The sequence below is a fragment of the Scylla paramamosain genome, chromosome 4, assembly GCF_035594125.1.
Source record: "Scylla paramamosain isolate STU-SP2022 chromosome 4, ASM3559412v1, whole genome shotgun sequence".
NCBI classification, from domain to species: Eukaryota; Metazoa; Arthropoda; class Malacostraca; order Decapoda; family Portunidae; genus Scylla; species Scylla paramamosain.
The window spans coordinates 11727978-11872156 of record NC_087154.1 but is presented as its reverse complement, the minus strand read 5'-3'; the positions used below and the strand labels follow the sequence as shown (position 1 = coordinate 11872156).

Genomic DNA, 144179 nt, shown 5'->3' with positions numbered 1-144179 from the left:
ATAAAAATCGATTCTGGGCTTGTTCCTCACTCTCCTCCACCCTCTGACTACTTCATGCTACCTATTAAAATTCTTCACAATGATGTTTTCCATGCCCTTGCTGGCCTAAACCCTCGGAAGGCCTATGGACCTGATAGGGTCCCTATTGTTCTCCGAAATTGTGCCTCCGTGCTTGCACCTTGCCTAGTCAAACTCTTTCAGCTCTGTCTGTCAACATCTACCTTTCTTTCTTGCAGGAAGTTTGCCTACATTCAGCCTGGTCCTAAAAAGGGTGACCGTTCTAATCCCTCAAACTACTATTCTATTGTTTTAATTTCTTGCCTATCTAAAGTTTTTGAATCTATCCTCAACAGGAAGATTCTTAAACATCTATCACTCCACAGCCTTCTATCTGATCGCCAGTATGGGTTCCGTCAAGGCCGCTCTACTGGTGATCTGGCTTTCCTTACTGAGTCTTGGTCATCCTCTTTTAGAGATTTTGGTGAAACTTTAGCTGTTGCCTTGGACATATCAAAAGCTTTTGATAGAGTCTGGCACAAAGCTTTGATTTCCAAACTACCTTCCTACGGCTTCTATCCTTCTCTCTGTAACTTCATCTCAAGTTTCCTTTCTGACCATTCTATTGCTGCTGTGGTAGACGGTCACTGTTCTTCTCCTAACTCTATTAACAGCGGTGTTCCTCAGGGTTGTCCTGTCACCCACTTTCTTCTTATTATTCATTAATGATCTTCTAAACCAAACTTCTTGTCCTATCCACTCATACGCTGATGATACCACCCTGCACTTTTCCACGTCTTTTCATAGACGTCCAACCCTTTAGGAGGTAAACATATCACGCAGGGAAGCCACAGAATGCTTGACTTCTGATCTTTCTAAAATTTCTGATTGGGGCAGAGCAAACTTGGTATTGTTCAATGCCTCAAAAACTCAATTCCTCCATCTATCAACTCGACACAACCTTCCAGACAACTATCCCCTCTTCTTCAATGACACTCAACTGTCCCCCTCTTCTACACTGAACATCCTCGGTCTGTCCTTTACTTATAATCTGAACTGGAAACTTCACATCTCATCTCTAGCTAAAACAGCTTCTATGAAGTTAGGTGTTCTTAGACGTCTCCGCCAGTTTTTCTCAACCCCCCCAGCTGCTAACTCTGTACAAGGGCCTTATCCGTCCATGTATGAAGTATGCTTCACATATCTGGGAGGGTTCCACTCATACTGCTCTTCTAGACAGGGTGGTATCAAAAGCTTTTCATCTCATCAACTCCTCTCCTCTAACTGACTGTCTTCAGCCTCTCTCTCACCGCCGCAATGTTGCATCTCTAGCTGTCTTCTACCACTATTTTCATGCTAACTGCTCTTCTGATCTTGCTAATTGGATGCCTCCCCTCCTCCCACGGCCTTGCTGCACAAGACTTTCTTCTTTCTCTCACCCCTATTCTGTCCACCTCTCTAATGCAAGAGTTAACCAGTATTATCAATCATGCATCCCTTCCTCTGGTAAACTCTGGAACTCCCTGCCTGCTTCTATTTTTCCAGCTTCCTATGACTTGAATTCCTTCAAGAGGAAGGTTTCAAGACACTTATCCATCAGTTTTTTGACTACTGCTTTGGCCCTCTTATGGGACTGGCATTTCAGTGTTTTTGCCCTTGGCCAGTGTCCTTCCTACATAAAAAAAAAAAAAAAAAAAAATCCAACAAAAAAAAATAGTCCCAGACAAACCAACTATTATAACAATATAGTTTATCCAGTATTACACAAAAAGACCATCTGTTTCATTTAAGATATTTCACCAAAACTTTTTGAACCTTTTGTCACGATGGATGCATAAATCATTACCTCTTCCCTCTTGACTAGCCATCTTAGAATGGTTGGTACGCTTGATTGTGATAACACACAACACAGGCACCTCATCCATTTACCCAGAACAAGGATAAACAGTGCTACAAACCTCTCCTGACAAGAAAAGTGGTTTAAAAATTCTTTGGTCATATAGTATCTCAGCATGCATTGTGTTTAAAAAGTGCAAAGAATTTTAAGAAATGCACATCTGACCATCAACTGATACCTTGGCAACACATAGAAAGGTGGTGTTTATAAGATTCTTTTAGATTCAAGTCCATTTTTTTCTTTCTTCTTAATAGACTTTTATTCTATCAATTTCTGCCAATTCATCAGAATGAGTCCTATTATCTTAATAATGAAGATAATGTGATTTTCATTCATTCTATTTACATCTCAGCCTTATGCAACTTTTTCAGCTAGCAATATTTTCAATCTTACAGTATACATATCCTACAGGAAAAAAATTACACATGGAATTATTTTCCCAAAATTAATTTACCACTTGATGAATATGGGTAAGAAATGTTAAGTTAGAAGGATTATTTTCAGCAAAACTTTTATGCAAGAATCTTTGTAGGTGGAATCTACATGGAAGCTGGAGAAATAAAGGAATGTAGAAATGAAATTTAGATTGAATGAAGCAGCAACTGTGTAGAGCAGAATGAAACACGTGCTTAGATGTAACATGATAGGAATGACCACTAAGAGAAGCTCATACGAAGGACCAGTTACAATTGCATTGCATGAGATCAAATAATGGAAGTGAAATATGGAAGCATGGGAGGAGAGGATATTGATTGTAATGGAGATGAGGCATCTGAACAACAGTGTGGAATATCACAGAGTGATCAAATAAGGAAGAAAAGTGTTATAAAGGACTGGTGTTGAAAGTAAGCTTGCTGACCAAACAGAGCAGGAAATGTTATGATGGTCTGGATGAACAGAAGAGAAGAGTGGCTTAAGAGGACGACTGGATCTGATGCAAGATTACAGGCAGACCACAAGTAGAAAAGATGGACAGTGTGAAAAAAAATGTATTAAGTGCAAGAGGGAAGAATAGTTATGTGTGATAGAAATGACAGAGATAACAGAGAGCACTTTTTGATGCATGACTGGAGGTACATGCTTCTCATTGGCAGGTTCTTCTACACCCAATCTGATAAGCTGATGAAGTAAGATGCATGAAATAACATTCATTGCCAGATACAGAGCAACTAACCCTTGCAAAGTGTGGGCAATGAGGATTGGTCCTCTTTCACATAGCTAAGATGAGAGAGAATGCTTGTAAATGTTAAGATAATTCATCCCAAATCAAAGATAGAAATAAATATCTAAAAAAGTAATTATCTAAACAGATGTACAGTATTTTAAAGCATAATTTTCACTATAAACAAAAACCTATGGAGGACTGGCTAACATTTATTTCATGTTTATTTATTGTGTCACCTTGCAATAATAAATTTTTACAATATTTTTATCTTTATGCCATCTTATACATATACAAAATTACACCAACTGATACTTTTTAATGAGCCACACACTTCCATTTCGTGGTCTCATCATTTATACACAAAATATAAATAGAAAATAAAAAAAAAAGCTTTCACCACAAAACATTTAGGTCTGAAAAATATGTTAGTTGGTGGTAGACTAATACAAAAAACTGTAAACTGCCCTGCTGCTAAGTATTTCTTAAGCCTAAATATTGCACTCACTTGTAAATAAATAGCAAAACACAATTAGGTAAATTTGCATTTTCAACCAATACTCCCCCCTCGACCCCCCTAACCTATTGGACCCCCATAAGGCAAACTAAACTAACCTAACATTTTGTACCCTAACCAGAGGAGCTACGCTCCTCCTGGACCCTCCATAAGGTAAACTATACTAACCTAACATTTTGTAACCTCCTAATTGGGGAGGCTTTGCAACTCCTGGACCCCTCATAAGGTAAACTGGTAAATCTGCAGTTTCACCCAATATCCCCAATCTCCACCCACACCCCGCAAACCATCCATCATGCTTGGGGGCCTGTGGGGAACCAGGGGTTTTGGTGGGGGCACATACGAGTGATATATAGACTTTGAAAATGTAGGGAAATTTCCCTAGAAGTCAAGGAAATTTCCTAAATGTAGCAAACCAAAAACCTATTATAACCAGGGGGCTGTGCCCCCCCTTGAACCACCACCATTAGTATATTCGAACACAACCAGAAAGTAACCTAACCTAACCGACCTTATTATTTGTTTCCAACAAGGTAATATAGGGTTAGAAATGCTCCTAGCAGTGTGATCTAGACCATGAGACACTTCGTACTTACGTGCAGTTTATTGGGGAAAACTGCAATTATACCGGTAAACTATACTAACCAAACATTTTGTAACCTAACCGGGGAGGATTCGCTCTTTCTGGACACCCCCCCCCATAAGGTAAACTATACTATATACTAACCTAACATTTTATAACAATCAGGGTGCTTCGAACCCCCCTCCCCCACCCCGAACTCTTATAAGGTAAACATTATTAATTTCTGACAGGGTAACATGGAGCTAGAAATGCTCCAAACAGTAAGACGTAGACCCTATTAAGGGCTATAGTTACGCACTGTGTATTAGCTGAAACAGAAATTAAACCCACTATTAGTTGCACCACCTCGATACACTTTAAAGCGCCACTTATGCTTGAATATGTATAGACATTGACTTTGCATCACAAGAACATCTGTTGGCATGCAAACTGTCATATAAGCGCGATTATATCATTTAAAGTGTTTATTGGTGTATTAGACCTTACCTGTTGCTTCAGCAACAGGTGAGCGAAGGTGTGAGTCACCGCTTGCAACTCACCTGAGCGTTGGGCCCCAATATTCATCAATTGCCTCGATTTCACGTAGTAGTAATTCATGTCTTAAAGCTACAGGGTCTTCTTCCACATTCTCCTGACTCTTAGAAGACAGTTCGGAGGGTTCTTCCCTTGTCACCTCCATAACAAATTTCTTACGCTCATTCCAGGTGGTATCACTGTTGCCAACTCAGGTGATCCTCCATAAGGGACATTTACCATAAACTATAGGTATTTAAATTGAAATTAAATCAATAACATTTTCTTTATATTTCATATAAGTCAAATTATTTGTGCAACACTATTCAAAGAACACTAAGAATGATATATATATATATATATATATATATATATATATATATATATATATATATATATATATATATATATATATATATATATATATATATATATATATATATATATATATATGTATGTATGTATGTATGTATGTATGTATATGTATATATATATATATATATATATATATATATATATATATATATATATATATATATATATATATATATATATATATATATATATATATATATATATTTATTTATTTATTTATTTATTTATTTATTTATTTATTTATATCGTAGATTAATATTTGTTATGACAATGTAAATTTAATAAAATTCAGAAAGAAACATTGACACCTATGTACCTACTTCGAGAAATGTCGGAGCTCCAAAAAATATATTTGCCTCTCTCTCTCTCTCTCTCTCTCTCTCTCTCTCTCTCTCTCTCTCTCTCTCTTGCTGCCAAAATAAGTAAGAACTAAAATCCCGGGAGCAGTGTCAGCAGGTAAGTTTGTGCTACTTTGGCTTGTTTACATGTCATGAATTTTCTTTGGTATGCGATCTGCACTATATTCTGCTCTACGTGTTATGAATCTTTTGTATGCAATCTACAATTTATATCATGATCTACAATAAGAAAACAAAGAAAATATTTGTCTTAGTTTCGAGAGAAAATGTCTAGATAGAGAGTCTGAAGTATGAGTAGAATGTCTGTTCTATTGTCGAAGTTCAAAAAAGAGACGTGAGACACTTCAACCAGTTATTCAGGGAGAAGTTGCTGAAGGCTCAATAATCCATCCCGACGACTGTCCAGCTTACTCTTATTTAAACCAACTCAAATTTCATAATTTTGCCGAAAATCATCATCAATATTACGTCGATTCTAACATCGGAGCTCATACTCAAGGAACTGAAAGATTCTAGCTTGATGCGAAAATTCGTATATTGAAAATAATGTGAGGCATCAATAAAAGAGCATTTCATTCTCACCTAGACTACTTCAGTTGGCGGATGATGACAAAAGAATCTCCTGACCTCTATTCAGCATTTTTAGCCGATGTATTTGTACGTGTTGTTCATTGCTAGAATATGAATAAAAAGAAATTTGATATTTTGATTACATTTTCTCTTTGCTATATATCATTCCAAAATTAAAATTTGTACGGTGTAGATACTTTTCTTTGTAGATAACAAGCCAAAGTATGGTGTAGATATTTTTTTCCTTGTAGATAACAAGCAAAATTAGCACCGGTAAGTTTATGTACTGTTTGAATATTGTATCACACCACACAAAAAAATTCATTTAAAAAATAGCAACGAGGTCTGCCCACAATCCTTAATCTACTACTTTACTTCAATTTCCTTTCTTTTACTTCTGTCCAAACTCTTCAATATTCTCAATCTTTCTACAGGTAAAGAAGAAGAAGTATCGTGATGTGTCCTGTGCCGAACTTTATATTATTTGATTTTGCGTGTGATTGGAATTTGTATGAAGAAATGTTAACATGATAAAACATTATTGTCGCATTGTTACTGAAATGATTAAGTAACCTATTAGGTTGAATATTGAAAGAAAAATGTCCTATCGACATTCTAAGCAGATGTACAAGTAGCTTAATTACTATAAATGTGCTGTATGTTTCTCCTAACATTTTTGTTGCTGTCTACAAAATTTACTCGTGTAAAAAGAAATTAGGGCAGATTTTAATCAAGCATACATAATGAAGTTGTTAGTATTTGATTTCTTCGGCATTTTTATTGCGTGAAAAAAAAAATAAGAAGAAGAATAAGGATAAATTCATGGATATGTTGCTGCTTCAAATATGTAAATCAAACCATTTTTTATTACTTATTTGTTTATTTATTTTATTATTACTATTAATATTATTTATTTATTTATTTTTTATTATTCATTTATTTATTTTATATTATTTATTTATTTATTATTTTATTTATTTATTTATTTATTTATTTATATTATTTATTTATTTATTTTTTTTTACTTCTTATTGCTACATTTTACAGGTACCTCAAGGAACAAGGATAAATTTTAAAAGCAAAATATCGCCTACATTGATGTACCACATGTCGCACACGTGACATTAGCTAGCATACACTAGCATATATATATATATATATATATATATATATATATATATATATATATATATATATATATATATATATATATATATATATATATATATATATATATATATATATATATATATATATATATATATATATATATATACCTATCTAAAGTTTTTGAATCTATCCTCAACAGAAAGATTCTTAAACATCTATTACTTCACAACCTTCTATCTGATCGCCAGTATGGGTTCTGTCAAGGCCGCTTCAAGACAATTATCCTTCAATTTTTGAGTACTGCTTTGGACCCTTTTCTGGGACTGGCATTTTAGTGTTTTTTTTTTTATTGGATTTTTGTTTATATATATATATATATATATATATATATATATATATATATATATATATATATATATATATATATATATATATATATATATATATATATATATATATATATATATATATATATATATATATATATAAACAAAAATCCAATAAAAAAAAAACACTAAAATGCCAGTCCCAGAAAAGGGTCCAAAGCAGTACTCAAAAATTGAAGGATAAGTGTCTTGAAGCGGCCTTGACAGAACCCATACTGGCGATCAGATAGAAGGTTGTGAAGTAATAGATGTTTAAGAATCTTTCTGTTGAGGATAGATTCAAAAACTTTAGATAGGTAGGGAATTAAAGCAATAGGACGGTAGTTCGAGGGATTAGAAAGGTCACCCTTTTTAAGGAACAGGCTGAATGTAGGCAAACTTTCAGCAAGAAGGAAAGGCAGATGTTGACAGACAGTGTTGAAAGAGTTTTACTAGGCAAGGTGCAAGCACGAAGGCACAGTTTTGGAAAACAATAGGAGGGACCACATCAGGACCATAAGCTTTCCGAGGGTTTAGGCCAGCGAGGGCATGGAAAACATCATTACAAAGAATTTTAATAGGTACCATGAGGTAGTCAGAGGTTGGACAAGAGGGAGGAACAAGCCCAGAATCGTCTAAGGTAGAGTTTTTAGCAAAGGTTTGAGCAAAGGGTTCAGTTCTATAGATAGATGTGATATCAGTAGTGCTGTCTGGATGAAATAAAGGAGGGAGAACAAGCTGTGTTAAACCGAGATTTGGAAGGATGAGGTTGAGAAAGAGAGTGAGGAATGTACGCCTCCATGGCAGACACTATCACCTCTGTTATGCGCTCAGCACACAAAGATGGGTCTCTGACACGGAGGCAGTAGTCATTCCATGGAAAATCAGCAAAATACCTCCCAAGGTACCCCCAACTAGCAAAGGCAAAACGCCAGAATCACCTTTGCTTAGGGGGATCCTGAGGAGGGATTGGAGCGATAGGACAAAATACAGATATGAGATTGTGATTGGAGGAGCCCAATGGAGAAGAGAGAATGACAGCATAAGCAGGATTAGAGGTCAGGAAAAGGTCAAGAATGTTGGGCATATCTCCAAGACGGTCAGGAATACGAGTAGGGTGTTGCACCAATTGCTCTAGGTCGTGGAGGATAGCAAAGTTGAAGGCTAGTTCACCAGGATGGTCAGTGAAGGGAGAGGAAAGCCAAAGCTGGTGGTGAACATTGAAGTCTCCAAGAATGGAGATCTCTGCAAAAGAGAAGAGTCAGAATGTGCTCCACTTTAGAAGTTAAATAGTCAAAAAGTTTCTTACAGTCAGAGGAGTTAGGTGAGAGGTATACAGCACAGATAAGTTTAGTTTGAGAGTGACTCTGTAGTCGTAGCCAGATGGTGGAAAACTCATAAGATTCAAGAGCGTGGGCATGAGAGCAGGTAAAGTTGTTGTGCACATAAATACAACATCCAGCTTTGGATTGAAAATGAGGATAGAGAAAGTAGGAGGGAACAGGAAAGGGGCTACTGTCAGTTGCCTCAGACACCTGTGTTTCAGTGAGGAAAAGAAGATGAGGTTTAGAAGAGGAGAGGTGGTGTTCTACAGATTGACAATTAGATCTTAGACAGCGAATGTTGCAGAAGTTAATGAAGAAAAAGTTGAGGGAGTGTCAAGACAGTTGTGGTCGTTATCAGAAGAGCATTCTGATCTGTGGACATTTGTGGTCCCCTCCCGAGATGAGGACTCCGAGGCTGGTGTAGGAGTCGCCATGATAATTTTGAATTTTTGAGTGAAGGGTGTGTGTTATTAAGTGCTTGTACTTTTGTGGGGAGGAAGAAAGTTGTCTTTAGAAGGCAGGTTGTGTCTGCCCCCTTGTGTTTTGAGACACAAAAGGAAACGTTCAGTGAGGTCACAACTGGGTTTAATGATAAGTTCATAGCACCCCCTGATCCAGTGCTTCAGACTTCGCTGGGAATAATTATTGTTTTGGCAGGTGCCTACTCCCTTCTCCTCTACATATATATATATATATATATATATATATATATATATATATATATATATATATATATATATATATATATATATATATATATATATATATATATATATATATATATATATATATATATATATATATATATATATATATATATATATATATATATATATATATATATATATATATATGTGTGTGTGTGTGTGTGTGTGTGTGTGTGTGTGTGTGTGTGTGTGTGTGTTTACCTAGTTGTATTTACCTAGTTGTGACATACAAGAAAAGAGCTATATATGCTCGTGTTGTCCCCTCATCATATATATTTTTATAAATTCGTTTATCGTATTTGCATTAATGACTTTTCTGTCCAAATCATTTTAGACCTTCACGGTTCTATGTGGGAAACCATTTTTCTTAACATCTCTTTACATCTCTCTACAAGCATCCTTTTCAATTTTCTCCCATGTCCCCCCGAAACTCTTGCATCCCACGTCACCAAGTCCTGCCTATCCACTTTTCCATTCTAGTCATCACTCTGCACACTGTTATTAAATCACGTTTTTCTCTTTTCTGCTCTAATGTTTTAAAACCCAATTTTGCCCATCTTTCTTCGTACAGTAGTTCCCTCAAACTTGGAGGTAATTTTCTTGTTGCTCTTTGCATCCCTTCCAATTTTTTTATAAATTTCTTAGCACTAGGTGACCATACCACAGTTGCATATTCCAACTTTGGACGTATCATGGTCACAATCAGTTTTTCTTTTTTTAATAATTTCTTCATCCAGATATATAAATGCTGTTTTTATGTTTCTTAGTAGGTTATATTTTCACCTGTAATCTTCATTTGTTTCTCTGGTGACAGCTTATCAGTAATTATTACTCCAAGATCTTTTTCTTTTGTTCTTTTGTTTATTCTCTCATTCCCAATGAATAATTTCCTGTCTGTCTCTTGCTACTATTGCCAAATTCTATCGCACTGCACTTCTTTGCATTGAATTTGTAAGCGCTATCTTACGCTTATTAATGTATTGTACTGGAGGTGACTGAAACGAGCTGTGCAGTACGCGCTCTTTGTATTCAGAAGCGGTCAAATCTGCGAATTAACATATTATCACTAATACTGAGAGTAACACAAAGGAGTATATCATAGGAAACACAGGTATTGCAGTACATCATTGTCGTGACACTTCACGTCGTCAATTCCGTACAATATATAAATCAATACAGAGTTACCTACACTTTAGCGGGTTCAGTCGGTTCTACAGATGAACACCACCAGCACAAACCCAGCAAGTCGCCCTCTCGTCTGCGTGATCTGATGTACGTCATTATGTTACGTTAAGTGTACTTGTATTAACACATATATCTCTAAATCCTCACAATTTAAGTATCTAATCACTATAAGTCACATTAATTATATTAACAAACATCATCAAATCCTCATGGTTACATAAATATCATCCTCATGGTTACATAAATATCCCAATACTATGATGAATACATACACAGTGCGGAACAGGCGTCCTCTTGGTTGTATGCAAGGATTACACTTGGAGATTTACGTCCTCTTGGTTGCATGCAAGGATTACACTTTGAGATTTACCGGGATGAGGAACACTTGGGGATTTACCGGGATGAGGAACATGGTCGTATGCAAGGGGATTTACCGGGATGAGGAACACTTGGGGATTTACCGGGATTCTCCGCGCCTCCCGAGACACGTCTAGATTTACCGGGATGAGGAACACTTGGGGATTTACCGGGATTCTCCGCGCCTTACCGAGATTCTCCGCGCCTCCCGAGACATGTCTAGATTTACCGAGATGAGGAACACATGGGGATTTACCGGGATTCTCCGCGCCTCCCGAGACACGTCTAACGTGTAGGCGTGACTGTCGTGAAGTGGCTTTGGAGACGCTGCTAGGCCCCTACGGCATATGATGTTCATTATGCTGCAGGTTTGTTATCAGCGCTCACGTCTTAACAACCGACCCATCGATGAGAGAAATAGCTGAGAGGGCAAGTTCAACGCGTACAAATAATATAACGCCAACAAAGAAAACATAAAATGTCACATTACAATGTATCTCTAGCCGTCGTGTAAGTTGTGCGTATACGGCGGCTACAGAATTCCATCTACTTTTGGCTCCACTCCCAGATCTTGTTCAGGTCCCGTTGGAGTGCCGTGCAACCTTCCTCTATTTCTATTTTCTCAATAACTTGGTATTATCTGCAAATAAGCTTATGTAACTGTTTATTTCTTTTGGCATATCATTAATGTACACAACAAACATTACCCATGCCAACATCAACCCCTGTAGAACCCCACTTAAAACTTTCTTCCAGTCTGACTTGTTTTTTTTATTACTGTTCTCATCTCTATCTTCCAAGAAATTCTCCATCCACTTTAGCAGCCGCTCTCGCAATCCTCCAAAAATCTTCAGCTGCTATAACAGCCTTCTATGCGGTACTTTGTCGAATGCTTTTTTGAGGTCCCAATAGTCTGCCCTACCGTCTCCTGCACAATGTCTATAACTCGCGAATAGAAATTCAATAGATTAGTAGTACACGATCTTCCTCCTCGAAAACTAAATTGTCTGTTTGTTAACACGTTCTCTTCCAAATATTGATCCATTTGTCTTTCATAAATATTTCGCATATCTGTCTGGTGTTAATGACACCGGTCTGTTTATTGAAGGAAACTCCTTATTTCTTCCCTTGAAAATCATGCGTGTGTGTGTGTGTGTGTGTGTGTTTCTTACTGGGTATCAGGATATAGCGGAAGTTGATTTTAATTTTCAGATGTTTATTATTATTATTATTATTATTATTACTATTACTATTATTATTATTATTATTATTATTATTATTATGGTAGCATAATAATTTGCGTAACATCTGAAGTATAGTCCAAGACCGACCTTAGGAATGAACACCGAAATCATCCAGATACCCTGCCAGAAAGACTGATTTATTGATACATTTATTGTTGCATTAATAATGAAATACAACAAAGGAAGAGGATGGACCTTGCCACCCACCCCCTGGGCAAAGACTTAAGGGTAGAGTATCAAAAATAAAAAAAAATAGGTAGTATACATTACAAGAATGTAAGTAAATAAATAAATACAGATATTGCACACCTTATTGCATAAATATCCTACAGTCTGGGAGCAAACATAGCATATTCCTTGAGTATATCCCTGAGAGTGGCTGAGTCTAAGAAATGGTCAATGAGGGTATACAGGTCATGTTGACCTTGCAGCCTAAATTTAGCAATGAGAGGACATTCTGTGACATAATGGCGCAGAGTGTGTCTCCTTGGTGCTGCACATAGCATATAGCATACACCAGGAGAAGTACTGACTTCCCAAAAGTATTTATAGCCTAATGTGAGCTTCATTGCCACCCCGTTGCGTGATGCAGTGTGTCTCCCATGGGTGTAAGCATAGTTCTGGGAGACTGCGGTGTTATGCCTCCCACACCTTCAGTTGTGGTGACGGCAGTAGTCGGGGGATGGCTACTTACATTAGACATGGGATTCCGGTTACTTTCAGGGAACTGGGGGTCACCGAGGGTATTGAATTTATTACTGTTTGCTTGCACACCCTGGGTGAAGTTATTTACTTTGTAAACATGTGCATTCATGCTGGTGACTTAAATGTTGCAAATTTTCCTGATTATGTCCTTGAGGAGCAGACCTTAATGCCAAGCATAAGGAATTAAGAAGCCATCTCACCACCAATGCTAATGGTGTGTGCTGGAAGGTTTTCCTTGACACCACAGATACAGCAGTGTTCTCTGGGGAACATGCACCCACACATGTACAAGGAGGCAGACTTGACTATGTAGCCCTTATCAATATGCCAACATATACTGCTGAAATCCTTCGTGTCAGGTCTTTGCTGAGTGACCACTTCGCCCTGGAGACGACCTTCCCCGTGCAGTCCGCCCCAGCAGTGCCCAGGAAGCGCTTGACAGTGCCACCATCCAGGATGGTGAGCCTCGTTGTCCATGTGGTAACATGGTATTCTGCCGTGAAGGGCTCCTTCGCCGACGCAGAGGCACTGTACGACAGACTGCTACACACCATTGAGGGATTCATCATGACTCCAAGGGTTCTTGTAAGGACCCATGCTCCACGCCGCTGGACTTACGCTACCGACCCTGTGATCCTGAACTCTCAACAGTCGCTCGCCGCCTACCAGAGACGTTGGCAGCTTAACCCAGCAGACATAAAGTCACGGGATGCTATGGTTACTGTGGATCGACACCTCACAGATCTGAGGCAGCAGGAAAGAAAGAAGTACTGGGTCTCCTTCCTTGACCAGTTGCGCAGGACCCGGTCCCTCCGGGAGGTGTGGCACCACGTCAACAGTGTCCGGGGCAAGTCCAGGAGGCAGGTGTCCTGCCGGCAGGGCACAAGAGCTCATCCTGCAATGGAAGGAAGCCTCATCCTTCCTGTGGAACACCTTCCTGTGGAACACCAGGAGGCGCTTGACCGGCAAAGACCACAAAGAATGGAGTTGATTCGCCACAGTGTTTCTCTGCCAGATGACACCTGTGTGTCTATCATGCATGATGAACTTCTCTCAGCAGTTAAATTAGGCAAGTCAACAGCTCCTTGCAAGGATGGCATCACCTATGACATCCTCAACGCCCTCCTGGAGGTAAAGGTAGACAACCCTGTCTTAGACCTATTTAACATGTCTCTCACTGCAGGCAAGCTTCCCCACTCCTGGAAAACAGCCATTATCATCCCAATCCCCAAAGGTGATGGCACCTTTCGCCCCATTTCTCTCACCAGCTGTCTGTGTAAGATGATGGAACGGGTAATATTGAACAGGCTTATATATATAAGGTGGGCCATGTACTCTCTGGCAATGTACATGGCTTCCTAAAAGGTCATTCCACAAGTCATTGTTTTGTTGAGTGCCTTATAAATAAGTACCTTATAGTAAATAAGTGCCTTATAGTAAATAAGCATAAATAATAACCTGCAGAGCTTTCGTTGATCTCAAGGGTGCCTTCGACAGGGCCAACAAAGATGTTATTATGGAGGAACTCATTCTCAAAGGTGTCAAAGGTAGATTATTAGGATGGATCAGGGACTATTTGTGTAATAGAACAACACAGGTTTGGTTTCAAAGTGCAGTCTCCTCTGAGGAAGTCTTTGAGCTTGGAACACCACAGGGTGGAGTCCTTAGTCCAATGCTTTTCAACATTTTAATGGACAAAATTGCGCATTGTTCCTTCCTGCAGGGCACCCAGATCCTCATTTATGCTGACGACCTACTCCTCTAATGCCCCACACCCAGGATTCTCCAGTTAGCTCTGTCACAACTAGCAGCATTGTGTGTTCAAATGGGACTTGTAATTAATTGAATGTAAAAACCAAATTTCAAGCCAAAGGGAAGGTCTCTCGACCACCCACTGTAAATAATGTTCCCATCTGTTACTGTATGTAAAGCATATGTACCTCACATCATTTTTCCTCGGCATTCATAAGTGAAATGTTCAATAGTTTTCTATTTGCATGAAAACGTGTAATATGTGCAAGTATCAGTATTCAATGCTATATTAAGCACCAAAGCCGATGTTCACTTGTTAGTAGAGTGTGGTTAACCCACTGGTCGCCTGCGGGTGTCACTCACGGCCAAGTAGCGCTCAGACAAAGACGGGCAGGATGGTGACCGAGGTAAATACTTTAATTTTGTAGTAAAAATTGATTGTCATACTGCCAAGTTGATTGCATGTATTGTTAATGAATATTGTAATATGTTGAAAGTGTTTAATATCAGTGTATAGTGTTATTTTGTAAGAAATTGAGACTGAGAACTTGTTCGCAGTTCTTACGGTAATGCCTACCTCATCAATAAACGTCAGAGAGAGAACTGCCTTTCCTCGACCCTACGATGGTGGGTGTGATCAGTAAAACAGATCACCTGAGAGCCAATTGATGCCCAGCCGGTGCGGTTACACCATCCCTAGAGTTGATACACACAAGCACCTGGGTGTTCAGTTGAGTTTCAGGAAGTCACTCCACGCTGTACACTATGTTTGAGACCTCTGTCTGCCACGGCTAGCGCCACTTTGGCTGCTAGCAAACAGGGGCCTGGGGGCTGGCATTCCAGTCCTAAGGATGTTCTATATATCTGTCGTACGGTTCCTCATTTTAATACACAGCACCTATTTTAATACAGTTTAGTGCCACCCAGCTCCATCCCCTGGAGCTTGTTCAGAATGAAGCCATAATAATAATTTTCGGATGCCCAAGGACTGCTCGGATTGAGGTCCTCAGAGCTGAACTGCACCTGCCAAGTATTATGTGTAGGATACAGGGAATTACTTGTCATACTGTTGGTGGGATGCTATGCATGGGGTCCGACTCTCTGAAGGGATCACTGACCACCCCCCTTGTCTTGTGATCCTCGGACTCCTACAACTCCATACCTCAGGAAGATCTTGGGAGTTCTTACAAGTGTAGGTATAGCTGAGGCCTGTATTAACGTTGTTATGTCACTGCTCCAACTCGTTTGGAACCCTCACCATGTCAGTCTTGATATTCACTCACTGCATCAGCCCAAGAGGGACTGGCACCCTCATGTGCTGCAAAACATGTTCATGACTAAATTGTCCAAGTACCCCCACGTTCAGGCTATTCATGTTTATTGTAATGGATCAGTGAATGGCAGCAGGTCCGGATGTGGGCTGTTCATCCGCTACTACATTTCTGCCAATCACCACACTGACACTGAGGTTTCCAGGCGGCTCCCTGCACGCATGTCCTCCACTAAGGCAGAACTGTATGCTGTTCTGGAGGCGCTCCATATTGTGGCGCCTCTCTGTAAGGATGTATTCTTCTTTGTTGACAGTCAGGCTGCACTGTATGCTCTCCAATCTACCTCCCCCATGGACTGTGATCTAGTTAATAAATGTCTTGATCTCATCCACGCCCTAGAAGGTGCTGGTGCCACGGTTCACTTCACCTGGATACCCTCTCATGTGGGTATCCCGCTTAATGAAGAAGCAGACCCCCTTGCTCAATGTGCCCTTCAGGACAACACAGTGGATCCTGGCGCTGTATACTCTGGGCTATGTTAAGAGTAGCATTAAGGACTTTGTACATAGAAGCATTAGTGATCAGTTGGAGCTTTGTTGCCATAGGGGCAGTGGCAGTAGTCTTCTCTATGTACGTGTCTCCCAGAGCTGTGCTTACACCTATGGGAGACACACTGCATCACGCAACAGGGTGGCAATGAGGCTCAGATTAGCCTATAAATACTTTTGTGAAGTCAGTGCTTCTCCTGGTGTATGCTGTGTGCTGCGTGCTGCACTAAGAGGACACACTCTGCGTCATTACGTCACGGAATGTCCTCTCATTGCTAAATTTAGGCTGCAAGGTCAACATGACTTATATACCCTCATTGACCATTTCTTAGACTCAGCCACTCTCAAGGCTATACTCAAGGAATATCCTACGTTTGCTCCCAGACTGTAGGACATTTATGCAATAAGATGTGCAATATCTGTGTTTATTTATTTACTTATATTCTTGTAATGTATACTATTTTTATATTTTTGATACCCTTAAGTCTTTGCCCTGGGGGGGGTGGCAAGGTCCGTCCTCCTCCTTTGTTGTATTTAATTATTAATGCAACAATCAATCAATCAATCAGTCAATCATAATGGTTAGTAGTGGTACGCATGTCTTATGTTTATTATGTATGCGGAGACACTCAGAAGTTTTCTTCAACTTTATTCTTTTGTCATTTCCTATGTTTCGACTCTTTCTGCAGGCATCTTCTGGCTAAAAACAACAAAACATTAAATAAAGATTGTATGAAATTTACATGCAATAGCAATACAAGTAAGCTAAAACAATAAACACACTAAGATTTAACACCGAATCCACCGGAAACGAAAATTATGTACACACCTTGCCTGTATGGCAATGGGAGAAGGACTCAAAAAGTTGAGTTCCAAAGCAATGATAATGGTACCGGAACAGAGCTCCAAAACATTATCTTACAATATGTAACTGACTCGATGTTAAGTTATTATTTGATTCTGGATTTATGTGCCTCTAATCATTTTGTTTCCATATTGGACTATGTCTTCTGTAGTATTCTGAAATCTTTGTTACAAAAGGAATGATTATGTTCATGTGAATGGGCATGTATTGCTGAAACAATGGAACAGCTAGTTGATTATTTGTTCTGGGAAAAATACATTTATGCTCAGCAATTCTTTGCGCAAGATTACGTCTAGTCTCACCAATATATATATATATATATATATATATATATATATATATATATATATATATATATATATATATATATATATATATATATATATATATATATATATATATATATATATATATATATATATATATATATATATATATATTGTGTGTGTGTGTGTGTGTGTGTGTAAGAGTTAATTTATTGTTTCCTTTCAATAGAAATTATAGGGAATCCGAAGCATGATTATCCGTGCCGAAAGATGTGAGCGCAATTGATATGGCAACACTGATATTGTGCGGCGTTACGTAGTGGGTGGGCGTCAATACATCATAATATTACACACACACACACACACACACACACACACACACACACACACACACACACATATATATATATATATATATATATATATATATATATATATATATATATATATATATATATATATATATATATATATATATATATATATATATATATATATATATATATATATATATATATATATATATATATATATATATATATATATATATATATATATATATATATATATATATATATATATATATATATATATATATATATATATATATATATATATATATATATATATATATATATATATATATATATATATATATATATATATATATATATATATATATATATATATATATATATATGCCAACTGTTCTTCTGATCTTGCTAGCTACATGCCTCCCTTTCTCCCGTGGCCTCACTGCACAAGACATTTTTCTTTCTCTCACCTCTATTCTGTCCACCTCTGTGATGCAAGAGTTAACCAGTATTCTCAATCATTCATCCCTTTCTCTATTAAACTCTGGAACTCCCTGCCTGCTTCTGTATTTCCATTGTCTTATGACTTGAACTCTTTCAAGAGGGAGGTTTCGAGACACTTATCTTGAAATTTTTGACTATTGCTTTCGACTCAGGGAACCGGCACTTCAGTGGGTCTTTTCTTATTGAGGTTTTATTACCTTTGGCCAGTGACCCTCCTACATAAGCCAAAACACACACACACACACACACAAACACACACATATATATATATATATATATATATATATATATATATATATATATATATATATATATATATATATATATATATATATATATATATATATATATATATATTTTTTTTTTTTTTTTTTTTTTTTTTGTAGGAAGGACACTGGCCAAGGGCAACAAAAATCTAATAAAAAAAAATGCCCACCGAAATGCCAGTCCCATAAAAGGGTCAAAGCAGTGGTCAAAAATTGATGGATAAGTGTCTTGAAACCTCCCTCTTGAAGGAATTTAAGTCATAGGAAGGTGGAAATACAGAAGCAGGCAGGGAGTTCCAGAGTTTACCAGAGAAAGGGATGAATGATTGAGAATACTGGTTAACTCTTGCGTTAGAGAGGTGGACAGAATAGGGATGAGAGAAAGAAGAAAAAGTCTTGTGCAGCGAGGCCGCGGAAGGAGGGGAGGCATGCAGTTAGCAAGATCAGAGGAGCAGTTAGCATGAAAATAGCGGTAGAAGACAGCTAGATATGCAACATTGCGGCGGTGAGAGAGAGGCTGAAGACAGTCAGTTAGAGGAGAGGAGTTGATGAGACGAAAAGCTTTTGATTCCACCCTGTCTAGAAGGGCAGTATGAGTGGAACCCCCCCAGACATGTGAAGCATACTCCATACATGGACGGATAAGGCCCTTGTACAGAGTTAGCAGCTGGGGGGGGGTGTGAGAAAAACTGGCGGAGACGTCTCAGAACACCTAACTTCATAGAAGTTGTTTTAGCTAGAGATGAGATGTGAAGTTTCCAGTTCAGATTATAAGTAATGGACAGACCGAGGATGTTCAGTGTAGAAGAGGGGGACAGTTGAGTGTCATTGAAGAAGAGGGGATAGTTGTCTGGAAGGTTGTGTCGAGTTGATAGATGGAGGAATTGAGTTTTTGAGGCATTGAACAATACCAAGTTTGCTCTGCCCCAATCAGAAATTTTTGAAAGATCAGAAGTCAGGCGTTCTGTGGCTTCCCTGCGTGATATGTTTACCTCCTGAAGGGTTGGACGTCTATGAAAAGATTTGGAAAAGTGCAGGGTGGTATCATCAGCGTAGGAGTGGATAGGACAAGAAGTTTGGTTTAGAAGATCATTAATGAATAATAAGAAGAGAGTGGGTGACAGGACAGAACCCTGAGGAACACCACTGTTAATAGATTTAGGAGAAGAACAGTGACCGTCTACCACAGCAGCAATAGAACGGTCAGAAAGGAAACTTGAGATGAAGTTACAGAGAGAAGGATAGAAACCGTAGGAGGGTAGTTTGGAAATCAAAGCTTTGCACCAGACTCTATCAAAAGCTTTTGATATATCCAAGGCAACAGCAAAAGTTTCACCAAAATTTCTAAAAGAGGATGACCAAGACTCAATAAGGAAAGCCAGAAGATCACCAGTAGAGCGACCTTGACGGAACCCATACTGGCGATCAGATAGAAGGTTGTGAAGTGATAGATGTTTAAGAATCTTCCTGTTGAGGATAGATTCAAAGACTTTAGATAGGCAGGAAATTAAAGTAATAGGGCGGTAGTTTGAGGGATTAGAACGGTCACCCTTTTTAGGAACAGGTTGGATGTAGGCAAACTTCCAGCAAGAAGGAAAGGTAGATGTTGACAGACAGAGCTGAAAGAGTTTGACTAGGCAAGGTGCAAGCACGGAGGCACAGTTTCGGAGAACAATAGGAGGGACCCCATCAGGTCCATAAGCCTTCCAAGGGTTTAGGCCAGAGAGGGCATGGAAAACATCATTACGAAGAATTTTAATAGGTAGCATGAAGTAGTCAGAGGGTGGAGGAGAGAAAGGAACAAGCCCAGAATCGTCCAAAGTATAGTTTTTAGCAAAGGTTTGAGCGAAGAGTTCAGCTTTAGAAATAGATGTGATAGCAGTGGTGTCATCTGGTTGAAATAGAGGAGGGAAAGAAGAAGAAGCAAAGTTATTGTTGATATTTTTGGCTAGATGCCAGAATTCGCGAGGGGAGTTAGATCTTGAAAGGGGTTTTGACATTTTCTGTTAATGAAGGAGTTTTTGGCTAGTTGGAGAACAAACAGACTTGGCATGGTTCCGGGCAGAAATATAAAGTGCATGAGATTCTGGTGATGGAAGGCTTAAGTACCTTTTGTGGGCCACCTCTCTATCATGTATAGCACGAGTACAAGCTGTGTTAAACCAAGATTTAGAAGGTTTAGGACAAGAAAAAGAGTGAGGAATGTATGCCTCCATGCCAGACACTATCACCTCTGTTATGCGCTCAGCACACAAAGACGGGTCTCTGACACGGAAGCAGTAGTCATTCCAAGGAAAATCAGCAAAATACCTCCTCAGGTCCCTCCAACTAGCAGAGGCAAAACGCCAGAAAAACCTTCGCTTAGGGGGGTCCTGAGGAGGGATTGGAGTGATAGGACAAGAAAAAGATATGAGATTGTGATCGGAGGAACCCAACGGAGAAGAAAGGGTGACAGCATAAGCAGAAGGATTAGAGGTCAGGAAAAGGTCAAGAATGTTGGGCGTATCTCCAAGACGGTCAGGAATACGAGTAGGGTGTTGCACCAATTGCTCTAGGTCATGGAGGATAGCAAAGTTCTAGGCTAGTTCACCAGGATGGTCAGTGAAGGGAGAGGAAAGCCAAAGCTGGTGGTGAACATTGAAGTCTCCAAGAATGGAGATCTCTGCAAAAGGGAAGAGGATCAGAATGTGCTCCACTTTGGAAGTTAAGTAGTCAAAGAATTTCTTATAGTCAGAGAAGTTAGGTGAGAGGTATACAGCACAGATAAATTTAGTATGAGAGTGACTTTGTAGTCGTAGCCAGATGGTGGAAAACTCGTAAGATTCAAGAGCGTGGGCACTAGAGCAAGTTAAGTCATTGCGCACATAAACGCAGCATCCAGCTTTGGATCGAAAATGAGGATAGAGAAAGTAGGAGGGAACAGAAAAGGGGCTACTGTCAGTTGCCTCAGACACCTGAGTTTCAGTGAGGAAAAGAAGATGAGGTTTAGAAGAGGAGAGGTGGTGTTCTACAGATTGAAAATTAGACTGCAAATGTTGCAGAAGTTAATGAAGAAAAAGTTGAGGGGGGTGTCAAGACACTTAGGGTCGTCGACAGAAAGGCAGTCCGACCTGGGGACATTTATGGTCCCCTCCCCAGATGGGGACTCCGAGGCTGGTGTAGGAGTCGCCATAATGATTTTAAAATTTTTGAGTGAAGGATGTGTGTTATTAGGTGCTTGTAGTTTTGTGTGGAGGAAGAGAGTTGTCTTTAGAGGGCAGGCTGTGAGTGCCCCCTTATCTTGTGAGACACAAAGGGAAACGTTCAGTAAGGTCACAGCTGGGTTTAATGATAAGTTCACAGCACCCCCTGAACAGTGCTTTAGACCTCACTATATATATATATATATATATATATATATATATATATATATATATATATATATATATATATATATATATATATATATATATATATATATATATATATATATAGACACAAGATGGACTAGAAGTCATGATACATGTTCGTTTCATTTTTTTTTTTTTTTATTAAATTATGTTGTATCCATGTGACTGCTTTTTCCTGACCTGGTGTAGGTTCACTCGAAGTCTATCAAGAACTTGGGATCAGCGCACGCTTGAACAGCATGCCAGATGTATGGCTCGAAGCCTGTAAACATTCCCTCCTCGCTTTCGCCATGTTTAGTGTTTACAAGTGATTTCGTCCCTTATCGAGTGTGGTCTACTGGAGACCAAAATTAGATTTTATTGAGGGAACGAAGATATTACAAATTGTAAGAATAATATCATTAGACACGAAAATAATGTATCTAAGTATTCATACCGTCCCAAGAAGCCATGACCTGAATATATCATCTACCGAATTCATCTTCAGAGTAGCGAGGAGATGCTCACTCCATGACAGCATCAAACCATACATCTGGTATGCTGTTCACGCATGCACTGATCCCAAGTTCTGGAAAGACCTCGAGTGAACTTACACAGGTCATCATTATGAAGCATCTTCTTCAGAGTCTGTATTAATAAAAGACTCCCAGGAGTACTAGGAACACTCCTAGAAGTGCTTTTATCCTCGACTTAGCTCCTAGATTCCTAGAAGTTGCTCCTAAAAGCAACTTTTACTTTCAAAGTAAAAGTTATTCCTAAGAGTAGAAGTGCCGCTGAAGTAGTATCTTTTCTAAGTGTAGCAGCATTATTAAAGGCATCTTCTACTGTTCTTCACAAGCGCCTCAGAAACAGGCATTTTCCGACACAACTACCCAGGGCCACAAGCTTTCTAAGGGTTTGCAAGAATTGTGGGTGGGCAGTGGGGTGGAGTGAAAGACAAAGCCACTTGCGAGCAGCGATGCAAACATGTTAGGTGAAAATAAACCGATGTGAGTGTATTCCGATGTGAGTGTATTGTTTTAAATAAAATCTCGAACATACAAAATTATCAGCATACAAGTGAGTCATAAGTTAAAATAATTATTAAAACTGTGTAGCGTCAATTATTTAAAATTAAGTGATTTGCCTTGTCTTGGGCCACGACTTCCAACACATCATTGTGTTCTGGTGTGAGGTCATGACTGATACAACCAATTCACGGTAAAATACTCTGCAGAGTGGCTCATATTTGCACAGGTGATGAAGTAGAACAGGTCTGAAGAAGCGATACACAGAATGGAATGTTCCCTTAACATGGCGGAATCTGAGGACCAGGGAAGGGACCTCGCTCTCACTTCTGTGAATGACCTGTGACCTGAACCGCTGCTAGACGTGCTACCTATATCACAGTTTCCCCTTGTTCCATAATCGCTAATAATAAAATATATTTTGTTATATTATAATACTTCCAGTCTGTCTAGAAAGAATAGGATAATAAATAGGGATACCTATTACCCAAAAAAGCAGAAATAGTGCGAAAAAACCAGCTAAGAGATGCTTTGACATTTCATTTCATAACTGCCATATGTACAGTACCATGCAGCAAGTTTTACTAATCATATTTGGCCAACATCAATCATCATTTTGACTCGGAATGGCTTAACCAGACTACGGCATATTGCTCTATGCCTCATCTTTAAATGTGACAAGCAACTATGGTCACTTTCAAACTAAATTTATCTGTTTTATCGCCTAACCTGTTTTTATCTATTTATCACCTAACTCTTCTGACTACAAGAAATTCTTTGACTATTTAACTTCTAAAGTGGAGCACATTCTGACTCTCTTCTCTTTTGTGGAGATCTCCATTCTTGGAGACTTCAGTGTTCAGCTTTGGCTTTCCTCTCCTCTTCACTGGCCATCTTGATGAACTAGCCTTCAACTTTGCTATGCTCCACAACCTAGAGCAATTAGTGCAACACCCTACTCGTATTCCTGACCATCTTGGACGCCCAACATTCTTGACCTTTTTCTGACCTCTAATCCTTCTGCTTATATTGTTACCATCTCTTCTCTATTGGGCTCCTCCAATCACAATCTCATATCTGTATCTTGCCCTATTGCTCCAATCCCTCCTCAGGATCCCCTTAAGCAGAGGTACCTCTGACATTTTGCCTCTGCTAGTTGGGGGGACCTGAGGAGGTATTTTGTTGATTTTCTTTGGAATGACTACTGGTTCTGTGACAAAGACCCATCTCTGTGTGCCAAGCACATAACAGAGGTGATAGTGTCCGGCATGGAGGCATACATTCCTCACTCTTTTTCTCGACCTAAACTTTCCAAACCTTGGTTTAACACAGCCTGTTTTCATGCTATACATGATTGAGAGGTGGCCCACATGAGGTACTTAAGCCTTCCATCACCAGAATCTCATGCACTTTATATTTCTGCCCGAAACCATGCCAAGTCTGTTCTCCAACTAGCCAAAAACTCCTTCATTAATAGATGTCAAAATCTTTCAAGATCTAACTCTCCTTGTGACTTCTGGCATCTAGCCAAAAACATTTCCAATAGCTTTGCTTCTTCTTTCCCTTTTATTTTAACCAGATAACATCTTTGCTATCTTTAAAGCTGAACTCTTCACTTAAACCTTTGCTAAAAAGACTTATGAAGCTGATGGGGTCCCTCCTATTTTTCTCTGAAACTGCACCTCCATGCTTGTACCTTGCCTAGTCAAAGTCTTTCAGCTCTGTCTGTCAACATCTACCTTTCCTCACTGGAAGTTTACCTACATTCAACTTCTTCCTAAAAAGGATGACTGTTCTAATCCCTCAAACTACTGTCCTATTGCTTTAATTTTCTCCCTATCTAAAGTTTTTGAATCTGTCCTCAACAGGAAGATTCTGAAACATCTATCACTTCACAATCTTCTATCTGATCGTCAGTATGGGTTCTATCAAGGCTGCTCTACTAGTAATCTTCTGGCTTTCTTTACTGAGTCTTGGTCATCCTCTTTTAGGGATTTTGGTGAAACTTTTGCTGTTGCCTTAGACATATCAAAAGTTTTTTATAGAGCCTGGCACAAAGCTTTGATTTCCAAACTACCCTCCTACGGCTTCTATCCTTCTCTTTCTGTAACTTCATCTCAAGTTTTCTTTCTGACTGTTCTATTGCTGCTGTGGTAGAAGGTCACTGTTCTAAATCTATTAACAGTGGTGTTCCTCAGGGTTCTGTCCTGTCACCCACTCTTCCTATTATTCATTAATGATCTTCTAAACCAAACTTCTATCCACTCCTACATTGATGCTGCCACCCTGCACTTTTCCATGTCTTTTCATAGACGTCCAACCCTTCATGAAGTAAACAGTTCATGCAAGGAAGCAACAGAATGCCTGACTTCTGATCTCTCTAGAATTTTTGATAGGGGCAGAGCAAACTTGGTATTGTTCAATTCCTCAAAAACTCAATTCCTCCATCTATCAACTTGACAGTTTTCCAGACAACTATCCCCTCTTCTTCAATGACACTCACTTGTTCCCCCTCTTCTACACTGAACATTCTTGGTGTGTCCTTTTCTTATAATCTAAACAGGAAATTTCACATCTCATCTCTATCTAAAACAGCTTCTATGAAGTTAGGCATTCTGAGATGTCTCTGCCAATTTTTCTCATCCCCTCCCAGCTGCTAATTGTGTACAAGGGCCTTATCCATCCATGTATGGAGTATGCCTCACATGTATGGGGGGGTTCCACTCATACCGCTCTCTAGACAGGGTGGAATGAAAAGCTTTTTTGTCTCATCAACTCTTCCCCTTTAACTGACTGTCTTCAGCCTCTTTCTCATCACTGCATTTTTGCATCTCTAGCTATCTTCTACTGCCATTTTCATGCCAACTGCTTTTCTGATCTTGCCAACTGCATGCCTCCCCTCCTTCTGTGGCCTCGCTGCACAAGACTTTCTTCTTTCTCTCACCCCTATTCTGTCCACCTCTCTAATGTAAGTGTTAACCAGTATTCTCAGTCATTCATCCCTTTCTCTGGTAAACTCTGGAACTCCCTGCCTGCTTCTGTATTTCCACTTCCTTCAAGACAGAGATCTCAAGACACTTATCCTTCAATTTTTGACTACTGCTTTGGACCCTGTTCAGGGATTGGCATCTCAGTGGGCTTTTTTTTATTGGATTTTTTGTTACCCTTGGCTGGTGTTCCTCCTATATTGAAAAAAAAAAAGTGCCGGACATAATTTTGTGGTGGTGGTGATGGAGGTGGCATGCGATTGTGACAGCAGAATTTTGCAGTGGTGTGTGGTAGGAGCAGGAAAGGCCAGACAGGTGATATGTATGAAGCCAGTGGTTGAAAAGGTACAAGTTAACTTTTATGAAGCCAGAGATGGAAAAGGAATAATTATAAGTTGGATACATTGATGGTTCTGGATTAATTGAAGTTAAAAATTTCTTTAATATAATGACCAATATTACTTAAGTGCATTACTGTTGACAAAAGTTATTGTTTCTTTACAAGTTAATAAAGCTTTTGTAACTAACATTGCCTTTTAAGCTGCTTGTATGAAGCCAGAAATGGAAAAGGAAATAATTACAAGTTGGATACATTGATGATTCTGGATTAATTAAAGTTAAAATTTCTTCAATATAATGACCAATATTACTTAAGTTACATTACTCCTGACAAAATTTACTGTTTCTTTACAAGTTACTAAAGCTTTTGTAACTAATGTTGTCTTTTAAGCTGCCTTTAAGTATCATATAATTATAATCTTTGTCCTTATTCCTTATAAATATTGCTATCAGCTGAAAGTAAAAATAAAATAAGAACATTCCTGTTGATAAAAGTAACTTTTTCAGCCTTCATGGAATACCTGTGGGCCAGAGAACACGACAGGGTGTGCAGGGAAAGGGTCTTCAGAGATTGGCTTGATCCACTGGATCAAGCCAACCTCACCATGAAATCCTGCACCTTTTGACTCCTTGGTGAGTAACCTTTCATCTGTGTCTGTGTATTCTTTTTCAGCTGATGTGTATGAAACTTCAAAAAGAACCTGTCTATGTTCTTCAATTATCAAATTATATTAAAAGTTTACTTTTAGTGATAATGCATTTCAAAATTGGTGCTAAAATTTTTTTGCGAAAATTTTGCAAGTAATTGTCAGCATATAGCATACTGGTGTCACCTGTGAAGTAGTTTTTTTTTTTTTTTTCCACACTATATTTTCAAGTTTGTCTCCAGTAAATGTAGAAGGTACTAAACAAGTGTACTTGAAAAGCTAGATTGTTTCTGTATAATATGAAGATTTTTCTTATGAGGGGGAAGACTAATCTGTATAAAAATTATATAGACTGGAGAGTAAAGTAAAGGTTAATTTCATGAACAAGAAATGGGTATTAAAATAATGTGATGGTTAATTGTTTATGAACAAGATTTTTAAAGTTATTTTTTGTGTGGATTAATCCTTTACACATGCTTCTATCATTGCAGGTGATTCTTTTATCCTCTAGAGCCCTTTTCTAATGACTTTTGAGCCAAGAACTGCAGGCAAACACACCTTCAACAGCCACACAAAGACACGTATGGTGATACAGCAGACATATGGGACACTGGAATCCAGATTCTGCTGTCTGTACAAGTCAGGTGGCACCCTGCAGTGCCACCCAGTTAAAAGTTCTCATAAAGCAGTTGCACATATGCAGTTGCACAATATGTGCATCCAAAGAAGAATTCCCCTGAATGAGCCACTACTTGATGATGACCTCGAAGCTTGAGAATACAGAAGAGGCATCCAAGCTGGACTGGCTTGCTGCAGTGTTGTCAACAAAAATGTATTTTCATAGGTTTTCTCTGTCTCTGTCTCTGTCTCTCTCTCTTTTGATGTTTCGTGCCTATTGAAGACAGCATCTAAGGAGGTGGCCTTGGCAGAATGTCTTCCAGTTGAAGTCTTCCTTCCTTGCTCGTTCAAAGCCCTACACCAGCACCTTTTGTCTCACATGTACCACCTCAACCTATTTTAACATCCAAGTGCCCTTCCAGTCTTTCACTATGCTCATGTACACTTAAGTATTGTCAAAATAAAAGAGAAGTTTAATATACAGATTTACTTTCACCCCAAAAAATTATCTTAATGTACTGCATATAAAAAAAAATTACTTATAAAACAAAGAAAAATGGTGAAAATCTTAAAAGAAACATGTTACTAACCTATTATCATATCTAAAAGTAAGAGAATGATCACACATTATACACAAATAAAAAGGTCCTGCTATTAATCTTTCTTGACAGCAATTTCTGCCAGGGAATTGGCTATGATTTCCAGCACTGTAGTCATGGCCTCCATGTAGGTGTTGAAAGTAAGAGTTTCTTACTTCCAGTTGATCACTCAACATATCCATTGAACCCCTCATGTTCCTTGTCTTGGTGAGGATGCCTTGTTAGAACTCCAACATCTGAGGAACTGCTAGATCTTCTGCCCTGCTTGTGTCTCAAATGTTGGGACCAGCAGTCAGCAAGGAGATGCAATGATGTTGAGGGCTGGACAGGGAGCATGCAGAGTGATGTGGGCTGCTCTTCTGACAGAATATTAACAGTGGCTTTGTTGGCTTGGCTCTAGCTGAGGTGAGGACAGGAGGGATGACTGCCACAGCAGCAAATGTGGCTGAATGATAGAGCAAAACATACTGTTCCATGCTGCCCTCTTCACCCGCATGACTGAAAGTAATGAAGAACCATCAATATAATAATTATACATATTCATGGAAATCATGGAAATAAGGAAGAATCCAGCTAACACATCCAATAAAAATCAAAACATTATTCACTAAAAAAACATAAACCAAAGGTGACTATAGAGATGGTGACTATGAAGACTACTTATCATTTATACTTTGTGAGTTATTGAAATTAGCTGCAGGGAAACTGTTAAATTATTTAGTGAGTGATTAAAATTGCTGATACAAGATCCTACACAAATGATTCACAGTTGTGCCTTCATAAAGTATATTATTTGGAAGACATGGAATGCAGAACTTAAATAAGAAGTGGTATAAAAAGCACATATTGCCAAGAACCAGTTAATTTTGCTGGCTGATATATTAATTCACAATAAGGGCACACAACATTTGCAGGAGGGAGAGCATACTGATTTCTTTAAAAATCAGAAAAAAATTAAACTAGCTAAATGAGCATATACCTAATTCAGTGCAGAGCATGTTATTACACAGGATATGTATAGATGATATGCTGGCATAATTAAGGCAAGATGCATCAATTATTTTCCTGTTACCACCTCCTGCTCTGCCTCCTGATTGCTTGACATACCCACACCTGCTGGACCTAATTGTGCTTTGGAGTATGAGACTGAGACTGAGATGAGACTAAACTAGACCACAAAAATTAGCAGTGTTGTAAAGCCCACACACTTTCTTCTCCTACTGTCCTTCACCCCATCTTTCCCTCTTTCTATCTCCTTTCCTCTACTTCACCTACCCCTTTCTCTTAAAAAAAAAAAAAAAAAAGAATTGTGCTTTGCCCTCCACCTGTGAGAAATTCAGAGTATTATGAGTAGGAAACATACAACTTAAATTAATTAGCTAACAATACCTAAACAAAAGAGTGTAACCTAACTAAACATCTTCATATATTTGGTGGTGGCATATATATATATATATATATATATATATATATATATATATATATATATATATATATATATATATATATATATATATATATATATATATATATATATATATATATATATATATATATATATATATATATATATATATATATATATATATATACCCAGCATTAGTTATATATTGAAATGAGTTATTCTTTCCCAATTATCACTTAATTTTAGTACAGTAAAATCCCTCTCATCCGGCATGCGAGTATCCGGCAGCTTCAAGTATCCGGCACATTTTTCCCTGAGCTTTAAAATCAATAAAAAATCAATGCGTACTCATAAAATCGATTAAAATTTCCGCGCGAGGCATATTTTGTCCCCTCACCACCAGAGCGCACTGCTTCGCGCCACCCGCGGCCCACTGCACTGTGTTTACTCAGTGACTCAGTCCCGCGTGTACACTGTTTATCGCCTGACACCTTCATCACCTTCAGAGGTGTCGGGAGCGAAAAAGTGTCACAAACACTCGTACATTTTCATATCTTTATTGTATGCTATACATGTTGGCTAATAATGAATAAAGCAAATAAGTTTATACGTACTTTATTTTTGTAACCCATCAACTTATTTATAAGAGGAAAGTATTAAAGAGAATGTTAGTACAGTAGTATTGTGTGTTGGTGAGTGTGAGGTGGCAGCACGGGTGGCGACGCGCGGCACGGCGATCAGCTGATCTTTGTTATGGTAAGATGCGTGAGTGTAGGGTGGTGATTGTGGACATAATTTCACTTCTATTCAAGTATGCAGCAACTTCTGGTATCCGGCATGTCGGCGGTCCCATTGATGCTGGATAAGAGGGATTTTATTGTAGTGTGGAGGCACTTCCTTCACATTATTGTTGATATGTCAAAATATGTAACAACTCTCTCTCACCTGTAGCTGTGTTCCCTGTTAAGTTACCCCTTTTTTCTCCTTGATGTCAGTGAACTTTTTTTTTACTTCAGTGATGGTTCTGACAATGCTATTCACATCGTTGACTAGCTGTCACTGCATCCCACGCCTGCTCCTTTATTGTGCTGGTGAGGCAAGGAGTGAGTGAGCCAACAACAATGTCCCACCTCGCCCTCACTGCTGAAACAAGCATCAAGAGCTCCTTGCTGGAATGGCCGTGGAATGGGTTTTATTGTTCTTGCTATTCGGTTCAAAATGATATAATGATCATGGGCCCTGGTGAAATCCTGCGAGGCTATCACATGAAGATACAAGGGAGGCGGATGACAGCTGATCGTCCTGATGTGTGGAGTGTTGTGACTGCAGGCCAATAGTTGGGTGTGTAGTGCAGTGTAGTGAGGGTGGAATAGCGGGCAGTGGAACTCGATGGAGTGTCAGTTTTGTACAAGGGCTTCGCCACGTTTGAGATTTGAGACTCGCTTTCCAGTAACGGGTGATGAAGGGGCATATGTGTAAAATTCCATGTGTATACTAATGTGAGGCCATTTCTTTTTCTCTCATTTTTCAGTTGTAGTGATGATCACTTGAAATAAATAAATAACACACACACACACACACACACACACACACATTAGGTGCTGGCCATGTAGAATGAACCTATAATTAAACATTCATATGGTAAAACATCTCTTGAATCATCAATAACTAAAATATTATACATCCATGTACTGAAATACTCTGAATGTCAAGCCATATGTATTTGTAAACACATGCAAATATAAGCCTATGACATCTTATGTAAGCTTGGATGTGACTGGCTGTTTCCTTGCCACCAGAAGCCTGTAGCAGCTACCAGTTGCAACAGCACTCATAGCTTACCAGGCCGCTACTAAGTCATTCCTGAACAGCGATTTACCAGCTCTGGTAGTGGTATGATAACTTGGCCCTTGTAGATAGGCCTAGCTGGTAAGTTTGATGAATCCAGGCCTTAGTATATAATCCTTGCTCAATAGTAGGAGGGCAGTCCACTCTAATGGGTGAGCTGGTCGCCATGCGAATGCAGTGCTGCCAAATGGCCAGAAGGTAAAAACATTCAGCCAGCACAATGAATAATGTGTGGAGAGAAGTGACTTCTTGACTTGGGCAGCTTTTTATTCTTATATATGTTGCCAAGATGGGTATTTGTTCATACTCAACAATGTACAAATGTACTTTTCAGATAATTACAACTGGAATAAGGATTTGTCCTTTTTTTTGGCTTTCCCAAGAACAAGAGAGGAGCTGTAACTTTATTTTTAGACTCAGAAGTTCCTACTTATTTTGTGTGATGAACTCATTATTTACCTGAGGTCTGTGTCATTGCTACTGTACTGGGCTTTCCAGGTAATAGGATATGTATCAGCCTAATGGTTACATGACATTGTAACTGAGCTGTTCCTTGAATCCAGCTCGTAAGTTTTTATGTACTGAAGTGTGATGTGAAGGTGGCTACAATGTGGAATTACTTGCCACAGTCTATTAGCTTGCCTATCATGGTAACATTCAAGTCCACTCTGCACTAACACCTTAGCAGTATGTTTCAGTATAAGTAGATTTAGGCCAAGGTACGATTTCCAGACATGACCATCAAAATCACTTGGAGTAGTCAATCAGGTAAGCTTGTGAATGATGACTCTCATCACTTTTGTTCAAAGCCCTAATGCCATTATTTATGACTTATGATCCAACCATGTGATTAAGTCTGCATGGTAATGATTAAGCAAGCAAGCAATGATTGGGTTTTCTCTGTGATTTATATAACATCGAGTACTGTGTCGAGAATTAATTAGATTACACGAGGCAAACACAATATTAATAGGGCTGCTTTTGATTTAGGGATGATATCATGACTTCTGTTGTTAAGCAAATCCACAGATGAGCATCAGGAGATTATTTTATAGTTGTACAGAAATACAATAGGGTTGAGGATGAATATGAAGACAATAAGTGTTCAACAGCATTATGAAAAGAAAAATAGTTTGAGCCCTGAACATGAAAAATAAATTGATAGAAGAATAGGAATAGGATGGAGTGCCTTTGAGAAAATGAGCAGTGTGATGAAGAGTAATCTCCCACTCTCAATAGGAAGAAAAGTATACAGGTAATCATTGCATTGAACTAGCCCTAACATACAGCTTGGAGAGCTTGGAGGCTCATTAAAGTCTACTACTGTACAAAGAATAGATTATTTGTTAAACAGTTATGAAACTGGCATGCCATAAAAAGAAATATGAGGTAGGTGTCTTGAAAATTACCTACATGGGTAAGCAAAGGGAGTGGTTAGTATCCATGAAGGAATAAAGAATTGTACTAGTTTACTAATATCAAGGGTACTTGAGCAGTGTGATGATATCCAAGTATAGAGTCCTTGTTAACATTATCATCAGTGGCTTTGGCACAAAATGTGGCACAACAGACTAGAGTGGGTGTTGTGGAATTTTTCATATGAGAAGGGCATGTAGATATATTAGATGGGGTGATATGGAACCTACAGCTTTGGTTACTAAAGGGATTACTGGTAAGTATTACACTCAGTTGTATTAAACTCTGGGCCATATGGTACCTACAGCTTTGGTTACTAAAGGGATTACTGTTAAGTATTGCACTTAGTTGTATTAAACTTTAACATAATGCATAACTCTATTATTTCTGCAGCCAAATCTTGAACATTGTAGCTAGTGGGGATGATAACTCAAGAAAAATTAGCTCTCAAATGGTGCAGGTAATGGTAAACTTATGTGAGCAAGAGTAAAGTTACCCTCTGGCTGCTGGAGGCACCACCATTGTGGGGAGAGCAAAAATTTAACATTGAGTGGACTGCCCTTCTAATATACAGAGTTCTTGGTGTAGCCCAAGGATATAGCTGTGGGCATGCAGCAAGCACAAAGTCTTCTTTGTAGCCCCAGATACAAAGGAAGTGTTTAATAAACCACTGTGATTTTCCCTGCCAACACCTGCCTTTGTCTGTCTGTCAGTTGAGTAAGAGCTTGGTAAACCCATGAGGTTCCTGGACACCAGACTCATGTGACTTGGTAAGTCAGATGCTTTGATAATAGCTGATAATCCTGACAAGAAGTGAGGTGTCTTGGCTGAGTGAATCTGGACAAGTAAGGAACCTCTGGATTCATAACAATGCTTTGATTTGGTAATGTTTTCTTATCTGTCCTATGCAAATATCTCTTTTTAAGGTAATGCTTATCAGAAAAGTATTGCTTAAATTGCAACAAATTTAGAGGCTATCTCAGGATTAGACAGCTCCAAAAAGACTCCATTATGACAGAGCTTGTAGTAGATTAAAAATATTACATATTAACACACAGAATGCACTCATAAAGATATATGTATGTATAATACTCAGATCTGAGACTTAGATCATCCTTACATATAATAGCTAAAAGTCCTCACTTGGCACCAAATTGATGTTGGTCAGTTATGTCTAAACCTATAGGACACTGGATAATTTAAAAAAATCACCCAGAATTTTTTATTCCTGAACTTAAGATATATTCATAAATACTGCAATAAGCTTTTTTTGGCCAGACAACAACACACCCCTGCTGTATTCTCCTGAAGGTCCCCTAGGTGGGTGTCCCCCCCAGTTTGGGAACCTCTGCTCTTGGTTGAGTTAAGGGCTACAAGGGTAGTTGTGTGTGAATATATGCATACTCAATTAAGGGGGGAAGTATAATATAAACTTATTGTTTTCAGGATCCCAGTGTGGACTCTGGGTTTGTTAATGTTTTCTCAAGAGGGTAATGTTTTGAGTAGTGCTTTCTTAGACAATTGGGATAGGCTTTGAGTTTAGTATGTTAAATGAGGAATCTTTGTCTCTTCTGTTCATTTATAATCCAGGTTTAAACATTGAATTAAGGAATACATGGGATAACTTTGATCTTTTGGTGTTTCTCTCCATCCCAAAACATTGTGATAATCAAATAAACCAATGTGCCTTAGAATGTGGGTTGTTACAGAGCCAGTGCTTCTTTATAATTTTTCTTCTTATTTGAGGCAAAGGAAAGTACTGGGAACATCAAAGAATACATACCAAAATAATAACAATTTTTTTCCTTTCAAGAAGTAAATTAATCTTACAAATGGGGACAAAATCTTACCTGTTGAGTAGCTCTTGGATCAATAACACGTGAATATAATTTAACAAATTTACTATGCCACTAACAACAGTAATTTCTGAATTACCTTTTGCTTATTTAAGTAGTGATGACTTAATTTCTTTACTAGCATCCGACATTCCTAACCAGATAAATAACTCATTTGAACCTTTTGGTGTAATGTTAAACATTCCAATGATGTCAATATTACAGTCTTTTCTATGCTCAAGATACTCAAATGTTCCCAGATTAGACTATGTATTTCTCAATGCCTTCTCCTCTATTACTATAGGTAACGTTACTACTATTACACAATTCACCATGAACATTCATTCTGTTCCCACTAACATTCAATTCTTTATTGGTTTGATTTTAACTAATATATGTATAAACCACAATGTTGTAGGATTTACAGAAACTTGCTTAGATAAGGATCTTATTTCATTATACAGTTGTACCTCGGTACTCAACCGCCTCTATACTCGACCAAATCGGTGCTCGACCAAAAAATTTGAGTAAAAAATGCATCGGACCTCGAACAGATTTTCGGTACTCGACTAGCCGAGTCGACCCGAATGCGCTCCTCGGCCCTTCTCGGCCCTTCTCGGCCCTTCTCGGCCAGCGGGTAAGCGTCAGTTCGACTCAGACCACCAGCGGAGTAAGACGTACGCAGTTTGTTCGAGTATTTCTTCCCAGATTTAAACTTTTTTGTGTTGCTCTAGCCCTTAATAATGGGTCCAAAGAAAGACAGTGATAAGGGGAAGGCAAAGAGGAAAACAGTGAGGACCACTATTGAACTGAAGAAGGAAATTATAGCAAAATATGAAAGTGGTGTACGAGTGGTGTACATGAATGAAAATGGTGTACAAAATGGTTTATAATGCTTTATTTATCTTTATCATGTACTGCTTGTGCACATTTACGTTTTATTGTTGTTTAGATACACGTTCTTATAATATTTTAGGTATTTTTCTTAATGGTAAGAACGGATTAAAATACTTTCCATTATTTCTTATGGGAAAATTGGTTTCGGTGTTCGAACAAATCGGTGCTTGACCACCACCTCAGAATGGATTATGGTCGAGTACCGAGATACGTCTGTATTAATTACCAGAATACAACATGATTACCAGTTGCAGGAACAGGAATGGTGGTGGTATTGCAATGTATATTTCTAGTGACTATAATTCCAGCATATCTGATGAATTTTCCTTTATTGAACAATATATGGAGTGTTTAGGTGTTGTAAGTGCTCAAGCAAACAAAAAGCATTTATTCATTTGCACCTAGTGGTAATGTTTACAGCTTTATGAACAGATTAAATAACATGTTTTTCTGATGCTAATGACAAAATTTCTGAAGGTATATTTGTTTTTGATGATTTTCATATTGATTTTCTAAAACATTATGATGTTCCAATCTTCAAGTTTATAAATTTAATGTACCACTCTTTTTTTTCCTTTGATTACTAAACCAGCTAGAATAACTGATACCTCTGCAACACTAATTGACCATATTTGGGTTTCTAAACAAGATAACATAAACAATTACATCATACAAACTGATATTACTGATCATTTTCCAGTTATTTCACAGTTCACAATATATCACCAAATGAATAACTAAACCTACTTAGCTAGATCTGTTTAGTAATGACCTTTCTAAAGTCAGCTAGAGTAATGTTTTAAAATCTAATTTCCCTAATGAGTCATATAATTTCTTTTTCAATAAATTTGTCTATTCATTTTAGAAAAACTGTCCTGAAAAAAGAATGAGTAAATACTAAAAATGATCAGAATCCATATGTCACATCGGCACGTAAATGGCCTTTAACATATGGAAATATGTACAGACAATATAGAAATAACTTAACATCATTATTATGAGCTGCTAAAAATAGATTTTACAAAGATCTTTTAAAATATAATAAGGGTAATCCTAAAGCTCATTTTTAATCAATAAACTCGATTCTTGGCCGTAATTCTCATTCAGCAAACCAAAATATTGAACTGAAATCTTATTGCTAAGACATTGCAAATTAATTCAATAACCATTTCTCAAGAACTAACAACACTCCTGAAGACATACCAAACAGAGATTAACTTCAGTATTTGAACAATCCTCTCTTATTTGCAATGTATTTACCTCCCACAAGTAATCTGGAAATATTTAAACACCTATGCTCTCTTACCACAAATGCTCCTGGTTATGATGACATACCACCAATAATATTAAGTCACACATCCACTCTGATAACTACACCTCTAACACACATTATAAACCTCACACTAAAAACAGGAATTTTCCCCCAATAAATTAAAAACTGCTAAAATAATTCCAGTACATAAGTCTGGAAGCAGGAGTGACATCAATAACTATCAACCAATATCTATACTTCCAACATTCAGTAAAATACTTGAGAAAGTTATATCAACTCGATTAAAGAATTATTTGGAAAAAAAAAAATATTTTGTCAGTATATCAAAATGGTTTTCGTGCCAACTGTTCTACTGATTCTGCAATAGTCCAATAATATTTATAATATAATATTTATAATAACATAATAATAATAAAATAATAATATATGATAATAATAATAATATAATAATAATAATAATAATAATAATAATAATAATAATAATAATATAATAATATAATAACAATATAATATAATAATAATAATATAATAATAATAATGTAATAATAATGATAATAATAATAATAATAATAATAATAATAATAATAATAATAATAGTAATAGTAATAATAATAATAATAATAATAATAACAATAATAATAATAATAATAATAATAATATAATAATAATAATAATGATAATATATAATAATAACATTAACATAATATTTATGAATACCTAGAAGATAAAATTTATGCTGTAGGTGTTTTCATAGATCTATCTAAGGCATTTGACACTTTGAATCATTACATATTACTTAACAAATTAGATCATATTGGCATCAGAGGTGTATCACTAAAATGATTTGAAAGTTATTTAACCAACAGGACACAGGTTGTTTACTGCAATACTAAATATTAATTTTACAGAAGTATTATAGCAGGGATCAAAAATATGACCTACACTTTTTCTGATTTACATAAATTATATCAAATCCAGCAAAAAATTTAAATTTACTATATACGCAGATAACATAAACTTGCTAATGAAAGATAGTGATATTTGTAATCTACATACAAACTTGACAATAGAACTACATTCCATAAATAACTGGATAAAACTAAATAAACCAAGATTTAATATAAGTATGACTTTTTTTCAGAATCGATCCATAACAAATCATATCTCCCCAGTAATCCTTGATGGTGAAATATTGCAATGCATTATTCATATAAAATTTTTAGGTGTTGTTATTGATAATAATTTTAATTAGAACTTCCATATAAATAATGTATTTTCAAAACTGTGTAGGATGTGTGCAATTTTATATAAAATAAAAAAGCATCTCACTTGCTAAGTGTTTACTACACACACTGCTTCACTCATTTAATTTAATGTGTCTCAGTATGGTTCTGCACATGGCCTTCTTTCCTAAAGAAATTAAAAGTTATTCAAAATAAAATCCTGTGATGCATTTTTAATATGGAAAAATTTTATTCTACAGGTGTAATATATTCTAAATACAAATTATTGGATTTTTTTTATATTCATAAGTGTGTTGTTTTTTTTATTTTTAAATTCATTAGAAATTTCCCAGGCACTAATTTATTTAAATTCCTAGAATCCTCTTACACAACAAGAGGTAGAAACCTGAATTTAGACTGCCCTCTATTTCACACAGTATTATTTAAAAACTGCATTTTCTACTTTGGTCCCCAACTATGGAATTCTCTTCCCGTCGCCATCAAGGAACTTGTAAAAATTGGTAATTTTTCTCACTTTAAGAGAAAAACTAAAGTGCATTTTATTGTTCTGAGAAATATATAAATATCATACTTGCAATGTAATAAGTTTAGTATATTGTATGCTTTATTAACTACATATATGTATGTGTATGTGTAAGTATATATGTGAGGTTGTATGTATGTATGAAAGTATGCATATGTATGTTTTTATATGTCCATTGAACTATATAGGTGTAGGTACATGTGTACGTGTAAGTATGTGTGTGAGGATTTATGTATGTTTGAGAGTATGTATGTGTATGTCTATTGTACTATCAACAGCTAGGTGCAGGTACATATGTATGTGTAAGTACATGTGTATATATATATATATATATATATATATATATATATATATATATATATATATATATATATATATATATATATATATATATATATATATATATATATATATATATATATATCATTGAATGTGATAGCTAGTTGAGCATTTATTATTTTTCTTGAGATATTTTCCTTATATCTTATGATTGTCTTATATTCTTTTTTAATTGGCTGTATGACTTCGCCAAAGCTAGCTAGCTTCGGCGAAGTCATACAGCCAATTAAAAAAGAATATAAGACAATCATAAGATAATTATAAGGAAAATATCTTAAGAAAAATAATAAATGCTCAACTAGCTATCACATTCAATGAGATATGTATTAGAGAAAGATTCCTGCCCATATACACCCTTAATATATATATATATATATATATATATATATATATATATATATATATATATATATATATATATATATATATATATATATATATATATATTGTATTATCAATAGCTGGATGTAGGTACATGTGTATATGTAAGTATGTGTATGTACAAGAATTTGTATATGTCCACTGAACTATTAATAGCTAGGTTTTCCTTTTAATTTTTATTTTCATTGCCAAATAATATTTTGCAGCAAAACCAGCTTAATGTGATATGTATGATATTTATATATAAATATAAATATATATATAAATGTCATGCAGCTATATGTCTGTCAGGAAGCCTTGGCTTGACAGATCATGCCAAGGTAAAGTATAATTTGTATTTGAATCTGTAATACTTGTATTGGCAACAAACCTTACTTACTACAGTAACTTAACTGCCCTCTCCACCCATCTTCAAGTTCTTTAGCGGATGTATAATAACATTAAGATTAAGTACAATCTTTTCCTCTGATTGACCAGTGCCACCTGTTAATCCTTTGTCTTACCATCATTACTAACTCATTATTTTAATGACTTCCTTTAACATAGCATTCATTCATCTTTCAATTTGTTGCTTTCTTTTAAGTAACTAATGTACTGTTGTACCAATACCAGTATTTTCTCCTATTTTTTTCAATACTCTGAGCTTATGATACTTTTCCTTCATGTAGTTTATTGTATTATTATTATTATTATTATTATTATTATTATTATTATTATTATTATTATTATAGTTATACTATGTTCCTTTTGCTGTTGTAATAACAAGAAGGTGTTAAAAACTTCATTATTTACTTCAGGTAAAACATTTTATTAAGGTTTAAATCCCAGATGCAAAAAAAAAAAAAAAATAAAATAAAAATATCTACACAAACTTAAAGTGGGGTTACATTTTACAAGCTAGTGCCCATACGCACCCTACATTTTTTTTTGTAAAAAAATTCTGAAGAGAAGGGCTTTTGTCTGAAACTTAGTTGAAATTGAGATCTTTCTTAGAAGTGGTGTTATTGTTGATAAACTTTAGATGTAGTTTTCTTAATTTTAAAAAAATGGCACTTGACCACCTATGGGCCTGATGCCCTCATATAACATGTATTTTCTTTGTACATACTATTTTAAGATACTTATTAACAAATAACATAATTTACAGTAACCATAAAAATAGTTTTCACAATGAATAATATAGTACTTTTAACCAAAAAATTTTGGTCAGCAAAAAAGAATTATATATATTTATAAATCACATCCTGTTTGTCTGTCACTGTCTGTAATTCCAACTTTACAGGACATTTAAGCCAATATGATAAAAGCTCTTCACAATAACCTGTAAGAAAATACATTTTTTGAGCATTTATCTTTTGATGGACTATTCCAGCAATCCTGACCATATTGTGTTGTCTCTTGATTATCACCTGAAAAGAAAAAAATAAATAAAATAAATAAATAAATAAATAAATGAAAAAAATAAATAAATAAAATAAAAAGTATAATGCGCTCTGTTTACAGGAACAATTAAAATGGTTTGGCTTTACTGTTGCACTGATCATACCTATTTAAGCATTATGTGACAGATGGGTTTACATCTCTTCTTAGAGAGAGAGAGAGAGAGAGAGAGAGAGAGAGAGAGAGAGAGAGAGAGAGAGAGAGAGAGAGAGAGAGAGAGAGAGAGAGAGAGAGAGAGAGAGAGAGAGAGAGAGAGGAGAGAGAGAGAGAGAGAGAGAGAGAGAGAGAGAGAGAGAGAGAGATAGAGAGAGAGAGTTCTACAAATAGAAAGCATCATAGGTTGGTATTGTCTTTGTTCTGCATTTTTGCCTGTCTATAAAAATATACTTTTAGTTACAAGTATTATTATGCTAAAAGACAAATTTAGGTTTTTGCCATATCAAGTACTGTTGAAATATGGTAGTTCTAGATAAACTACTGAAATGAAATTAATGTTCTAGAAAACTTTAAACAAAACTGTTAACTACACCAGCCTAGTGATTGGAATTCCCCAACAGATGTTTTACAGCATCCATATTTCCATCTTGCTGGAAGTTTGCCTACATTTATCCTGTTCCTAATACAGGTGAACAGTCCAATTCTTCTAATTACCAATCTCCAGCTTTGATATGTCTTTCTAAAGCAAATATTGTGTATATCCTCAACAAGAAGATTCTGAAGAACCTATCTGTTCACAACATTATTTCTGATTGTCAGTAAGAATAAACTTACCTCTGAGAGAAATAAGTTGTGCCATGTCCCTGTCATGAACCTGCGTATAAAGATGTCCTCTACAACAGTTTCTGGTTCTCGCATTCCCTCCAATAAACTTGCTGTTGATGTTAAACAGAAGCACAATACTTTAATTAAGTAAGTCATTGTTATGTAACATGGGTGATCTACAGAAAATAAAAGCAAACCTGTGGTGTGGAGAGGCCAGTTTATAAGCAGCAGATAGACTGGCTGAAACAATATCTAATCTGTGACAAACTTAATATCAAACTGCAAGCAAGGAATTAATAGAGTATAGCAAAAAATTCATACCTTAAAGCCACATCCAATAATCAGAAACTTACTTTTCAAAGAGAACTTCAACAGCTATTTTTGGCTTGCTCTTGTCCATATCACTATCAATTATAATAATATGCCTCTCATTTATAATAATATGGGATTACTAATAGACAATAAGAATTAAATAATCCTAATAATTTAAATTTTATTCATTAAGTATATGACAGATGAAACCTTACTTGTGTTCCAGCTATTCCAAGATTTTCGATGAGCAATCTTAAAAGGCTGGTTTGCCATTTCATAAGTAAGAGGCCTGGATCTGTCTCTAGTGACTCTATAGCGACCAGCTTGAGCTTTATTTGCAATAGCTGTTGTGTGGAGGCCTCGAAGCTCTGCTCCTGGTAACATCCATTGTACTGTATTATGCCACAAACTCAACTGTGACCTCTGCAAAGAACCTTAATGTCATTAGAAGTTCTCCCAGTCATAACATTCTCCCTCTCTCTCTCTCTTATCAAAGACCATAGCTGACAAGAGTCCAGCACATGTTCTTTAAGACCAGTAAATTCTACACACACACACACACACACACACATGAGAGAGAGAGAGAGAGAGAAATATCACAGTACTCTATTGCTTTTATTTCTCTCTCTCTCTCTCTCTCTCTCTCTCTCTCTCTCTCTCTCTCTCTCTCTCTCTCTCTATCTATCTTTCTTTCTTTCTTTCTAAGGTCAAAGCTGATGATCGTAAGTCCAGTACATAACTGTTACTAATGTAGTGAATCACACACAAATACACACTTGAAAAGAGAGAGAGAGAGAGAGAGAGAGAGAGAGAGAGAGAGAGAGAGAGAGAGAGAGAGAGAGAGAGAGAGAGAGAGAGAGAGAGAGAGAGAGAGAGAGAGAGAGAGAGAGAGAGAGAGAGAGAGAGAGAGAGAGAGAGAGAGAGAGAGAGAGAGAGAGAGAGAGAGAGAGAGAGAGAGAGAGAGAGAGAGAGAGAGAGAGAGAGAGAGAGAGAGAGAGAGAGAGAGAGAGAGAGAGAGAGAGAGAGAGAGAGAGAGAGAGTAATTCACAACAGTCTTGAGGGTTTCATGAGTATTAGTTTTATTCTACCACAGAGAGAGAGAGAGAGAGAGAGAGAGAGAGAGAGAGAGAGAGAGAGAGAGAGAGAGAGAGAGAGAGAGAGAGAGAGAGAGAGAGAGAGAGAGAGAGAGAGAGAGAGAGAGAGAGAGAGAGAGAGAGAGAGAGAGAGAGAATTGTATTAAATGAATTATAGAAGCATTTTGTTTTTTGTATAGTATTTTTTATGAAACCATCTATAATTTGTTGCTGTTGTTGTATCATGTTGCAGAGAGACTGCAGTAAATGTCTAGGGTGGCTGATGAATGCTGGGACAGGTGGCATAGCCAAACTGAATTCTTGTACAGGGAGATATGAACATTCATTGTCCGAGAAACCAATGATACAAGATGTGTAAATTAGGGACTATTTTCTTGATAAGAGCACAAAAATCAAATCATATGAACCAATGATACAAGATGTGTAAATTAGGGACTATTTTCTTGATAAGAGCACAAAAATCCAATCATATGAACTTCAGTCCAATGCGAGTAAAATTACAAAGTTTAAAACGTGCACCCTCCCACTAACACATCTAGGCTGTATGGTGATATATGATAATTCAGATGTGCAGGGATGAGTTTGTGAGTACTGGAAGAAAACTGCACATCTGTCCCCAGTACATTACCTACCATTCATTCTCCTACAAGTTCTCTTTTAAACTGAACTCAGTGTCTTTCAGACTCTCACCCTTACAGTTTTACTGCTTATTATTTTACTCATGCTCTGTCATCATTTTGCTTGGAAGCATATTTACAATACAGTACAAGTACAGTGTACAATGCTTTATGATTTGTGCTTGAATGTGTTACACTGTTAATGCTGGCATGTTCTTTCATTCACTGTCTTTGGTGTTGTGTTGTGTTGGCAACTGTCTTATTTTGCCTCTCAAGTGCTAAATATTCCTCCCAAGCAGCCAATGAATTCTTGTGTGAGTCTTAGCAATAAAACTAAGCAAACTAGAGTGCCAGTAACATTCACAAAGAAAGTAAAAACTGTTGAGAGACACAAGAGTGGTGAACAAGACGTTACCCTCTTTGACACATTAACTATGCATTGGTAAGTGCTATGCACATTTTATATGTTTAATTCATATGAAATTGTGATATTTGTATGCTATTTTCTCTTGTAAGTTTCTTTATCTACAGTTCTGTATCATATTGTACATTTTAGCTTGAAAACTTACCTTTGACAGGGGTCACAAAAAACCTAATCCCTTTTTTGCCATTAGTTACATGTTTCATTATATGATAATTCACATTTTTCTGGTGATACACGATGCAAATTTTTCTACCAAGAAAAATGAAAATGGTCACTTTTGGTACTTAAATAGAGATGATAGCTTAAAAGAAGGCAATCCTAACCCGACCAAGGTTAGAAAAAAACTTTTTTTTTTAACCCAACCCACTGTTTTTTTAAGGATTTTATTGATTTTTTTTGTTTCATTATTTTTTTGTTTTTTTGTTTTATTTATTTTTTATTCCTCATATTTATATGTAAATAAGTTTAATCAAGCAATTAAAAAGTAATGTAGAGTGAAACAAGCATTTCTCATTTTCATGTAAGAGGGGGAACCAATCAAGAGCACCAAAAAATATAATAATAATAATAAAAAAAAAAAGAGAAAAAAAAGGGCACACTGAGGTGCTAGTCTCCAAATAGTCAAAAGCAGTAGTCAGATTTTTTTTTATGTACAAAAAAAAAAAAAAAAAAAAGCCCACTGAGATGCTGGTCCTCTAATGGGGTCTGAAGCATGAGTCAAAAATTGAAGGATATGTGTCCTGACACCTCCTTCTTGAAGTAATTGAAGTCATAGAAAAATGGAAATACAGAAGCAGGCAGGAAGTTCCAGAGAAAGAGATGAATGATACTGGTTAACTCTTGCATTAGAGAGGTGGTCAGAATAGGGGTGAGAGAAAGAAGAAAGCCTTGTGCAACAAGGCTGCAGGAGGAGGGGAGGCACACAGTTAGCAAGATCAGAAAAGCAGTTAGCATGAAAATACCAGTAGCAGACAGTTAGAGATGCAACATTGCAGTGATGAGAAAGAGGCTGCAGACAGTCAGTTAGAGGAGAGGAGTTGATGAGACAAAAAGCCTTTGATTCCATCCTGTCTAAAAGAGCGGCATGAGTGGAACCCCCCAGACATGTGAAGCACATTCCATACATGGACAGATAAGGCCCTTGTATAGAATTAGGAGCTGGGCTGGGGGGAAGAAAAACTGGCGGAGGCATCTCAGAATGCCTAACTTCATGAAGGCTGTTTTAGATAGAGATGCGATGTGAAGTTTCTGGTTTAGATTATAAGAAAAAGATAGACCAAGGATGTTCAATGTAGAAGAGGGGGATAGTTGAGTGCCATTAAAGAAGAGGGGATAGTTGTCTGGAAGGCTGTGTTGAGTTGATAGATGAAGGAATTGAGTTTTTGAGGCAATGAACAATAACAAGTTGGCTCTGCCCCAATCAGAAATTTTAAAGATATCAGAAATCAGGTGTTCTGTGGCTCCCCTGCAAGAACTGTTTACTTCCTGAAGGGTTGGACATCTACGAAAAAACGTTGAAAAGAACGGGTGGTATCATCAGCATATGAGTGAATAGGACAAGAAGTTTGGTGTAGAAGATCATTGATAAGTAATAGGAAGAGAGTGGCTGACAGGATAGAACCCTGAGGAACACCTGTGCTAATAGATTTAGGAGAAGAACAATGATGGTCTACCACAACAGCAACAGAATGGTCAGAAAGGAATCTTGAGATGAAGTTACAGAGAGAAGGATAGAAGCCATAGGAGGGTACAGTAAAATCCCTCTTATCCGGCATCAACGGGACCGCCGACATGCCGGATACTTGAATATTGCTGGATACTTGAATAGAAGTGAAATTATGTCCACAATCACCACCCTATACTCACGCATCTTACCATAACAAAGATCAGCTGATCTGATCAGCTGCTTAAGTGTAAGCACAACATGCTTCCTCTTTTCTACAACTTTAGGCATGATGAAGGCGTCAGGTGATAAACAGTGCACACGCGGAACTGAGTCACTGAGTAAACACAGTGCAGTGGGCTGCGGGTGGTGCAAAGCAGTGCGCTCTGGTGGCGAGGGGACAAAGTATGCCTCGTGTGGGAATTTTAATTGATTTTATGGGTACACATTTATTTTTTATTGATTTTAAGGCCCGGGGAAAAATGTGCCGGATACTTGAAGCTGCCAGATACTCGAATGCCAGATGAGAGGGATTTTACTGTAGTTTGAAAATCAAAGCTTTGTGCCAGACTCTATCAAAAGCTTTTGATATGTCTAAGGCAACAGTAAAAGTTTCACCAAAATCTCTAAAAGAGGATGACCAAGACTCAGTAAGAAAAAGCCAGATCATCAGTAGAGTGGCCTTGATGGAACCAATACTGGCAATCAGATAGAAGGTTGTGAAGTGATAGATGTTTAAGAATCTTCCTGTTGAAGATGGATTAAAAAACTTTAGAAAAGCAAAAAAAATTAAGGCAATAGGACGGAAGTTTGAGGGATTAGAACGGTCACCCGTTTTAGGAACAGGCTGAAAATAGGCAAACTTCCAGCAAGAAAGAAACATATATGTTGACAGAGTTGAAAGAGTTTGACTAGGCAAGGTGCAAGCATGGAGGCACAGTTTTGGAGAACAATAGAAGGGATCCCGTCAGGTTCATAAGCCTTCTGAGGGTTTAGGTCAGTAAGGGCATGGAAAACATCACTGCAAATGATTTTAGAAGGTAGCATGAAGTAGTCAGAGGGTGGAGGAGAGAGAGGAACAAGCCCAGAATCATCCAAAGTAAAGTTTTTAGCAAAGATTTGAGTAAAGAGTTCAGCTTTAGAAACGGATGAGATGGCAGTGGTGCCATCAGCTTGAAATAAAGAAGGGAAAACTAAAGAAGCAAAGTTATTGGAGTTGTTTTTTGGCAATGTGCCAGAAGTCATGAGGGGAGTTAGGTCTTGAAAGATTTTGAGACTATTTATGAACAGACACTTGTTTAGGTCATGCTGATACAGGTTGATCTGGTTGGACAAAGCCTGTGTTAACTTATACTATACAGGAAATGAACTCAGACTTGACTACTACATTTTATATGTATATGTACATATAGAGGCCTTATTTATCAGTATGATATAGAACTAAATTTTGATATGTTAAATAAAAAAAAATAAATAAATAAATAAATAAATAAATAAATAAAAAAACTTAGCTTTTTTTTTTTTTTTTTTGAGGTGGATTTTTTGAGGTGGATTTTTTTTCAATGCAATCTTGAACCTGACCTAACCTAACCTGATCTAATCTAACCTGGATAAATTTGCAGTCTCAACCAATACTCCCATCCTCTTTATCCCTTACTATAACCAATAAGCATAGAAGCCTGGTGGGAATGCAGAGTGTTTGGATGGGGAAAGCCAAAATGAGGCATTTTTGACATTTCTGAAGTCTACAGATGACAAATACCATATTTCAAAAACAGAATATTTCTAGGCTATCTTAACTTAATGCCACTGCCAGGACCCCTTTTAAGGTCATTAACTTAACTCAACATAACCTAACCTAACATTACCTAACCTAACCAAATCTCACATTACCTGACCTAACCTCCTAACCCCCCCATGAGATAAACTAACGTAATGTAACATTTTGTAACCTACATTCTATCAGTCATCACTACATATCAACAGTAATTACTTAATGAAAAATACCTTCATAAGTTAAGAGACTAGTGGTAAACTGCCATTTCATATATTCATAGCCAGCACATGTCTCTTACATAGCTATGGTCTAACTGATACAGTACAGACAGTTATGGGTTCTCCTTCCTCCTCTAAACATATGTGCCTATATTTAATTGATTGAAAAATTTCTGTGTAACCTGATTTGAAGCAAGTAACCCCAAGTCATCATAGGTCTTAACATGTGATTCAACATCACACTGCCATCGAGCATGCGCACCACTGATAACAAACATATGAACACACTCAGTATCCTATGAGAGACAACTGGAGGTGGATCTAAGCTAGAATTGACTTTAACCTTTGAAATTCTCATCTGAAATTATTAATTTCCAACAGGGTAAAATGGGGTTAAAAATTATCCAAACAGTGAGATGTAGAGCCTGCGAAGGGCTATAGTTATGTACAGTGTATTGGTTGAAACTGCACTAATACCCTAAGCTGACCTAACCTAATGTGACGTAAGTAAACTGAACCTAACTTGATCTAACCTAACCTAATTTAACTTAACCTGACCTAACCTACATGTATCACCTAAAAAACATTCCTTATATCACGAAAACTATTAATTTGCGACAGACTTCAATATAGTAAGTGTCTCTGTATCCATTAAGGTAATCAAAAATAATATTCCTAAATGTGTAGAGCATTATGGTCCTCTTCTAAAATAATACATGATATCAATCTAAACTTAATCTAAGCTAACATATGCCCTCACATGAAAACGCTACTCCTTATTTCACTATTTGTGTTTCTATCCAAGGTGAGGTTAGGGTAGGTCTAGATTAATTCAGTTCATTGACTTCAGTTAATCCTTTCATTATGTTGATTTGCCCAGAAATAAAGTCAGTGAGTTCTTTCCAAAATCCCCCATCGTTACTACTCACTAACAAAACAATATGATTTGCTTCCACCGCAAACATTTTGAAGATGAAACTCGCTAATTCTCGACCCTGCTATCACTGGCAATCTTCCCTTTTTAATTCGTCATACCCCAGTTTCAGATTTCCACCACGATAATAGCGGTCATACATTTCTTACCGAAATAAACCTCTGGAGTATTGCCGACATCACGACGTGTTTATCTGATTTTGATCTTGATCTTGAGGGTACAGGTGGCCCGGGATCACTCCTAAGCCAGGCCTCTGGATCGGCAACTCCAGTAGAGGAAAAAATAGAAAAACGAACAGCATCCTCTACACTAATTGTTCCTACATCTGGCACGCCACATTCTCTCCAGAATCTTTCACCTCCTCAATCATACTTCCTGTCTTCTCCACTTTCATTCCTATTATGCCCTAACTCAGTCAGAATAACTTGCATCATCTCATCCCTGTCTCTTGCATACTTAACACATCCCAGCATCACATGCTTCACTGTCTCATCCTCTCCCATGTCACACATCTGACACACTTTGCTGCGGGATTCAGACCATCTGTAATTCCTTACATTCACATCCACATACTGTGCCCTCGCTCGGAAGAGATCACCGCCCAGGCTTCAATCATACCACCTTTCATGCATCAGGGTCTCCTTTTCCTTGTATCATTCCAGGCCCTCTTTCTATCCATCTCATTCTTCCATTCATTCAGTTACACACATTTCACTTCTCTATCTATCTCATTCTTCAATTTTCTCAAAACCCATTCAGTTCCCACTCTGCCTCCTCTTGTTACCAGCCATTCACACTCATATTGATTCCTCCCAGCCATTATCATCGCCCACATAACTTGTAATCCACTCCCGTCTGTCATTCTCATGTACCTCTTCCTCTATTTACTTTCATTTTCATTCCACAGATACATCTTTCTTGCTATTCTTGTATTATCCATTCTCTCAAGGCTGATCTTGTACCCAAGTGTCACTTTTGTGAGGCTTTCCCTAAATTATCTTGATCTTGATGGTACAGATGGCTCAGGATCACTCATGAGCCAGGCCTTTGGATCGGCAACTCCAGTAGAGAGGAAAAAAAAAAGAAAAAAAAAAAAAAAACGAACAGCATCCTCTACACTAATTGTTCCTACATCTGGCACGCCACATTCTCTCCAGAAACTCTTTCACCGCCTCAATCATCCTTTCATTCGCCTCTCTACACAGTCCCAGCAACAACAACATCCATTCCTTTCCTGTCTTCTCCACTCTTTCATTCCTATCATGCCCTAACTCAGTCAGTATCACTTGCATCATCTCATTCCTGTCTCTGGCATACTTCACACACTCCAGCACCACATATTCCACCGTCTCATCCTCTCCATCTGGCACACTTTGCTTTGGGACTCAAACCACCTGTAACTCCTTGCATTCACATCCATATACTGTGCCCTCGCTCGGAAGAGAAGATCACCGCCCAGGCTTCCATCATACCACCTTTCATACCTCGGGGCCCCTTTCTCCTTGTACCATTCCAGGGTCTTTTTTCTTTCCATCTCATTCTTCCATTCATTCAGTTCCACACATTTCACTTCTTTGTCTATCTCATTCTTCCATTTTCTCACATCCCATTCGGCTCCCACTCTGCCTCCTCTTGTTACCACCCATTCACGCTCATTTTGATTCCTCCCTGCCATTCTTATCGCCCACACAACTTGCAATCCATTCCTGTCTGTCATTCTCATGCATCTCTTCCTCCATTTGCTTCCACAGGTACACCTTCCTTGCTATTCTTGCATCATCCATTCTCTCAAGCCCAATCTTGTACCCAAGTGTGGCTTTTATGAGTCTTTCTCTAAAGGTGCTCCATCCCATGTCACCTCTCAAGGCTTCAACTGCTGTGCACCTAGGTGCACTCAGTGCCATCCTTGCTACTCTATTCTGGCTTCTACTGCTGTGCTTTGTCTTGATCTTGATCTTATAGGTGGCTCAGGATTCCTCCTAAGACTGCCTTCTCACCGGCACTCCTGAAAGGATAAAAAAAAAAGAACGAGAAGAGAAAACGGCATACAGAGTCATACAGCATCTATCATACAACTAGTTCCTACATCTAGCATGCCACATTTTCTCCAGGAACTCTTTCACAGCCTCAATCATCCTTTCATTCGTCTCCCCACACAGTCCCAGCAGCAATACCATCAATTCCCTTCCTGTCTTCTCCACTCTAGCATGCCCCAATTCCTTCAGCACCACTTGCATCATCTCATTCTTGTCTCTGGCATACTTCACACACTCCAGCACCACATGCTCCACCGTCTCATCCTCTCCCATGTCACACTTCTAGCACACTTTGCTGTGGGACTCGGACCATCTGTAATTCCTTGCATTCACATCCATGAACTGTGCCCTTGCTCAGAAGAGATCACCGCCCAGGCTTGCGTCATACCACTTTTTATACATAGGGGCCTTTTTTCTCAATACTACTCCAAAGTACTCTTATGTTCCATGTAGCCGCACCGGCTGGGCATCAATTGGCTCTCAGGTGATCTGTTTTACTGATCACACCCATCATCGTAGGATCGAGGAAAGGCAGTTCTCCCTGACACGTTTATTGATGAGGTAGGCATGACCGCAAGAACTGCGAACAAGTTCTCGGTCTCAATTTCTTACAAAATAACATTATACACGGATATTAAACACTTTCAACATATTACAATATTCATTAACAATACATGCAATTGACTTGGCACTATGACAATCAGTTTTTACTACAAAATTAAACTATTTACCTCGGTCACCATCCTGGCCGTCTTTGTCTGAGCGCGACTTGGCCGTGAGTGATGCCCGCAGGCGACTAGCAGGTTAACCCCACACTACCAACAAGTGAGCATCGGCTTCGGTGCTTAATATAGCATTGAATACTGATACTTACACATATTACACGTTTTCATGCAAATAGAAAACTATTGAACATTTCACTTATAAATGCCGAGGAATAATGACATGAGGTACATACGCTTTACATACAGTAACATTCCATCTTATACTGCCATTCACTCAATCCCACATGCTTCACCATTCTATCTCATTTTTCCACTTTCTTACATCCCATTCTAAACCCTCTCCATTTCTGACAATCATACTCCAGTCACTCTCAACATGCCTTCCCTCAAATCAATGAAAAGCCCAATTACTTTCCAAACCACTCTTTACTACCACCTTAACACACTTCTTCTCCCACCTACTACTCCTAACATTCCACAGAAACACCTTTCTCACTAGTCTCGCATCATCCATTTGCCTTAATCTTGCTTTGTACCTCAACGTTGCTTTTGCATGTCTCTCTCTCTTAAAGTACTCCAACCCATGTCCCCTCTCAAGGACTCTATTGCTGCATTAAGTGCCATCCTTGGTGCATTAAGTGCCATCCTTGCTACTCTATTCTGTCTTCTAATTTTTCTGATTAATTTTCATTCCACGCAATTACATCCATACCATACATAATCCTCCGAATAGCTACGCTCTTAGAAACTTCTTGCAGCAAGTCATATATACCTGATCTCATCCTTGATGCACTTCCTAGACGACCCAACCACTGGTTCACCATGCTTATCTTTTCATTCTTTGCCTTCACACAGCCATTCGGACTCATCCACATTCCCAGGTACTTGCATTCATCTGTCTGTTACAACACATTTTCTCCCAGTCCCCACACTCAATTTCTCTTATCCCCCGACCTATTCACAGTCATGATCTTGCTTTTCTTGCTGCTAAATATCAAACCAAAGTCCCTTCCATACCCATCTACAACATCAAACAAACTTTGAGGCTCATCTGCCGATTCACTCATAATCACTACATCATCTACATAAAAAAAAGCACACATATCTTATCATTTCCCACACTCACTCCCATATTCATTCTTCTCATTCTGACTGCTAACTCCACTCTATACAAGCTAAAAAAGGGTTGGTGCCTAACTCCTCTCTCACTCTTTACTCAGTTTATTTCTATATTTCCTAGTCTGTATCTAGCTCTTGTGTCCACATACATACTTTGCACTATGTTAACTATCTTTGCACTCAAATCAATCTTTTCCAAGACTCTACCTGGCATTTCTCTACTCACACTATCATAAGCTTTCTCTATGTCTAGTACAGTTTAATACCATCCTTCTTCTTTCTTTCAATAATTTCATTCACCTCAAAGTAGACAGAAGAGCAGAAGATAACATATCTTCTGCTCTTCTGTCTACACAAAACCCATTCTGTTCCTCACTTAACACTCCAGCTCTCTCAGTCCACTTACACAATCTCTCATTCAACACTGCACTGAAAACTTTAACCACTGACGCACTTGGCCTGTAATTTTTTCAACTAATTTTTACTCTTGTACCCTCCCTTATGCAGCAGAGTCACCCTGCATTCATTCCACATTCTCAGCACTCTCTCCTCCTCCCACACCTGGTTAAATAACTCAGTCATTCTATCAGTCACAACTTCCCCTCCATTTTTGTACATCTCATAAGGTATTTCATAAGGCCCTTGTACAGAGTTAGCAGCTGGAGGGATGAGAAAAACTGATGGAGACATCTCAGAATGCCTAACTTCATAGGAGCTGTTTTAGCTAGAGATGAGATGTGAAGTTTCCAGTTCAGATTATAAGTAAAGGACAGACCGAGGATGTTCAGTGTAGAAGAGGGGGACAGTTAAGTGTCATTGAAGAAGAGGGGATAGTTGTCTGGAAGGTTGTGTCAAGCTGATAGACGGTGGAATTGAGTTTTTGAGGCATTGAACAATACCAAGTTTGCTCTGCCCCAATTCGAGATTTTAGAAAGATCAGAAGTCAGGCGTTCTGTGGCTTCCCGGCATGAACTGTTTACTTCCTGAAGGGTTGGACATCTATAAAAAGATACAGGAAAGTGCAGGGTGGTATCATCAGCGTAGGAATGGATAAGACAAGAAGTTTGGTTTAGAAGTTTATTGATAAGTAATAGGATGAGAGTGGGTGACAGGACAGAACCCTGAGGAACACCACTGTTAATAGATATAGGAGAAGAACAGTGACCGTCTACCACAGCAGCAACAGAACGGTCAGAAAGGAAACTTGAGATGAAGTTACAGGGAGAAGGATAGAAGCCATAGGAAGGTAGTTTGGAAATCAAAGCTTTGTGCCAGACTTTATCAAAAGCTTTTGATATATCCAAGGCAACAACAAAAGTTTCATCAAAATCTCTAAAAGAGGATGATCAAGACTCAGTAAGGAAAGCCAGAGGATCACCAGTAGAGCGATCTTGACTGAAACCATATTGGCGATCAGATAGAAGGTTGTGAAGTGATAGATGTTTAAGAATCTTCCTGTTGAGGATAGATTCAAAAACTTTAAATAGGCAGGAAATTAAAGCAATAGGACGGTAGTTTGAGGGATTAGAACGGTCACCCTTTTTAGGATCAGGATGAATGTAGCAAACTTCCAGCAAGAAGGAAAGGTAGATGTTGACAGACAGAGCTGAAAGACTTTGACTAGGCAAGGTGCAAGCATGGAGGCACAGTTTCGGAGAACAATAGGAGGGACCTCATCAGGTCCATAAGCCTTCCGAAGGTTTAGGCCAACGAATGCATGGAAAACGTCATTGCAAGGAATTTTAATAGGTAGCATGAAGTAGTCAGAAGGTGGAGGAGAGGGAGGAAAAGCCCAGAATCGTCCAAGATAGAGTTTTTAGCAAAGGTTTGAGCGAAGAGTTCAGCTTTAGAAATAGATGTGATAGCAGTGGTGCCATCTGGTTGAAATAAAGGTGGGAAAGAAGAAGAAGCAAAGTTATTGGAGATATTTTTGGCTGGATGTCATAAGTCATGAGGGGAGTTAGATCTTGAAAGATTTTGACACTTTCTATTAATGAAGGAGTTTTTAGCCAGTTGGAGAACAGACTTGGCATGGTTCCGGGCAGAAATATAAAGTGCATGAGATTCTGGTGATGGAAGGCTTAAGTACCTTTTGTGGGCCACGTCCCTATCACGTATAGCACGAGAACAAGCTGTGTTAAACCAAGGTTTAGAAGGTTTAGGTCGAGAAAAAGAATGAGGAATGTAAGCCTCCATGCCAGACACTATCACCTCTGTTATGCGCTCAGCACACAAAGATGGGTCTCTGACACAGAAGCAGTAGTCATTCCAAGGAAAATCAGAAAAATACCTCCTCAGGTCCCCCCAACTAGCAGAGGCAAAACGCCAGAGGCACCTTCGCTTAGGGGGATCCTGAGGAGGGATTGGAGCGATAGGACAAGATACATATATGAGATTGTGATCAGAGGAGCCCAACGGAGAAGAAAGGGTGACAGCATAAGCAGAAGGATTAGAAGTCAGGAAAAGGTCAAGAATGTTGGGCGTATCTCCAAGACAGTCAGGAATACCAGTAGGGTGTTGCACCAATTGCTCTAGGTCATGGAGGATAGCAAAGTTGAAGGCTACTTCACCAGGATGCTCAGTGAAGGGAGAGGAAAGCCAAAGCTGGTGGTGAACATTGAAGTCTCCAAGAATGGAGAAGAGAGTCAGAATGTTCTCCACTTTGGAAGTTAAGTAGTCAAAGAATTTCTTATAGTCAGAGGAGTTAGGTGAGAGGTATACAGCACAAATAATATTTAGTTTGAAAGTGACTCTTTAGTCGTAGCCAGATGGTGGAAAACTCGGAAGATTCAAGAGTGTGGGCACGATATCAGGTTAAGTCGTTGCGCACATAAACGCAACATAAAGCTTTGGATCGAAAATGAGGATAGAGAAAGTAGGAGGGAACAGAAAAGGGGGTACTGTCAGTTACCTCAGACACCCGAGTTTCAGTGAGAAAAAGAAAATGAGGTTTTACAAGAGAGGTGGTGTTCTACAGATTGAAAATTGGACCTTAGACCGCGAATGTTGCAGAAGTTAATGAAGAAAAAGTTGAGGGGGATGTCAAGACACTTAGGGTCGTCATCAAAAGGGCAGACCGACCTGGGGACATTTATGGTCCCCTCCCCAGATGAGGACTCCGAGGCTGGTGTAGGAGTCGCCATGATAATTTTGAAATTTTGAGTGAAGAGTGTGTGTGTGTGTTATTAGGTGCTTGTAGTTTTGTGTGGAGGAAGAGAGTTGTCTTTAGAGGGCAGGCTGTGACTGACCCCTTGTGTTGTGAGACACAAAGGGAAACATTCAGTGAGGTCACAGCTGGGTTTAATGATAAGTTCACAGCATCCCCTGATCCAGTGCTTTAGACCTCATTGGTTGTAATTTTCGTTTCAGCAGGTGCCTTCTGCCTCTTCCTCCTGCTGAGGATAGATTAAAAACTTTAGAAAGGCAGGAAATTAAAACAATAGGACGGTAGTTTGAGGAGCTGGAATGGTCACCCTTTTTAGGAACAGGCTGGATTTAGGCAGACTTCCAGCAAGAGGGAAATTTTGTTTGTTGATAGACAGAGTTGGAGGAGTTTGACTAGGCAAGGTGTAAACACGGAGACACAGTTTTGGAAAACAATAGGAGGGATCCTATCAGGTTCATAAACCTTCTGAGGGTTTAGGCCAGTGAGGGCATGGAAAACATCACTAAGAAGGACTTTAATGGATTGCATGAAGTAGTCAGAGGGTGAAGGATAGGGAAGAACAAACCCTGAATTATCCAAGGTAGAGTTTTTAGCAAAGGTTTGAGCGAAGAGTTCAGCTTTAGAAATGAAAGAGTTCGCAGTAGTGCCATAAATTTTGAAATAAAGGAGGGAAAAATGAAGAAGGAAAATTATTGGAGATGTTTTTGGCTAGGTGCCAGAAGGCACGAGGGGAGTTAGGTCTTGAAAGATTTTGACACTTTCTGTTAATAAAGAACAGACACTTGTTTAGGTCATGCTGATATAGGTTGGTCCGGTTGGAAAAGCCTGTGTTAACTTTTACTATACAGGAAATGAACGGGTTAGGCTTGACTACTTTTACATATTTTATGCATATGTATTTATAGACCTTATTTATCAATATGATATAGAAATAACTTTTGATATGTTAAATAATATATATATATATATATATATATATATATATATATATATATATATATATATATATATATATATATATATATATATATATGGGACTAGTTGCATCAAATTTTACATTTCCTTCTACAGAATTGTGTATAATTCATTCAAGTAAAATTCAGTTGTCGTATATAAATATGCTAGACCTCATCATCAAGTTCACATGCGTAGATATTAATGAAAATCATTTCTTATATACTTAATTTTGATATATATCTAAAAAAATATTTGATGCAACTTACCCCATCTGCGGGGCAAGTTGCATCAGTATGAGGGGCAAGTTGCATCATAAACAAACTATAACTTTTGAGTTTATTTAAATGATAAGAAAATAGAAATCCACAATAAACTGAACCGATGAACCTTAAATTTATTCATCATCAGATTCACAGTTATGACAAATATAATATAAAATTATACCTCCATCTGTTCCCAAACATTCCTCATGAGACCATCCTCTGCATGTACTACATTGAATCCATTTCTCCCGGGGCCTGCTAGTGGAATATGGTTCTACACAAATCAGACAATACCAGTCTTCGTCGTCTGAGCTGGATATGTCGTACTTTTCAACAGGTTTTTTGGATCGAACTTTGTGTAAAAACTCCTGCTTCCTTTTCTTGGTGGCTTTCTTTTCTTTGACATCATTCTTTTTGTTTTTTTTCTTAATGGCTTCAGCAAACAGAGCATTTCTTTCAGGTGTGTCTGTTAATATGGCACTTTTACGTGCTTTTCTGCCTGTATTACATTTCTTTTTCCGAGGTGTTGCTTTTGGATGTGGCATGATTTTTTCTGGGCAAAGGGAAGACTCACCAACATTTGCAGTTTCAACTTGATCAGTAATGAAAGAAGCTACTGCTGGTTGTGGTCCTACTGCAGTTGAAGTGGAAGGAAGGGGTTCACTGGCTGTAGAAGAGGAAGGATGGGGTTCCATTGATGCAGAAGTGGAAGAAAACCAATGTTCATCTACATTATGCTTGTTGAAACTTGTAGCTCTGGACAAACTTGTCGCTTCAGGTTGTCTAATTGAGAGTTCTTGTCCATGTCGCTTCATGAAACCTGAAAACCAGTCTTTTCCAGCATATTTATCATTGCGCCTATTATCAGGCATTTCTATCTTTGCTTCATTGGCGCATTTGAAAGCCAGTTCCTTGACTTCTCTCAGAGAAAAACCAAAATAAATTGCTGCTGCTGTTTTCAGATAGGATACTAATTCTTCTTCCTGCTCACATGTAAATACTTGTCTTGGTTTGGCATATCCTACATGTGTATTGTTTTTAGCAGTGTTGCCAGAGGTTTTGTGAATAAATCGTTGTAAGGTTGAGTAGTGGACACCAAACAGTTGTGCGGACTCTCTCACTGATTTATTCTTATTTCGAACAAAATCAGCAGCCTCCTGCATTAGTTGGGGTGTTGCTGACCCACGTTCAGTCTTTCTTTTGTAGTTCCGAACCATTTCTGAAATAAATAAAACGAGTTGAATGCATAAGAATAGTCTAACTATAATAATGAAATAAATTTACTAATGGGGCAAGTTGAATCATGATTCAACTTGCCCCGTCACGAATGATTCAACTTGCCCCCTCACAGCAACCAAAATTTGATCGTCAGCTAAATATATACTAACGGTCATTCTAATGCAAATTTGTAAGAGAAATAATTGCATATAGTACAGAATTATATAGCTATTTTCAAAACACTGTTACTAATATATATATATATATATATATATATATATATATATATATATATATATATATATATATATATATATATATATATATATATATATATATATAGTGCCCTCTAAGGGGTGTGATGTTCTCTTGTGGCAGACGATTAATTACAAATCCTATCACTGGATTAAGAGAAATACAAGTACTGACACTTTTATGATTTTTAATAAATAATGGAATAATCCGAAATAATAATAATAAAAAGAAAGCAATTCAGAAATACAAAATAAATGGTAGCGTATTCTTCAATTACATAAAAACTACGATGGAGATATTTTCGCGACTACTGAGTTGTGGGGGAGACCAGAGAATAAATAAATAAATAACAAATATATACCCAAAAAGTATGTATATACCTGAGGACAGTCTCACACGGTGATCTCGAACCAGGTGGTTTCACTAGTCCCGTGGAGAAAACCAACAAAAAAAGAACGAAAAAATGCGAATATCTATCCACTCAGAAATAGTTTATCAACAGGAATATCTGAGGGGAATCCAAGAGGGTCTGAGGAGAATCCGAGAGAGACTGCTTTAGTAAATTATTGTTAAATAAACACTTACTTAATATTACAGGAAATGGAGGAGGAGATTATCAGACTGCATGCTCACCTGAGGAGAATCCGAGAGAGACTGGCTTTGCTTGTGAGGAAATCGGCGGGAAACTAAGGATAAAGGTTTCCAATGGGGAAATTTATTAAGAGTTAATTTTGTTTTTTAGTGGGGGGGGGGGCGACTAGGTTGTGAATTCAGGGATGAAAAATATGAATAATTAAGTTACCGTTTACTTTACAGTTGTTACTTTAAGAAGTTTAATTCAATGGACTTTTGAAATCAATTGGGGAATTAGTCAAAGTCTGGTATCTCTTCCCGGCTTGTGTAGCAACAGGGGTGACAGGGATGCGAAGCAAAGAAGACTTATCAGATTCGTCAACCTCATTGGCGCGGCGTAATTATCTGGGATTTGTTTGGGCTGGTTTAAGACCTTACCATTATAGAATTAATTTTATCATATTAAGGGCTCCCCATTCTCTGGGATTAGGTGAAAAATTCGCCTCTATAACCTGGCCAAGCAGGAGAAATTACGTTTATTCACGGGGTAAATTTGTTATAGAAGTGGTCAACACAGTGACGCTGAGGGGGGGGGGGGGGAAAAGCAAGGACAAAAGGACACTGAGGAGAGGAGGGGAAGGGGAGGGGTTAGTCACATGGTACTGAGATTCTGGTCACCCCTGCACACTACATGGGCCCTAGCCTAGGAAGAAAAGTAGAAATATACATAATTAATTTCTCAGCACTACACGAGCCTTTCATCCGTTCTAGAATTTTTCACCTCTCTCTTTTCTCCTTACCAAAAAAAAAAAAATAACACCTTCACATCCGAGTAATTAGAAACTCCCCTCACCACCACATAACCAAGCCAGGCTGACGAACTGCACGTGATCTCTGTCGGGAAATAACTCTGACATTCTCTCCCATACAATGGCTTGTGGGCCATATCACCACAATGTCCCTTGGAGACATAACTCGGCTCTTTCTCTCATCTCAAGGAAAAAGAAAAGAAATTCCACCCCAACCAGCCTCTTGACCTCCTGTGGTGTGAGGACTTAACCTTAAGTCACTCCGTCACTCTCTGAAACGAGATTCGGCCACCCCAGTACTCGGTTCCTTCCACTCGGACAGTCATTTACTCATCCACACATTCACTCATACCACGAGATACTATAGATGATTACGCGAAGCGCTCGCCACGTCCTGAAGTAATCCACCACAGAATGGCCCGAACGGATTGTCGAGTGCAGTAGTAGTCTGCGAATTAAAGTGGTTCCTTATTCCTTCTCAAATTCTTACATCACCTCTCACATAGTACCCATACCCGTCATACCACGATTCATTACAACCAGTCCAGCCAGACCATGCAAAAGTAAGGGGGGGGGACTCTATTTACCCCAAGCACTCTGCTCTTTTCTATACCGTCTTTCCAGCGACATTAACATTCCTCAATATAGCGTCTGGGACGGTTACGCACTCTAGGCGGTAACACTTCAGTTTCTATATCAGGTTGGAACACTGTGTCTTGAGCTGCAACTACGTACTCTTCCTCACTGTGAAACTGTTTGATCTTTTCTGCCGCTCTTTGCACCATCTTTCCCGAGAAAGGGTCTTTCACCACATAACCACCGCCTCCTCTTAAAACTTCCACCACCTTATATGGGCCGTCCCAACGAACACACAGTTTCTTACACACTCCTGACTCTGTAGTTTCTCGCTTCACCCACACCAACGCCCCAATGTCTACCTTCTGCTCCTTGCGTTTCCTGTTGGCCGCATTACGGTATTTCCGAGTCATTTTCTCGTGTGTTTCCCGGATCAGCCGGCGGACCACATCCACGTCTTGCTCGTCACCATCAACTGCGGGTAGCCTGGCACCCACCACTCGGGGCGCATGCCGGGAGAAAAACGCGAAGAAAGGTTGTTGGGCGATACTGGTATGGACGGCGGCATTCATAGTGGCCTGACACACAGGGAGTAGGCGAGGCCACCGTAGCGGGTAACCTCGACACATGGAAGCCAAGATGGATTTGAGCGTGCGATGGAGTCGTTCGGTGATGGCGTTCCCTTGCGGGTGGTAGGGAGTGGTGTAACAGAGGGTGATGAGGTGTTGCTGGCAGAATTGTTGGAAGATCTGGGAGGTGAACTCGCCCCCGTTGTCCAGGACGATGGAGTGAGGAGTCCCGAAGTCGGTAATGTACTGCTGCAGCGCCTCTACAATTCCCTCTGATAGTTTGTTTTTGAGTGGATAGAACTTCACAAATCGGCTAAAGTGATCTACGATAGTCAACACATATCGGTAGCCACCACTGCCTGCAATCATATCCGTCAGGTCTATACCTATCCTATCTAAGGGCTTCTCTACTGAAGGTAATTCCTGATAAGGCTGCTGTAACCCTGGAGAGGTTTTAAATCTTTGACAGGTAAGGCAATTCTTTACGTACTGGGTTACGTCAAACTTGAGATTACACCAGTAAAACAATTCTTCGGCCTTTTTAATTGTCTTTTTCTGACCCAGGTGGCCAGAAAGCTCATGTGCATGTTCTAAAGCTTTAGGAATCAGAACCTGAGGAACTACCAATGAATAATGAATGCTGCCATCAATGTTTTCCTTAGCGTAGTACAGCAACTCATCAATTATAGTGAACTGGTGCAATATACTCTTATGATACTTTTTGGTAGGTATAGACCCTCCTTCCAGATACTCTATCATGTCTCTCCACTTAATTTCTTCCCTTTGTTGAATCTTGATTTGTTCTAAAGTCAGGCCTAAATAGTTTGGAGTAGGACATCGCTGAATGATCCTCACTGGGCGAGAGAGCTGATCGGCCACGTAGTTATACTTTCCCTTCACATATTGGATGTTGTATTGGTATTCTCTCATCTCTAGTATCCAGCGGTTCATCCTGGCAGATTTGGTCTTTCTCTTAAATATACTAGTAAGGGGCTGATGATCTGTGAATATAGTGAAGCTAGTTCCCCACAAATAATGATGGAAATGTCTACAAGAGAGAAGTACTGCCAAGGCTTCTTTATCTGTAGCTGAGTACCTATTCTCAGTGGAGTTTAATTTTTTTGAAAAATAGCCCAAAGGTCTGACGGACCCATCCTCCTGAGTTTGACTTAAGACGCCTCCTACGTGGGTATTACTGGCATCAGTTGTTAAAATGAACGGCTGGTTACTTTGCGCTCTTGCTAGTATAGGGGCCTGGGCAAGAGATCTTTTTAAGGTATCGAATGCCTCCTGACACTTGTCTGTCCAAAGGAAAGGTTGATCTTTTTTCGTTAGGTTGGTAAGTGGAGTGGCTATTTGAGCGAAATTACTGATGTGTTTCCTATAAAATCCTGCCATACCTAGAAATCGTCTCACTTCCTTGACCTTAGTGGGCGGTTTCATTTCCAATACTGCCTCTACATTCTTTGGGTCGGGTTGACTACCTTCTTGTGAAATTTTATGACCAAGAAACGTAACTTCAGTCTTTGCCATTTCGCATTTAGATAAGTTAAGCTTGACTCCGTTTTCTTTAAGTAAAGCGAAAGTTTCACTGAGTCTTTCACTGAGTGTGGTGAAGTCTGAAGCCCAAATGATTAGGTCGTCTAAGTAATTTTTCATCCAACCCTTCTTCACGAGAGGAGCTAACAATGAGGCCATATGTCTAGTAAAGATAGCTGGAGAACAGCTTAATCCAAAAGGTAGCCTTTTAAACCTATAGAGAGTCACCCCATCACTGAAGGCTGTGAGGTCTCTGCTACCTTCCTCCAATAGAATTTGAAAATAAGCCTCCCTCATATCTAGCGTGGCATAGAACTGATGGCCAGCTGCTTGTTCAACTAATTCTTCTAGGCGGGGAAGCGGGTAAATATCAGTAGTTAGGTGTTTGTTGACATGTCGGTAGTCAAGGCACATTCTTTTACTTCCATCCGGTTTATTGACTAATACTATAGGAGAGAGCCATGCAGATGTAGATTTTTCAATGATATCTCTGTTCTCCATATCTGTTAACATGTTTGATATCAGGGTTTTTGCTTCCTCGGGGTATCGGTACCTAGGACCACGACTAGGCTCTGGATTAGAGATATTAATTTTAGCAGGAGGCCCTTTCATTAATCCAAGTTCGTTTTTGTCTACTATGAATAAATCATGGTGATTGAGAATGATATTTTTTAAGATTGTTTTCTGCTCTCTAGTAAGGTTACTCCATTTCTGTTGTCTTATCAACTCCTCGAGTCTTTGTGGCCTACTCTTTGATTCCTGACACCTTGTTTGGTCATTGTGTGGCAACAGATCATTGTGGATTTCTAGGGAAGGAGTGGCTTGCTTTTGGTGGATGACTCTGATCGTCGGGGAGGAGATGTTTTCAAAAGTGCCTAATAGGGTTCCTGGTTTGATTGTTTTCCGGCCCTTAGTATCATTAATAAATGGGAGGGGGACCTTTTTATTCTCATCTACTGTCACAATCAAGGGGTGATGATTAGGCGTTAAACATGGCTGAGGCTGGATTAACAAAGTTTCTCCTGGGTTTTCTTTCACCGAGATAGGAAGAAACTGAGCTCGGTAGGGATCAAGTTTGATGGTATGAGTTAGACGGATGTGTTCTGTTTGACTGGGAGTGGTAGGAAGAATAGGTACCTCGTGAACTCGTTCCACCTTGCCTTTCTGCCTTTTGATATGATTAACAAGGTATGTGGTTTTACCCCACTTTACTGTATTTGTCTTACCATTCCATTGAAAAGGAGCTTGTGAAAGTATGTCTGTCCCGAGTAAGACGTCAGCGTCAAGGTAGCTATTCGGGACTACAGGGCACCATTGTTTGTGTATAGTCTCTTCACCTACTCCTATCTCTAGTAAGGTCATCCCCAAGATTCGTAAGGGTGAACCAGTTACCCCTTGTAGTATAGGTACTGCTCGCCTTTGTGATATAGCTCCTTCTAATTTCTTTACCGCAGCCTCTGTGATTAAAGTATAGCCGCTACCAGTGTCAATGACAGCTTTAAGAATTTTCTTGTTAACTATGAGATTGATAGCGGGGGATGTGAATCCCTGGGTGAGTCATATATTCTGATTTGGTTTTCCGGGGCAGTTTTTATTTCCTCTCCAGCACCCATGCTGTCTACAGTCAAAGCATGATCCACGGGCAGGTTTTCTCCAGCACTCCCTCAGCGTGTGACTATGGGTTCGACAGTGTGAGCAATATTTAGCGGGTTGTGTTGGAGAGGGGGAGGTTCTCAACCTTCCTACTTGATCAGTGAGACTTTTAATCTGCTGCTTAAGTTCCCAAATTTCCTTTGATTCCTTGGATGTTGCATTTGTTAGGTCTGGGGGATTTTGAGTTATTGGGTCAGGGCTACCAATGAGTTTTGAATTAGATTTTTCCAGTTCAGGTTTAATTCTAGCAATGGGGGAAGTATGGGCAGCCTCGAGCAGTTGGCGCTCATGTTCTACCCTGTCAATAAATTTATCAAGAGGATAATCCTCATCCAGGAAACCTTCTAGTCTAGCCTTTGCTTCTTGGGTTAAGCCCTGCCACAACTTTCTTTTGATAATTTTCTTACATTTAGGGAGTTTCTCTCCTGGAAAGCTCGTCTCTAGAGTGGCATATTTGCAAGTGAATTTGTTGGCAAATGCTTGGGGAGATTCTACCCAATCATATGTCTGTGCGTCTATGTCTCTCCACGCCCTGTCAAAGTTAACCTCTTGGGAGAATTGTGATAGAAGCAATTGTTTAATACTATTCCAGGTGTGACAATGATGTAAGGTTTGATGGTTATGTATGAGAGCCGCGAGCTCGCTGCTGACCCTACTCTTTGCAATTTGCACTTTGCGGGTGTCCTCATTGCTACTTTGCTCCACCAGTTCAATGAAAATTTGCAATTGGGTAGTTGAGTCAAGACCTTGTAGGTGGTGGAGTTCAAGAATTGGGATATCTTGGGGTTTGGTGGGAGTGCTAGGTGCTCTGTGTAAATTAGGGATGTTAGCCAAACGCCCAATTACCTGATTTTGTTGATTTAAGATTTGCTTTAGTTCCTCTACTTCCTGTTCTAAAGTGTTCAAGTCTTTCCCTTTACTTTCATGTTTAACTGCTCCCAGGCTCTCTCTGGTGTTATGATCCATTAAGTCCTGCCACGGGTCTAATCCACCCCTTGGGAGGCGAACATTATCAGTCATCTTTGCTCACATGGAAGTTTAACGTACTGGGTGTAGAACACAATATCTCAGGGTGATTGTTAGGTGACCTGCGATACACAGTATGCGCTCAGGTTTTCTTCTTCCAGGACAATGTGTTCTACTCCACTGCCTCTCTATTGCTACTGTGACCTTCAATAACTCTTTTGATCTTACTGATTACTTGAGCTTGGCCTCTCTCGTCCCAGTGAACACCATCCTCGCTCAGTTCTTGTACAAATTGAATATTATTAAAATGAATGTTTGGGGTCTTCAGGGCTCTCTTTACTCTATTATTGATTCCTACTTGGAATTTCTTATATTTCTCCACTGATATTCCCCTAGGGTTGGTCCTGGGTTCAATTTGGCAGACATGCACTAGTGATTGGCATTTGGCAGTGATTTCTTTGATGATGTTCTTAACATCGGAGAAAATCCTAGCGGGATTGGTAGATGTTTCTATGTCGTTGCTGCCTATCCACAAGATGGTCAAGTCATGTTGCCACTCGAGTACTCGATTTAACCGATCATCCTCAAAGAAAGTCCTAGCCTTTGCTCCAGGGGCTCTGAATATCCTAATTTGCACATTTGTTACCTCTAGATGCCGGGGAATCTGGCTATGCCCTACAAGTGCCACCTTCAACATTTACACTTATTTCCAGTCTCCACCTCTTTCGGTCAGTCGCGAAATAAATCCCACCGCTGCCACCAGTTTAGTGCCCTCTAAGGGGTGTGATGTTCTCTTGTGGCAGACGATTAATTACAAATCCTATCACTGGATTAAGAGAAATACAAGTACTGACACTTTTATGATTTTTAATAAATAATGGAATAATCCGAAATAATAATAATAAAAAGAAAGCAATTCAGAAATACAAAATAAATGGTAGCGTATTCTTCAATTACATAAAAACTACGATGGAGATATTTTCGCGACTACTGAGTTGTGGGGGAGACCAGAGAATAAATAAATAAATAACAAATATATACCCAAAAAGTATGTATATACCTGAGGACAGTCTCACACGGTGATCTCGAACCAGGTGGTTTCACTAGTCCCGTGGAGAAAACCAACAAAAAAAGAACGAAAAAATGCGAATATCTATCCACTCAGAAATAGTTTATCAACAGGAATATCTGAGGGGAATCCAAGAGGGTCTGAGGAGAATCCGAGAGAGACTGCTTTAGTAAATTATTGTTAAATAAACACTTACTTAATATTACAGGAAATGGAGGAGGAGATTATCAGACTGCATGCTCACCTGAGGAGAATCCGAGAGAGACTGGCTTTGCTTGTGAGGAAATCGGCGGGAAACTAAGGATAAAGGTTTCCAATGGGGAAATTTATTAAGAGTTAATTTTGTTTTTTAGTGGGGGGGGGGCGACTAGGTTGTGAATTCAGGGATGAAAAATATGAATAATTAAGTTACCGTTTACTTTACAGTTGTTACTTTAAGAAGTTTAATTCAATGGACTTTTGAAATCAATTGGGGAATTAGTCAAAGTCTGGTATCTCTTCCCGGCTTGCGTAGCAACAGGGGTGACAGGGATGCGAAGCAAAGAAGACTTATCAGATTCGTCAACCTCATTGGCGTGGCGTAATTATCTGGGATTTGTTTGGGCTGGTTTAAGACCTTACCATTATAGAATTAATTTTATCATATTAAGGGCTCCCCATTCTCTGGGATTAGGTGAAAAATTCGCCTCTATAACCTGGCCAAGCAGGAGAAATTACGTTTATTCACGGGGTAAATTTGTTATAGAAGTGGTCAACACAGTGACGCTGAGGGGGGGGGGGAAAAAGCAAGGACAAAAGGACACTGAGGAGAGGAGGGGAAGGGGAGGGGTTAGTCACATGGTACTGAGATTCTGGTCACCCCTGCACACTACATGGGCCCTAGCCTAGGAAGAAAAGTAGAAATATACATAATTAATTTCTCAGCACTACATATATATATATATATATATATATATATATATATGAGGTACAAGAAAAATTGTGAAATCGAAAAAAATTACTTACCAAGGCCGAAATCAGTAAATTTCTCATAAATTCAAGAGCACTTGCGCAATCCACCTCCCTCTGCCGCAGCGATGTCCGCACTGACCAACACACATTTGAACCGCCTGTCACCCTAATGCAGCCACTGAGTTGCCAGTTATGCTCACTGATGCAACTTACCCGCGATGCAACTAGCCCCGCTCTCCCCTATATATATACACACACACATAATCCTACAAAAAGCCTGTTTATCTATCTATCTATCTATCTATCTATCTATCTATCTATCTATCTATATATATATATATATATATATATATATATATATATATATATATATATATATATATATATATATATATATATTGTAGCCGCACCGGCTGGGCATCAATTGGCTCTCAGGTGATCTGTTTTACTGATCACACCCATCATCGTAGGGTCGAGGAAAGGCAGTTCTCTCTCTGACGTTTATTGATGAGGTAGGCATGACCGTAAGAACTGCGAACAAGTTCTCGGTCTCAATTTCTTACAAAATAACATTATACACTGATATTAAACACTTTCAACATATTACAATATTCATTAACAATACATGCAATTGACTTAGCACTATGACAATCAGTTTTTACTACAAAATTAAAGTATTTACCTCGGTCACCATCCTGCCCGTCTTTGTCTGAGCGCGACTTGGCCGTGAGTGATGCCCGAAGGCGACTAGCAGGTTAACCCCACACTACCAACAAGTGAGCATCGGCTTCGGTGCTTAATATAGCATTAAATACTGATACTCACACATATTACACGTTTTCATGCAAATAGAAAACTATTGAACATTTCACTTATATATGCCGAGGAATAATCACATGAGGTACATACGCTTTACACACAGTAACATGGCTCCCCTAAATTGTGTAACAATTTACCTTAAATTAAGATTAGTATGTACCTTAAAACTAGGATTAGCACATAATATGTTTTGTTACATTGGCTCCTTGGCGGGGATGCTCCGGTCTATTATTATGCATTACCTTCTAACAGCAATACTAGACTATGTATTGGCCTCTCTATGATGGTCCTGTTTGCCTTTATGTGTCTTCCCTGGTTGTCGAGATTACAGTCTGAAACCAGGACCTTAACCTTTCTTACTAGGCCATCATGATCAGGAGATACTTCTGTTACTCTTCCCAGTTTCCACTGGTTCCTTGCTAAATTCTGATCTTTGATGATAACTATGTCATTTACACTGAGATTCCTCTTTGGTGTTGTCCACTTATTTCTAAGCTGTAGGAATTGCACATACTCCTTTTTCCACCTGGACCAGAACTGGTTGGCCAGGTATTGTGCTCTGCGCCATCTCTTTATGCAGTACAGGTCCTTCTTAATGAAAATGCTTGGAGGAGGCAGTACTACCTTTGTTTTCATAGTTAACAAATTACTGGGTGTCAACGGTGTAACTATATTTTCTGCTTCAACTAGGAAGGTTCTCAGATCTTGGTCATCTAACTGAGTACCATGCTGATCAAGCAACACAGAGAGTACATTTCTCACTGTGCGTATCTGCCTCTCCCAAACACCTCCCATGTGACTGGAATTGGGTACATTCATGTTAAAAACAATCCAGTCACACTGATCTTTCACGAGTTCTTGTCTGATTTTATTGTTATTTAATTCTTTTAAGCATTTCTCATACTCTGATTTGGCTCCTACAAAGTTAGTTGCTTGGTCACATCTCAACTGTCTTACAGGCCCTCTTCGTCCTACAAAGCGACGGTATGCACTTAGGAAGGAACTTGTATCCATGCTGTTGGCTGTCTCTATGTGCACAGCTCTACATGCCATGCAAGTAAAGAGCACTCCATATCTTTTAAGCTCTTTATGCCTCTCTTTGATATAGAAAGGGCCAAAGAAATCTACTGCTGAGTATGTAAAAGGAGGTGATGGTTCTAGTCTGTCAATAGGCAGGTCTGCCATCTTCTGTCCCTGTGTTGTACTTCTAACTTTACGACAGATAATGCACTTTGAAATGTGCCTTGATACTAGGGATGATCCTCCTACTATCCAGTATCCACATGACCTGATTTCATTTAAAGTTATGCCCCTGCCTTGATGATTTGTCCTTTTGTGATGGTGGCATATTATCAGCTGGGTTATGTGAGATGTTTTGGGGAGGATGACTGGATGTTTGGATTCATCTGTCAAATTAGAAAGCCTCAATCTTCCTCCTACTCTCATGATACCATTTTTGTCAATGAAGGGATCTAACTTATAGAGGGAACTGGTCTTGTCTATCACTTTTGTTCCCTTGCCATTGTCTCCTTTAATTAAAGAATTAGGGTTAGCAGATGATTTCAGTACATTTATTTCCTTCTGGAATGCCTTTGCTTGCAGTTGTTTTATAATTACATTTTCAGCTTCTGACACTTCTGCTACATTTACTGGCTTATATGTGTTTCCCTTTACTTTAGTAGTGCCATCACCTTTTCCTCTGAAGCTGTTCAGAAGCTTGAGGCATACAGCAACTGCCCTCTTTGCTTTAAACCAATCTGAAAAATACTAAAGTCTTTCTAGTATATCTGTGGGCTGTTGTGTACCTACAGCATGGCATACAACTTTCTTCACTTCTGGATCATTCTCATTTATGACCTTGTACTGGGAATGGCTATCCATTTTGCTATGTTGCCAAAGGAATTCTGGGCCATTCCACCAGATCTTGCTATTACACAATTCATCTGCTGTCATGCCTCTAGATGCATGATCTGCGGGGTTATACTGTGTCTCTACAAATTTCCACTGATCTGGTGAAGTGTGATCTCTTATTGTTTCTACTCTATTTGCAACATATATATGGAATCTCTTTGCTTCATTTGCAATGTAACCAAGGACTACTTTGCTGTCTGTCCAAAATACTTCTTCCACATTATTATACTCAAGTTCTCCCTTCAAGAGTTTATGGATTCTAACTGACACCACTGCTGCTGCTAGTTCTAGTCTGGGAATTGTTATGGTTTTTAGAGGTGTGACACGTGACTTTGCCATTACTAATGCACAATGAATTTGGCCAGTCTTGCTAATTAATCTAATATATGAGCACTGGCCATATCCCTCTTGACAGGCATCTGAAAAGTGATGGAGTTCAACCTTTTCTACTTCCCCAAAGTCATCAGGTTTGTAGCATCTAGGTACCTTTAACTGATCTAGTTTGTGCAGCTCATCCTTCCATTTTATCCATTTAGGTTTGACATAATCTGGCACCTCATCATCCCAATCAACTGCATTCTTACATAATCCTTGTAAAATTTGCTTTCCAGTCAGTATGAGAGGTGACACTAGACCTAATGGATCATATATGGAGCTCACTGTTGACAGAATGCCTCTCCTGGTGAGTGGCTTGTCTTTCAGCTTTATTCTAAATTGAAATGTGTCAGATTCTATGCACCACTCAACTCCCAAAGTTCTTTCTATAGGCAGTGTGTCTTCATTCTTACTAAAATCCAAACTTTTAATTCCATCTGCTCTCTCATGAGGAGAAATTGCAGCTAATACATCTTTGTTGTTTGACAAGAACTTATGAAGGTTAAAACCTCCCTTGTAACATAATTCTTTGCTCTGCTGAATAAGAGTGACAGCTTCATCCATTGTAGCTACTGACTTCAAACCATCATCAACATAAAAGTTGTTTCTTACAAACTTGGCTGCATCAGATCCACATCCATAGTCATCTGCAGCTTTCTAAAGAGCAAAGTTCGCTACACTTGGAGATGAAGTAGCTCCAAACAGGTGAGCTGTCATCCTGTATTCAGCTATCTCATTATTAAGGTCACCATTTTCCCACCAAAGGAATCTTAACATGTCTCTGTGTTCTGGGTTGACTTTCACTTGATGGTACATTGCTTCTATATCACATACAAGTGCAATGCTTTCTTGCCTAAACCTACACAACACTCCAATAAGTTTGTTGGTAAGGTCTGGGCCTTGTAACAGGTGACTGTTTAATGACTGGTTCCTGTAGTTTGCACTACAGTCAAAGACAACTCTCAACTTCTTTGGCTTTCTCGGATGATAGACTCCATGATGTGGAATGTACCAGACCTTACCATCATTCCTAACTAAATCCTTTGTCGGTACAACCTCTGCATAACCTTTTGTAATCATATCATCCATGAACACTTTGTAATCACTTTTGTGTTGATCATCCTTCTCAAGTTTAGCTCTTAACTTCTTGAGTCTCTGCTCTGCTAATAGTTTGTTGTTTGGAAGCTTGACCTTATCATCTTTAAGAGGAAGGGGCAACTCATAATGGCCATCCTTCAGCTGATGTACTCCTTCTTTCATCTTACTCATAAACCTTTTATCTTCATATGATAATGGAGTGTCAGCTGACTTTCTATCACTGAAGTCAAGTTCAAACATATCTCTCACTTGAGAAGGATTAATCATCTCTTTGGTTTTAGTAGGAACCACTAAGAAATTAACCCTCTTTTCTTCATTGATTTCTACTTCTTGTGTCACTGTTCTGTAGACTACCACTGTATCCTCCAATGGACTTGAATGGGGTGAGATTTTACCAATGATCCCCCAACCTAGCTCTGTCCTACGAGCATAGGGATGCTTCTTACTATCACCTGCTATTTGCTCTTCTGCCATAATAGCTTCTGCACAATCAAGACCAATGAGGAGTCCTATGTCAACGTTTGGGTCATATTTCATTAGTTTGTCAGAGATTGCCTTTAAGTGGGGCCAGTCACAAGCAGTCTCGGGCCTTGGTATCTGACTCCGTCCAGCTGAAATGTTTTCTGTTGAATATGCTGAAGGGATTGATATTTCCACTTCTTCATTATAACCTCTTACTTTAAGTCCATGAATTTTGATAGAATCAGTGATTTGTTTTCCACTTATTGTGTGGATATTGAGTGACACTGATGGTCCACTAACTCCCAATTTATTCAGAGTGCTTTCCTTGATGAATGAAGCATCAGACTGCTCATCCAGCAGGGCATACACTAAAAATTTATTCTCTTCGTTACTAACATGATGTAACCATACAGGAACTATCATGGTGTGCATGTCATGTGTCACTGATTCTGTAACTTTGACCTTATTGGCTACTACTGTGGGTTTATCATCTTTAGGCTGAGTTGCTTGTGCTGGCACCTTTTGGCTCTCAGTTCTTGTCATGTCATCATTGTGAAGAGCTGTGGGATGGTATCTCTGACATACTTTACAAACTTTCCTTCTTCTACAATCCTTTCCTTTGTGATCCATTTTTAGACACCCTGTACATAACCGTTTTTCTTTAGCAAATTTGTACCTAGTATTACCATCAAGTTTGGCAAATTCCTTGCAATCATCTAAATCATGATCCTTTGTACAGTAGTGACAGAATCGTCCTTTCCTTTCCTGGTCCTTGGGATACTGTTTGTTGGCTTGTACATTTACTTTACTTGGGAATGACCACATTGGTTTTTCCTCAATTGATTTAGCCATGAAAGTTCTACTCCCTCTATTCTTTGTCATGATGTTTGATTCCCTTGGTTTCCAATTGGTTGCCCATGTTTGAGTTTTGATCCAATCATTTACTTCCCTACTTACTGAATTCCAGGAAAGAAATGGATTGCTTGCTCCTTTTGCTTCTTTCTGGACAAATTCACATAACATTTCAAAGGGTGGGTGGTGCTCTTCATTGCTACTAGAAGTGTTATTACTGTTAGTATCAAGATATATCATCGCTTGCTTTCTCCAGTCATGAACAACATGTTCAGGGAGTTTTGCTAGCACTTTTCTCTGCTCTCTAGGGTCATTCAGAAATGACAAATAAGAAGTGTGTTTCATTGCAGCTAAACAGCACTTCAAAAAATCTGAGAATGCTGTTAATGCTGGACCATTATGCGGAGAGATTGGTAGCCAATTCATTAACTTATTTGTGTAAGCATCAGCTATGATGCTTTTGTTTCCAAATCTATCACTAAGAATTTTCTTTGCTTGCACATAGTCAGCATCAGAGTTAAAGTGCATTAACATTTTAATGGCATTCTTTGCCTCACCAGTTGTATACCTCTCTAAGTAGGCAAGTCTCTCTTTACCAACAGAAGTTTTAGACTCTACATAAGTTTCAAAGTTTTTCAACCAACTTGGAAATTCCATGGGTTCTCCATCAAAAGTGTTAGGCTCTATTGGAGGGAGGCTCCACTTGAGATCAGGTATGTTGATTGCAAAGGTTCCCCCAGGATGGGAAAAGGATTGATGATTCTGTCTCACATTATTCACATTATTAGGCATGTTGACATTATGAGTGTGTCTACGAGAGCTTGGTACAAGACTTTGAGCTGTAGGGTTGAGATTTATTACCTGAGGTTCACTAAATATTTGTCCATCTACTTCATTTGTCATCAATTCATTATCTCTATTGCAAGAAGAAGGTTTCTGTGGGTCATGGAATGTAACATATTTGTGAGGCATGGCATTGTCACTTTGTTGATTTGCAATTGCTTGTGCTTTCATTTCATTTTGTGACTCTATGTATTGTTGAAGATAACTTTGCTTCTCTACACTTTCATCATTACCTGGAAGCATTTTTACTTCTTCTTCAACTAAGCTAAGAGCATTAAGTTCAGCACTAGCAACTGCTAAATCTCTCTCTTTCTTTTTCTTTGAGAACATTGCTTCTGCCTCTGCTTTTGTCTTAGCTAACATAACTTCTGCCTCTGCTAAACTATCATGATATTCCATTTCCTTTCTAAGTCTGGCTACCTTTGCTGCTACTTCTTGCTTTCTTTGTGCTGCTGATGATCGTGATGAAGTAGATGAGACTCTAGAATGCCTAGACCGTTTGCTAGAACAAATTGATCCTCTGTCATTCTTTAACTCCTTTCTTTTACATTCTATACTTTCTAATATTTCATGGTGAACTTGTTGATTGTGTTCCAGCTCTTCATTTAGCTCCTCTGACCTTTCTGGCTCTAGTTCCACCAGCTTTGTGTATTCCACATAATACTGATGAAATGCCTCTATTACTTCACTTGACATGGGCTCTAATTCAAAAGGGCTAATTACAATTTTTAATCCTTTCTTAATTTTGCTGGTAACACTGCTCCATTTACGCTTACAGGACTCTGCTCTTCCTTTGGTTACACTGACTTGATATTCTCTTCCTTTATCGGTTGGCACTCGCTCCCTGACACTAACTTCTTCAATACAAGTTTGATCCCTGTCCACTTGCTCACCCTCACCTTCCCTAAGGCCATCTACGGCATTAATTTCCTCAGTATCAGACATATCTAACAACTTAATTGTGTCAATACTGAGACACTGAAAGAGCAATTAAATTACCACTCTTAATACTAGCTAATTGTGGGTAATTTTCACTTAGGCTACTCAATTCAGTGCACATACATACTATTATATTTTCTTGCCTGTGACCATGGGTTCTACAAAATGGTGGCGAGGCACAGTGGGTAGAAGGGAGTGGTTGTCGTCAAGGGTAGAGCTGACCCCGGGGCCTCAGAGGTCAACCTTTAGGCTTACGTCAGCGTCCCCTCGTCCTGTGACTCACTCTTGCTGCGGTTTCACATGGAGCCAATTTCTTGCTTGTAGGTCGAGTTCTTACTGTAGCCGCACCGGCTGGGCATCAATTGGCTCTCAGGTGATCTGTTTTACTGATCACACCCATCATCGTAGGGTCGAGGAAAGGCAGTTCTCTCTCTGACGTTTATTGATGAGGTAGGCATGACCGTAAGAACTGCGAACAAGTTCTCGGTCTCAATTTCTTACAAAATAACATTATACACTGATATTAAACACTTTCAACATATTACAATATTCATTAACAATACATGCAATTGACTTAGCACTATGACAATCAGTTTTTACTACAAAATTAAAGTATTTACCTCGGTCACCATCCTGCCCGTCTTTGTCTGAGCGCGACTTGGCCGTGAGTGATGCCCGAAGGCGACTAACAGGTTAACCCCACACTACCAACAAGTGAGCATCGGCTTCGGTGCTTAATATAGCATTAAATACTGATACTCACACATATTACACGTTTTCATGCAAATAGAAAACTATTGAACATTTCACTTATATATGCCGAGGAATAATCACATGAGGTACATACGCTTTACACACAGTAACATTATATATATATATATATATATATATATATATATATATATATATATATATATATATATATATAATCTCACAAAAAAGCTTGTTTATATATATATATATATATATATATATATATATATATATATATATATATATATATATATATATATATAAACACTTATGTTTTTTTTTTTGGGGGGGTGGATTTTTTTTGGGTGGGATTTTCTAATGCCAACCCTGACTTTGGCCTCTTCCACCACTTCTTGTTGGTCTTCATTCTACACTATTTGTACTTCTACCTCCTTCACCAAGTTTTCTGTCTGGATGCATGCTCTGCTCCACTCTTCTTTCTTCTTTATCGTTTTCCTGGCTCCTCCATTCATTGAAGTTCTTGCTCAGGCATTCCCTACACAGGAGCACCAGGAGTTCAAAGGCCATTGCCTTCATGTTGGCTTCCCTCATCCCTACACAGGTCACATGGAACCAGGTAATGCATCTCTCCCATGCCACAGCCTTTTGCCTGTTGGCCTTATTTTCGTCACAAGTACCACACGTACTCATTACTATCTTCAGGGATGATGCAGCACACAATCTACGACAAAGGGTGAAACAAAAGATCACAAAACTCAGAACAGGGCGAAACCACTTGTTGCCGCTCTCACACGCTCCCTTGCCAACTTGTCACTGTTCCTGCTCTGCAACTCCTGCAGGAGGAAAAAACGCACAAAACAAGCAGAAAACGAAAATTATCCTTCACACTAAGTCCCTACATATAGCACGCTACATTCTCCCCAGGGACTCCTTCACTGCCTCAATTATCCTCTCATTTGTCCCTCCACACAGTCCCAGTCCATTTCCTTCCTATCTTCTCTACTCTTTCATTCCTATTATGCTCAGTCAAAATCACTTGCATCATCTCTATCCTGTCTTTCATATCTCTCACACTCCAACACCACATACTCTGCTGTCTCGTCCCCTACCATGTCACACATCTGGTACACTTTGCTGCGGGACTCAGACCATTGGTAATTCATGGCATTCACGTCCATACACTGTGCCCTAGCTTGGAAGAGATCACCCCCCCAGGTTTCCATCATACAACCTTTCATACATTGTAGCCGCACCGGCTGGGCATCAATTGGCTCTCAGGTGATCTGTTTTACTGATCACACCCATCATCGTAGGGTCGAGGAAAGGCAGCTCTCCCTGACACGTTTATTGATGAGGTAGGCATGACCGTAAGAACTGCGAACAAGTTCTCGGTCTCACTTTCTTACAAAATAACATTATACACTGATATTAAACACTTTCAACATATTACAATATTCATTAACAATACATGCAATTGACTTGGCACTATGACAATCAGTTTTTACTACAAAATTAAAGTATTTACCTCGGTCACCATCCTGCCCGTCTTTGTCTGAGCGCGACTTGGCCGTGAGTAATGCCCGCAGGCGACTAGCAGGTTAACCCCACACTACTAACAAGTGAGCATCGGCTTCGGTGCTTAATATAGCATTAAATACTGATACTTACACATATTACACGTTTTCATGCAAATAGAAAACTATTGAACATTTCACTTATATATGCCGAGGAATAATGACATGAGGTACATACGCTTTACATACAGTAACATACATCGAGCCTCTTTCTCCTTGTACCATTCTAGAGTGCTCTTTCGTTCCATCACATTCTTCATTCATTCAGTCCTACAAACTTTACTTCCCTGTCTATCTCACTCTTCCATTTTTTCAGATCCCATTCAGTTTCCGCTCTAGCTCCTCTTGTCACGACCAATTCACGCTCATTTTGATGCTTCCCAACCATTCTAATCCCCCACACAACTTGTAATCTATTCCTGTCTATCATTCTCATGCACCTCTACCTCCATTTGCTTCCACTTTCATTCCACAGTTATACTTTCTTGATATTCTTGCATCGTTCATTCTCTCAAATCTAATCTTGTGTGTCGCTTTTGTCAGCCTTTCCCTAAATGTGCCCCATCCCATATCACCTCTTAAAGTTTCTACTGCTGTGTACCTAGGTGCATTTAGCTTCATCCTTGTTACTCTATTTTGTCCCACTTCTAACTTATCAATTTCACTTTCATTCCATGCAATCATATCCATACCATACCTTATACTCAGCACAACCACACTCCACACTTTTCTCAGCACATCACACTTACTCATTCTCATCCTTACCACGTTTCCCAGTCGACCTACCCACTGGTTTATCATGCTTATCTTTTTAGTCTTTGCCTTTTCACACCCATTCAGGCTCATCCACATGTCTAAGTACTTGTATTCTTGTGTCTGTTGCAACTCATTTTCTTCAAGTCTCCATACTGCATTACTTTCATCTTATGACCTATTCACAATCATGACCTTGCTTTTCCCAGAGCTAAATCTCACTCAAAAGTCTCTTCCATACTCATCTACAACATCCAGCATCCAGACAGAGCAAACTTGGTATTGTTCAGTGCCTCAAAAACTCAATTCCTCCATCTATCAACTCGACACAACCTTCCAGACAACTATCCCCTCTTCTTCAATGACACTCAACTGTCCCCCTCTTCTACACTGAACATCCTTGGTCTGTCCTTTACTTATAACCTGAACTGGAAACTTCACATCTCATCTCTAGCTAAAACAGCTTCTATGAAGTTAGGTGTTCTGAGACGTCTCCGCAAGTTCTTTCACCTCCCCAGCTGCTAACTCTGTACAAGGGCCTTATCCGTCCATCTATGGAGTATGCTTCACATGTCTGGGGGGTTCCACTCATACTGCTCTTCTAGACAGGGCGGAATCAAAAGCTTTTCGTCTCATCAACTCCTCTCCTCTAACTGACTGTCTTCAGCCTCTCTCTCACCGCCGCAATGTTGCATCTCTAGCTGTCTTCTACCGCTATTTTCATGCTAACTGCTCTTCTGATCTTGCTAACTGCATGCCTCCCCTCCTCCCGCGGCCTCGCTGCACAAGACTTTCTTCTTTCTCTCACCCCTATTCTGTCCACCTCTCTAATGCAAGAGTTAACCAGTATTCTCAATCATTCATCCCTTTCTCTGCTAAACTCTGGAATTCCCTGCCTGCTTCTGTATTTCTCACCTTCCTATGACTTGAATTCCTTCAAGAGGGAGGTTTCAAGACAATTATTCATCAATTTTTGACCACTGCTTTGACCCTTTTATGGGATTGGCATTTCAGTGGGCATTTTTTAATTGGATTTTTGTTGCCCTTGGCCAGTGTCCTTCCTACATAAAGAAAAAAAAAAAATCTAACCTGACCTTAACCTAACTGTCCTGTAACCTAACTAACTTGTATCAAATTATTGGATATGGTCTCTTATTTATTATAACACATTATTTCAGTTAGGTTAGGTAAGGTTAGGTTTAGGTTAGTCAGGTTAGGTTTGGTTAGTTAGGTTAGATTTGGTTAGATTAGGTAAGGTTAGGTTAGTTAGGTTAGATAAGGTTGCGTTAAGTTAGCTGATGAGAAGGTGGCGGCCATTCACAAGGCGAGACTGGCTCGGACATGCGCAGACTTTCTTGCTTGCAGGCTCTCCTGAGGAGAGACCTCGACAAGGAATTTGTTTATTTCTTGCCAACTTGTTACGCGCAGCTGACGAAGAGAGGTCAGGGAGGAGAAGTGTCATTTAGTGAACAGTAAAGAAATATATGTAAGTGACCACACGTCAGTGTATATTACAAGGCACGGTGGAGGAGGAAAAGAGTGTCATTTATTGAATAGTAAAGAAATATAAGTAACTACACGCCAGTAAATATTACAAGGCACGGTGGGGGCAACAATGCTGTATCAATGCACGTTGTAATGGAGAGGGAGGCTATACTAGTATTTTCCAGTTGTCTGGTCGTCAATTATTAATACACCATTACCATAGCTGCTGAGTGAGACTTCTTGCGTTTCTGCAGTTTGTTGGCCTGAAACCTGTCAACTCCATCCATGTGCTTGCATTTACATGCTTTACGGTGTTGCCAAACCTCTTTTTTTTTTTTTATGTAGGAAGGATACTGGCCAAGGGCAACAAAAATCTAATAAAAAAAATGCCCACTGAAATGCCAGTCCCATAAAAGGGTCAAAGCAGTGGTCAAAAATTGGTGGATAAGTGTCTTGAAACCTCCCTCTTGAAGGAATTCAAGTCATAGGAAGGTGGAAATATAGAAGCAGGCAGGGAGTTCCAGAGTTTAGCAGAGAAAGGGATGAATGATTGAGAATACTGGTTAACTCTTGCGTTAGAGAGGTGGACAGAATAGGGGTGAGAGAAAGAAGAAAGTCTTGTGCAGCGAGGCCGCGGAAGGAGGGGAGGCATGCAGTTAGCAAGATCAGAAGAGCAGTTGGCATGAAAATAGCGGTAGAAGACAGCTAGATATGCAACATTGCGGCGTTGAGAGAGGAGCTGAAGACAGTCAGTTAGAGGAGAGGAGTTGATGAGACGAAAAGCTTTTGATTCCACCCTGTCTAGAAGAGCAGTATGAGTGGAACCCCCCCAGACATGTGAAGCATACTCCATACATGGACAGATAAGGCCCTTGTATAGAGTTAGCAGCTGGGGGGGTGAGAAAATCTGGCGGAGACGTCTCAGAACACCTAACTTCATAGAAGCTGTTTTAGCTAGAGATGAGATGTGAAATTTCCAGTTCAGATTATAAGTAAAGGACAGACCGAGGATGTTCAGTGTAGAAGAGGGGGACAGTTGAGTGTCATCGAAGAAGAGGGGATAGTTGTCTGGAAGGTTGTGTCGAGTTGATAGATGGAGGAATTGAGTTTTTGAGGCATTGAACAATACCAGGTTTGCTCTGCCCCAATCAGAAATTTTAGAAAGATCAGAAAGTCAGGCGTTCTGTGGCTTCCCTGCGTGATATGTTTACCTCCTGAAGGGTTGGACGTCTATGAAAAGACGTGGAAAAGTGCAGGGTGGTATCATCAGCATAGGAGTGGATAGGACAAGAAGTTTGGTTTAGAAGATCATTAATGAATAATAAGAAGAGAGTGGGTGACAGGACAGAACCCTGAGGAACACCACTGTTAATAGATTTAGGAGAAGAACAGTGACCGTCTACCACAGCAGCAATAGAACGGTCAGAAAGGAAACTTGAGATGAAGTTACAGAGAGAAGGATAGAAACCGTAGGAGGGTAGTCTGGAAATCAAAGCTTTGTGCCAGACTCTACCAAAGGCTTTTGATATGTCCAAGGCAACAGCAAAAGTTTCACCAATGTCTCTAAAAGAGGATGACCAAGACTCAGTAAGGAAAGCCAGAAGGTCACCAGTAGAGCGGCCTTGACGGAACCCATACTGGCGATCAGATAGAAGGTTGTGAAGTGATAGATGTTTAAGAATCTTCCTGTTGAGGATAGATTCAAAAACTTTAGATAAGCAGGAAATTAAAGCAATAGGACGGTAGTTTGAGGGATTAGAACGGTCACCCTTCTTAGGAACAGGTTGAATGTAGGCAAACTTCCAGCAAGAAGGAAAGGTAGATGTTGACAGACAGAGCTGAAAGAGTTTGACTAGGCAAGGTGCAAGCACGGAGGCACAGTTTCGGAGAACAATAGGAGGGACCCCATCAGGTCCATAAGCCTTCCGAGGGTTTAGGCCAGCGAGGGCGTGGAAAACATCATTGCAAAGAATTTTAATAGGTGGCATGAAGTAGTCAGAGGGTGGAGGAGAGGGAGGAACAAGCCCAGAATCGTCCAAGGTATAGTTTTTAGCAAAGGTTTGAGCAAAGAGTTCAGCTTTAGAAATAGATGTGATAGCAGTGGTGCCATCTGGTTGAAGTAGAGGAGGCAAAGAAGAAGAAGCAAAGTTATTGGAGATATTTTTGGCTAGATGCCAGAAATCACGAGGGGAGTTAGATCTTGAAAGGTTTTGACATTTTCTGTTAATGAAGGAGTTTTTGGCTAGTTGGAGAACAGACTTGGCATGGTTCCGGGCAGAAATATAAAGTGCATGAGATTCTGGTGATGGAAGGCTTAAGTACCTTTTGTGGGCCACCTCTCTATCATGTATAGCACGAGAACAAGCTGTGTTAAACCAAGGTTTGGAAAGTTTAGGTCGAGAAAAAGAGTGAGGAATGTACGCTTACATGCCAGACACTATCACCTCTGTTATGCGTTCAGCACACAAAGACGGGTCTCTGACACGGAAGCAGTGGTCATTCCAAGGAAAATCAGCAAAATACCTCCTCAGGTCCCCCCAATTGGCAGAGGCAAAACGCCAGAGGCACCTTCGCTTAGGGGGATCCTGAGGAGGGATTGGAGTGATAGGACAAGATAAAGATATGAGATTGTGATCGGAGGAGCCCAACGCAGAAGAAAGGGTGACAGCAGAAGGATTAGAGGTCAGGAAAAGGTCAAGAATGTTGGGCGTATCTCCAAGACGGTCAGGAATACGAGTAGGGTGTTGCACCAATTGCTCTAGGTCATGGAGGATAGCAAAGTTGTAGGCTAGTTCACCAGGATGGTCAGTGAAGGGAGAGGAAAGCCAAAGCTGGTGGTGAACATTGAAGTCTCCAAGAATGGAGATCTCTGCAAAAGGGAAGAGGGTCAGAATGTGCTCCACTTTGGAAGTTAAGTAGTTAAAGAATTTCTTATAGTCAGAGGAGTTAAGAGAGAGGTATACAGCACAGATAAATTTAGTATGAGAATGACTCTGTAGTCGTAGCCAGATGGTGGAAAACTTGGAAGATTCAAGAGCGTGGGCACGAGAGCAGGTTAAGTCATTGCGCACATAAACGCAGCATCCAGCTTTGGATCGAAAATGAGGATAGAGAAAGTAGGAGGGAACAGAAAAGGGGCTACTGTCAGTTGCCTCAGACACCTGAGTTTCAGTGAGGAAAAGAAGATGAGGTTTAGAAGAGGAGAGGTGGTGTTCTACAGATTGAAAATTAGATCTTAGACCGCGAATGTTGCAGAAGTTAATGAAGAAAAAGTTGAGGGGGGTGTCAAGACACTTAGGGTCGTCGACGGAAAGGCAGTCCGAACTGGGGACATTTATGGTCCCCTCCCCAGATGGGGACTCCGAGGCTGGTGTAGGAGTCGCCATGAGTTTAAAATTTTTGAGTGAAGGGTGTGTGTGTTATTAGGTGCTTGTAGTTTCGTGTGGAGGAAGAGAGTTGTCTTTAGAGGGCAGGCTGTGACTGCCCCCTTGTGTTTGAGACACAAAGGGAAACGTTCAGTGAGGTCACAGCTGGGTTTAATGATAAGTTCACAGCACCCCCTGAACAGTGCTTTAGACCTCTTGCTGGGACCTCAGTCACTCATTTTTTCCACGAAGTGTAAATATGTTTTTACAGTATAGTATTATTATATTACAAAGCTGTAATTCAACATTTTTTTTTCATGTACTTGAGTATCATACCTAGAACATGCAACACTTAGTTCATCCCTTCCGCTCGATGGCGTCCATTCAAGCGGAGGCAGAAACGGTGGTGACGTCATTGTTGGATGGTGTACAGAAATGGAACCCTTGAAAACGGAGTAGTGTAAACCGGGCCTCAATCACTGCTGTTTCACATACGCTGCCCATGCATTCTGTTACTCATTCTCCGCCTCATCGCTTTCATGCCTCATTTTCCTCAGCTATCTACACTGTCCACTCATTCCCCTTCGTTCCTTCCTAGCCTCTCTGATTTCAGCATTCCACCATGGTTTACATACTCTCTTTCTTCTGCCCACTTTCACAAATCCTTTCTGGTTCTCAGCAGCCCTCCGCGCATCCTCAGTTTTTCATTCAGGTGCTCCACATCATTCACACTTATCGATATCGTCCCAGCTTCTTTCACTCAGATCAAACTGAAAGTTCTCCCACCCTACATCTCTCAATCTCCATCGGAATCAACGTTTCGATTTCAATCTCATGGATGAATCGGTTTCAAAAGGGACTTGACTTGGCTTACATTAATACGGTAATTGTTTAAACAAGTAAGTCCCGCTGGCAAGTTTCTTGACATTGGCAAAATTACCGACATTACCGACATTACAATCGATAACTTTCTTAATTATGAATAAATTTACAGTTGAAAGGGCGGTATCAGTCCTTGAGCGGAGAGTCGCCTTGACAGTCTGGCAGTCGGAGGTCGGAGGTCAGTATCCTCCCACCCCCATGGCGGGGGAGGGGAAGCTGGTCCATCAGGCATGGAGAGGGATAATCCCCTCTCCTACAGGAGGGTAGTGGGACACAAGTGGGAGGAGGTCAGGGAGTTTTCTATGGTCAGATTGTCCTGCCAAACAGCTCTAGGGGGCCCCGACGTTGTCAATTCTTCCCAAAAGCACGCTTACTGAGGCAGATCCTTCGTATGTGAGAGAGGAAAGACAGTCTGACAACGTGGCAACAGACACATTCTGCTACCGCTAAGGAGAGAACAGTGACAACGCAAAGCTAGAGTCAGGGACAGTGGAGCACCTAAGCCTGATACTGTCAAAAAAAAAAATTCCACACGAAGGTGCAGGAAAGACAGAGGCGGCAGGCCATGTGTTTCCAGCGCGGTGTCTTGGCTCAGTCCAGACTTTTATTTTTGGCCATCACCTAACGTGGATATTAGGCCATTTTTATTTTAGTGTATTTGTAGTAATTTTAAAATATTTTATTTTTTTGTAATTTTGCCTTATTTTTATTTATTTATTTATCTACTTTTTTTTCACAAAATATACAGAACAATAACACATTCATTCCTTCGCACACGCTTCATTCGTACGGGATTCTTGATTTTATCACAAATCTATTGTCCATTGTCAAGATAGGGAAGCGGGAGGAGTAACACACTAGCACACTGGTAGGGAGGCTACGCAGCATCGCTACTTATTATATGTACATAAATGGGGAACACAGTCATATTGAGATCATGCAGTACGTAATTCATAAACAGTTTCATAATTTTATTTACATGTGTCAGTGTATGTACAAAGTGCATAAAATAGATATGTTACATATTATATAAATGTAAATCACAGCTCTCAGGCAAATCATCAGTCCATCGACCACATCCGGGTGCTTATCACCCAAAAGGGTGGTCTGCGTTAGCGGAAGGTCGCTGCCCCGGCAGTAAGCTGCCAAGAGCCACCTCTCCTCCCGATAATGCACACAGTGAAGCAGGATGTGCTCTCTAGAGAGGGTAACATTACAGGTGGTGCATTATGGTGGAAAGGCATTGGCTCTGTAGGGGAGCATATGTGTAGGGAGTGTGCAGCCCATCCTGAGGCGTGCAAGGACCACCTCTTCCTGCCGTGTGGGGCGACTGGAGAAGGTCCATTCGCTCAAGATACTCGTAGATTTGGGTGTATGTAGATGGAGGTTGTCCCAGTGACTCTGCCACAGGAGTTTTACTGATGATTTAATAACTGAGAGACATGACTGCAGGTCCCAACGAAGGTTTCACGATCCCTCGAGCTCAGCAGCAGACCGAGCCAGCATGTCAGCCTGTTCATTCTTGCGTATACTGGAATGTCCAGGCACCCAGATCAGTGAGAAGGATTTACAACAATGATGTTGTCCTGGATTTCATTTGTATCCATGTGGCCGGACTCTATGGTAATTCTTAAGAAATACACCTCCACACATATCTTATTAATATTTTCCCCTCTCCCCCAACAAACTTGGGGGCACGTGGGGAATCGAGTTTTTTTTTTGGGGGGAGGCAGACATAAAAGACCGATAAATGGTCTGAAAATCTAGGGAAATTTCCCTAGAATAAAAATAATTGGGGTAAAATTTAAGTTTTAACCAATACGCCAGAATAATTATATACCTAACACCTACCTAACCTAACCTAACCGGAGGGGGCTGCGTCCCCCTTGGACCCCCCCTAAGGTTACTAACCTAACCTATGCTTTTAACCTAACCTAACCTAACCCCCCCCATACACTTAGGAGCATGCGCAAAAGCACCCTGCGTGTAAACCAACGCTCGAACGCACGCAGTGTAATTTCAGCACGGACAGGTAAGCAGGACGGATCTCGGGAATACTGGAGAAACTTTAACATTGTATTGTAACCTTAATATCAACGAGCGATCAGTAAAATCTTTACAGACATGTACTTATACTACTTACACTTCTTGAAAGCACACCTTATTGAAAATAATCTTGGGTGCGTTGTTCTTAAGATTTTCCGACTCCATTGCCTGAAGGGCTGACACAGAGTCCGAAAAAATTACAGTTGAAACATGAGGTGAGTTTAATGCATAATCTATGGCCTTATCAATAGCAAAGAGTTCAGCAGAAAACACTGATGTATGGGTAGGCAGTCGGAACCCGAGGGCACACTCACACGACCACACGCTTGCACCCCACACATTCATCCGTCTGTGTAAAGATGAAGGGATGGAGGGAGGCCAGCGACGAGGGCCCGGAAGTATTGGTGGAGCTCAGCCTTGGTAACGACAGCCTTCTTCCATGATAGCCAATTGATAATGATGGTGGTCGTGGGATGTTTCCAGGGGGGAGAAATCGGCAGCACGAGCAAATCCGCGTCGTTCAGTCTGATGCCGGTGAGCTGGCAGAGCGTATAGTCTTGAAGCGACTGGACGGCGGACTGCAGTGTTGAGGTGTTGGAGCTGCCGCATAATTCTGCTTGCTGCGTTACCGAGTGGAGCCTTCTGGGATGTTTTTATCCTATGGGATAAAAGGAGGGCGTCGTGACGAAGGTGCATTGGTGGTATATTGATCTCAGCCTCCATTCGCGCCACACGAGTGCAGCGCAGGACTCAAGACACATTCGCACACATTCATTCTGAAACATCCAATCTCCTCAGTGTTGGTTCCGACGCAGACCCATAGATCGGTGAGCCATAGTCTAAGTGAGAACGAATTAAGGACTTATACACCATTAATAAAGATTTTCTGTCTGCTCCCCATGAGGTACCAGAAAGATACTTGAGGACATTATTTAATTAATTAATTAATTTATTTTATATATATATATATATATATATATATATATATATATATATATATATATATATATATATATATATATATATATATATATATATATATATATATATATATATATATATATATATATATATGATTTTTTTTTTTTTTTTTTTTTTTTTGGCGAAAACGAATAAGCAATTCATTAACATGAGTCTTCCAATTGAGTCTGCTGTCAAAATGCAGACCCAGGAACTTTACTGAATTTTTAAACAGTATCGGCTGGCCTTGAAGAGTTAATCGCAAAACTGGTACGTTACGTCCAGTGAAAACAACACCGATATATTTGGGAACGGAAAATTTAAATCCGCACAGAGACGCCCAATGCTGGACGGAGTCAAGAGCAGCTTGAATCCGCCCCCCCGAGAACTGTGCGTTAGGCGAGGAGTGCTGTAACGCACAGTCGTCAGCGTACAGTGAGTTGTCAACAGAATATCATTAATCATAATGCAAAACAGTGCATAATAATGCAAATAATGCAAACAAAGTTTGGTACAGTGTGTTACTGCCTCCTTACGGGGAAGAAAGGCAGGATCATAACGGGTGGTGCTGCTTGCCTGGTGGAAATGTTGGGCTATTGAGCTGGCGATGTCATCTTGGGTGTGTATTGTACGATTATTTATTTTGAGGGTTGTGATTGGAGTATATGGTCTTCTATTGTTTAATGTGTGTATGGTTTTCCAAACTTGTGACAAGGGGGTAGTGCGGTTCACAGTTGATGTAGACTGTCGGAATGAGTCCCTCTTAGCATCACGAATGACTTTCCTTGCCTGAGCCCTTGCCTTTTTATAGGCTGTGAAATTTGCTTGACTGGGCTGCTGGCTGAAATGCCTGTATCATCTATTGCGCTCACGAAGTGCTTGTCGGCAATCTGTTGTCCACCATGAAGCCCCATGCTTTGTGTGAACTGTAGAAGTCTTCGAAATACATGCCTCGGTGGCGTGTAATATGGACTGTGTTGCGTTGCTGACCAGTGTCAATGTCCTCGCCAGATATATCCACGTTGGCAATGCCACTGTTAAAAGACACCCCAGGCCATATATATATATATATATATATATATATATATATATATATATATATATATATATATATATATATATATATATATATATATATATATATATATATATATATATATATATATATATATATATATATATATATATATATATATATATATATATATATATATATATATATATATATATATATATATATATATATATATACTGTGCATAAATAAAATAATTAAAAAGTCCAGGAAGCAAAAAATCTGAGGCCTTGAAAGCTGTACGTAAAGACTATCCTGTCTGCTGTTGTCAAGGGACGTAGTCTCCTTGGCTCAGTTAACTTGTCCGCGGTTCAGTGGTTCGTTGCAGGTGGACCTGGTACGGCGAGGTTATATTATTTGTGTTCTGGTGAAAGATGTTATTTGCTTCTTCTCGTCTACGAGTAATCGCCAACCATCTAAGTTACACCCAAGAGGTATAATGAGCATGCATTGCTTAGTTGATTGCCGATGCATGTGAGGAACAGGGCGAGGAAGTGTTTATGTAAGTGTACTATCTCACCGTAACCACCTGTTGCACGACAACGGTGTGTCATCTGCTGCAGTATTCTCAGAGATTTCAACGTCTTATCTCTAAACTGGCTATTGTATTGGAGTTTTAAGTCTTTTCATTAGTTATAGTTAAAAAAAAAAAAGATAATGTCACGTGAATAAAGAAAACGTCCATGAACACGGGACTAGTAATTTCTGCAGGCTTTGAAATTTCGGAGAAAACAACGTTTCACAGTACGGGCCCTGCTGTTCTAGCACGGTGCGTCACCTGATGTCATTTTACAGGGGTTTTCAACCAGGGGGAATTTCCCGCAGGGGGAAAATTTCAGGTGTGGGAGGGACCACAGATTGGCAAACTCATAATGTTAGAATGTTGATCTTTTTATCGCCTTTGAATGCCCCAGGCCGGCACAAAATTCAGCATGCATCGGTTACCTGCTGCAAGCAGCATATCAAACTATCAAACCACATGGATTTTCAGTATTATATGCATGTTATTTGGAATGCACTTTTTGAGGCAGACAATCTTGGAAAGGAGGGGGAATGACATTCTAACATATGATGAAAGGTGTGCATGGGACAAACAAAGATGATAATCACTGTCATAGTAAGTAGTATTGTGTGTCACCTGTTGCCTTGGTACTGTCATGTGTTGTTAAAGACTTGTACAATCCATGGCAGTTCTAGAGCAACATGACATACCACTAAATGCAGTATCACTTGTTGCCCTAATATTGTTTGGTAAAATTGCAGTTTAGCATAATGCATCCTATCTTCTCTCCCAAACAAGCTTGGGGACTGGGTGGAAAAGCAGGGTCTTAGGATGGGGGAGGCAAATTTGGTCAGATTTAGACATCGTGAAAAGTCTAATGATGGAACACCATATTTTGAAAAAGAGAAGCTTCTAGCCTAATCTAATCTAATCTAAGCCAATGGGGGGGAGGGGGCTTTTCTTCCCCAGGATCCCCCTCCTCTTAAGGACACTAGGTTAACCAATCCTAACTAGTGGGGGGACTAGCTTGTCTTTACCACCCACCCCCTTTTAAGGACACTAACCTAACCTTACTCAGTCTAACATAACTGGGAGACTTCTCCCCATCCTGGACCCCCATAAGGATACTAATCTAACCTAACTTGACCTAAACGTATATGTACCATAATAGGAAGTGGAAGGTCCACATCCTCATCCTCAAAGGATACTGGTGCCACCTACTGTTCAGTACTCAAATAACTTTGGCAAAACACCATGTGATCGTAAGTTAATGTACACTCAATCATCTTGGTTATGAAACTGCAAGATAGAAATTTGCATCCACTGTATTCAGCTGCCACTTGGACATTGAGCTTCCTTGCGGGTAGCCTGCCAGCTGACTGCCACAACCGCCATGTATACACGTAGTGATTGGCTAAAAATAATTGATGTATTGGTCTGAAGTAAATGACATTCAATGACATTCTAATACGTCATTCAAAAGACAGCCCTCTTTGGCTAAAATGATAGTGGTACAAGTGAGCATGCACCATTTCTATACCAGAAACCAACACACAACAACAATACACACTCTACTCATTGAGTCAGCACAGGGTTGAGAGAGAGAAAATTGAGATAAATTTGAAAATTAATTTGCAAGTAGTTTATTGTTTGCACTACATGGTGTAACCTTTGAAAATGCTTCAAATTATGTGATCTGCAACTTGAGCATGATCATAAGTGCCATGAGTTTTGGCATTTGAGAACTGGTTCCCAGAGTGGATGCTTTTTGTAACCTTAGGCTGTGGTCAAGATTCAAACCCATGTGCCTGATTAGCCCTTGGTCTCAAAAGTGTACACTACCACTGTACTATGGCAGGCATTGCATATATCAGTTAAAAATTATGATGAACCCTGATATATATATATATATATATATATATATATATATATATATATATATATATATATATATATATATATATATATATATATATATATATATATATATATATGGATGTGTGTGTGTGTGTGTATACATAGACACACACACACACACACACACACACACACAATCAAGAACAAATTAGAACACTCTTGGAAATTTCAAATAACACTTAGTTAACAAGCACCCTAAAACTGATACATTATCATCTGCAGTAATATTACTACAACCCATCCCACTGTCCAGCAATGTTTTCTACATTAGCTTTGATTTCCTTCATACAGCCATCCATGAAAAATATTAAACAACCACAGAAACATCACACATCCTTGCCACACTTCTGTTTCTACACTACTTTGCCCTCTACCATCATGCTTGCAATTGCATTCCTTCTAACAACTACCCTGCAACAACATAAATCTTAGGAACTTCCCTATTCACCCTGCCTTTACCTGCTTTTATACCTACACTAGATACTGTTGCTTCCCATACCATCCTCTAATTTATAAATAATCAAAATGCCTTTTTTCCAAACATATTTAATCTCTTAGCCATCCTTAAGAACTCCATCCTCTTTCTTCATTCTCATTTTCCCACACTTCTCTTCCCCTCTCTCACCTTCTTTCCAAAACATTCTTATACACACAAAACTTTTTACTCAGCATCATACCAAACTCTACTTCTACTGTCCTTTTACTTACTCTTATTAGTTTCTTCACATTCCTATTCCAAGACTTATATTTGGTTATTCTGCTCATTTTTATTTTGTGGCACATTTTTTTGCAACATTTTGTCATGTGCTCTTTTCCTTTCTCAATCCCATCTCTTCTTGCACTTCCTACTCTTACATTCATGCATTCAATAACTTATCAGGAATTCTATGGCATCTCTGTGTGAGTTGTTGAATTACTGAAGAGTTGGATTTCTAAGAAAATATGTTGAAAATGCAAAGTGGTACCATCAGTGCAGGAGTGGGTAGCACAATGAGTCTGCTTAGATCATTAATGAATAATAGAAAGTGTGGGTGACAGAACAGAACCCTGAGGAATGTTACTGTTAATAGATTAAGGAGAACAGTGACTATCTGCTACAGAAGCCACATAACAGTTAGAGAAGCATTTGAAAGATGTATTTATTGCTTCAGTATTTATGTAATTAGAATATATGATATTCTGTTTTTCTTATCTATAAATATACATACATATATACTTTAGCAAGCCTGCATTAAGCTAAAGATGAAGTTACAGAGAGGAGGATAGAAGTTGTAGGAGAATAGTATGAAAATGAAAGCTTTGTGCCTGGCTCTATCAAATGCTTTTGATATTTTTAGGGCAATAGTGAAACTTTCATCAAAAGCTGTTAAAGAGGGTGATCAAGACTTGCCAAGAAAAATCCAGATCATAGAATCATAGAATGGTCACAATGGAACTCATACTGACAATCAGATATAAGGTTGTGAAGTGATAGATGTTTAAGAATCTTTTTAAGGTTAGATTTGAAAACTAGAAAGTCATGAAATCAAAGCAATAGGATGGTAGTTTGAGGAGTTAGAGTGGTCACCTTTTTTAGAAACAGGCTGAATGTAGGTAATGGTCCAGCAGAAAGTAAAGATAAATGTTGACAGACAGAGATGGAAGAGTTTGAACAAGAAAGGTGTGAGCCCAGAGGCACAGTTACAGAGAACAATACAAGGGACTCCATCAGGTCCATAAGCTTTCTGAGAGTTAAGGCCAGTGAGGGCAAGGAAAACTTTGTAAGGAAGAATAATGATATAAGGGATGAAATACTCAGAGGGTGTAAGAGAGAGAAACAACCCCTGAATCATCCAGAATTGGGTTTTTAGCTGAGGTCTGTATGAAGAGTTTAGCTTTATTGATAGATGAGACAGCAGTGGTGCCATCAGGTTGAAGCAAAGGAGAGAAATTTGAAAAATAAGAGTTGTCAGATATTTTTGGCTAAGTGGCAGAAGTTGCAATAGGGGTTAGATTTAGAAAAGGTTTGACTTTTCTATTGAGAAGGAGTTTTTGGCCAATTGAAGAATGGTTCTGGACAGAAATGTAAAAGTATGTAAGTTTCATGTGATGGATGGCTCATGTAATGTTTGTGGACCACCTCTCTATCATGTGTAGCACAGGAACAGGCTCATTTAAACCAAGATTTGGAAAGTTTATGGTGAGAAAAAGAATGCCAGACACTATCATTTCTGTTATGCACTCAGCTCACAGAGACATCCCTGACACAGGAGTAGTCATTCCATGGAATGTCTGAATAATACTTGTTCAGATCCCCCCATTTAGCAAAGGCAAAGTGCCAGAGGCACCTATGCCTTGGAGAATCCTGAAGAGGAATTTCAGTGATAGAGGACGATACAAATATGAGGTTATAATAAGAGGAACCCAATGGAGAAGACAGAGTGAGAGAATAAGCAGGATTAGAGGTTAGGAATAGGATAAGAATGTTGGGTGAATCTTCAAGATGAATAGGGATATGGGCAAAATGCTGCCATAATTTCTCAAAGTTGTGGATGATAGCAAAGTTAAAGGCTAGTTCACCAGGTTGGTCAGTGAAGGGAGAGAAAGCCAAAGGTGGTGGTGAACAATGATGTCTTCAAGAAAGAAGATCTCCTTAAAAGGGAAGAGAGTCAAGATATGCTCCACTTTGGAGTTAACTGGTCAAAGAATTTTTTATAGTTAGAGGAGCAAGATTAGATACATAGCACAGATTCATTTTTCTGAGAAAGACTCTGATGTCTAAGCTAAGGCAGAGAATTCAGGTGAGGGTTTGAGAGCAAGTTACATCATTGTGTACTTAGACACAACATCCAGTTTTGGATTAAAAGTGAGGATAGAAAAAGGGTTACTGACCTCAGATATCTGTGTTTTAGTGAGGAAATGGTGAGGAGAGGTGATGTTCCTTAGAATGAAAATTAAATCTAAGGCTGTGAATGTTGTAGAAGTTAATGTAAAAATAGTTGAGGGAAGTGTCAAGACAATTTGGGTTGATGCCAGAAGAGTGGTACATCTGGGGATATTTCTGGCTCAAGACTGGTATTATTGGGGACATTATGAATTTTGAAAAAAAAAGCTGTAGATATGTTAGCCACAAATAGTGTAGTGTGAAGTAAGAGAATTATCTTTAGAGGGCAGGCTGTGACTTATCCCTTGTGTTGTGAGACACAAAGGGAAACATTCATGGAAGTCACAAGTGCCCTCCATTTAGTTTTGTGACATGTAGTTACTTGTATTTGTTCCACAGACATCTCTTGCTTCTAATACTTTTGTCATTGCATCTGTCCATTCCATTTCTATCATGCCTGAAGCCTTACACTTCTCCTATTTGAACTAGACATGGGCATGGTTATAAAAAAATACTATGATTTGACTTCGATTATGGTCTGGAATACTTTTTTGACTGTGATTAAATTATTATTACTTTAGTTTTGTTATTTTTATTATGATTATCTGTTTTCTTTTTGTGCATGATTAGGATTAGATTATGCTGTGATTATTTATAAAAAGGTAACAATTACCAGTGATTAAGTACAATGCCAAAATAGCAAACTACATCTGTTAGGTGCATTTTTCCATATTTTAGCACAGTAATATAACTTTAAATCACTTACTAACTAATGGTATTAAAAACATACATTGTGTAAGAAGTTTTATTTGTTTTTGCTTTACAATACATAATACATTGCTTCCATGAATTTATTTCAAATCATGATCATAGGCTTTCACAGCAATAATGAAAAATGTAGAACTTGTTATACACATGATTTCTTATAGGCTAGATTATTTTTAATGTAATGTCTAATTTACTATGTGTTGGTTACATGATAAACATCAACTCTTCAAAGTGAATATTGGTCATTCTGCATTGTTAAGGATGAAAGACTTTCCCAGCAATAGAGAAAAGTCTCTCAACTGGAGGTGATGATGCTTGGATACACAGATATCAGAGAGTCAGTATAATTAATTGAGGTAATGTTGACTGATTTTGTTCCCAGAGGAAAAGGGGATCACTGTCATCCTCTGTTCTTGGCTGACTCAGGTAGGATCATACTTGTGATAAAGTTGATGTTAATGTACAGAGGAAAGAGCTCATTGAAGCTGATGGTGTCTTGAATCTGAACAGCTTGCACTTCTTTGTAGCGGCCTCCTTATTCTCCTGAAAGGAACCCTTTTCTTCAGTGGTAGTAGGCATAATTTCATCTACTTTAGACTTCAGTAGGGATTTCATGAACATGACTTCTTCTGGTGAGCATCAGTCCATCTTAAAGTGTGGATCTAGGAGTGAAGCCAGCTGAAACATCTCCATGTTTTCATAGATCTTCAGTCTTTTCTTGATTGAGCTTTTGAGAGTAGTAATCATCTTTGACTTGTATGTTGTGACAGCTGTTCAAGCTCAGCTTTCAGTCCACGAGTACATGGAATTACTTTGCTTGACGTTACAACATTCTCTCCCTGACACTAGAGTTGCTACTTCAAATAGTGTCAAAATGTCTGTTTTTTCCTTGATGAAATTAAGTTCATATTTGGTTAGCTTTACTGTACAGTTTAACTGATCAAGCTTGGCTGGATCATTATTCAGAAGGGAGCAAAGCATCTTGTTACTGCTGTTCCATTGGGTTGCATTTTTGGCCTGAGGTCTGCATTCACCTTCAAGAATGTCAGATGCCAGTGCAGAATGACGAATGTGAGGCTTTTTCCAATGATTGATACAAGCCCTGGTTCTTCTATCTCATCTTTCACAGTAATTTGTAAAGTATGAACAAAACATCTGACATGCTCAGGCAATAGCTCCAGGAATTTCTCATTGTTATCAGGAATGTCAAAGGTGTCATCCTCCTCTTCGCTTTCACTGTCTTGATTAGTGTCCGCATCGTCCAGACCAGGAAGTGTCACAAGTTCTTTAAGCACATTGCTGGCACTGTCGGTTACAGTTGTCAAAATCTTTGTTTCTAGGTAAAAGCTAGTGATGATTTTGGTGAATGTGGCTTGAATCTTTTCTGCAGTGTGGGATCCTTTGAATCTTGTGCATGCCAACATTGTTGATTGGAGCTGGAAGTTATCACTGAAATTACATGTGATCCCATTGTATGACTGCATCTGTCTGTTTGTCCAAAGGTCAACTGTAACAGACATAACCAACAGAATGAAATTTCTTACTGAGATGTTCCAGTAGTTGATGAGTTTGCGAAGGAAGAAGCTTGCTGCTGAGCTCCTTGTGGCTTGGGATGCTGTAGCTGGGCTGGGCCTTGTTAAGAAGAACTTGAAAGTTAGGATTCTCAATGCTTGAAAAAGGTTGGAGAAAGCTGGCAATGAAGCAAAGAAATAACTTCCTTTTGGCAGGGATCACTATTGCTCCATTTTTTCTTAGTAATAGATATCCCAAATTCAGTTATTGGAACAAGGGCTCCATCAGCTGCTGCTGTTGCTGATTTCCACATTGCTATCCACCTTGACATCTGGATGATGTTTCTGAAAGTAGAAAGAACAGAATACATTGCAGTAATTTATATATATATATATATATATATATATATATATATATATATATATATATATATATATATATATATATATATATATATATATATATATATATATATATACATATACATATATATATATATATATATATATATATATATATATATATATATATATATATATATATATATATATATATATATATATATATATATATATATATATATATATATATATATATATATATTATATGGCATTGCATTAAGAAAGAAAAACACTTCATGTATATATATATATATATATATATATATATATATATATATATATATATATATATATATATATATATATATAAATAAATTTATCCCAAAGCCTGAGGGGTGGGAGGGAGGGAGTTTTTATTGCTATTTCTATTGCTATTTTTTCATGTAATATACACACACACACACACACACACACATATATATATATATATATATATATATATATATATATATATATATATATATATATATATATATATATATATATATATATGTATATATATATGTATATATATATATATATATATATATATATATATATATATATATATATATATATATATATATATATATATATATATATATATATATATATATATATATATATATATATATATATATATATATATATATATATATATATATATATATATATATATATATATATATATATATATATATATATATATATATATATATATATATATATATATATATATATATATATATATATATATATTATATGGCATTGCATTAAGAAAGAAAAACACTTTTCATCATGAACTAACAGTCTGGTTAACAGATTAATGCTGATGGCACATTAGGACAATCTCAATAACGGTTGTTTTTGCTACTCCTTTTCTGTTTTACTATTCAAAATTAGTTGCAAGTTGGGGGACTTTGGTTGTTGAGGAGTACAGATAACAGGTATAAGTCAAGGTTTGCACGCTCTCTCTCTCTCTCTCTCTCTCTCTCTCTCTCTCTCTCTCTCTCTCTCTCTCTCTCTCTCTCTCTCTCTCTCTCTCTCTCTCTCTCTCTCTCTCTCTCTCTCTCTCTCTCTCTCTCTCTCTCTCTCTCTCTCTCTCTCTCTCTCTCTCTAATTCATGGAGAGAGAGAGAGAGAGAGAGAGAGAGAGAGAGAGAGAGACGTTTGCATATATAGCAAATATATATAGCAAATAATTGAGAGCTCAAGATGCACTGCAGCAGGACATAAGCCACTAAAGATAGCTAACATTTCTACCAGTGAGCCATGCCAGTTTGGTGGAAGACTGAAATTAGCAAAGCCTTGAATGAACTGCATTCACAGTATTACTGCAGCCAATATATCTATAGTGTCATAGTCATAAAAAAAAAAATGATATGGACAGCTGTTGGGTGTCTCACTGTGTGAAGGTAAAACCAGTTTGTTTTCAAAACAAATGTGCCACCAGCTTAATCATTATAATAGGAAAATTCTCACTTTTTTTTTACAGGGCTTGCTTCTTCCCCCTGGGAATTACTGTCACCTCCTTAGGGAGGCACGCGTCCCAAGTTAAGATCCTTTGGTTTAAATGGTCTAAAATTCACCAAAACTCTTCTGCTTAAATCCATGAAGCCTGTTATGCGAATTGACTGCCATAGTTTTTTGACACCTTGTCTCACAGGTGATGACTTAATCTTAGTTATGAAAAGATTCAAGGAAATAATGTTTTAAGAATAATTTCATTATGTTTTCAGTTATTTTTCTTGAGTTTCTGTTTTAGAGGATCTGTATCTCTTTATGAATTTCTTTATTATATGGTCTATGTATTTTATTTTGTAATTTTAAATGTACTGGTGCTTTAGCATTATGCTTAAGTCCTATGTAAACATTATAAACAAATTTACCTAAGTCAGTTTTACTTTCATTTTCTTTCAACAAATAGCACTTTCCACATGAAAAAAAAAAAAAAAAACATACAAAAATTTTTGTCCTTCTATTATGAAGTTATAAACAGGTAAACTCTGAATTATTGTGAAAAATAAGAAAAGACAGTTATTTTTCAATTTCCTGAACAGTTGATAAAATGAATTAGGTAGTTTGTTTATGAAGGTGACAATATGATACAATTACATGTTACTTTACCTTCATTTGAGTATGGAAATTTGAAGTCTGTCAAATGTTACCACTAACAACTTTGTCACATTGCTTGCATTTCAGTTTCACTTGAGTAGTAGGATCTGCCTTGGAGCTGCCATGAAAATGGTCCAGTATTGGTTTCCCCATGATGATCTAGAGATGTACTTGTTGAGGAGGAGTGGAGTGGAGTGATGAGTCTACCAGCTGTCTGCCTTAAATAAGCCAGCAGCAGTGTGTGCATGTACAAACGTGTTGTTTGCCTTAAATAACCAGCAGCATATCCATGTACAAATGTGTTGGGTGATACAGTACTACAACACACACACACACACACACACACACACACACACACACACACACACACACACACACACACACACACACACTGATAGACAATTCCACTATTGATACGCACATACATTGATTACACAGACAGCATGTTTCGTATGTAACCCTGTGGCTGTGCACTCCCACACCAGCCTGGCAGCAGTCATTTTTATCAGTACTGCATTTGAAGTCTGCTGAAACATGTATAGGCTTTGTGTGCATTTGACTGATACTTGTATATCATGGGAGACAAGCAAGAAAAAACATGAGATGGTGCTAAGCTTTCAAAACATACTTGGACTTGAAAGTGAAGTGCTTCATGGAAATTACAAAGAAATAATCATAATAATCACATTTTAATCATTAATTATTATCAAGAAAATTTGATTATGATTTGATTATGATATATAATCAGAGCCATGGATTGTGATTTTTTTTTTTATTTGTAATCATAATCATGCCCATGTCTGATTTTAACCACAGGTATCTTTGTCTATTTCCTCTGCTTTCCCAAGCCATAACTCTTCCTGCTATGCTTGCTTAATCTGTCAAATTTCTTTCCACACTAATTCTTCATACTTCACTCCTCACTTTATCCACAAAGGTTCTACAGACACCCACAGACACTGTATAATCTTGTTTTCTCTCCTGTTCCCATATTCCATATTTCATCCCTTTACAATTATGTTAGTATCATTACACCCCATTGCAATTTTCTCTTCACATTCATTCCAAGGGATATACTACTAAAGGCTTCATTCTGCACCTCAACTGTTCTGTTTCACTCATTTTGAACTTCACCTCTACATCCATTCCACCATCATTAGCAACACTGAATGCTTGAAACTGTCCACCTTTTCAAGCAGCTTACAATAATTCAACACTACATTCATTCTATCATCTATCATCCTGTACCCACTCCAAATTACTTTACTCAGTATCATTTGCTCTCATTTCTCCTTTTACTTTCCCAAACTCTTCTCTCACCTTCCTGGAACACCTTTCTTTCAACTTTTTTCAGGGAATGGGAATTAAATAGGTCTTTGTTTATTACTCATTTATTTGATTATTTATTTATATATTTTTTATTTTATTGCTCTTGCCCGTCCTTTCATGAAAAGTAAATGAATACAGACAATTTGATTGGTTGGTTGATTGATTGACCAGCTGATTTTTAAAAGGGTAGTATTATCTAGATATAGAATGAGATTCCACTTAGTACTACCATTATTTACCACACTTGGTAATACTTTCAGATCACAACAAAAGCTGTATCCAAGTCATCAATGTCAGACAATCCACTTACCAGCCATGTACTTGACACTGCCACAGGGCGGCCTGCTGCCAACATGAGGATAGTTCTTCACAAACTTGAAGGAGATGCCTGGCAGGAGATTACTACCAAGTAAGATATCTAATAGTTATTCAAGTAGTAAATTTGCCTTTCTTAAATATCAAGACTCATTAGACATGCTTATTTTCTTGTTATAAATACAGTTTCCCATCTTTATTGATAGGTTAAGTGGCTCACATGTAGGTGAATATAACATTTCCAGGATTGTTTTTGCCAATGTTGTTTTTGATATTTCGGAATTCAAGCACTCTTTCTATTTTGTAAGAAATTCATATACTTTATGAAATAATGCCACAGTTAAGGTGCAGAAAAGTGTGCTCTGGCTCATGTATAATTGGTATTCTGCTTCTCACTAGCATATGTATTAAGTAGAAAGAACATTACATAATAAAACAAAGGAATGTAATCTTAAACTTCTTTCACACCCACACACATGCACACACACAAGGAGGAAACAGTAGACACCTGCCAAAATAATAATTACTCCCAGTGAGGTCTAAAACACTGCATCAAGGGGTGATGTGAACATAACATAAAACCCAGTCGTGACCTCACTGAATGTTTCCCTTTGTGTCTCACAGTACAAGGAGGCAGTCACAGCCTACACTCTAAATACAACTCTCTTCCTTCACACAAAATTACAAGCATCTAATTACACACACCCTTCACTCAAAATTAACAAAGTACACGAGACTTACCGTAGGTCAGTTGAAGTGTACTTCTAATTTTTCGAGGCAAATCACCTCTGCTGGTGCGGAGATTTCACATGAGAGAGAGTGCGTCACGCGCTGCCGGCAGACTTTAAAGCAAGGACTCGACATCCACATGATGAACCAATTAGGAAATTAAGTAACCTGTAGAGCTTAAGGTAGGGAGGGAGAGGAGGGCATGTGAAATCTCCGCACCAGCAGAGGTGATTTGCCTCGAAAAATTAGAAGTACATTTCAACTGACCTACGGTAAGTCTCGTGTACTTTGTTAATTTTACTTTGGCAAAATCACCTATCCGCTGGGCGGACATTTCCCATGAGGCTTTGAAGCCATGTGGATGACGAGGGAGGATGCAATAGTAGAGAGGAAAAGGAAATGCCCCACAAGAAACAGTACTATAACTATTATTTCATGGAAGGATCTTGTACATGAGACAATCATACAATTGGTGTATAAAATAAGGTACATTGCATCCAACTTAATCCAATCTACAAACAATGTTGAAATATGGTAACAGTTCACATCATAAGGTAAACCTAAGGTACTAGATACTAAATACTTAAAATATCCGTGTACTGCAACACTGGAGTGCAGCAACAAACCCAAATCATGTCTTATTCTAGCACTGCATCCTGAAAGAGGTCAGAAGCAGCCACAATGTTCTTATTATAATATTTTGCAAAGGTAGATTCCCTAGACCAGCCCGCCTTAGCCATAATGCATGCGACAGGGACAGCCGCCACTCCAGCTTTTGAAGCTGCTGCTGGCCACACACTACCAGCGGAAAACTTTGAGATGTCTATGCCGGACATGCGGAGAATGGTCCTGACCCAACAGGCAATAGTGTCTTTGGAAACTGATTTGTGGGGTTTTATGAAGCTAATGAGGAGCCTGGCATCAGTGTGCATCTCATCCTGTCTAAGTTCTTTAGTCACATCAATGTACCTCAGGAGAGTGCTACAGACACATAATCGTGGATCCTTAGGGTAACGATGGAATGTGACCCTGTTGATGTTAAAATTTGGTCTGGATTGTTTAAGAGTGCCCCCCAACTGTACTGAAATGGAGTGTTCATTAATGAGCATGTCTCTGATTAACAGTAGTTGTAAAGTTTGAATTCTGGCAGCTTGAGTTAAGGCCATCATCATAACCAATTTTAGCGTTAATTCTTTAAGGGTTAATGCATGTAAGGGGAACATGGACCTTAGTTGCTCTAAGACAGGTTGGACGTCCCAAGTGTCAGTGTACCTGGGCTGAGGAGTTCTAAGATTGAAAACCCCTCTCATGAATCGGATGACCAAAGGGTGATTTCCTGCCCTGCATCCGTCCACCACAATGCCGAGAGAAGACAGGGCACCCCTCGCAGTGTTCACACACTCATAACCCACACCCCTGTCAAAGGTTTCCGTCAAAAAATTTACAATGTGACCTACAGTTGGAGAAGTGGGATCGACATTCCGTCTACCACAAAACAACGACCACCTCTGGACATGTGGGCGGTATTGCCTCTCAGTACCTGGTTTCCAGGAGGCAAGTATGATGTCCGCAGCAGCCGGCGAAACTCCTCGTTTCTGCAAGTTTTCCCTGACAGAAGGCATGCCATGAGCCTCGTGTGGGACATGATGGGGTGTGGATCTGTTGTGGACGGGTGTGTTAGAACATTCCTCCTGTTCGTTATCAAACGTGGGAAGTCTATTAGCAACTGGAGCAGCATGCCCATCCAAAACTGGGACGGCCACAGAGGAACCACCATCCAGCCTCGTGCTTGCTCCGCACGTAACTTCTGAAGGCACCTAGCAATTAATGAGAATGGGGGGAAAATGTAAGACAAATCAAAGTTTGACCAGTCCAAGGAAAAAGCATCAAAATATTTAGCTTCCGGATCTGGCAACCACGAACAGAATGTATTAACCTGTTTGTTAAGCCTTGAGGCAAATAAATCAATGGACGGTGTCCCAAAAACATTACACAAGGTAGTAAAAATGTGTGAGTCGAGTTTCCACTCATGTCTGTCATTAATCTTGCGAGAGGCTACATCAGCCAAGGTGCTGTCCTTCCCCGGTATGTGCGAGCATGTAACCCATGAGTCATGTTCCAGACACCAATCCCAAATCTGGGTAGCAACATCATTACAGGACTTGGACTTTGTGCCTCCCATTTCATTGACATAGTTTATGGCAGTGGTATTATCACAAAAAACTCTAACATGTCTACCTTCCAGCTCATGTTCAAATGCTTGCAAAGAGAATAGAATGGCTTTCATCTCCAGGATGTTAATGTGAAGCTCCTTTTCATCCAGGGACCAAGTACCACTTGTAATCTGACACCCCAAATGACCCCCCCAACCAAGGCTGGAGGCATCAGTAAATAAATCGATGTCAGTACCTGGCCTAAAAATGTGTCTGTGGTGTCTGTCCACATTGTCTAACCACCAGGAAAGGTCTAGTTTCATGTCTGCAGTAATATTCAAAGGCCTGTCAAAATTACCATACTCCTGTTTCAAAGCGGCAATTTTTCCCCCCTCCAACTTCCTGTAGTGAAGTTTACCTTACTCCACTGCTGGGATCGCAGCCACCATGAGGCCGATCACCCTGGCCACCTCTCGAATGGGGGCAACATCTTTACACAAAAGTTCTGCACATCCTTGGCGAATTTTGATTAGTCTACGCTCAGGTAAAGAGGCAGTCATGAACTTGGTGTTAATAACATTGCCTAGGTATTCAATACATTGTGTGGGGGTGAGAACAGACTTCTCCATATTGATACAAAAGCCTAACATCTGCAACAGAGAAATGGTGGCCTGAATTGCCTGAAGACATCCTGAGTAAGAGTTACTGCAAATTAATGTGTCATCTATAAAGCTGGTGATAGTGTATCCTTCCTGCCTTAGAGTAGCAAATACTGGCTTCATCAGTTTGGTGAAAAGCCGAGGTCCCTCAGAAATGCCATTAGGGAGGCAGGTGAATTGATAGATAACACCTTGCCATGTAAAACATAAAAATCGTTGTTGCTCATCTGCAACCCTAACAGAATAATAAGCATGCCTGAGATCGACAGAAGCCAAAAAATCACCCTGGTTGATGAGCCTGATGGCCTGTTCAAAATTTTCCATTTTAAAATGTTTATATGGTATGTATTTGTTTAACCTCTCCAAGTTAAGAACCAGGCGAAATTCCCCGTTTTTCTTTTCTCGCAAAAAAAATAGGAGAGATAACCTGCTGAGTTTGTTTGTGTGTGACTTTAATGACTTTAAGCTGTAAAAGTTTTTTGATCTCTCCAGAAATTACCCCCTGTTGCACAGTGTTGAACCTGTATTCCAAATCATTAAAAAATAAAGGATGAACACTATCGACATCAATATCAAGGTGGCAATGCTGAACAATATCCAAAATGACAGGGTCACTGGTAATTTTACGCCACTCATGCAGGAAAGAGTGTAGTCTGCCAGCTTCAAAACATGCACTTGCCTGTAAGTTTACTGGGGCTGCCTGCTGCGGCCGCCCCGGCCCTTGGAGTTTTTTGGCTCCACATCCTGACGAGTGGAAGGCAGTCGTGGGGCAGCCCTGGAGCCATACCTCTGTTGCCCGTAGGGTTGGAACCTGGCGTAATATCCCCTACTAGCAGGCTTGTTCTAATATCCACCAGGGCGTTTACCTGCGAACTTGCTAGTAAAGGCAGGCTTTTTCTGCGAGAACTTACTCCGCAGTTTCTCCCTTTCCTCAATTTGTCTGGCAGACTGGGACACATCGTCACCGAACAGAAAGCGAGTAATTGGCACCTTATCTGAACAAAGATGAGCATATTTATAGTTTATCTCGCGTTTCATGACAAAACGCCTGGCCAAATTGTTCCTGTGATTGGCATTGCCTAGCAATGCCAATGCACCATTTAGCATGCTCACCTCATGTGCCAACTTGGGGTTACCTTCCTGTTCAGCCAAATCATCCAGTGCCACTAAGGATTTGGTGATAATGGTTGAAGCCCGCAGGATGTCCTTATTTACCTCCTTCAAGCGGAAGTCTGTCTTCCTGGCATCCAGCTTCAGGGCCTCCAACACCTGTGGGTTGCATTCCACTGGCGCAAGAGCATGGCAGTTATTAGGCCTCTTGACAACATCGTCCTCACACATGGCCTTGTAGTCCTCCTCTCTCATACCATTATCAAAGAGAAAGTTTACCATCTCTGCCACTCTATTGTCAATGTCAGCAACCACCGTGTCAGAAGGACCAAAGGCCTTAGTGCCCTGAATTAAGGTGCTGTCAGCAGGGGCGGCAGGCATCGACACTGCCTCATCCTCACTCATCCTGGCCGAGAAACCAGAAAAAGTGGCAGAACAAGGAGGCGACAAACCCCAGCCCCCCAGAGTACTGTCCTCCACAGTCACCTGCGCCGACCCAGTAGGGGGTGGTAGTTGCCGTCTGTCTGCCTTCAAGGCCTCCACTTCACCCCGCAAATCAGCCAAGGCGTCCAACACAACTGACCAAGGGGGAGGAGCAGGAGAAGTGCCGCGGGAACCACATGCGTCAGCACTGTTACGTAATCACACGCAACCATGCCTCCCACTCAAGCGACGAGATGAATGATCCCTGTGCCTGTCGTCGTCATCTTGAGGGCGAACAGTGGACCCAGGGAGAGGAGAAGGCCCACAGAAGGCACGTGGGGCAGGAGGGGAAGGGGATCGAGAGGCAGAGGACGCTTCACCAGACTCCGACATGGCTGCCGCACTGCGATAAGGAGAACAAAGCCGTAAGCTTCCCACACAGTTCCATCGTCAGTGGAGACCGATATACCAATAATACAACTCGCCCCAAAAACGGGTAACGAAGTTGAAGGCACTGTACCTGCGTAACAAGTATCATGGCCTTATCTGAAAGAAAACAGCAAAAACTTGGGAGTCCGTATGACCCAGAATGACTGTGTCTGCCCGACGCGGCGATCAGCAAACAACTGCTGGCAGCGCGTGATGCACTCTCTCTCATGGGAAATGTCCGCCCAGCGGATAGGTGATTTTGCCGAAGTAAAATTCAAAATTATCATGGCAACTCCTACACCAACCTCAGAGTCTCCATCTGGGAAGGGGACCACAAATGTCCCCAGGTCAGATTGCTCTTCTGGTATTGACCCTAAGTGTCTCAACACCCCCCTCAACTTTTTCTTCATTAACTTTTGCAATATTTGTGGTCTTGGATCTAATTTTTTATCTGTAGAACACCATCTCTCCTCTACTAAACCTAATCTTTTCCTCACTAAGGCAGTATTCCCTTTCCTGATCCTTCTTACTTTCTCTATGAACATTTCCAATCCAAAGCTGGGTGTTGCATTTATGTGCACAATGACATAACCTGCTCTTGTGCCCACATTCTTGAATCTTCCGCATTTTCCACCATCTGGGAACGACTACAGAGTCACTCTCAAACTAAATTTATCTGTGCTGTATACCTCTCACCTAACTCCTCTGTCTATAAGAAATTCTTTGACTACTTAACTTCCAAAGTGGAGCACATTCTGACTCTCTTCCCTTTTGCAGAGATCTCCATTCTTGGAGACTTCAATGTTCACCACCAGCTTTGGCTTTCCTTTCCCTTCATTGACCATCCCAGCAAGCTAGCCTTCAACTTTGCTATCCTCCACGACTTAGAGCAATTGGTACAACATCCTGCTCGTATTCCTGGCCGTCTTGGAGATACGCCCAACATTCTTGACCTTTTCATAACCTGTAATCCTTCTGGTTATGCTGTTACCCTCTCTTCTTCGTTGGGCTCCTCTGATCACAATCTCATATCTGTATCTTGTCCTATCACTCCAGTAGCTCCTCAGGATCCCCCTAAGTGGAGGTGCCTCTGATGTTTTGCCTCTACTAGTGGAGGGGACCTAAGGAGGTATTTTGTTGATTTTTCTCGAAATGACTTCTGCTTCTGTGTCAGAGACCTGTCTCTGTGTGCTGAGCACATAACAGAAGTGATAGTGTCTGGCATGGAAGCATGCATTCCTCACTCTTTTTCTCGACCTAAACCTTCCAAACAGTTTGACACAGCATGTTCTCGTGCTATACATGATAGAGAGGTGGCCCACAAAAGGTACTTTAGTCTTCCATCACCAGGATCTCATGCACTTTATATTTCTGCCTGGAACCATACCAAGTCTATTTTCCAACTAGCCAAAAACTCCTTCATTAATAGAAAGCATCAGAATCCTTCAAGATCTTACTCTCATGACTTCTGGTGCCTAGCCAAAAACATCTCCAATAACTTTGCTTCTTCTTCTTTCCCTCCCTTATTTCAACCAGATGACACCACTGCTGTCACATCTATCTCTAAAGCTGAACTCTTTGCTCATACCTTTATTAAAAATCCTACCCTGGATGATTCAGGATTGTTCCTCCCTCTCCTCCACTCTCTAACTACTTCATGATACCTATTAGAATTCTTCACAATGATGTTTTCCATGCCCTCGCTAGTCTAAACCCACGGAAGGTTTATGGGCCTGATGGGGTCCCTCCTATTGTTCTCTGAAACTGTGCCTCCGTGCTTGCACCTTGCCTAGTCAAACTCTTTCATTTCTGTCTGTCAACATCTGCATTCCCTTCTTGCTTGAAGTTTGTCTACATTCAGCCTGTTCTTAAAAAGAGTGACCATTCTAATCCTCAAACTACCATCCTATTGCTCTAATTTCCTGCCTATCTAAAGTTTCTGAATCTATCTTCAACAGGAAGATTCTTAAATATCTATCACTTCACAACCTTCTATCTGATCACCAGGCTACTCTACTGGTGATCTTCTGGCTTTCCTTACTGAGAGATTTTGGTGAAGCTTTTGCTGTTGCCTTAGACATATCAAAAGTTTTTGATAGAGTCTGGCACAAAGCTTTGATATCCAAACTACCCTCCTATGGCTTCTATCCTCCTCTCCGTAAATTCATCTCAAGTTTCCTTTCTGACCATTTTGTTGCCTGCTGTGGTAGACAGTCACTGTTCTTATATATCTATTAACAGTGGTGTTCCTCAGGGTTCAGTCCTGTCACCCACTCTCTTCCTATTCATCATCATCATTTAGATCATCAGTGATCTTCTAAACCAAACTTCTTGTCTTATTCACTCCTATGCTGATGATACCACCCTGCACTTTTCCACATCTTTTTGGAGACATCCAACCCTTCATGAAGTAAACAGTTCATGCAGGAAAGCCACAGAATGCCTGATTTCTTATCTCTCAAAATTTTTGATTGGGGCAGAGAAAACTTGGTAATGTTCAGTACCCCAAAAAAACTCGATTCCTCCATCTATCAACTCGACACAACCTTCCAGACAACTTTCCCCTCTTCTTCAATGACACTCAACTGTCTTTCTCTTTTACACTGAACATCCTTGGTCTGACCTTTTCTTATAATCTAAACTGGAAACTTCACATCTCATCTCCAGCTAAAATAGCTCCTATGAAGTTTGTCATTTTGAGATGTCTCAGCCAGTTTTTCTCACCCCCCCACCTCCAGCTGCTAACTCTGTGCAAGGGCCTTATCTCTCCATGTATGGAGTATGCTTCACATGTCTGTTAGGGTTCCATTCATACCGCTCTTCTAGACAGGGTGGAATCAAAAGCTTTTTGTCTCATCAATTCCTCTCTTCTAACTGACTGTCTTCAGCCTCTTTCTCATTGCCACAGTGTTGCATCTCTAGCTATCTTCTGCCACTATTTTCATGCTAACTGCTCTTCTGATCTTGCTAACTGCATGCCTCCCCTCCTCCTGTTGCCTTGCTGCACGTGATTTTCTTCTTTCTCTCACCCCTATTCTGTCCCACCTCTCTAATGCAAGAGTTAATCAGTATTCTTAATCACTCATCCCTTTCTCTGGTAAACTCAAGGAGTACTTGCCTGCTTCTGTATTTCCACCTTGCTATGACTTGAACTCCTTCAAGAGGGAGGTTTCAAGATACTTATCCATCAATTTTTGACTACCCTTACCCTATTCAGGGACTAGCATCTCAGTGGGCCTTTTTTTTTTTTCCCCCCCTTGGCCTGTGTCCCTCCTACATAACACACACACACACACACACACACACACACACACACACACACACACACAGGAAAAAAATGTAGTTATAAGAGACATTAGTATGCTTCTTTTCAGTATATGTCATTCATTCAGAAAGTGAACATCAGATTGAAAGAAAGGAATGTGGTCTTAAATGTTTTACAGAAAACTACATATGACTCTAAAATAAAAAAAAAAAATTTTGAATTCTTTTTAATGTAGTCTGATCCAGATATCTTTGGCTGAATATTTGTGTAAGTGGAGTCATGAAGAAGGAATACTGTAGTATTCCTTCTTCATGACTCCACTTACACAAACATTCAGCTAAAGATATAGTGCATTTTAGAGGAAGAAACACCACTTTTTTATGACAATATGTTTTGGTTCACATTTTGAGATTAGATATGTCTCTAAGTAGTATGTTAACATATACAATAGGGTACATGACAATGAACATGATTCATTCCAATGTAGCGTTCATTATGGCAAGTGAAGAATCTATGGAAAAAAAAAATTGTTTCCAGGGAACCAGAAAATCACATAAAAATCTATAATAATAAAAAAAAAAAACATCCCTCTCCCTCCCTCTCCCTCCCTCCCCTTCTCTCTCTCTCTCTCTCTCTCTCTCTCTCTCTCTCTCTCTCTCTCTCTCTCTCTCTCTCTCTCTCTCTCTCTCTCTCTCTCTCTCTCTCTCTCTCTCTCTCTCTCTCTCTCTCTCTCTCTCTCTCTCTCTCTCTCTCTCTCTCTCTCTCTCTCTCTCTCTCTCTCTCTCTCTCTCTCTCTCTCTCTCTCTCTCTCTCTCTCTCTCTCTCTCTCTCTCTCTCTCTCTCTCTCTCTCTCTCTCTCTCTCTCTCTCTCTCTCTCTCTCTCTCTCTGTGTGTGTGTGTGTGTGTGTGTGTGTGTGTGTGTGAAGGTAAAAACAGTCTTAAGGATTGCTAAATAGAATGACACTGGTTGAGAATGAAAATTAACTACATATACAAGAGTGAGAAAGAATGAAAATAGATGAAATGAAAATGACATTAAATGAATAAGGTGGGAGAGAGAGAGCGAGGTATCATTCACTTATCCCTTATATCAGACAATTAAGGGGAAGGGGAGGTGATAGGGAGAGAGGTTTGAGACAAGATAAAAGAAGGGAGAGGACAGGAAAAAGCAAGGAAGTTACAGGCTTCAGATAGGTGAGCAGCAGCTTGCACAGCTGGTGAGTTAGTCTTGCGAGTTTTAGTTTGTTATTCTGAATAAATGTCTATTAAAATTTCAGTGCTCACAAGAATGGCAATTTGTCTTGTCAGTTTTGGTTTGTTACTCTGATTAAATTTTTATTAAAATTTTGGTGCGTTATTGCAGTTGTATGTTACAATGAATGTGCGTTGTCATGTACCTTACTGTAGTCTGAATTCTGGGAATGGTACTAATAATGATGGGATCACCTGAATGGAGATGATATATGAGTGGTGGCAGGTAGCAAAGGTCCAGCGCACTGCATAAAAAAACACGAGAAAATGAGGTTAAAGTTCTGCAATATGCAAATTACTGTAACTCTTCTAAGTTCTGAGACAGCACCTTCATTTATGTATCAAAATGAAGCTTGAAATGCATTATTTCAGACTTTTTAAAATGCCTTAGTAATTTTAGTAAAATTATGTATGTTTATTTTTATTAAAGAATAAATAAATAATTTTAAATTCTCACTATTTATCAGCTATTACTGAATTTTGACCTCATTTTGCTGGCACAATATTGGTTAGAAAATGGGGGTACTGATGATGATGATAATAATAATAATAATAATAATAATAATAATAATAATAATAATAATAATAATAATAATAATAATAATAGTCTAAAAACATGATTAATGATAACATTATTATATTATTATTATTATCATCATCATCATCATGCTCCCCCATACACCCTCACAGCACATGATGTCACACTCCAATGTGTTACCCACCCATGCTATGGGATATTGGACCCTTCTCTCTTGAGCCCTAAAACTGGTTCACTTACCCACTCACTGCAACAGAATATTGTACCCATCTCTCGACCCCTGCCTGGGTCAGCAGCTGTGCCTATCTGGAAGGATGAAAATTAAATTTTTTTTGTAGGGACTATCAACCATACTTCCACTGTAACAAAGGTCTTACATTCAATCCCAGTGCATAGAGGACAGGTTAAAGTAGTGTTATATGCAATAAAACAGTTTTCACGGGGGATGGCGCATTGGACCCTTGTTACATGCCACCACTCATGTAATGGGAGTACACTCATACCTTGGTACTATGGACCTCGCTTCAATGGATTTTGGAAGCAGTGGACAAAATCTGGAGCAGCTGACTCAATTTGAAAGTCCTGTGTGCTATGGATAGAGTTGTGGCAACACTGGACAGAAGCCACTGTTTCAAGAACTGACTGCTTGTTATAGGCGGTCACTTTGTTTACATCAATGTAACAACACATGTAGCTCATTACTCCATGGTTTTTGCCCTTTTTATGTGTTGTGTTTGAATGATCATAATTTTCTATAACTATGCTGTCCCATGGTAACCGTGATTGATACCCAGGAGAGTAGCAGCTGTGATGAGGAAGATGAGATGCTGGTGACAATGCCAAAACTGTTGGAGGTGTGTAACTGTATGGACACCATGCTGCAATTTATAGAACACGCCAAGAATAGAGATATCAGTGTTTATTATGGAAATATCAGAATTCTTCAAGAAGTAGCAGTGACAAGGAAGACAAAATGCTGGTGACATTGTCAAAACTATCAGAGGTGTGTAGCTGTATAGATGCTGTGTTCCAATTTGTGGAAGACACCAAGAATAGAGATATCAGTCTTCATTATGGAAATATAATTCTTTGAGAAGCCATAATTAAAGAACAATTTTAAACTAGTACAGACTGCAGTCACATGATGCACCAGCAGTAACAGCCAGCTTTGCAGCTCCAATGATGTACTACTGGCTGTAGGCTGTGCTGGTGGTACAGATGCATCAGTAGTACGCGAACAGTGCAGGGTAGAGGCTGATGGTTCATTAGGTGATAGTAAGGGTGGACAGGCTGGTACCGCTGGTGCATCAGGTGATTGCGGAGCCTGTACTGGTTTGAAAAAGCTGTCTAATTTTAATTGTTTGCCGCTTTGAAATTGTTCTTTAATTATGGCTTCTCGAAGAATTATGATATTTCCATAATGAAGACTGATATCTCTATTCTTGGTGTGTTCCACAAACTGCAACACAGTATCTATACAGCTACACACCTCTGATAGTTTTGGCAATGTCACCAGCATCTTGTCTTCCTTGTCACTGCTGCTACTCTTCTGGTACCAGCCATGATTACCATGGATACTATGGGACACCATGGCATGCTTGATTAAAAGTACAGTACAGTACTGTATTTATTTCTCTGTCTTTCACAATGTAATTGTTGATATTAGCCACTCCTAATGTAACCTAATGCTTAATGCTGATACTTACAGACAATCGAATTCATCGGGCTGATGTTCCTCCCTTTTAGTCCTTAGTACTGAGGTGTGAATGTACATAAAGATCCCGGCTTTGCTCAGGCAGCATGTCTGAAGGAATGTTGTATGTGGTGAAGGAAGCCACTGTGTTACAAGATCATAAATTTGCTGCTGTGCTAGTTTTTCTTGCTAGATATTCAAATGTAAGTTGGAAATCTAGTGCTCTTAGCTGTCAGCAAGCTGAACTACTGGTAAGGTATTTTAGAGTTGAATGACTCTATTACAGAAGCATGATCAGTTCTGAGTTTGATGGGATAGCCATACATAATTGTTAGTATAGTGTTTTAAAATCCAAACAACAGCTAAACTCTCTCTGGGTAGTGGACTGATGCACCTCTTCTAAATTTAATATGCAACTAACTATCAGAGTTTACTTCTGATACCTTTTTTGCATCAATGTGGCACCAAGACCTATGCCAGATATTAGTGATGTATCAGATATTAAATTTGAGAGATCTGTGGATGTGATGAAAGGCTGGATGTGTATTTCTCATAAAATGCAGTTACAGATAAGATTGCAGATGTTGAAAAAATCAATATTTGCTGATGTGGTTGCAGATTTCTTTGAACTGCAACCACATCTACAGTTGCAGTTGTGGATGTGGATCATCTTTACACATTACAGTAATACAAAGTATGTCGTAACTGTGACACAAAGCTCCAGAAAGGAGAGAAAGGGAGATAGCAAAACTAAAAATATAGATAAATATGTAGAAAATGTAATGAAATTAATAGAAAATGCATGATATATATATTTCACAAACATAGAAGATGTAAATGGGAAGTGGAAGTACAAGGGGTGAGGTGATGGAGGGAGTAGAAGTGGGAAGGGGGTGGATGTAGGAAGGTAAAAAATGAGTAGGAGACAGGAAAAGGGGATGCTTATTACCCACAACTTTCTCTCTCTCTCTCTCTCTCTCTCTCTCTCTCTCTCTCTCTCTCTCTCTCTCTCTCTCTCTCTCTCTCTCTCTCTCTCTCTCTCTCTCTCTCTCTCTCTCTCTCTCTCTCTCTCTCTCTCTCTCTCTCTCTCTCTCTCTCTCTCTCTCTCTCTCTCTCTCTCTCTCTCTCTCTCTCTCTCTCTCTCTCTCTCTCTCTCTCTCTCTCTCTCTCTCTCTCTCTCTCTCTCTCTCTCTCTCTCTCTCTCCCCCCCTTCCCTCCCCCTTCCCTCCCTCCCTCTCTCTCTCTCTCTCTCTCTCTCTCTCTCTCTCTCTCTCTCTCTCTCTCTCTCTCTCTCTCTCTCTCTCTCTCTCTCTCTCTCTCTCTCTCTCTCTCTCTCTCTCTGTCTCTCTCTCTCTCTCTCTCTCTCTCTCTCTCTCTCTCTCTCTCTCTCTCTCTCTCTCTCTCTCTCTCTTTATTGAAACATAAGTCACTGCTAAAGTCCAAAGGTGCACTGCTGTGTGCCACCTATTTAAAGGATTAAATACATCCTAACTTAGTCTAGCTTAGTCTTGTATTGAAAAATAAAAATATATACATCTAACAAAATATACACCTTAAAAATCTAAAATATACATATTTACACAGTGTCTTGAACCATTTCATGTTTTTAGTTTCTCTGTCTCTGTGTGTGATGTGTGTCAGTTTGGATGGATACTGTAGGTAGTACTCACTATCACTGTGTTTGTAATATTTTAGGAGTGGGCTGTGTATGTCTCCAGTTATGGGCTGTCACTTTGACACTATGAGTGTTCATGTGAGGGATCTGAGGCACAGTAGCTTTGAAAATGTTCCACATCCTAAAGATGTGTCCCACAAAGGTGCACTGATGCTAGCTGGCTCTGAAAACAGCACATCCACTGCGATGCTGTCTGACTGCATCGTTCTCATGCACTGTGCAGCGACTCTTGAAGGTTGGCACAGCCCAGCTGGATGTGGCACTTCTTGCAGCTGCGCCTTGTGGAACACCACTATTGTTCCAATGTCTTTGCAATGTTCCAGTGAGTCGAGGGGCTCACAGGCTCAGGCTGGGCAGCAGGGTCTGCAGCATCCACTAGTTGCAGAGCCTGGCGTTGGATGCTGTCCAGTCTCTTGGTGTGGGAGGTGGTGCTTGACATACAGGAAAGGGAAGCATACTCTAGTATGCTCCTATTGAGAAAGGCAGTCATCCTTTGCAGGGTGGAGACTCTGTGGGAAGCCTTTTTGGTAGTGATCTTGATGTGAGAAATTGTAGGGCTCGGTCCATCTCCACTCCCAGAATCTTGTCAGATTTCTGTAGTAGGAAAGGAATACCACCAAAAAACGGTCTTCCATCCACTTCTGGCTTGGCAGCAGGAGACAGAGACACCACCATTGCCTGAGTCTTCTCCAGGGCAAAAGTTACTTGCCAGCATGCACTCTACTCTTCTATCATCCTCAGCTGTTGACTGATATCCTTAGCGGCACACCTGCTATCTTGTAGGGGATAGGTGAAGGAGAGGGTGCAATCATCAGCAAATGAAGAGCTTGCTGGCAGTTGCTGGAGAAGATCATCCACATAGACGTTCATTCCACAGGACTGTCCCTAGCATGGAGCCCTGTGGCACTGATGCTCCTACTGGCAGGGATTCTGATGCCTGTTCATTGACGACCATCTGCAAGGTTCTTCCTTGATGTTAATTCCCTAGAAGCAGCAGGAGATTGCCTTGGATGCCTTTTGCACAAAGTTTTTCAAGCAGGCCTCCATGCCACACCCTGTTGAAGGCACCCGTGATGTCCAGGGCAACAACAGTAGTGTCCTGTCCTTCATTGAGGGAGTTCTGCCAGTGTCTTGTCTGAAGCAACAGCAGGTTAGAGGTGGACCATCCAGGTCCGAACCCAAATTTTTGGTCCGAGAGGAGGAAATTTTCATTAAGGTGACGACAGATTACCTCAGCCACAATCCTCTTAATCACTTTCCTCAACACTGACAGTGAGGATATGGGTCTATAGTTTTTTGGGTCAGACCTGGAACTCTCCTTGTGGACAGGAACCACCCGAACCTCCTACTACACTGAGGGCCAGATGTTTTCTTGCAAGCAGCCTGAGAAGACTGTGGTGAGAGGAACTGCCACCTCCTTGGGACAATGTTTTAATAGGTGAGGACTTATGTTGCCAGGGTTGGTGGTGTTTTTGTTGTTCAGTCCCCTCATTAAATTTGCAACTTGCATTTGGGTCACCTCCACCTTGGTGGAGGTGCTCTAGATGAGGCAGGGGCTGTTGAGGGTTGTCCACCTTCATTTTCTGGGAGAAGAGGTCAGCCAGCAACTGGGCCTTCTCTTTAGTGCTGGTGGCCACAGTTCCATTGTGTCTGGTGAGGGGAGGGATGGTGTCTTGCCAGCTGATTCCCTGCTTTTCTTTTACAAGTGATCATCAAGTCTTGTTGCCTACACCTGGTCCATGTAATTTTCTCTGCAAGTCTTTTTCCCACTTTCCTATGGCCCACTTTCTGGTCACCACCATCTTCCTGCAGGCTGGTTGGTGCAGGCCCTTATTTCACCAAGTTGGGTTCCGTTTGTAGTAGAGCCAGGCAGAGTACTTGGCAGCGGCACTAGCCTGGCAGCGGCAGCCAAACCATGGCTGGTCAGTTGGTCTGCAAGTGTATTCTCAGTGGGGCATGTAGGGCTTGTGCTATACTCTCTGCTCCCCCTGCAACAAAGAAGCTCATGCTGTATGACTTGGGTTACGATGAAGGGAGCTCTGCCTTGTCCCACAGCCATATCATGTGAGTAGTGGCCTATCATCAGTGGCAATTCAAAAATAAAGAAATTAAGAAACTCAGAGTCAGTGGCAAAATGAAAGAAAATACAAATGAACTAGTATAGGTGATAAATAATAGTTTTCAGTCAGTTTTCACTAGAGAAATTGTCTTCAGTGAATTAACTAGAACAGGAAGGCAAGACAAATTAGCAAGGTTAAGGACAACAACACAAGAAGTCAAGAAAATGATGGATATACTAGATAAGAGGAGAGTGATAAACAGATGGCATATCAAATTGGGTTCTGTGGGAGTGCAGTCCTCAATTGTCTGAGAAGATTTGCAACTTAATCCTATACTCTGCAGCATGGGTCGAAAACAACCCATGCTGCAGTATTATTCTTGCTATGTCATTCAAGATTTGATAAGGAATGACCTTGCAAAAAAAAAAAATGCCAAAAAATCGGTATAATCTATGATATTTTATACTCTTCTTTCGATTGCTTGTGAAGCAATATGACAACAGACAAAAATCAGTGATCAATGAGTTCACTGCTGATGGCCACCTCCTTGCCAGCTGTATGATAAATTTCCCCATGTAATTATTATTATTATTATTATTTTATTTATTTATTTATTTATTTTTTATTTTTTATTTATTTTTTTTTGTGTGTGTGTGTGTGTGTGTGTGTGTGTGTGTGTGTGTGTGTGTATGTGTTTTGGTATATAGTTTCAGTGTAGTTATTATTCTCCTTCCTTCAGTATTTCATGTAAAAATACAAGAACATGTGACTTGTAAATGAGGCATAACTGGGTATGTGTCACACAATCAGGCATTGTGATCAGTGTTTGTGTGTGTGTTCTACTTTCTCTCCTGCATCATCTCACGATAAAACTATAAAGACATAATGTGAGTGCTAAGTAAGTCTAGTTACTTGGTTTAATCTCGTGATAACACGATATGTGAAATTGAAAACTCTACCAGAAATCACGCTAATTTCAATGATATGCAAGGCGGTTATATGGAGCATTTCAGAGACGAGAGGCATAATATTTTTGAAAGGTGGTAAGGTTCTCTCTCTCTCTCTCTCTCTCTCTCTCTCTCTCTCTCTCTCTCTCTCTCTCTCTCTCTCTCTCTCTCTCTCTCTCTCTCTCTCTCTCTCTCTCTCTCTCTCTCTCTCTCTCTCTCTCTCTCTCTCTCTCTCTCTCTGACATGGTAATCTCATTATTGTCTGTTACTATGATCTGAGAGGTTGTGTGAATGGCTACCTTGGAAGTAGTTTGAGGTTGGAGTTGCCATGGCAATGGACTTCCACCTTCCACTCCAGAACCTACCCAGCCACCCCCACCCACATCAGCTGTTTTACTGGACATTTGAGTTCAAGGTCTTGATTGACAAGTTCATCACCAAAGCTCTGTACACATGCTACCCATGAAACTAGAAGATAAAGGAGAGAGAAAGTAGGATTATGATGACTCAGGGAGAGAGAGAGAGAGAGAGAGAGAGAGAGAGAGAGAGAGAGAGAGAGAGAGAGAGAGAGAGAGGAACATAAGAAGAAAAATCATTGTAACAGACAATAGTAGGATTATGATGATTCAGAAAGAGAGAGAGAGAGAGAGAAAGGGGGAGGAGACACACAGCAGCCAATCAAGAGTTAGCCACTCGTGACATCACAGCAGTAGGTGAGAGTGGGCCGAGTAGCCTAGCTAGCTACCCTCCATGAAATAAAAACCTTGCAACTTTTGGTAAAAATGCACTGCAGTGTGCAGACGAGAGCTTTATCAGTTTGTGTATGATTGCTTAGTGCTTACAATGGATTCTACAGACACAGCCCCTGACTTTACAGACAAGCCTGACAAAGATTTCGCAGATGTGATAGGTGACGAAGCTGGTCTTGCCATGGAATTTGAAAGTGACGAGGAAGTGGACAATGACATAGATTATGAAGAATGGCTCCTACGGAGAAATAGCAAGACTTTATTAATTATAGCTTCAATTTTCTCCCTGCTATTTAATGAAGTAATGTCTGTGAAAAGATTAGGATTTTTACATTGCAAACCTAACTATTGACAACATTGATACCAGACATCAGAGATAGCTACATGACCGTTATGTTGCAGTGAGGGATCTTTGTTAAAATTTTAATGACCCCACATGTTCAGTGTTGGAGCCAGGTAACTTCTTGACCACTGATGAAACTTTATATTCTTCTAGAAATCAAATAGGATTCAGACAGTACAATAAGAGCAAAACCTAAACAATATGGCCTGTTGTATAAATTTGTGGATGTGGTAAGAATTTTCATTTTATCTTCAGGACAATAGTATACTCAGGTAAACCTTCCAGAGAGCTTGGACCCCACTACATCCATGGCTTATTTCCAACAGTGAAGGTTCTTGTAAGTCAGATACAAGAATTTGTAGACCTTAATGGTAATCTAGACAGACTGTGTACCAGCCTAGAGTTGTTTGAGTACCCTCAAACACAAGGTGTTGCTGGCATAGGTACTGTAGATTGCATGAGAAAAGGCATACCAACAGAGATAAAGACAGTCACTGGAAGGGAAGAGGTCATACCAGGTGTACTGGACTAAAGATAATGAGGAAATGACTGAATTATCATGTAGTATCCACCAAAAGTAATGGTTAGAAAAAAGTATTGCTTCTCAGTACAGTCCTCCCCTTATAATATTAGGAATTAGCAAGGATGATGGTAAAAGAAAGCCAATCATACATAAATTGTATGATTTTACTAAAGGAGGAACTGACATATAGATCAGAGGATAAATTTTCATACAGTGCACACTAAATTTTGATATATGGACAGTGAATGCCCTAACATCATTTGCAGACAGCTTTTAGCCTGCATTGTTATATAGATATATTATGTAAAGGTATATTCATTACACTTTTATTTGCTGACAGAGGCTATTAGTCTATAATGCTTTATGCATATAATGTATATATAGTTTATGTAAATTATCTATGATACTTTTCTTTGTTGATACAGACTATTAGCCTGCAATGCTATATGAATATATTATACAATTTATATAAAGGTTACAAATTTATTTCTTGACAGAGGCTGTTAGCCTGCAATGTTATATAGGTATACATCACTTAAGTAAAAGTATACTTATAGATTTATCTGCTGACAAATGGCTATTATCCTGCAATGTTATATGGATATACTATATAGGTAATAATTATAAAGGTTTTATTATAGTCTTATTTGCTGAGAAGGCTATGTGGTATGTAGAGTGAACTTGTGCCATACAGCAGAACTTCTGAATTCCATCTAACACTGCTAGTAACTCTGTGTTGATGTTCATTTTCCACTGAGAATGCTACTCAAATAGGAAAATTCTGTGATATACCCATAGTTACCTGACTTTAAGTAAGTGGTGAATCAAGTCATACTCACTGAGCTTTCCTCTTACAATGGCCTGTCCTCTGTGCTCTTTGCTACTCAAGAGATGGAATTCCTAATTAGAAAAATACTGTACATGTATTAGTTACCTATTTGTTTGTATGTAGAACTAATGTTTGTGCCCTTGCTGACACTGACTGACAAAACTACTACTTGCAGGATTACACCTAGGGAAGCTCATGAGATCACTGGATTCTACACTGGATGAGGAGTCAAATCTCCCATCCCTGCGTACTATCTGGAAACAGTTGCCATTCCCTCATTGTAATCATGGCATCTTGAGCTATAGCAGCACAGAAATGTTGTCCATTTTATTGCAGCCAGGCACTATGATAATTTGTTTCTGTTAAACTAAGGTTTACTTTCTTGATAAAGTTGTAAGTAAATGTATTAAAGTCTGACAGTAATATATATACATATATATATATATATATATATTATATATATATATATATATATATATATAAATATATATATATATATATATATATATATATATATATATATATATATATATATATATATATAATATATATATTATGCAGAGAGAGAGAGAGAGAGAGAGAGAGAGATGGAATAAAAATAAATAAAACACATTTGATTTAGAACAAACATCCATTTCAAAATTTATCTTGATATCCAAGTGGCTTCAAATCACCAACAGATTCCACAAAGTTGTAGAGGCAATCATTGGCTTGATCATCTCGTATGAATTTCAGTTGTTTTTCTTACAGTCACGAATAATAACTTTTGAACTATAATTTTGCTGTTGCCTGTTTTTGCATCAAAATTCATCTAAATAAAAACCACTTTCAAGAGATGTGGAGTTTGGGGAAAGTGTTTGGTGGGATACATGTGAGTTGGGTCCCCGGCACAGATCCTGGTAACACTGATTTCAGTGTGGCTAAAAGTTGCTTAGCTAGAGTAAGTGGGTATTCATTCACTGAAAATCCACAGTAGTGTTCATAACATCTACCTGCAGGTTTGTAATGCTCTCTCTCTCTCTCTCTCTCTCTCTCTCTCTCTCTCTCTCTCTCTCTCTCTCTCTCTCTCTCTCTCTCTCTCTCTCTCTCTCTCTCTCTCTCTCTCTCTCTCTCTCTCTCTCTCTCTCTCTCTCTCTCTCTCTCTCTCTCTCTCTCTCTCTCTCTCTCTCTCTCTCTCTCTCTCTCTCTCTCTCTCTCTCAACATTATTGAATAATAATAATAATAATGTGTGTGTGTGTGTGTGTGTGGTGTGTTACAATAAAAATACAGGGTGCAGTCCCAAGCTTCCACCTTGATGAAAGGTGAAGCCACCTCTTCCATCAGTAGATATTATCAAACTTCCATAATGATATTTAGGAAAACTAAGCCTACTGTGGTATTCACAAGACATTGCTGCTAATCAAGAATATGATTGAATTACCAGTTCAAAGGAAATCATTGCTCTCCGTGTCTCCCTGCACTCCAGGACCTGCATATTTTTGTATTGTTACATGTCACATACCAATAAAATAAAATATGCAGATTCTGAGACAGTGACTGATAATTCATTGCCAGCAACAATACAGGAACAATAGGGAGTTGAAATGGAAAGAAAATGTTTGCTCACTTTTATTTATTTGTTTTTTATGTTTTATGCATAGTCTACTGTAACCAATTTATACTCTAGAGATGCAGCAATGTTTTTTTTTAATTCGATGGTAGGTTCATCCTTCCTAATCATCATCTGGTAGCTTGATGAAACCAGACATAACCATGAGATGTCCAACTTCCTCTCTTCCTCTGCATGATATCATTCAAGGGTGGCTGCCCCAGTTGTCACTCGGTGTGTGTGCATGTGCGTGCACGTGTGTATGTACAGAATATATCCATCTGATGTGAAATGCTGATAGTGATGTGGAAAAAAGCAAATATGAACAATGGTGTTAGGAAAAATCATGGCCAACATTGTATGTAATGATATGTGCTACATTTTAGGTAATCGGGCGGAATGGCGCCATACAATATGTTGGGACCTTTTGCCGCCAGGTGATCCATAGAATATTGTTCGTCCAGTGATGTTTACTCGTACTTAATACATGACCCCTGGTCAGGAAGAGCGAAAATCCAGGAAAGGTGCTGATAATAGAGTTAAGTAACACCTCACTGAACAAAGAAAAAGTGCCAAAGGATTGGAAATGGGAAGACACAGTTTCAGTATATAGAGAAGATCCTCTGAACTGCAGATCCATTTTGCTAACAAGTGTAACAGCAATGATATGTGAGAGGATAGTAGAAAGAAGTAGATAGAACACTTAGAGACTAGCATCTTAACACAAGGACAATTTAGATTCAGAAGAGGCTGATCATGTACCACAAATGTAATAAGCTTCTACTCCAAGATAATTGATATAGTGGATGAAAGAGAAGGATGGGTAGATTGGACCTGGACTTGAAAAAGGCCTTTGATGAGGTGCCACACAAATGGCTGATGTGGAAATTGAAACATGAAGCAGGAATTGGAGGGTCAGTACTAAAATGGATGGAAGATTTCTTACTAATGGTCTACATAAGTATATTTTGCAGATGATACCAACATGATGAGGAAAGTGACAAACCAAGAAGACTGTGGTGCCCTGCAACAAGATCTTGATAGGATAAATGAATGGGCTTTTAAATAGAAAATGGAATTTAATGCTAAGAAGTGCAGCTTCATGGAATTTGAAAGAGCTGCAGAAGAATTAAAGGGAATTATTCATTAGCCAGTGAAAGAATTAGTAAAACAACAGAAGATAAAGACTTGGGAGTAATTATGACAGATAAGTTATCACCAGAGAAGCACAAATAAAATAACTGGGGAAGTGTATAACCTGCTCAGAAATATAAGGACAACCTTTATGTACTTGGATGAAAATATGATCAAGAAATTGATAACATTGATGATACAACCTAGATTGGAATTTGCAGCATTGGTGTGGTCACCAAGAGTAAAGAAAGAAATAAGGAAGCTGGAAAGGATACAGAGAGCTGCAACAAAAATACTAGCAAGACTGAGAGATCTCCCATATGAAGAAAGACTAAAAGGATTAGGGCTAACAACATTGGAAGAAAGAAGGCAGAAAGGAGACCCAATAACAATATACAGAATCCAAGAGGGAATGGAGAACATCGCTAGAGAAGACTTAGTGATCAGGGATGCAGGTGATAAAAGAAGACATAGTAAGAAACTGAAAAAGACAACATAAAGAAGAGATCTCAAGAAATATAGCTTTTCACATAATATATAACAGATTGGAATGAATTCGATGAAGAGATTGTGTGTGCAAAAAGAATTCATGAATTTAAGGTAAAGTCATATGCTGAGAAATGAATAGATGGGACAGCACAATCCTAAGTATGGCTCTTTTCCTATATCTCACAATAAGGTAAATACACACATGCACACAGATCCGCAACCTCTGAAAATGTGGTTATTGATATTGATGCAGATATTTTGTTGAGCACAGAAAACTGTTTGTTTACATTGAGGCTTTTTCAACGGAATCACATTTACCCTATTTCAAAGATTGAGTTACTGTCTTACATTCTGTGTCTCCTCCAAATATATAAAAATGAAGTAGATATTTATAGTAACTATAAATTAGTAGTAAACAGCAGCTTTTGCTATATCTGTTAATATTTGAAATCAAGTAACTTTGTTTTAGAACCGAATTATGATACCACAACCGAAGCAATAATATATTCAAAATTTTGTTTGAAAACCGAATTGTTCAAAAGGGAGGAGTTTGGTAACTGAGGTTCCACTGTGTGTGCATATATATATATATATATATATATATATATATATATATATATATATATATATATATATATATATATATATATATATATATATATATATATATATTTTTTTTTTATATCACATTGATCAATAAGGTCTATGTATATAGAGATGGCTTGTACAAGCCATCCATACATACATGATGAAGCAGCTTTCCTACCTATATTTTTAACAAAAGTGACACCTGTCATCTTTTTTCCTGGGGGACGTTGGTTAGAGCTGCCTTTGACATGAATCTTTGGCCTGCTTTCCTCTTCTCCCCCTCTATATCCCCATTCCTATCCCTCTCCCAATCTACCATGTTTATCATACCTCCTTCATACATATATACATTCATACATACAGTGAGAGAGAGAGAGAGAGAGAGAGAGAGAGAGAGAGAGAGAGAGAGAGAGAGTGTATGTACTCAGGCACAACACACGGTTGCTTAAACTTCCAGGAAAGAAAATTGATAACAACATCCCGTTTTTGTCTGCATGTGCGACAAGTCCAACTGGCATTTTCATAACTTTGTCACACACTCAGACAAACATGGGATGTTGTTATCTACTTTTTCTTGGAAGTTTAAGCAACCATGTGGTGTGCCTGAGTGTTTCTCTCTCTCTCTCTCTCTCTCTCTCTCTCTCTCTCTCTCTCTCTCTCTCTCTCTCTCTCTCGAGAGAGAGAGAGAGAGAGAGAGAGAGAGAGAGAGAGAGAGAGAGAGAGAGAAAGGTGTGGCTTAATTGGCATGTCATAACTTCTGGCCTATGATATTTACCTATTTAAATCCCTGAGTTGGCATGTGGCTTTAGCTAAAAATAAGGGTAGAAAGGCTGCTTCATCAAGTAGGGAACTGTCTGTACATATACATAAAAATTGTAAAAGAAGTCAAGCCTGACCCATTCATTTCCTGTACAGTACAAATTAACACAGGCTTTGTCCAACTAGACCAACCTGTATCAGGATGACCTAAACAAGTGTCTGTTCTTCAGGTAACACTTCAAGCCTTTTGTTTCACTCTAGATTATTTTTAATTGCTTATCTTGACTGATTTACATATAAATATGAGGAATAAAAAAAAAAATGGTTTGGGCTTTTGAAAAAGAAAACCCCATGTTTTTTTTAAACTCTGGCAACGGGTACCTTGTCTTTTTACATGGTGTGTTCAAGATAACAGTAATGTACTGCAGGTTGCCATTCACTTGTTTTCTTTTGGCACTAGAAATAATAGAAAATTTCATGGACTGTCAGTGTTACTTCTTCCTTGAACACTTTGTCTATATGGGAGTCCATTATTGTTTTTTTTTTTTTTTATATGAAAACCTGTACTCAGGAATATAATTTGTAGGTAGATTATTGGGTTTAAGTGATGTGATATTTGGCAAGTTTTAGAGCCTAATTTGTCTGCTAAGTACTAGTATATTTTGGTGATTAAATAGCAAGCTGTTTAAATCCTGTTCAGATTCAGAGAAAGCTATAGCTTATAGAATATAGTGACAAGGTGCTTCTGGACAAGCAAGGCATGCTCATTATTGGTATAAAGAGGTCATGGAATTTCAAGAAGGTTTGTAAGCATAAAATCTGGCCTTTGTTCAGTTTTCATGGTAAATATTCATATTTCTATTCCCTTTGCATGATTCAAGGACTCATTGCAGCAGCTTTGTGGAAAATATTTCACAAAGTCTGTTCTTGTTTCTCTGAAGCTTACAGAAGTCAGTGATGCATGTGAGGCAACCTATTTGCACAAGACGGGATGAACTAGGACTACATATTTCATTGGAATTATCTCTGTGCTGCATTGATACCAAAGATGTCATCTAAATTTCTAAACAAAATTTATGATATATGGATGGAACACCAACATACATGTCCCATATGTGACACAAAATGCAGTGAGCTACATTAGGAATAAGTGGATCACATATTGTATTGCCTCAGTGACATCAGACCATCAGAGAGAGAGAGAGAGAGAGAGAGAGAGAGAGCACACAAACTTCATCACAATTTGGTGTCTTTCAAGGCAATGATGTGGTGCCCAAGACAATCAAATGTGTCTGAGGAGAAGCAGTAGAAAAACCAGACTTGATGAAAGTGTAAATTGACAATTATACTTATTTAAGTGACTAACACTACACCTTTCCTGTAAATATAAAGCCATGTAGTTTTCCAATGGTTCTGGTAGTCTGGTATGATGCTGGTCTCCTACATGCTGGATTGAGGTTTTTTCTGTATTAGTGCTTAGTTTTTATTACAGAAATAGATTCTGATCTACTTTTGTTTTTTCAATGTGCCATGTTCTCCTGATTTCAGAACTACTAATTGTGATGGAAGGGCTGGATATTTTGTTCCTAAAGAAGCATTTACCCAAGGAACATACAAGATATTATTTGATACAGGAGCATACTTCAAGCAGCTTGCAGTGAAAGGCTTCTATCCTTATGTAGAGGTAAGCGGAGCATTATTGCTACTACATTGTTGGTAGAGCTGTTGATCCAGATTCTTGTGTTAGGCAAGGGAGTGTATCCTCTAGTTATAAGCCACGTTATTGAGGTGCAGTCTTCTTGTTGGTACAAATTATTTATGTGACGCATAGCAAATGGTCCAACTATAAACATGCAAACAATATACCCACAATATAACATTGAAGATCTAATAAGATTCACATTCATGCCTCATATTCAGGTTAATAAGCCCTTTCCAGTTCACTGGCTTACATAATGCATCTCAATTTAAATCTCAAGAAATGTTTTAATTAGTTGGTATGTCTTATGTAATAAAAAGCATCTTGTTTATAATGTTCCTCCCCCAAAAATACAAGCATAAATCCATAATATATGACTTTTCATGAATATGTATAATGAATGTTTAATGGTGTCATCAAAGTTACATTAACTCACTCTAAATTGAGGCACTTAGAATCACACTCTACCAAGTGCCATAGTACACAAAACTGAGTTAAGTATAGTAATGTGTTCCCCAAACATCTTTCTATCTGGCAAATAAGTCAGAGGTACAGAATGTATCCTGCAATAAGGTTGAGGTTCCCATTAAGTAAACAGAACTTTAACCCCTCCGTTGCACAACCTTGCACTAAGCCCAGAGGTTGGAAGTATAAAATAGCAAGCATCTCTAAAGGGATCATGTGGTGTAGAGAATTCTGTGCCAATGAGAGATAGCCATGCAAGGCATGTAGTGCCATTGAGCACTTCTAGGCCAATATATGTGCATGAGACACCCTCCTGGCCAATCAGAGTCCATGATTCCGTTGCTGGTGACAGATTTTACTTACACTCAAGTAGAGACACAAGCATTATAATTTTTGTGTGGTTTTACCACTGAAGTATGATCAATAATAATGAAGTAAAACTCTATTTTCATCTTGTTTGTTTAACTTTATTAGTACTTTTACTTCATTGTAAACATTATCACTGTAGTCAAATTAATCATATACATTATTACTGTTGTCATTTTTGTAATGAGCATGACAGAACATAATAGCAGAGATGTTACACAACATTTAAAAAGAAAATGCTGTGGGATATCTCTTTTAGTCCTTGAGGTATGCTTGTTTAAATGCTGCCAAACTGTGGAGGTAATTTTCTCATTAAAAAAAAAAAAAAAAAAAACAGCACTTGGTATAGCATGATTCTAGGCACTTAGCATATTGAGGCATTGAGGCAACACAATATGAAATTATAGGTATGTAAGGGAGCATAAATAAAGGCAATTAATCAAGCATTAAGATACTTACAGAGCACATGCATAAGTTTTTTTATTTGTTTATTTTATTTGTTTATTTATATATATATATATATATATATATATATATATATATATATATATATATATATATATATATATATATATATATATATATATAAATAAACAAATAAAATAAACAAATAAAAAAACTTATGCATGTGCTCTGTAAGTATCTTAATGCTTGATTAATTGCCTTTATTTATGCTCCCTTACATACCTATAATTTCATATATATATATATATATATATATATATATATATATATATATATATATATATATATATATATATATATATATATATATATATATATATATATATATATATATATAATTATTTATTTATTTATTTATTTATTTTTATTTTATTTTATTTTTTTTTATGTAAGAGCCACTGGCCAAGAGGAACAAAAATATTAGGGGAAAAGGTCCACGTGGGTGCCAGTTCCTAAAAAGATTGCCAAGCAAGTTTGGTGGTCAATATCATTCTATTTTTTTTTTTTTTTTCACTGTCAATAATTTAATTTTGTTTCAAATTTGAATTTAATTGTATCAGTAAGAAAATAGCAATGTATTACATTAAAGCTAACCTGCTACTTTTAACTGTAGCACCTCTTCTTGAGTAGACTTAACTGATTATGTAACTTACTCATATGCCATTAGTCATCATGAAAGAACAACATAGCCTGACAAGTTTGAGTGTCATGTAGATGTACCAACAACTGAAGTAGTAACAATCCTATCTGTAGTAGCCAATGACAACAAAAGCAACAACAACAACAAATATCAGGGTTGGCATTAAAAAAACCCATCCCACCAAAAAAAAAAAAAAAAAAAATTCTCAGTGGGTTTTTGTAGGGTGTCTGGAAAAAAAAAAAAAATTATCAATATTTAGTTCCACTGTAAAATATAGTTAACACAGGCCTTGTCTGACTGGGCCAACCTGTATCAGCATGACCTAAACAAGTATGTGTTCGTCACTAAAAGAGTGTCAAAATCTTTCAAGATCTAACACCCCTTGTAATTTCTGGCATCTAGCCAAAAACATCCCCAATAACTTTGCTTCCTCATCTTTCCTTCCTTTATATCAATCTGATGGTACCACTGCCACCTCATCCATTTCTAAAGCTGAACTCTTCACACAAACCTTTGCTAAAAAATCTACCTTGGATGATTCAGGGCTTGTTCCTCCCTCTCCTCCACCCTCTGACTACTTCATGCTACCTATTAAAATCCTTCACAGTGATGTTTTCCATGCCCTCGCTAGCCTTAACCCTCAGAAACCTTATGAAGCTGATGGGGTCCCTTCCATTGTTCTCTAAAACTGTACCTCAGTTCTTGCACCTTGCCTAGTCAAACTCTTCCAACTCTTCCAACTTCTTGCTTGAAGTTTTCCTAAATTCAACCTGTTCCTAAAAAGAGTGACCATTCTACCCCTCAAATTATCGTCCTGTTGCTTTAATTTTTCTGCCTTTCTAAAGTTTTGAATCTATCCCCAACAGAAAGATTCTTAAACATCAATCACTTCTTAGCCTGTTATCTGCTCACCAGTATGGGTTTTATCAAGGCCGTTCTACTGGTGACCTTTTGGCTTTTCTTATTAAGTTTTTGCCATCCTCTTTTAGGGATTTTGGTGAAACTTTTGATGTTGGCTTAGGCTTGTCAAAAGCTTTTGATAGAATCTGGCACAAAGCTTTGTTTTCAAAACTATCCTTCTATGGCTTCTATCCTTCTCTCTGTAACTTCAATTCAACTTTCCTTTTTGATCATTCTATTGCTGCTGGCTGCTGTGGTAGATGATCACTCTTCTTCCAGGTCTATTAACAATGGTGTTCCTCAGGGTTCTGTCCTGTCACCCACTCTCTTCCTATTATTCATTAATAATCTTTTAAACTAAACTTGTTATGTCCACTCCTACACTGATGATACCACCTTGTACTTTTCCACGTCTTTTTGTAGACATCCAACCTTTCAGGAAGTAAACACTTCTCGCAGGGAAGCCACAGAATGCCTGACTTGTGAGCTCTCTAAAATTTCTGATTAGGGCCAAGCAAATTTAGTATTGTTCATTGCCTTAGTTTTTCCATCTTTCAACTCAATACAACCTTCCAGATAATTATTTCCTCTTTTTCTGTGACACTCAGCTATCCCCCTCTTCTATACTGAACATCCTCAGTCTGCCCTTTACTTATATTCTAAACTGGAAACTCCACCTCTCATCTCTAGTTAAAACAGCTTCTATGAAGTTAAGCTTTCTGAGTTGTCTCCATCAGTTTTTCTCATCCCCCAGCTACTAACTCTGTCCATGTCCATGTATGGGGGGGTTCCACTCATATCGTCTTTTAGACAGGGTGTAATCAAAAGCTTTTCATCTTATCAACTACTCTTCTCTTACTGACTATCTTCAACCTCTCTCTCATCGCTGCAATATTGCATTTCTTGATATCTTGTTATTTTCATTCCAACTGCTCTTCTGATCTTGTTAACTGCATGCCTCCCCTCCTTTTTCTGAGACGTTCTGAGACGTCTCCGCCAGTTTTTCTCACCCCCCCAGCTGCTAACTCTGTACAAGGGCCTTATCCGTCCATGTATGGAGTATGCTTCACATGTCTGGGGGGGTTCCACTCATACTGCTCTTCTAGACAGGGTGGAATCAAAAGCTTTTCATCTCATCAACTCCTCTCCTCTAACTGACTGTCTTCAGCCCCTCTCTCACTGCTGCAATGTTGCATATCTAGCTGTCTTCTACCGCTATTTTCATGCCAACTGCTCTTCTGATCTTGCTAACTGCATGCCTCCCCTCCTTCCGCAGCCTCGCTGCACAAGACTTTCATCTTTCTCTCACCCCTATTCTGTCCACCTCTTTAATGCAAGAGTTAACCAGTATTCTCAATCATTCATCCCTTTCTCTGGTAAACTCTGGAACTCCCTGCCTGCTTCTGTATTTCCACCTTCCTATGACTTGAATTCCTTCAAGAGGGAGGTTTCAAGACACTTATCCACCAATTTTTGACCACTGCTTTGACCCTTTTATGGGACTGGCATTTCAGTGGGCATTTTTTTTATTAGATTTTTGTTGCCCTTGGCCAGTATCCTTCCTACATAAAAAAAAAAAAAAAAGCCTCCCCTCCTCCCATGGCCTTGCTGCACAAGAATTTCTTCTTTCTCTCATCCCTATTCTGTCCACCTCTCTAATGCAAGAGTTAACCATTACTCTCAATCATTCATCCCTTTCTCTGGTAAACTATGGAACTCACTCTCTGCTTCTGTATTTACTTCTTTCTGTGACTTGAACTCGTTCAGGAGGCAGGTTTCAATACACTTATCTTGTAATTTTTGATGACCAGCACCTTTGTTGACCTTTTTATTATTATATTTTTGTTACTCTTGGGCAACGCCCCTCCAACATGAAAAAACTTCAAACCTTTTGTTTCACTCTAGATTACTATTTAATTACTTATTTAAACTGATTTACATATCAATATGAGAAATAAAGAAAAAAATAAATAAAAACCTCCCCCCCCCAAAAAAAAGTGGTTTGGGTTTCAAAAAAAAAAAGAAAGCTTTTTTTTTTGCAACCCTGACATATAGACTGCAACTCCATATCCCTGATCTGTCCATCAAACATGTGCAAGCCAATATGTAATGCTCACCACTCTTTGGCACTCTAAGGTGTAAAGGCATAGGGGCAAGGTGCTCATGAGTGCAAAACATGAATACACATGTATGATAGCTATATCATGGACCAACTGCAAGTTCCTCACTCTGTTCTGAATTATCTCTACTGGTTGCTGCCAGAGTGCAGCATGTATGTGACATATCTATAGCTAAGTAGTACCAGTCCCTTTTACATAACTATGTTAAACATACTGTATTTCAATAATAATACAATAATGGAATAAATAGAACATACTAAATGGTTCAACAGCACTCTGCTAAAGATAAAAGTAATTGAGATTTACTATATATCAAACCCGACAGAAATAACAACACAATACATGGAGTAGGTTAACTTAACCCTTTCACCACTATTTGACACATCTTTCCTTAATCATTGCCCACTGTGAGACATTTCTTGTACATACAATCATCTCCAAACATTATACCAGGTAGGAAATGCACATTTTTTATTTTTTTTTTTTAAGCTTGTAAAGATTTCATGCATTGCTTCTAATGTTGTGAACTGTTGCACATCACAGTAAAAGGATTAAATACATCAAACTACCATATGTTACAATGAACATCTAATAACTGTGCACTGTTTTCGTACTCTTTTCCATTGTAAATTCAGGAGAACTGACTTCATAATCTGAACTGATCTATTTGTAAAAAAAAAAAATATATGCATTTGCAGCTTAGAGTGATGTTCATTATGTAGTCTGTAAGTAAATACTTGGCATCAGTCCTACCTATTAATACATAATGTGTATTATTATTTTAGTTTGTATGCTCAAATTGAATCTAATATTCAATGAATTTGAGTTATAGTGATATTTTTAGTGCACTAATATAACTATAATAATATAAGAGTGCTTAGCCTGTCTGTCGGAATGTCTATCAACACCTTCACAGTGATGAGGCCAAATCTTGGGAAAAGTTAACACTTATGATTGATATGCACGCACACAATTACAAAATTCCAAGAATTCTTTCTCTGTCAAAAGTTATTAGCAAAATATATCTTTCAGGAGACATTATATATAGGCATGGTGTTATATTCCTGATCCGTGTTCATTTTACTTGTAAACTATACACATTCTGGAAGCACTGCAGTTCATGGCATTCCAACCTACCCGGCCCTGCCCCCCATATATCTCTCTCTCTCTCTCTCTCTCTCTCTCTCTCTCTCTCTCTCTCTCTCTCTCTCTCTCTCTCTCTCTCTCTCTCTCTCTCTCTCTCTCTCTCTCTCTCTCTCTCTCTCTCTCTCTCTCTCTCTCTCTCTCTCTCTCTCTCTCTCTCTCTCTCTCTCTCTCTCTCTCTCTCTCTCTCTCTCTCTGTGCAGTAGTAAGAATTATGCTTCTCTGATACTTTAACTCTTTCACATCCTTTCTTTCTTTCTTTCTCTCTTCTCCCAAATTCACCTCACATCTTCTCACTACTGGCACCCTCAGTAAGATATCCTAAAGTCACACTCTTCTACTTCCTTCCTCTTAAAAACCATCACCTTACTTTTCCCGACATCTGTTTTGCTGTCTGTCTCATTCACACATCACCTTACTATCAATATTAATTTATTGGCAGCTGTACTGGTGATGGAATGCATGCAGGGTACTTTTCTCTTATTTATTTTCTCAAGATGGGAGCAACTGTATACAATTCCCCATCCTATAACATGCTCTGTCCCCATTCATGTTCAGTGCTTTCCTTGCTCATGATGCTGTAATATAGTAAGGGGAATTTCAAAACTAATTGTAATGCCTCTTAATAATGTCTAGGTCTCCAATTAAATAGAGTGTGTATAATCCAGGAATGAAATTAGACAAGCAAAACAATACTCATATATGATGCTTTATGACACAACTGTCAAGATTGAGAGGAAGTGAGGAGTGTTACTAAATCTTGATTTTAGCCTGTCTAGTTTTATCTTTAGATTGTACATTCTGTATTTATCTGTAGGTTAGAAGGTTATTCAATTCAGCTTGAAAATGTTCATCACAGGTGAGTAATTGTGTAAGTGAAATAATATAGTGAGTGAAAACTGGGAAAGCTGCAGGTTTGGATGGATGTGTTGAGTGTCTGGTAAGATTGCTGAATGTATGTATGGTTTACCAGGTGCATGGTTCCATTTGAGTAGGCAAATGCATGTGCATTCCTGTTGTATGAGAGTAAATAAAACATGTAGGCAGTTTTAAGTATAAATCTTTTGAATGTTGTAGATAAGGTGTATGGTAAAGTGTTGATAAGGAGGGTTAAAAAGAGTAAAGAGGGCATGACTTTTAAGGGTGTAGTATTGCTTTAGAAGAATGTGGGCTGAATGGATCATGTCTTTGCTATGAGTTGTGTGTGAAAAGTAGTTAGTAAAAATTAAGGATGTCATTTAGGTATTTTTGGATATAGAGGATATATGGCAATAGATAGAGAAGAATTGTGGATTGTTTTGAGCTTGTATAAAAAAGAAAATATCATAGATTCTTAAAAGACAACAAATTTGTGTGTGAATAGCAGAGCCTGGGTTTGAGTGGGAGGTAGTGTAGCAGAGTAGTTTCCTGTTCAAATAGGATTCTGGCAAGTATATGTGATATCCCTTTCATTGCTTAGTGTTTATATGGATGATATTGTAAGAGAGGTGAATGTGAAAATGTTAGATAAAGGTTCAAGTCTGGTGAGTGGTGACGGTAAAGAGTGAAGTTGGGATGTGCTGCTATTTACAGATTTTATTGTACTAGTATGTTTACTCAAGGGAGAAGTTGAGAAAGCTAACAGAGAGGTTTAGAAGAGCACATGAAAGGAGGAAACTGGAGAGTGAAGGAGGTGAAGAGTAAAGTAATTAAATGTTTGAGAAGGGCAGATGGAGGAAAGTGAAGGCATATATAATTGGTCACACTCCTGTGAGGTCCAGCCAGTGTTGTTAAGACTGGCAAGATTGTAACCATAAAACACTAAAAGTAGTGGGCTTCACTCAAGGCATTCATTTGAAGGGAGGGAGAGGTAAGGGCTGCCCTTTCCCTCTCTCCCATCAGTGAATGTTTTGAGTTAAGCTCACTACTTCTAGTGCTCTGTGGTTACAGGCTCCCCAGCCTTGGCAACCTGGGTGGACCTCACAGGAGTGTGGCCAACTGTACATAGTTCTAAATGCAAAGTTGTATGAGGTGGTTTGTTTTAATTTGTATCTGTTGTAGGGTTGCATGATGCTGTGGGTGCAGGAATTCATATAGAAAGGAAGTTTAGATTGAGAGAAACAAAAAGGGTATAGTGAAGAAAGATTGAATTGTTTTTAGTTGTACGTTGTTTGAAGTGAATGCATAAACTAGGTTGCATAAGGTTGCTGTAGCACTGACAGCATTGTGTGGCTTATACAGTCAGTGAATGCCAATCTTGCATTGTGGCAGCACATGCTACTCAGAGAGCTTGTTTTCCTGAAGGCCTTTCAGCAAGCATAAAAAAAGATGGGCTGAGATTATTTTACTTGTTGGTATCTGAAGTGCATCGCTCCTCCTTACTCATGCCCATAGCAACAATGACCAGTATTAATTATCAGTGTCAGCTTTCATTATCTTTTGGTAGTACATAATCAGATTTTTTCTCAGGATGAAACACATTTTGTTCTGTTCATACTGTGGTGTTTGTAGTTATGAATGGATGGTGATATCATTCAGTCATTGATCTTTACATATTGGGCTTGAATGGTGTCGCTTTCGATTCTTTTCAGGTACTGGCACCTCAGTGGGCCTTTTTTTCCATTGCAATTTTGTTGCCCTTGGCTGCTCCTACTTAATTAAAAAAAAAAAAAAAAGTTAAATAAAAAAAAAAGAATAGAGCCAATAACACGTCACCAAAGACACAATGAATACTGATGCTATTAACCTACTTAACACTGGTCTTTCTTGCTATGGGCATGAGTGAGGAGGAAAGGTGCAGTTGAGATACCAATAAGTCAATTTTTTTCTGCCCATTTTTTTCATGCTTGGTGATAGGCCTTAAGCAAAGGCAGTCCCCAAGTAGCATGTGCTGCTGCAATGTAAGATAAACTTTTGTTGACTTTACATGGAACTTGGGGTAGGAGGTAAGAGGAGATAGAATGTAGTGATTAGGTGTCTGAATAACATGTATGGATAAAGAAAGAGGTGAAGAAGTTCCTAAGAAAACTGGTGATGTAAGATTATTAGCTGACTGAGAAAAGCAGGAATAGTTCTGTTGGTTTGGACATACAAAAGATGAAAGAAGACCTATTTATGAAGAAGATGATTGGATTGGATGTGAGTGGTGTAAGGCTAAGGGAGGATCATGAATTGGATGGATGGATGGTGTGATGGGAGCAGTGGATGCAAAAGGGATGTCTGTGAAGGAAGGAAGAATGATTGTGCATGGTATGGTTAAATGAGAAGCAGATATGAATGCATCTTCATGATGATGATGATCATCATGATTATCACCACCACAAGTGCCATTATCATCATGTGTTTATTTTTTTTCCAGATTGTGTTTGTCATTGAAAACCCTGAAGAACATTATCATGTTCCACTGCTCATTAGTCCTTATGGCTATTCTACATATCGAGGTAGTTGAGGTGTAAAGTTGCATCAAGCTGGACAGTCTTCCCAACATACTGGAGTAAGACTGATGTTGTCACATTGTTGTATATTCATCAAGTGCAATAACAATATATAAGAACACTCTTGAATTACTGTAGTAGTAGTAGTAGTAGATTACTCTTTACTAATCTGTTTGTTTAAAGTTTTACTAAATTTTTCTGTACTTTGTGGAACTGTCAAGCAAGTACAAAAGTTGAAAAAAATAATCTGGAAAAAAGTGCATCTTCAGTTAGTAAAAAGAATCAAGAAGAGCATTTGTAACAAATTCATGACTTTAGTGAATGAGTCTGGGACTATTAATGAAAATAATTATATTATTATTATTATTTGTAACAAGAGTGCACAGCTAAGTAACAGAATGCATGAAAGGGCTGGTTGTATTAAAAATGTATTACATTGTAAATTTGTGACATGTATCAGAGAAAATATGAGGTAACAAAGAAATATTTATATTTTACCTTTGTAGTTGTTAAGTTTTGAAAAGAAAATATTTGTCAAATTATATTTTTTATCTAACAATATTCATGAAATTTTTTAGTATAACATTCTTCTAAATAAAGCTGCTGCCTATTTATTGTTTGTTTTTTGTACCTCTCAATATTTCGCTGGCAGCCAATGAAATCAACAAATATTTAGTAACCTCCTCTGAAAGCACCAAAGAGAATGAGATTTTTTGAGTAGTGAGAAATTGTCCTATATGGCTGTACCTTGAGCACTGTCAGATATATATTTTGCTCAGATTTTAACCTCTTCTACATTTAACTGTCTTTCAAATTACCCTCCCTATTTTTAACTTAGAGCATGTTGCTCAATCATATTTTTCTCTTGCATTCTCTTCTCTCTGTGAAATCCTCTCTGTAACATCCTCTTCATCTCTCTCCAAAATATTTTTTTCTCACTTAAATCATCTTAAAACTTTTTGTCAGCCCCCTGTCGCACTTACGTGGTTACACATCACACAGGCCATTTTGCTCAGTTCCTCTTCTCTTTATATCACTTATAAAACACTTTACATGCATACCATATCTCTCCAGTTATTGTCATGTGCATTCCTCTTAACCCCAACATTTACTCTTCTTATACCACAAATCCCCTTCTATACACCTCACTGCAACACTAAAAATACCAACATTCTCCTTCAATGTCTCCTTGATCTTGTGCTTTCACTGCATCTCATTCACTGTCCAATTTCTTCTACCAAACTTGCTCTTAAAACTTCCTTTCCATATCCAACTGACCTTCCTCTCACTCTCCTCATACCTTCTCAACTTTCCCTTTACCAGGCAATGGTTAGGTATACCTCCTCTTTCCCATTTTCTACACTCTATCAACATTCTTTTGTTCCATCTCTGGATGCAGCCACATCATCCATAATTGCTATATTGACAACCAGCTTGCCTATCCCAATTTGCATAATTCTAAACAGCCTCCCTCTTGGACACAGTGTATCTCCAAATCACAAGTTTTTGCTGAATGCACAGAGAACTAATGATTTCCTTTTTCATTTCCATTTTTTCAAGCAGACCATGGATATACCAACCACAACAACTGCCATTCCTAACATTCCTAACCCCTAACAACACTGCATTTACATTCACTACAAAATTTCAATCACTCAACATCATTTTAGGAAATTTCCCTCTCATTACATAATTGCAAACAAACACTTTCACTCACATCAGTCTTGATGAAACCTTCCATTCTGTGCTGCACTTCTGCATTCACCTTCAACTCCCCCTTCCTTGCTTTACATCTTTCCACAGCTTGTAGATTATGTTAATCTTCACATCAATTGATAATGATACTGTGTACTAACATGACTGTAATAAATATATTTTTATTTTATGCATCTTACCAGCTCCACCTCTCAAGATGTATATTTGGTTTCATGAAGCAAGGGTACATAAACAAACACACAATATAATATGCAAGGTACAATTCAAGAGTTTTCAAACTGTCTACATGGAGTGTTGACAGATCATACTAGTACAAACTTGGGATGCTAGGCATCACTATACAATTGTATTCCTATACAGTGTGCGAACTAACAGTGACTTTTTTTTATGCAGAAGGGACACTGGCCAAGGGCAACAAAAATCCAATAAAAAAAAAAAAAAAGCCCACTGAGATGCCAGTCCCATAAAAGGATCCAAAGCAGTAGTCAAAAATTGAAGGATAAGTGTCTTGAGACCTCCCTCTTGAAGGAATTCAAGTCATAGGAAAGTGGAAATACAGAAGCTGGCATGGAGTTCTAGAGTTTACTAGAGAAAGGGATGAATGATTGTGAATACTGGTTAACTCTTGCACTAGAGAGGTGGACAGAATAGGGGTGAGAGAGAGAAGAAAGTCTTGTGCAGTGAAGCTGTAGGAGGGGAGGCATGCAGTTAGCAAGATCAGAAGAGCAGTATGAGTGGAACTCCCCCAGACATGAGAAGCATACTCCATACATGGATGGATAAGGCCGTTGTACAGAGTTAGCAGCTGGGGGGGGGCGGGGGTGAGAAAAACATGGTAGATGCATTTACCTTCACTGCCAATTTTTGTGAGCTAGTGTTAAGTGTTGTGTGCATTTTTGTAAGTAGTTGCCTTTCAGAATGACAAACTTAACTCAGCATATCTGTATTGATTTTTGTTTAAAACATCTGCACAGACCCATGTGATACTTAGCAATCATTTGGTGACAGTGTAATGAGCCTATGATTTGAGGTCTTTCAAGAGGGATGTTTCAAGACATTTATCATCCAACATTTGGCTGTTCTCTTTGTGAACTGGCACCTCAGTGGGCCTTTATATATATATATATATATATATATATATATATATATATATATATATATATATATATATATATATATATATATATATATATATATATATATATATATATATATATATATATATATACACAAGTGTGCCAACTCACAACTAAACACAAGGTTCCATGGATTGTGGATAATGTGTGTTCATACCCCAAAGCAATGTTTGTGAACCAAGCTAAAATTTGTTGGCAAAACTAGTTTGTGAGCCAGTTTGTTTGTGATTTGGGGTGTTTGTGAACCAAGGTTCTACTGTATTTATACACACACATACACACACACACACACACTATATATATATATATATATATATATATATATATATATATATATATATATATATATATATATATATATATATATATATATATATATATATATATATGTGTGTGTGTGTGTGTGTGTGTGTGTGTGCGTGTGTGTGTATAAATACAGTAGAACCTTGGTTCACAAACACCCCAAATCACAAACAAACTGGCTCACAAACTAGTTTTGCCAACAAATTTTAGCTTGGTTCACAAACATTGCTTTGGGGTATGAACACACATCATCCACAATCCATGGAACCTTGTGTTCAGTTGTGAGTTGGCACACTTGTCATAAACATGAGAGTGATGTGTTAAGAAACATTAATTTTTTTTCTTTTTTTCCCTTTTGTTATTTTAGACACTATTATGCCACCTAAGAAGGGAAACAGTGATAGATGTCACCACTGTCTCAGTCTTTCTGCCTAAAGAGCCTGAATTATTCTTTCAGTTATTGTAAATTACAGTACATTGCTAGTAACGAACTCACATGGGGGAGGGTAGGTTAGTAAAGATGAAAATTCACTATATCCAGAGAGAGAGAGGAGTTGTAGCTGTGTGTGTCAGCCTTGTATGTTAACCTTGACAACTGCCAATGACTCTCTCTCTCTCTCTCTCTCTCTCTCTCTCTCTCTCTCTCTCTCTCAGATAAGTTAAAAGAGAGAGAGAGAGAGAGAGAGAGAGAGAGAGAGAGAGAGAGAGAGAGAGAGAGAGAGAGTTGTAGTTGTGCGACAACTGCTGATGATGCTCTCTCTCTCTCTCTAGAAAGAGAGAGAGAGTGTATGAAGCAGAGAGGGAAGGAGGCAGGCAACAGCCTTTTACTCAAAATTTGGTAGCTTCTTTTCCTCTCCTCCCTCACCATCCATCTGTGCCAACAACTATAAGCAACAAAGATAAATTACAGTACTGTTTTAAATTTGTCTCTATTTAAGGATATGTATTTCATTATATTTTCTTCATCACAAAAAACACTTAAATATGTAAAAATAGCATATTTCTGAGGCTGAAATGGATTGATTGTATCTACATTAATCTCAATGGGAAAAAAAAAATTGTTTTGGTTCTTGAACAATATGGTTTGCAAACCAAGGCCCAGAATGGATTAAGTTCATGAACTGAGGTTCTACTATATATATATATATATATATATATATATATATATATATATATATATATATATATATATATATATATATATATATATATATATATATATATATATATATATATTTACTTCCTTACTGTTGCCCAGGGCTGGAGTGCCTCTTAAAAAAAAAAATAATAAAATAAATAAATATTGAAATTCAAGTATAGACAAATGTTAATTGTGGATGCTGACCATTGTGGTCATCCATCAACCAGCAGAGCAAAGGAAAACATGGGGCCATCCATGAGAGCTGCTGGCAAATGATTAACAACTATATAATATTATTGGCCTATTATTCAGATCATGCCTACACATTCCCATGGAAGAACTTAACATGAAGCTGACTGCTGCCAAACTTGTACCTTACCTGTTAACACAAGACCAAAAGGCGGCATCATCCGACTGTGTTCAGAGATCTTGAGGAATGTGTCTGATGTGATCAAAACCCTCTCTTCAAGAAAAGCTGGGTCTACAGCTGTGACCAGAAATTAAACAGGATTTACCTCTGTGGAAGAGTCCTGACTGAAGAAAATGAGAGGCATGGTAAGAGCACTTTCAAGAGCCTGCTATTCTGTGTCTTTAACATGTGGTCATCTCTGCAAGTAAGACAGTGAAGCAGCAGTTTTATATTGAAGTCCAGAGGCATTTCAGGAACCATCAGTGAGAAGATGTCCAGATGAGTGAAGCACAGAACTGGTTTCAGTATCATTACAGTTTTCATCTGACAGTCTGTCCATCAGTTCTTTCCCAAAACAATTTGGCAGTGGTCTCCTATCCATCATACTCTCCTGACCTAGACCCCTTTGACTTTTCCTGTCTCTAAAACTGAAGCTTCATCTGAAGGGGGCAATGGCTTGATGTTGTCGAGGAGATTCAACTGGAAATCCAGGAATTGCTGAACTGCATGCTCCAGAAGAAGTTCCAGAGGTGCTTCCAAAGTGCTGTACTCATTGTATCAGCTTTAAAGGGGTTGCTTTGAAGGGAAACATAAGGTAAGCCTAAATTTCTTTACTGGGATGGTCTGGGAACTTCTAGATCTCACTTCATATAGTACACATAAGAGAGCAGCATTGCTAGTCTTGACCTGTTGTTCAGTTGCAAGATCATAACTCTGACATAAGTTACATGCCTATTCACTGCTAGGTGAACAAAAATTACAGTATGAAAGGAGACAGACCCCTCCTGTTTAATCCCTGGACCTTTTGAGTGTTGGTTGGCCTGCTTTCAGCTTTACATTTCAAATTCACCAAAACAATAACAATATTAGTAATCTATCAGTTGGTTCTACTATAGTATGCAGTCTACCACAGTATGAATTCTACTGTGACCTCACCTCACCTCTCGTGTTGTCTACCTGTGGTCTACCATTCACCCCAACTCACCTCACCTGTCCACATAAAAGGAAGCACTCAACTCACCTCACCTCACCTTTTCCATTATACCAACATAAACAACAAATTAAACTGTGAGCTGAGTCTGAGTGAAATTTTATAACTAATGTTTTTCTTTGTCATGAATATACCAGTGATCACAGCAGTGATACAGGAAAATCTCCAAACACAATAATTGATTGGTACAATATGTGCCAAGAGGTGTATGGAGCCATAGTTTCTCATCAACAACAAGGGATGATGGTTGGAACAAATGATAACCCCATTCTGACTGACAAAGCAGGATTTGCTGGTTAAGAAAAATACAATCGAGGAAGAATGCTGAATGGTGACAATGCTCCTCTATCAGATGATACTCGTATATAAGAAGTGTTTATCGCTGAAATACATTTCTTGATTTATTTGTGTCATTCCTTAATGATATAAGATGTATTGCTGAAATAAATGTCTTGTAGTTGATAATTTGTTTATTACTTTATTTTCATCTTTCTAAAAGTTCTGTGTTCTTTCTATAGTTCCTTTAATATATCATTTAAGTATATTGTAGATGAGGTAGATTATATGCTATAGTGTTAGATAACCCTGGTAGACCACATATTATAGTAATAAGTGTATAGTGTTTGATACCGTGGTAGACCACATACTATAGTAGCACCTGTCAGTCCATGTACCAGGCTGGCAATCCCACACTGGATGCCATAAACAGTGCATCACACACACACACACACACACACACACACACACACACACACACACACACACACACACACACACACACACACACACAGACTCATTGGGTAGATTGTGATACAAAATTTAGTGGAAAAGATAAATCATCAAGACTTGATTTAGTGTTTACCAAGGACATGGAAATTATTGAAACTATATACTATGATAGCCCTCTAGGTAAAAGTGATCATGTGTTGATGGAATTTAAATTAAAAAATGAAAATGTAATCATTGATGAAAATTATAAGTTGAAAAGATTTAAATATAGTAAAGCTGATTTGAAAAATTAAGAAAATACTTTGTTGCTGTGAACTGGAAAGACTTTGAAGACACAAAAGATATTTGGAAAAAATGGGATGAATTTATAAGGATATATAATTCTGCCGTAGAGAAATTTGTACCTAGAGGAGGAGTAAGATGTTGAAAGAGTAAAGAATGGTTCAATACAAAATGCAAAGAGGCTAGAAATTGTAAGCTAAATGCTTGGAATAGATGGAAGAAGAGGAAAACTGAGAACAGATGGGAGGAATGTATTGATGCTAGAGATAGGTGCATTAAGATAATAAGAATGGAGAGAAGAAACTATGAAAGAGATATAATAGATAAGTGTATAAATAAAGCCAAACTATTCTTTAGACATATTAATGGAAAGATGAAGAAGAAGGAAGGTATATCAAGATTGAAAGTTGAAGGAAAAATCTATGAGGATGCACAGGACATGGTAGAGGTTATGAACAATAGTTTCAGTTTGGTATTTACTGTGGAAGGGAAGTTTGATGCTGGAAGGGATAAGTTGGTGAGGAATATACTAAATACAGTCCCAGTCAGTTATGAAGAAATATTTAAGATGATGAAAGAACTTGATGTAAATAAAGCAACTGGTCCAGATGGATAACAAACTGGATATTGGAGGAATGTAGAGAACAACCGTTTGATAAAATTCACAGTCTAGTGGTGACATCACTGTCACAGGGAAGAGTACCGAAAGATTGGAAGAGAGCAAATATTACACCAATATTCAAAGGAGGAAATAAGGAAAACCCACTAGATTATAGACCAGTGTCCTTGACTAGTGCTGTAGGAAAACTAAGCAAAAGAACAATAAAGGAAAGATGGATGGAACACTTGTAAAAAGATAAAGTTTTGGTAAATTGTCAATTTGGATTTAGGAGTTGAAGATCATGCTCCATGAACTTATTGTCCTTTTATTCAAGGGTAATCATTATTGTGCAGGAGAGAGATGGATGGGTGGATGATGTCTACTTAGACTTTAAGAAAGTGTTTGACAAAGTACCACACTGAAGATTGTTATGGAAGATAAAAAATATGGAAAAATTGTAGGAAGACTGCTGGGGTGGATGAAGGATTATCTGGATGATAGAGAGAGATGAGAACAGTAATACAAGACCAGAATTCATTTTGGCTGAAAGTAACTAGTGGTGTCCCACAGGGGTCAGTGTTGGGGCTGATAATGTTTGTAATATATGTGAATGACATAAATGAAGGAATATACAGTTATATGAACTTATTTGCAGATGATGCTAAGCTGATGAGAAAAGTAGAAAAAGTAAATGACTGTATGGTACTGCAAGATGATTTAAATAAGATAAATAGATGGAGTGAATCATGGCAAATGGAATTCAGTTTAATTAAATGTAAAGTAATGGAGTTTGGTAAGAATAAGAAAAGAATATAATATCATTATGAGATGGATGGTGTGAAGTTACAGAAATCAAAAGAGGAAATAGATTTGGAAGTAACAGTTACTGAAAATTTGACTCCAGACATACACATTGATAAAATTACTAGAGTGATGATGAATTTGTTAAAAAAAATAAGAATGGCATTCTCATATTTAGATGAAGGAATGATGAAAAAAGTTGTTGATTTCTATGAGAAAGCCAAGATTGGAATATGCAGCAGTGGTGTGGTCTCCTCATATAAAGAGGGATATTTTAAAATTAGAAAGAGTACAAAGAGTAGTCACTAAGATGGTTCCGGAGTTGAATAAGTCGACCTATGAAGAGAGATTAAGAATGTTGGAGATTCCTACCCTTGAAAATAGGAGAGAGAGAGAGGGGGGGAATTTAATAAACATCTATAGAAAGATGAATGGTATGGAAAATGTGGACAAAGAATGTTTTATAAATTTAGACACACAGTACAAGTGGACACTGTAAGAAGTTGAAGAAAGTTAACTGTAGAAGAGACATCAAAAACTCAGTTTTCCTCACAGAAGTGTGAACAAATAGAATGAACTCAGTGGAGACATCAATGCCATGACTGTCCGAGCTTTTAAGACCAAATTTGATAGATATAGAGACGGGATACTATGAGATTACTCCCCTCTTGTAAACCACAACTAGGTAAATGCAACTAGGTAAATACACACACTTTTAGCTCCATTTGCTCCCAATGGAAAGGGACAGTTTCATGGCAGACCATACTACACCCCCAAGAGTCCAGGCATAGCAATACAGGCCATTCACATCCACAATAAAGGCCGACAGCATACACTGGTTTATTCCTACTCCTTCATAATAAGACTGTTTCCTACTCCACACCAACTCCAATGCTAAGACCACAGCATAGTGCCACAGACACTAACTGGGTCCATACACCAATGGGGCATGCCAAGTACACCCACACCCCTCCTAGAGGTCAATGAGACCATGTAATTTTCATGAACCACTACTGTCACTTCATTTAACTCTGCCATTCACAGTGGGTCTTGCTTGCTACACAATCATTCATCTCTTATTCAGTACGCTCCCCACACAGTTCATTCACTCCAGGCATGGCCTTCCTCTTTACCTTTCATGGTGCACATCTGACCATTATTTTCTTTATTAGTATGCTGTCCTCCATTCTCAGCACATGCCCAAACCATCTTAACACTTACTGATCTGTATGTTTGGTATTGATAATAGACAATAATAATGAAAAAAGCAAGAAATCAAAGTATCAGTGAAGTTGAATGAATTAAAGATCACAGGGGAAGAAATGCGAAAACCAGTGAAGATGAAAGTTGGGAAAGCTACACATTTGGATGGAAGTGCAATCAATTGTTTGGAGAGTGGTGGAGCAACTGGTGCTCAGTAGTTAGTAAGATTGTTAACTGTATGTTTCATGAGCAGTAAGGTATGAACTGACTGAGCAAGTGCTTATGTTGTTCCTTTGTATAGAGATAACTATAAATGCTCTACATTCATGAGTCTTTTGAGTGTATGGCAAAATATTGATTGAAATTAATTGAGTACTTGGCACTGAGTGACTTGTGATGATTGTTGCTTTAGAAGAGTGGTTCCCAAACTTTTTCTGATCTTTACACAGTTTTCATATATGATCCTCATTCACGGTCTTCCTTTTCCCGCAGTCTGACTCAAATGTTGACTGGGTGTTCTAGGCTGGTGTGCCTTGGGATTTTAATGTGTACATAGCCTCAGCTTATGGCCTTATGTGATCCATGACCCCCAGTTTGGGAACCACTGCGTCTAGAAGAAGGGAATGCATGAACCAGATATTCGATGTGAATGGTATTTGACAAAAAAGTATGTAATTATGT

At 38.7% G+C, this 144179-nt stretch overlaps 5 protein-coding genes across 17 annotated transcripts in view; 2 read left to right on the top strand and 3 right to left on the bottom strand.

Annotated features, from left to right (window-relative positions):
* The window catches only part of LOC135099746 (exocyst complex component 6B-like), a 155482-nt gene extending 150588 nt beyond the window's left edge, over positions 1-4894 (bottom strand). For 2 of the 4 annotated variants that reach the window (XM_064002245.1, XM_064002250.1), the window contains exon 1: positions 4696-4894. In XM_064002245.1, the coding sequence (XP_063858315.1) occupies positions 4696-4835 (140 nt within the window). In that variant the 5' untranslated portion in view covers positions 4836-4894. Of the gene's footprint in view, positions 1-4642 lie in introns of all 4 variants that reach the window. The other 2 variants (XM_064002248.1, XM_064002251.1) reach the window with 2 other exon arrangements.
* LOC135099747 (uncharacterized) overlaps positions 1-28221 on the top strand; it is a 35990-nt gene extending 7769 nt beyond the window's left edge. For 2 of the 10 annotated variants that reach the window (XR_010268327.1, XR_010268326.1), the window contains exons 2-3: positions 26987-27112; positions 27618-28221. Coding sequence is in view for 1 of the 10 variants with exons in the window: in XM_064002252.1 (XP_063858322.1) it covers positions 13296-14333 (1038 nt within the window). In the remaining 9 variants the exon portion in view is untranslated. The other 8 variants (XR_010268332.1, XM_064002252.1, XR_010268330.1 and 5 more) reach the window with 8 other exon arrangements.
* A 12067-nt stretch (positions 28222-40288) lies between these two features.
* Positions 40289-49107, bottom strand: LOC135099745 (small ribosomal subunit protein uS3m-like). Its single transcript, XM_064002244.1, has 4 exons — positions 48895-49107; positions 42234-42441; positions 41716-41816; positions 40289-40913 (listed from the first exon to the last, which is right to left on the bottom strand). Exons 1-4 carry the CDS (start codon positions 48922-48924, stop codon positions 40725-40727), a joined length of 528 nt encoding a protein of 175 aa, XP_063858314.1. The 5' UTR covers positions 48925-49107; the 3' UTR covers positions 40289-40724.
* Positions 49108-57126: 8019 nt separating this feature from the next.
* LOC135097358 (uncharacterized) lies at positions 57127-58296 on the bottom strand. The gene has a single exon (XM_063999170.1). It carries the CDS (start codon positions 58226-58228, stop codon positions 57143-57145), a length of 1086 nt encoding a protein of 361 aa, XP_063855240.1. The 5' UTR covers positions 58229-58296; the 3' UTR covers positions 57127-57142.
* Positions 58297-87599: 29303 nt separating this feature from the next.
* On the top strand, positions 87600-134800 carry LOC135099744 (5-hydroxyisourate hydrolase-like). Its single transcript, XM_064002243.1, has 4 exons — positions 87600-87677; positions 98986-99134; positions 124524-124659; positions 134111-134800. Exons 2-4 carry the CDS (start codon positions 99016-99018, stop codon positions 134198-134200), a joined length of 345 nt encoding a protein of 114 aa, XP_063858313.1. The 5' UTR covers positions 87600-87677; positions 98986-99015; the 3' UTR covers positions 134201-134800.
* The last annotated feature ends 9379 nt before the right edge of the window (positions 134801-144179 follow it).

Excerpts from the sequence above, each read along its gene's own strand:
- LOC135099745 (XM_064002244.1), bottom strand. The coding sequence starts at position 48,924 with ATGTCGGCAATACTCCAGAGGTTTATTTCG. Across the intron at positions 42,442-48,894 it reads TACTCCAGAGGTTTATTTCG|AGGTCACAGTTGAGTTTGTG; the intron begins GTAAGAAATGTA and ends GGTTCTTTGCAG. Across the intron at positions 40,914-41,715 it reads ACAACTTATTTCTCTCAGAG|GTGATAATCAAGAGACAACA; the intron begins GTAAGTTTATTC and ends TTTTCTTTTCAG.
- LOC135097358 (XM_063999170.1), bottom strand. The coding sequence starts at position 58,228 with ATGGTTCGGAACTACAAAAGAAAGACTGAACGTGGGTCAGCAACACCC.
- LOC135099744 (XM_064002243.1), top strand. The coding sequence starts at position 99,016 with ATGTCAGACAATCCACTTACCAGCCATGTACTTGACACTGCCACAGGG. Across the intron at positions 99,135-124,523 it reads TGGCAGGAGATTACTACCAA|AACTACTAATTGTGATGGAA; the intron begins GTAAGATATCTA and ends TCCTGATTTCAG. Across the intron at positions 124,660-134,110 it reads GCTTCTATCCTTATGTAGAG|ATTGTGTTTGTCATTGAAAA; the intron begins GTAAGCGGAGCA and ends TTTTTTTTCCAG.